This window comes from Lytechinus pictus, chromosome 1 (genome assembly GCF_037042905.1).
Source record: "Lytechinus pictus isolate F3 Inbred chromosome 1, Lp3.0, whole genome shotgun sequence".
Taxonomy (NCBI): domain Eukaryota; kingdom Metazoa; phylum Echinodermata; class Echinoidea; order Temnopleuroida; family Toxopneustidae; genus Lytechinus; species Lytechinus pictus.
Window position 1 is genome coordinate 26,004,804 of NC_087245.1, and position 130,171 is coordinate 26,134,974.

General features: G+C 35.2%; 1 protein-coding gene across 1 annotated transcript; it reads left to right on the top strand.

The window, feature by feature from the left end:
- Nucleotides 1–47,403: 47,403 nt before the first annotated feature.
- LOC129264993 (low-density lipoprotein receptor-related protein 1-like) lies at nucleotides 47,404–117,880 on the top strand. The gene is made up of 60 exons (XM_064103967.1): nucleotides 47,404–47,515; nucleotides 48,239–48,370; nucleotides 49,507–49,650; nucleotides 52,490–52,618; nucleotides 53,236–53,361; nucleotides 55,178–55,308; nucleotides 58,942–59,044; nucleotides 60,225–60,387; nucleotides 65,868–66,105; nucleotides 66,868–67,042; nucleotides 67,556–67,681; nucleotides 68,266–68,511; nucleotides 69,009–69,180; nucleotides 70,060–70,273; nucleotides 70,699–70,897; nucleotides 71,843–71,962; nucleotides 72,496–72,642; nucleotides 73,329–73,469; nucleotides 74,650–74,763; nucleotides 75,322–75,393; nucleotides 76,158–76,319; nucleotides 77,173–77,307; nucleotides 79,040–79,159; nucleotides 79,797–79,913; nucleotides 80,530–80,658; nucleotides 81,585–81,710; nucleotides 82,301–82,507; nucleotides 83,130–83,334; nucleotides 84,059–84,226; nucleotides 85,006–85,250; nucleotides 85,923–86,045; nucleotides 86,632–86,856; nucleotides 87,370–87,547; nucleotides 88,094–88,203; nucleotides 88,917–89,071; nucleotides 89,567–89,699; nucleotides 90,187–90,315; nucleotides 91,264–91,398; nucleotides 92,013–92,147; nucleotides 92,290–92,419; nucleotides 93,270–93,554; nucleotides 94,050–94,178; nucleotides 94,491–94,615; nucleotides 95,816–96,049; nucleotides 96,894–97,071; nucleotides 98,197–98,401; nucleotides 99,031–99,223; nucleotides 100,481–100,606; nucleotides 101,445–101,570; nucleotides 102,723–102,839; nucleotides 103,891–104,007; nucleotides 105,898–106,062; nucleotides 106,746–106,877; nucleotides 108,473–108,598; nucleotides 109,091–109,210; nucleotides 110,022–110,144; nucleotides 112,490–112,609; nucleotides 115,952–116,083; nucleotides 116,969–117,091; nucleotides 117,660–117,880. Exons 3-60 carry the CDS (start codon nucleotides 49,542–49,544, stop codon nucleotides 117,878–117,880), a joined length of 8,889 nt encoding a protein of 2,962 aa, XP_063960037.1. The 5' UTR covers nucleotides 47,404–47,515; nucleotides 48,239–48,370; nucleotides 49,507–49,541.
- The last annotated feature ends 12,291 nt before the right edge of the window (nucleotides 117,881–130,171 follow it).

Sequence of the window (130,171 nt, forward strand, 5' to 3'; positions counted from 1 at the left end):
AAAATAGTGCTGTGCACATACTATTACCCCGGCTTTAGCACGGCTACCCTGATTGGGTGCTCGAGCATTCAAGGAATTCCTTTCTACGGGGTACCCATTTACTACACCTGGGTCGAGAGTGGCAAATGTAGATAAACACCTTGCCAAAAGACGCAAGTGCCATGGTGGGATTCAAACCCCGGACCTTGTGGTTCAAAGTTTAGAGGCTTATCCACTGTGCCACAACACCTCTAATGATCAAGAACTATAAAAGTGCAGTTTATTAATGCACTTTCTCAACAAAGGTACACATGTACAAATCTAAGCATGATAACAATCTAAAATCAAGGTAAGTTTAGAGAAAATTGGGGGATACGTTTTTACCTCACATTAATCAGTAAAGCAATCATGTATTTATAGGAAAGTGTTTATGTTTGAAAAGAGCACTACTGATTTGGAAGAGAACAATTATAGAACTAGGCCCATATACTTTCCAAGTAATGACGATATTTCAAAAACTTAACCTTTGGTTAAGATTTGATGTTGACAACACCGACACTGCCGCCGCCGCTTGATTTTAGGTCAGCAGGCTTAGTTCACAACCTTCACAACGGGAGAGTGAAATTATTAGATCGATCTCAGTACTACCACCGCGCAACACCAAACCAGTGATGCTTGCATGGGAGCCGGCGGTAGCCGCGCGCAGTCTGTTCAGGAACTAGCCGATAAGCCAATTCTGCTTAAATTAGAGCTAGCCGATCTAGATGTTGTCCAGATCAAGGAGATGGGCCAATTAGAAGTAGATTACCAACATCGGAACCAACATTTTTCGTTCAAACTTTAATATGGAAGGGATATAAAACAAATATACCGGGCGTTTCTTTCAAAAGTGTAGTGGAAATATTTTATCCTCGATTGGTCCGGCAATGCAACTGCATGTATTTTCCCTCGGGTTAATTGCTGAACCAACCTCGGCTAAAAATATTTCCAAGTACTTTCTCATACCCAGTATGTATACTACATGTATATGAGTTATAATAGAAAATGTTGATCCAGATTTTAAATAGACCCAATGTAAATTTTTGGAAAATGTCAGTTTTTGCTTGTAATTGCCCTTTTAGTTTCAAAGTCAAGGTAGGCCTACCATTTCAAAACTTAACATTGCCTAAGATTTCAAAGTTGATATCACAACACAGTCAAAGTTCATTGACCCTAATGAACTTTGATAATCATGTACCGGTAACCTAAAACTCAAGCAGTACTACATATAGGATCACTGATCAGTGATAGCAGTATTAATTATGCTTTTCTTAGACCCTCTAACATTTCAAACAAGGTGGTTCAAGAACCATGAGTCTCGCCTGATTTTGTGATCAATATGCAATAGGATCTTTTTATCCTGGATGACCTTTGACCTTATCATCCTCATGAACAGACCAGTGAATACATGTAGAGTAGAAATGGTTTATTGAAAAAAATATAAATCATTTGCGGTCCAAAGGTCGAATTACAGATTTTCATACATACACTGTCATGTAAAACCAAATACATCACAATGAAAAACGAAATAATGAAAAGCGGAAATGAAAATACATGTATAATATCAAAGAACATTTATGATCACATGCATTGATCAGGAGCCAGAGGTAAATGATACATGTATGTATACATGTACTTATGATGACAATCTATCACCACTGTACCATAATATAACAGGGTGCTACATAACTTTTTAGAAGCGCTTGCCCAGTCGGGCAAGTAAATTTTTAAATAGTTGGAATATACTTGCCCAAAAATCTCTTTCACTTGCCCAAAAAAATCCTTGAAAAAAAAGTTATAAACCATTGACCTTTTTCTCTTTTCCAAAGTGATTCTATCTTGCCTGCCATGACCAAAATTAGGGTCAATATCTTATCATATCATATCGACACTAATTTTGGTCATTCTACCGTGAGAATTTTGCTTTCTACTGTGTGAATTTCGTTTGCCCAATTCGGGCAAGTAGTTTTGGTCTTTACTTCAAAACACTTGCCCAACTCTAACTTTTACTTACCCCGGGCAATCGGGCAAGTGCTTACATGTATGTAGCACCCTATAATATAATGATGTATAAGTATATAATGAAGTATAATCATTTTAATGACCATTTATAAGATTTTCATTGTCATCATTACTATCAATATCATATTACTATTATTTTTATCATTCACATTATCATTATTATCCAAAAATTAACTATTGCACATAAAGAAGCATTCACGCTTTAAAAAACACTTATAATCGAAAAATAAAAGGAGATTTTCTATCATAAGTTACCAATAAATGCACTGATTACAATCATGTAGGTAATTTGAACTTGTATCAACTGACAAAATAAGGCTATGATTCTGCAGAATTGCTCACATTGAAATAATAATTGTAAAAAGGTATTTGGTATATTATCAAGATAATTTAAATTCCGAAAGGCTTACTAATTTTTCTCAAAACATTAAGTGACACACACATTAATTGATATACATATTAGAGCAATTGGCAAAAGTATGTTAATGCAGTTGTTATGAACATGAAAAACATTAAATAACATCTCAACATCTAAAAGCAAATTAGGACTGAGCTGTAAAAAAATACATGTAAACATCGTGCACATTTGTACACTTATTGAGCACTTAGTATAGTGGCATTAACCAATTATAATTTGTACAAAGTTTATACGCAATTGATATAGAAATTTTAAAAAATGAGAGCAAGTTGAACAAAAAATTGAAAAAATTGACAAAATCTCACATTAGACCTTTTGACTCTTAGATAACTTTGACCCTATCATCCTCAACTACATGTACACATATATGTGGTATTACCCAAGGATCATTTGTACCAAGTGTAAACACGTTGATGCAGAAATAATTTGATATAAAGAAATGAGACTAACACTAAAAAGGATGGACATGACCTCATATCACTTGACCTTTTACCTCATCATTCTCAATCTCAATCGACACACATGTGGTGGTATTATCCAAGGATCATACAGTGTATGTACCAAGTGTGAACATATTTGATGCAAAAAGGAATGAGAGCAAGTTGAACAAATACTTCAAATAAGGATGGACATGACCTCATATCCTTTGACTTTTTGACCCCTAGATGACCTTTGACCCATCATCCTCATTAACACACATGAGGTACACTGTATTACCCAAGGACCATATCTATGTACCAAGTATGAACATAAGTGATGCAGAAATAAAGAATGAGAGCAAGTTGAACAAAAACTTTAATACTTTTGTAACAGACCAGGATAAGTGATCACTAATGACTAGGTCTCTGCCGAACTTCGTTCCGGTGAAAACTTAACCTTGGTTAAAACTTTGACGTTGATACCCAAAACTTGATCAGTTTGCTAACCCGAAATGACCTTTGACCTAGGTCATGTTAACCTGAAACTCATGCAAGTGATACATGATAGACCTACTTTACCCTAAGTTATCAATGTCCAAGACAAGTTTCATGAACTAGGTCCAACCATAGGCTATAGGCCTACTTTCTAATGATGACATTTCAAAAACTTAACCTTGGTTCTCAATGTTGATAATGCCACCGTCGGAAAAGCGGCGCCTACATGTATAGAGAATCACTCTACAGCAGACAAAAAAATGTAAGAAATCAAGCTACAGTATCTAATACTAGGCAGTAGACCGTACCAGTTTACATCAGAAAGAGGATGGGTTTAGAAAGTTGGGGGATTAAGTTAGTAACACAGTCTAACGTTCAACTGTGTAGTGTGTAGACAAGTGTAACAACATTAAAATTTAACTATTTACGATACACATAGGATGAGGATATTTATTAAAATAAATTTAGAGAGCTAGACAAATCTAATTGACACTGAACTTTAATTTTAAACCATGAACTGATAATGTGTAACTTTGTTTGAAATAACATTAACAAGCATATCAAATTAGACTAACCTCAGCCTCGGCTCGAAATGGAAAATCGGCGTGTTTATAGAGATAATCGTTAAACGGCATTTACCCACGTTCATGTAAGTACCGGTATCCAAAATTTCAGATAACTTCCCTGTAGAAACAGACACGATGCAGTTTATTGATAAACCGCATTGCGCAAAATACAGTTTCTCATAACCGCCTCTGGGAGGTGGTTATTGCCGTGTTGACGCCGTATTTGCGACGCGGAATGTGAGTTAATAGAATTATTCGCTCTGTATACCCAGTTGTTGTACGTCCGGACGATCAATTTTAGAAAGTCATTTTGAAAAATTTACAAGCGAAGTTTCATCAATTTTTAGTACAAAATGTTAGGAAATATTATAATAGAGAACAAAACAGATTATTTCAGTCCGCAATAATGAACCTATTTAGTAAAAAAGAAGATGATTACAACTATTGAATTCATATTTTTAGTGTAATCCAAAGACAAAAAAGAAGGTTTCAAAAATATAAAGTGTCCGGACACCCGACCCCCCATCCTACTACAGACTGTAGGAACAGGTTGGGTGGTCAATAGAGGCGCACGGCCAATATGGGAGACTCTCTCCAATACAGGAGATGATCTCCCATATTTATTCGAGACTTGCTTTGCAAAAGAACAAAAGAAACACCGACAAAAGCGGAATTTCTTCCACCCAAAATTTCGTCTCACTGAGGTCAGAAGCCCATTTGTTTTGTGTGTGGATGACAACAAAAATCCTTGTCAAAACAAAAACAGACGGTGAATTTTTTAAAGTAGACGGTGAAAAGAGGAACTTGTTCATCAGGAATCTGCTTTCATTTGCCGCCAAGGTAATTGTTTTGCAGCAAATGTAAACAAAGGAAATTGGTCTCCCACACTGGAGACCGTCTCTAAAATTGGATACCCAAATTCTTTACAACAGTCTCTGATATTGGAGATAATTTGATTTGATTGATTTGATTTGATTTATTGATTTCCGTTTCACAATTGTACATAATTATCATAAGGTCAAAAATACTGCAAGACATAATAAAATATAACATAATATTAGATTTAAGGAACACAATTCAATAAATAAAGTTACCTAAGATGACATTTGCATTTAAAAGTAAAACGAAGGGTCTTGCCGAAAAAGGCAAAGCTTGTACAAAAGGCAAGCCCCTAACTTAGTTTCATTACAAAATTACATGTACAACAAAAAAATATTGGGTCGTAGTGATATATAGAACTTTTTTTAAAAAATGAATACAAACAATTTTGTCCACTTTACCAAAAAGTAACTGATGGATTGTGTGAGAAATATTTTTTTTATAACATTAGGGAGAGAGGGGTGGGGTGAGGGTGAGAAGAGGGAAGGGACAGAGAAGTGCAGTGTACATTACATACATGTAGAAAGAAAGCGGGCAGCAGGAGCAGGTACTTTGGCTAGTTGCAATTTTAAGAAGAAAAAAGTAATAACAAATAATATACACGAGTATACCCAGTTGTTGTGAGTCCGGACAATCAATTTTAGAAAGTCATTTGGAAATATTATAGAGAACAAAATAGAAGATGATTACATCCACTGAATTCATATTTTTAGTGTAATCCAAAGACAAAAAAGAAGGCTTCAAAAATATAAAGACAAGTGTCCGGACACATGACCCCCCATCGATTGCTTATATTATAATACACAAAAGCCGAGTAGGCTTAATTAAAATCACTTATTCAGCTTGACCTGTTTGCAACGAATATTACAAAATTAATTTTTTTTCAGTTTGCATCTAAAAATATTAATTATCAGGGGATTCTTTAAAATCTTGAGGCAGAGAGTTCCAGTACTCAGTAGGCAGGCCTCTCTCATGGGAGACAGTCTCCCATATTGCCAATTGTTTGGCCATGTGCCTCTACTGTTGTTGGTTTGTTAAAGGGCGATACAGTTTTTCGATTCCAGAAAAGATAAACCGTTTTCAACGATTCGGCATTATCGTGAAATTGGGAACCAGTTCCTAATTTCCAAAGGACACTTTTTCACGACAAGACATGACCTACCTACCTTTTCGAGCTTGTTCACTGCTTCACCGCAGCTGGCGCGCTGATTCTAGATAAAGTAATCCTTCAAAGAGCTTAGAGCTTCAAAGAGCAACTCTATGGAAAACTCCCCATAGAGTTGTACACATGGTTCCCATTTTAGCGAGTAGAGTAAACTAGTAAACTAGTTTACTCTACTCGCTGAAATGGGAACCAGCGCGTACAACTCTATGGAAAACTCCACATAGAGTTGTACACGCAGGTTCCCATTTCAGCGAGTAGAGTAAACTAGTTTAATCTACTCGCCAAAATGGGAACCAGCGTGGAAAATTCTCAATAGAGTTGTACACGCTGGTTCCCATTTCAGCGAGTAGATAAAGACAGATTACTAGTAATATTTATTTCGTTAGTGATGATTCTCTGACGAAATAAATCTGATTAATAAACTGTCTTTATCTACTCGTGAAAATGGGAACCAGCATTTATAATTCAGGAGAATTTTCTTAGATGGTTCCCATTTTGAAGAGTAGATATAGAGAGAGATTGCCAATGAGATTTATTTCGTCAGTGATGACTCCTGGTGATGACTCTGACGAAATAAATTTCACTAGTAAACTGTCTTTATTTTCACGAGTAGATAATACAGTTTACTAAAGTGATTCATCCCCAGATATATCTTGTTTGTGATTTATTTAGTGAATCGATTTTGTAATATAAGTTTTTGTCAACATTGTGAAAGTGGCAGAGTGGTCTTGAAGAGCAGGGAAATGCAGGGTAGATGGATAATTACAAAAATTATAATTCCGCGGAATCGTCGATGTCATCTGAAAACTTGTCCACCCATGGCAAACTGAGCCCGTTAAACATCGCATGAGGAAAGAGGTAACCAGTTGTGTGAAGAGCTTCGCATCGTAAACAAAGCCTCTCACATCAATTCTTTTCAAAATCGCCGAAGCGAAGATTCTTTACATATCGTGGTGAAAGGAGGTACAAGTTCAATTTGGCTACCAGTTCCCAAAAGCACGGAATGGCCAACGATTCTCTGTATCCTAGAAACACCCCGGCGAATGACTGACTGTGATAACTATTTTGTATTAATGTGTCACACTCACGCTCAATTCAATCACACCATTGGCATTACCAGTCAGTCGCACAGGCTTGCAAACAACAAACAGGCACTGCCACAGTCGACAGATCTCAATTTTATTTTTAGTTAAAAAAAATGTAGACCTACCTTGGCAGCCTGGCCTCGATGATAGATCATTCATAATGTAGATCATGCTCAAATCATGAAATACAAAATAATAATTAATAGTTACTTGAACCAGGCATTCGTCGAGTACAAGTAGAAGTCTTTTCGATAACAAATGTTTGTGTAGATCTAATGTTCGCTCCAGCAATAAATACTGTCTCCGCCACAGTGAATGGTCCGCATGCATGAATTGTATGGATGGCCTGGATGGCGTATTCTCATCGGATCATGACTTGTCCCTTTATTGCCCTAATGTTTATTTACAGTATGTACGTACGTGATCGTATACTAGTCTCTTTCTACGGCATTTATTAAGAATTTATTAATTGTCAATTATCTTCAAGCGTTTAATTATATCTTTTCTCATAAAACAATATTTTTATTCAAAATGCTTTTCAAAGAAACACTAAGTAATTTTATACGACCTGAAAAAGCTAATGTAGCCTCGTAAACCGAAATTAAATGCGTTTAATTAGTACCATTGCCTTGAACGCAAAAAAAAAAATATCGGCGATGTCAAATCGTAGATGGCAGTATACTAGTACAGTCTAGAGTTTTCGCAAGATGCACTGGTACGAACACTGGCGTATCTATCCCTATAGCCCTAGGATAGGGATATCCCCGGGGATATCCCCAATCTCGATTCTTTGAAAAGGGTGGCCAGTATACTAGGGGTTAAGTGATATACGGGAGAGCACCCCTCCCCCTCTAGCAAAAAACAAAAAACAATTATGAAAGAGAGGTGAAAAGGAAAGGAAAGTGAAAACGAGGAGATAAAGGAAATGGAGACAGAAAGAAAAATTGGTAAAGTAATCGGCCCAGCAGCCCTTCCCCATGAAAAAAAGTGAATGAAGAAATATCAATTGCCGTTTTCTTCTTTCGCAAATTATTGTGAAACATTTCATAAAATCCCTCGTCCTATATTAATAAAGAAGGAAAAGGTAAAAAGAAGAAGAAGAAGAAGAAGGAGGAGGAGGAGGAGGAGGAGAAGAAGAAGAAGAAAAAGGAGGGGGAGGAAGAGGAGGAGAAGAAGAAGAAGAAATTTCAATTGTTTGTCCAAAAGCTCAGAATGTTCAATTTTTAGGTCTAAATATACACAACTGTTGTTTCAAAAAGAAAATCAGCTCGGACTTTTTTTAATTTTTTTTAAATACTTTTAGTGATGAATTTGATCCCGTCGGGAGGTTTCTTGTAATTATACACAATGGGGAGCGTTTAATATTTTCATTCCGACAAGTTGTCAGATCTGACATCTTTCCTTGATTCTGATTGGCTGAGAGGCACTGTTCCTATGGTAAGTGTCGGATAAACTGGTACTTGTCAGATAAAATGTGCGACAAGTCCTTTCATGAAACGCCCCCCTGTACCTTCAATTTCGCTTGACTTAGCAAGCATGTCGATCCCCCATGTTCAGATATGGAATGTCAGATATATTAATCCTATCCACCATGGTAGAAATCATCCGATGAACTAATTTCATCCTTATTTTTATGATTTTTTTATAGAGTGCCATTTAGATACACGAGTCTGTGGGGAAATGTTTTGCGCTCATGCTTGGAGGCTTGCCACAAGCTTTGCTTTTATTGCAAGGCCCCCCCCCCCCCCCGTTTTACTCTACGTTACAACTAAAATCATCTGAATATGCCTAATGTTTAATTTGTGTTCATCAGATCTAAAATTATATTATATATGATATTATGTTTTGTAATATTTTTTACTTTGTTATTATGTTTTATTATATTATGTACAACATTGTGAAACGGAAACCAATAAATGAAATAAAATTAGATGAAACCTGATAGTCAAGAACCTGCACATTAGTTTGGTGATTTCCCAGGTGGCATCAGTATTTGTACAAGCATCCTTTATTTTAGAAACATAACGATTTATACGCTAGATATCAATTCGTTTTCTCAATAATGTCACTGCGGTATATTATATACATATAATATATATATTAGACGCAAATTCTTTAGGGAATGAGCAAGGGTGAAGGGGTGAATGGGTGAAATATCAAATTGAATTGAACTGCGTATATACGAGTGTGAGCTTATCTTCATGCGCCATTTCACAGATGCAAATAGCGCCACCTATATGATTCTATTATCACTGCATTGTTTTGCCCATTGAAAGTTTGCTGAGAAATTGTATTAATGTATTTTTGGGGCATTGAAAGCAAATTTTGCACACGACTTTTTTGTGATTGATGTTAAGAGATGATAGCTCAACCTTTTGTATTTATGTAAGTTTATTAACTTGTCACCAAGGAGGAGATATAGAGGTACTGTAAGACTTCTGAGATATTGCAATGTCAAAAAGCAATGTAATGTTGAACGAAGGTTGAATAGTGACTATACTTTCTTTTAAAAGTTTGTTAGGTTTAGTAGCATGTGTGCTAGCGAAAAGTTTGTTAGGTTTAGTAGCATGTGTGCTAGCGAATATAGTTTTTGTGGTATATTTTGACATAATATTCAGAAAATTATATAATATTTCACCCTTCTCTCTTTCCCTTTTTTTCTATCCCCCCCCCCCCCCCCCCACCTCCCGTCGGAACCACTACGGCGCGTGGTACGGTATATTTCACCGTTCCATTTTTTTTTTTTTAGCCTACAAAAAAGGGAGAATGGTGAAAAATTAATAGTTTGGAAATTTGGAAGTGTGCTTATTGCACCTCAGTACTATGACTTTCTATTGATATTTGCAAATTACCTGGCTTAGGGGGTGTTGCAAGAAAATATTTGCAATCAAACGCAAATATTCTGTTGCAATTGATTGATCACTTTTAACTATAGCAAATCAGATGACACTCCTTGTTTCATGGAGCAGATTAGCAATCAATCGCAAATTTGCAATTAATTGCACGACATAAATTATGATTGATTTAGAGACTGAAAATAGACTTGCAATTGATCGTAAGTTTCTTGCAACGCCCCATTAGTCGCTCTACACTCCCATTTACGCTCAAAAAAGTAACAGATGTTCCCTTTTTAAGAATATGGCGTGGATCACTGCTCTGCACTATGATGGGTTGAAAATGCAAAGTTGCACAAAATTTGATAAAGTGGCGAATTTCCTTGCTTGGTTGCCACGCTCCCTCGCATTAAAATTTAGAATTATCCACTTTTGGGAGGTCGAAGATGAAAGAAAGAAAGAAAGAAAGAAAGAAAGAAAGAAAGAAAGAAAGAAAGAAAGAAAGAAAGAAAGAAAGAAAGAAAGAAAGAAAGAAAGAAAGAAAGAAAGAAAGAAAGAAAGAAAGAAAGAAAGAAAGAAAGAAAGAAAGAAAGAAAGAAAGAAAGAAAGAAAGAAAGAAAGAAAGAAAGAAAGAAAGAAAGAAAGAAAGAAAGAAAGAAAAGGAAAAAGATTAGAAAGAAAATACAGAAGAAAATGAAAAACATAAGGAGAGGAAAGAGCTTTACAGTAAATCTGGCACGTCACTTTAAAAAAAATACAATTTTCGCTTGCGCTTTGCGCTTGCATTTCCTCTTGAATGATCTTGCTCATGATGATGATGATTGTTGTAGTCATACACACACAAACACACAAGAAAACATCAGCTCTTGCTTAATTATGTTCTGTGAGATAAGTATTCTCTTCATAAAAAAGGCGTATATAGGCCTATAATAATATTCCGTTTTCATGTCCTAATAAAAATCTTCACAAACTTAGTTTCGTGCTTGCAGTGTTTATTTAGTGCGATGCTTGTATATTATTATCCATGAATTTCTACATAAAGCCCTAAAATATTTTCCTTTTTCAGGTCTGCTTAATTCTTTAGTTACACTCGGACATTCATCATGTCAAAAAGTGCTTATTGTGCCCAATTTTGGTCTTTCAAGAATATTTTCAGCTCGCTCTCATGTTCGGGAGAAATATTTTGGATAATATGTAATAATTTTTTTCGCGATTATACAGTACCGCTTAGAATATTTTTATTATTTATTTATGAATACCCACTATATATATCAGCACTTCGTACAAGTTTTGATTTCTTTAGTTTAAACGTATCATGTTCAGGTCATGATGAAGGTAGATAAACTTTCCTTTTTCTCATCAATATATAATTTTTTAGCTCTTAACTGATATAGACCTATATCAAATTATATTTCATTCTCGGTATACGCTCACATCCTCAACTTAAACTCTCTATCCCTTAAAACGGGCCATAATTGCATTATATGTTTTATTGATGTAAATCAATAGGCGTATTTTTTACGCAATATTCAAGATGATCTGCATGGTGACCGGGGATGTTTCTGTCACTTATAGAGGCTTGGTACGATATTGCATGGACGTGAATATTTTGTCAGAAAAGATGTGTCACAGGGAGTGTGATTTATTCTTTATTTTCTATAAATGATGCTTTATTTGGTCAGATTGAATATTTGTTTATGGCAACGATGCTGTTTATCACAACTTGAGAAGTGTTTCATTATTTTGTTCAGACATTTCATTGTAAAATAAATAAAAATCGTACATGGATTGACAAAATATTAATGCCTCACTGATTGTAACTCGTTCAAAACTGAATAATGAACACGAACCATAAATTATGATTAATTATAGAGTTTTAATATGGTTTGATAATTGGATAGGCCTACGGTGTAATAAGTTGTTCCATACAACGATATCGGTATTTCTTGCTCAAGCGATTTTTTTTTGGGATGATGTTTGATAATTTGTTATAAAATCCCCAAACTGGCCTTTGAGAAACGTAACGACCGATACATTTTTAAGTATTTATGCTGCTATATATCTCCCCCACAATGCTATCATTATCGAGAACTTATATTTTTTTTACCCGCTGTAGTTTTGTTGCATGACTCCAAACTGTTTTTTTAAAAACAAATCCTAGAACTGAGTTTCTAATTCTACCCGTTATCATCATGCTATAAAAAAGACAATATCGAGAACGAAGTTTTTGTTTTTATAGGCCCTACCCATGTAAAAAAAAATCCGTTGAGATTGAAATAAAATAATAATAGGCCAATTGTTTTAAAAAGGAGAGCCTTGGTTTAGACAGTGCAATGATTGAAATGGAATTTGAATTGATGATATACTAAATTTGGAAAATCTGTCAAAATGTTAAGAATGAATCGAAATTGTACTTATAATAATAGTATTTGGTAAACGTGAATATTGTGTAATGTTATGAATCTGTGGCATAGGTAGGCCCTCATATACCATAGATTCATTACAAAATATTCATGTTTACCAATAAATCAGGGCATTGATAAAATCATGCATAAATGGTGACAATTTATTATGAATTGAAAAAAAAAAGACTCTGGTCATCTCGCATTAATTTCCGCTGAACGACTTTGAAAGTATGTCGAAAATCACTATCAGATTCAGATGATACCCGTTTGTTTAAACATTTATTTTAAAAGTGGTGGATCCCCGCAGGGGCGGAAATCTCTCCCAAAAGGTATATAGGGGGGGACACAGGGGCGGATCCAGCCTTCGTCAATAGGGGGGGGGGGGGGGGGACGGGACGGAAATTTGTTTCAGACATATTTTCCCCGATCGGCAGCTCGAAGATGATTTGTGTTTGTTTCTTTGAAGGGGTAGTCCTCATTAGTCACTTCTTAGCTGTATTTTTATAAATTCATATATAATATCATAATCCTTATTAATATGATGCGAGCGCGAAACGCGAGCTAATTTTTTGGAAATGTTATGTATTTTTTCCTAAAGATGTGAATGCAACTTAATAATTACTACAAACGCAAAGCGCGCGAGCAGAAATGAACTGATGGAAAAGATATCTGTTAAAGACTGCGTGCAGTTAGCATTTAAATCAAATAATGCGAGCGCGAAGCGCGAGCTTATTTTTTGGTGACATTTTCACCTAAAGAATAGATCTATTCTAAGCACTTTTTGTAACTCAAGCAGAATAGGTATATAAGTAGACAATTGATGCGAGCACGAAGCGCGAGCAAAAAATTTCGAGATTTAGTCCTATAATATTTACTGAACGAGACACTCTATTCATGTTTTGTAAATCATGAAAAGGATGAGTATTAATAATACGAGCGCAAAGCGCGAGCAGAAAATTTGTATATACGTTTTGAACTGTTACCTGTTGAAAAGGTACCTGTTAAGGACTGCTTGCACTTAGCCATGAAGGTGTTACATATTTCAACAATCAAAAAATGCGAGTGCGAAGCGCGAGCATATGAATTTGTTGTGTTCACTTAACGCGCACCTTGGCAAATCCCTTATTCCGGCGTCAAAAACTTGACAAAATAGACCCATTTTCGGCTCTTTTAACTCATATCTCAAAAACCGCTCGAGATTTTTCACGGGTTCAAACGGTTTCTTAATCTTAGACTTGTTCTACATCTCATGATATCTGTCATTTTATATTCTGATTAAAAAAACAACCGTGTTTTTTTTACTGAAAATACACAGTTTCTCGTGTTTTTGTGTGAGAGAAGCACTTTTTGCACTGTTTTGGGCTCGATCTTCTCTTACAGCGTCTGACTTTCGTATCAAAATGTCTCAGTTCAACGACTATCAGATAGACAGGTTGTAACTCTTTCTTGTGATATAAGGTTCAACCTAATTGGTTGAAAAAAACCGCCGTGTTTTTTAGGTCAAACTTTACAATCCTATGAACTTTTTTTGTATTTATCACGCATAATCTACGTTAATTGATTAGTCGTACTGCGCACGATTGTCTATTTTAGTATGCCTATCAACTCTTTATACTCTTTCCTCTCCTATCAAAAATTGAAAGGGGGTACAATATCCTCGTCCTAGATATAAGAAGAAGAAGAGAACATTTCCTTTTCATTACATGTAAAATCATGCCCATTCTTGAAAAAAAAAATTCGTCACTTCTAGGTTAAACTTTACAGTGCAATTAACTTTTTTGTTCTTATCATGCACAATATCCATTATTGGTCGCACTGTGCTCGATTGGATTTTGGTATACGATGTTCAACCTGGCAGCAGCGCGTTTTGCGTTAGATTTGGAAATCCTCGTTCCCAGACAGGGATATGTAACATGTAAGCTTTTCATACATATAAAATTCATATTGATTGATTAATATTTAGCTCCGTCAATTTTCACGTTAAATCATGCTTGTCTCATTTTAAGAAGCCAAATCCAGGGATGAATAATGTGTGCATACCGGTGCATATACGTATACGTGCAGCGCATGAACGGTGTATACACCCATAGTATACACCACACAATACGCCGAATACCTTTCTATGCAATAATCACGTACACACACAATGCGCGCAGTAGTAAACAACGCGTCGCTAAGACAACTGAACCTGAACTCGGGAGTACATCGAGGGAAGGAGTACAGAATCAGAGAAAATCATTCTCACTTTTTGGTCAGAAGAAAACATTTCCTTATATGTCTATATCTTAACATAAACAGAAGCTGCTCCGTTATCCTTATGTCGTACCACAGTCAATATCATAAACAAATTACAGTGATTCTATTTTGTCACAATTAATAAACTTATGCACCCCCGGCCCCAAGAAGTAGTATTTTCGGCCCGGCCTATCTCTACCACACGCACAGTTCGGTCAAGGCGGTACGCGTATATCATTAACTGCCAAATACAGCCGACCCAAGCTGAATAAAACCTTCATATTAGGTGAACAAAATAGGGGGTAACAAATTCATATGTAAAATTTTTTTTGAAAATTTCTTAAGAAAGAATGGAAAATTTAATCAATTTTTTTAATCGTGAACAGGATAGCTATATAATTTAACAATTGATGCGAGCGCGAAGCGCGAGCATAAAAAAATCGAGATTTAGACCTAAAAATGGGCCACTCTGTTCATGTTTTGTAAACAGCCATAGGCTGATCGAGGGCTTTTTACGTGTTTAAATAAAATAAATCAATCAAAATCAATGTTTTGTAAATCATGAAAAGGATGAGTAATAGGGGGTCTTCCTACCCCATCAGGCTTCTTACATTAATAATGCGAGCACAAAGCGCGAGCAGAAAAAAATTGATATTGTGATCTGAAACTGGATAATGATTTAAATAGAGAACAAGTTAAGTATTTGAATAAACATGCGCGCGCGTGTTTCATATTTAGACCTAGAATCTAGGCATTCTAAATACATCTTTAATCATGAAAATCATGAAACTTTGATATTCCGATCTGAAAAAAGAGTAAATTACAGCTTTATATTTCAAGCACTTTGTATATAGGAAAATTGTAAGGTGGAGTATGGATCGCACTTAAAAAAAAGAGCAAAAATTTTCATTATTATTACTTTGAGTTTTGACATAGGACCGGGACATCATTACGACATGTAAGGGTCGTGTGGTCCAGTGGTTAGAGCATTGGACTCATAATCGCAAGGTTGTGAGTTTGAATCCCAACTCTGCCATTGTCTCCACTTTGATAAAAAGGCCCAAGAGTGATATCTGTCGTCTATTACGCCAGCCACTATGACTGATTAACCTAGACGTAAAATGTTTCCAAGGTAATTGGTTATATACCAGCTTGGCGTTTACCAGCAAAAAATGATGTCCTGCCGAGTTCCTACGGGAGTTTACCACAAACAGAAACAGAAACAGAAACATGTCATGAAAATGATGACTATCTTCCTATTCCTCTTGCTAAGCGCGAGATAAAACAAAAGGGACAATTTAATTATTAGATTAATATCATATTTATTAATGCCTAATGAGGGCGCGAAATCTGATGATATTATGGCATAAAAACAAGACATTTCACCTTTGTAATTATGAATAGGATGCATCAGTTAATATATTTTTAACCATTAATGCGAGCGCAAATCGCGAGCTAAAATTTTTGATAAACTGTCATGAAAAGGGGATTTTAAGTAGTTTGTTGTATAATCAATATTGAAACATACATAACTCGCCAATCAAAATGCCAGTGTGCAGCGCTAGCTGATACGTCTTGACAATCAGACCTGAAAAGGGATATTTTGAAAACTTTATGGAATACACGATAATAAGAGGACCTGATAAATCAAAATTTGCGAGCAAGCAGCAAATGTTGATAAAATTATTCAGACCATAAAAGTGACATTTTTACAGAGCACTTTTTAAAATCAATTTGTAAATCACACAAAATAATGAAAGTTCGATTTCCGAGGTGAAATATGTTTTGTATATTGACTTCCAAACTTGATATTTGAGCTCCATATTGAACATGATATGTAAATCACCTAACAGGCAAAGCTAGCTGCAGCATGGCGCCGCATCCGGAGTCGAGTACGAGTACGGTATAGTGAGTCGATCGAGTCGAGTCTGGACGGTAAACTAATTATTAACAAAGTTGGACCAGACGAGATCGAGGTGCTTTACGAGCAAGGTTCTGGAAAACACTTTGTTCTTGGAGAAATATACCATTAAAATTCTGTGATTTCAGGCACGACTGGAATATCTCCTGGATGGAAAGATATTGATTTGGAATTCGAACCCTTTTGAAAAAAGGATTTATAATATCGGATCATTTTCAATGGCTTGGACAGCTGGGAGACATTTGTGGTTCTTGTGCAACATCTATTTGGTGTGCTTACATCATCTTCGCTTCGCCGAAGCTTCGGGTAAGTTGTCATGATTTTTTGGTGTGGGCGGGCGGAGAAGGTCGCTCATTGAACAAGCGCTCCCTGGGCCTGGCCGCTGTATGATGGGGGGACCTAAAGCTACGCACTTTGTTTTCAAACAATAAAAACTACCCCAATTTTAATATTTCAACAAATATCTTTCACTAATTTGGGAGTACCTTTAGAATCCAATGTCATGAATCGATTACAAAAGAGCAATTACCTACTAATTGCTGCTGCCGGTGTGGTGCGATATCAGTTTTGTCGCCCTCTACGTTCGTGAGTGAATTAAGAGTCCCCGGCGACAAGCAGGAATCGGATCGGGAGATGGATAAAGGATGGGGGGAGGGGGCAGATGGGGGAGGGGGGATGGCCCCGTAGAGGGAGTACACGACTTGTCCAATGTGGTGGATGTAGTAGGAGAGAGTGAAGTAATGACAGGTGATATAATAATCAGAGGACTTAAAAAGGGATGATATATATGAAGGGATCAAAGAGGGGGCGCGTGATCGAGGACACGTGCAATGGTATATAATTATGTTGATGATGTTGTTTAAGGAATGATATACGTTGATATCTATATATGGATACAGAATACTTGGATACTATTATATTAAAACATGTATGGATATGAATACATGGATACGTGGATACTTGGATACTATTGGATACTTGGATACTTGGATACGTGGATACGCGGATACGCGGATACGTGGATACTTGGATACTATTGGATACTTGGATACGCGGATACGCGGATACGTGGATACGTGGATACTTGGATACTGTTGGATACTTGGATACTTGGATACGTGGATACGTGGATACGCGGATACTATTGGATACTTGGATACTTGGATACGTGGATACGTGGATACGCGGATACGTGGATACGTGGATACTTGGATACTATTGGAGACTTGGATACTTGGATACTTGGATACGTGGATACGTGGATACGCGGATACGCGGATACGTGGATACTTGGATACTATTGGATACTTGGATACGCGGATACGCGGATACGTGGATACGTGGATACTTGGATACTGTTGGATACTTGGATACTTGGATACGTGGATACGCGGATACGTGGATACGTGGATACTTGGATACTATTGGAGACTTGGATACTTGGATACTTGGATACGTGGATACGCGGATACGCGGATACGTGGATACTTGGATACTATTGGATACTTGGATACGCGGATACGCGGATACGTGGATACGTGGATACTTGGATACTGTTGGATACTTGGATACTTGGATACGTGGATACGTGGATACGCGGATACTATTGGATACTTGGATACTTGGATACGTGGATACGTGGATACGCGGATACGTGGATACGTGGATACTTGGATACTATTGGAGACTTGGATACTTGGATACTTGGATACGTGGATACGTGGATACGCGGATACGTGGATACTTGGATACTGTTGGATACGCGGATACTTGGATACGTGGATACGTGGATACTTGGATACTATTGGATACTTGGATACGTGGATACGTGGATACGCGGATACGTGGATACGTGGATACTTTGATACTATTGGATACTTGGATACTTGGATACGTGGATACGTGGATACGCGGATACGTGGATACGTGGATACTTGGATACTATTGGAGACTTGGATACTTGGATACGTGGATACGCGGATACGTGGATACGGGGATCTTAGATACCTTTGGTTACATGGATACTTGGATACGCGGCTACGGGCACATGCCTACATGAAAACTTAGATACATAGATACTTGGATAAGAACATCAAGGAGTTTTTGATACTCTGGAACATGGAAAACACATGAAGAAGTGCATGATACTAAGTGTACTTTTAGAACGAAGCATCACAGACCCTAATTACCTTATTTTCAGATAATTGACATCGTCACTTTTAATCTGTATTTTTCTTGAGAGAAAAGATAGAAAAGGCTACTTTCATCAGTGAATTGTTAAAAATTGGCTGCTCTCTTTATAATTATAACGAGACATATATCAATTCCCTAAGCCCATATGATTACAATTTGACCAATTAATCTTAATCCTTTTTAGGATTGATTTTATTTAATTAAGTTGATTTCAGTAAACAAAATATAAATAAACTATTTGGATTATTATAGATTTTTCAGTCAACATAAAAGAAGGCTAATATAATAACATGTACGAATATGCAGCTTAAAGGTCAAGTCTACCCAAAAAGTTATTGATTTGAATCAATAGAGAAATAAGAAACAAGCCAATTTCATCAAAAAACGTATGTAAAATAAGAAAGTTATGACATTTGGAAGTTTTTCGCTTATATTTCGCAAAACAATTACAATCATGTACAACTCAGTGATAAGTAATAAGACACGAGCAACAGAGAACAACAAAATAGTTAAGTAAGGGGATAATAAGAACGATATATACGTTTTGGTTATATTAAAATGACCAATCAATTTCAAAACATTGGTTACAATTCGACAATTAATTTCACTCACTCCTGTTGGTAATTGCAACGAGACACATCATAGGGCCAATATCACAATCCTTTTTTTAAACAAATTAATTTCATTCCTATGTCTTGTTATGTGAATGTCTCGTTTTGATTATAAATTATCTCATATGACTCGTTCTATTTATAATTATTGGCATATAATTTACTTCTTTTCAAAAATTATAGAAAGAGTGAACTTGATGAAGAGAAATAGAAGAGGAATTACAGAAGGGGGAAAATAGGATAAAAGGAGAAGACGGAGGAGGAGAATAAAGAAAAATAAGAATATGAAGTAAGGGAGTGCAATACAAAGTTTTGTGAATGATATATTGCATTATTGGCATATAATTTACTTCTTTTCAAAAATTATCTTCCTACTTATACATCCAGAAGACTATCAAGAGAGCATGGAGAACTGCAATTGTAACAGAACATCGGCATGCAATGACGCCTATGATATAATATCTCGTTTTAAGCATAAATTGGATTAAACTTTAATTGGTGGGTTGTAATGTGAATGTCTCGTTCTGATTATAAATACGGATAAGTATTAGTCCTATATGATTCGTTCTATATCTTAATTTTTATCAAAAATGATTTTTTTTTTTAAATAAATATTTTATGAATTTAGACCTAGTTAAAAATTGAATAAGTTGACCGGTTTATGAAAAGACATGACTTTCTTAGCGTTTTTTGAAATGGTGAACAGGAATGTTATATCTGACTAAACAATATTACTGATTCGAGTGCGAAGCGCGATTTAAAATATGTTATAGGGCCTATTGCGATCGGAAACTTCATATTTTAAGTACGTTTTGTACATAAATTTAGACCTAAAAACGGACATTCCTTGCTTTTTTTTTGGGGGGGGGGGGTCTTGTTGTATACATTAAAAATTCTTTAGTAATTTACGTTAAATAATGTGTTTAATTGCCAATATTTATTATCATCTACGATTATGCTGTAACGAAAAATGCATACACGACATACCTACAGTTACAACATCACCTTATTAATAAACTGGTAATTAGATACTGTCTTGCTCGAATGCAGTATACTGAAAATCTATCAAAATCGAATATAAAATAAGAAAGTTATGACATTTAAAGATACGCTTATTTTCAACAATTGGAAATTTTGAAATATGACGTGCTTGCACAACACATGTAATTCGATTTAATTATGTTAAAAAATGTCACTTCAGAATTCCTTCAGTTCATTGATAAAGAACCACCTGTGAATGCCTTTGAGACTATAGGGATACCGTGTAAGATTAATACCCCAAATTCTTGAAAGGAGGGATTAAGATTTAATAGTGATTACGTAATCTATTGAAGTTAATGACCGGCATGAGACGAGGAAAGAAAAAAATGTGAAAAAGGAATATAAGAAAAAACAGAAATTCAAGTTTATATTCCTAATGCATTTTAAGCACTTTGTTTGATCGTGAATGATATTTTATTAATAAGAAATAATAATAAATGATAGCATGTTTATAAATATCGCTTTTCTCAGAACGGCTCAAAACGATTTACAGCATATTATTGTCCCATGATTCATTTCAATCCCGCATGAAAAGTGCACAATTTCCACATCTTGGGAAGCATTCCTTGCATTCATCGCAGCCTCGAAATGGCGCTTGCAAATTCAAGCATACAATAACTTTCGCATCCAACCGGGTACCCATTTAGCACCTGGGTCGAGAGTGGCAAGGTGTGCCGGCAATACGTCTTACCAAAGGACGGTATATAGACCGCGGTGAGAATCGAACACACGACTCTCCGTTTACAAGGCGGGAGTCAGAACCACTATACGCCACGACTCTTAAAAAAAAGGCCTTCCTGAAAAAGTCGTGCACAGAACATGTTTCTCATAAACATAAAATATGAGCGCGAACTTCTTTCAAACATCAAGGACGAAAAGACCTAAGTATTTTTCGTAAAAATGAATAGCGTGCACAATCTTCTTAATTAAAGTATTAAAAGCATGAAGAGCGAAATGAACCAATAATTTTAACAAATTGACCTAGCTGAAACACTGATATCTTCCCGTCTGTAAATTTCTTCACGCTTTTTCTTCTTTTCCACTATTCTTTGCATTTATTCCATTTTTCCTTTTTACGCAGCCAATAGGGCGTAGAGATCGCATTCGGCCTCCTGGAATTGCCCATTTACATTTTCTTTTTTAGTCTATATTTTAATTGGTACAAGAGGAGGCAAAGGCGATTAGACACTGGATTCACAAGTTCGTCCAAAAATTAAAACTGATATTTCTAATCTTACACATTCACAATCTTGGCCAATTATTTTCTGTTCATTATCGCGATTTTTTTTCCTACTTGATTCTATTTCACCTCATTTCATTCATCTCCTTTGTTTATCCAGGGGCCGCGGAACGGTTTTCAAAGTGGGGGGGGGGGGGCTGAAGCTCCCCAGCCCCCCCCCCCCCCCCGGTTCCGCGGCCCCTGTAATTCCTATTTCTTTTGTGCTGTTTGTATATCTCTTTAATACTGGGAGGGATAAGCCAGCAGCAGGGAGAGGAGGGCCGTAATAGCACGACATCCCCCCTTTGTTTTTCTTTTCCACCATATCATTTTTTAAGTTTCCCTTTCCATTTTACTTATATTTCTTCTGTTTGTACTTTTTTTAAAGGGGTAAGCAAGACCACCTCGCCCCTTGGTCTGCATGTGCCTGTCGAATGCAATTTGCATCCTAACTTCCCGTTTTCTTCCTCTTTTGTAATATATGTATTAATTTGTGGAAAAAACTATTAGAAAGTAATGTTATAAAGGGAGCCTCGACTTTGCTATTAACATATGCAGTCTTTTTAAAGTTACCTTAGATCCGAGATAATTTATTGTCATGTATAAAATGCACAAAATCTGCTTTCAAAAAGTGAATACTATTACACCGACAAACACAATTGTTTTTAGCCTACATATTTCAACAATCAAATAATGTGAGCGCAAAGCGCGAGCTGAATATTTCTTACATTCCCAGCTATATACAGGACATTCTAAGCACCTTTTAAAATCACGAACAGGATAGGGGTATGACTATACACTTGATGTGATCGCGAAGCGCGAGCCGAAACGAAATTCGACATCTCACGTTTTGTAAATCATGAAAAGGATGCAAGTGGATAAATGGATAACATTCCTACATTAATAATTTGATAATCTGATCTGAAACTGGAACAAGATTCGTATCTAAATAAATATGCGTGCGTGTGTTTAGATTCAAACCTAGAATCTGGACATTCTAATTACATTCTTTATCATAATATCAATAATAAGAGCGCGATCCGCGAGCTAAAGATATTTGATTTTCCGATCCCCCAAAAAAAGTTAATTTAAGCGCAATTACGAATTGGATATGGATCCTGCTTAATAAATGATGCGAGTCAAAGCGCAAGTTGATATTTTTATCAATACATATATTTCCAGTTGGTTGCGACCGGGAAATTTTAAGGACATTTTTGTTTTTGTCGAGAGATGAAACTTGTCGATATTCCGTTCTGAAAAAAAAACCGGACAATGATTATTAGGAAATATTGAAAATATTATTTTCTTACTTATTAATCTAATAAGCCCAATGAGGTCGCGAAATTAATATCAAGGTAAAAAAAATGGATATTTTGTAATCATGAAAAGGATGCATGGGTTAATATACTTTAAAGAATACTTTAAAAATAATGCGAGCGCAAATTGCAAGCCGAAAATTTTGATAAACTGTCAAGAAAGAGGAATTTAAAATAATTTGTTACAATTGATATAGGTATACATTACTCCCCAATGAAAATGCAAGTGCGCAGCTTTAGCTGATACTATTCAGAATCAGATAAGCCTAAAAAGGGATATTTTTCAAAAAAATATGGAATACACGAAGAGAAAAGTTACTTGACGAATTAAATAATGCTAGTGCGCAGCGCGAGCGGAAAATGTCGATATTTAGACCATAAAATATAGTCATTTTACAGAAAACTATAAAATATATTTGTAAATCAAACAAATTGAAAACTCAGTGTCCGATAAATATTTCATACATTTACTTCAAAACTTGATATTTTAAGCTCAATATAAGCCTATTGAGCAAGTTATGTATATCATAGATTAGGCAATGTGAGCACAAAGCGAGCGAAAATCTAAAATAGTGACTTGAATTAAATCCCCCCCTCATCTTATTTTATTCACTCGTCTTACTCCTCTTATTTTCCCTCTTCATTTTCTATTCTCTTTTCTCTTCTTTTTCCTCTCTTTCCATTTTTTCTTGTTTGCTCGTTCCAAAAAGTGGGGGGGGGGGGCATTTGATATCAAATTCCAAAAAGTGAGGGGAAGCGTCTCCCTGTCCCCCAGGGATTTCCACCAATGTATGCAATTTGATTTAAAATAAAAGAAAACCCTACATCGTCTTTGTAGTCGATTTTTTTTTTTTAATAGCGTACTTTCATGACGAATTACTTCATTCTCGCCTGCTCCTAAATCGGATTTAATAAGAAAATCAATGTTTCTTAAAAAAAAACCGCACCCCAAACCCCAAATAACACCCCTAAATTCATTTAAAAAAAATATATGAACGATAATTTTCTTGGAGTATTCGCAATTTGTCCGAAAATTATTCTTATTGTCCTCGTCCTTAAATTTACCACTCGTGACATTGTCCTAAATGTCTCCGGTTCTGTCCTAATACGATCTGCATGCTGTCCGCGCCGAACGCCGACAAATTGATTTAGATAATCTTGTCCCAGGACAGTTCCAGGAATGTCCTACGACAATACGCAGACAGTCCTGGTCGTGTCCTAGGACAAGATCATTTGCATAATCTTTTACGGAATTTGGTTGCGGACAGCATGCCGAAATGACAAAAGTAGCTTCCGCAACCCTTCCTGGTCTTGTCCGCGCCCTAGTGGAAAACCGCCTTAAAAAAACAAGCTGTGTGTCTCGAACAATTAAATGTGAGCGCGAAGCACGAGCTTAATTTTTTGTATATTGACATGATAAAGGAGCATTTTGACAAATTTTGGAAAGAATTTCCAAAGAGGATAGGTATCTCACAAATCAAACAATGCGAGTGCGCAGCGCGAGCTGGAAACTTTTATATAACAATTTGTGTAAATCAAACAAAATAATGAAAGCTTGAGGTGCGAGCTAAAACATTGTGTGCAAATTGATTTCAGAACTGGATATATGAAATGTCATTTAATTCTCTTGAATGGGAATCATTACAAAGGCAATGCGAGCGCGAAGCGCGAGCCACTTCCATTCACGAGTGGATACCATGCGCGACCATGGGGTCTCGAAAAGCACCCTAAACACGTAATTTCCATATTCTGAAAATGCGCCCCTTAACAAGTATTGGCGCGTGAAACCCTACCCTACAAGAATTGGTAACAAAACGATACTCTTGGCAAATGTTCCCTGAAATGAACCCCTAAACAAGTACAGGAATGTTTTATTGTTACGGGTCCTTCGGTCGTCGGCTTTACCTTATTTGGTTTAGTACGACCCCACCTTCTACACCTCGCGCAAGTCGTGACTCTAAATACGAAGTGTTGGGGCAAAAAGGACATCCTTTATAAAACATTTTAATTTTGTTTTATCATCCCCGCGAATTCGACCCTAAACACGTAATTTTCCTAGCGAAATAGATACCCTTTTTTCATTATTTTTGTGTTTTTGACACCCTTATCACGTTACGTACATAACGTGCCCTATCGTGAAAAAGACATCCTTTTTACGTGTTTTTTTTTTTGGTCGCGCATGGTATCCACTCGTCAATGTAAGTGCCCCCCCCGCGGGGTTCAAACAAGGACAGAAGATGAGATATGCCTATATTATACGAATCGCTTCATATTTATCCTTCTAAACATTCAGAATCCATGTCATATTCATCATAATCTCTAGATTTATAGAGAAAAAACAGCAAAAATATTGCTCTACAATTCTAAAAAGAAGGGTATATACATGTATATATTATTTTAATTATACGAACCAAAAGTCCAGTTTTCTGTCTTATAATTTACTGTGAAAATCACAAGAATTTGATTTAAAAAAAATAGGTAGGCCTGTACAATTTTATTTTTAATTAAAAAAGAAACAAAAATAGAATGGACAAGAAAGGAAGAATATAAAAGAGAAAAGAAAAATATATTTAAAAAAAAAGAAGAAAAGAAAGGAGAAAAACAACGTAAAGGAAAAGGAAAAGTGTTTAAACAAGGACAAAAAAATGAGCTATATGCCTGTATTGTCTTGAAAATGATTTTTTTTAAATAAGATGACTGAGACACGTACTGCACTGGGCCATGTTAAACCAAGAAAATAATATAAACCAACAAAATTCTACTTTTAGTTAACGACAGATCGACCGACTGAAATGTGGATGAAAATATTTTCTGATTCTCCCTTCTTTTCCCCCTTTTCGCGAAAGGTGCATGGATCCTCCCCTGTATAACATACCCCCACGACTCTCCCTCCTTCCACCCCCCCCCCCTTTGGCGAAAGCTGGATACTCCCCTGTACCCCCTCCCCCGTATCCACAAACATTATCCCAGCTGCCCGTATCCTCGTATCCACGTATCCGCGTATCTTCGTATCCATGTATCCAGTTATCAGTACGGTAGTAGTATCCACGTATCCGCGTATCCACGTATCCTCGTATCCATGTATCCAGTTATCAGTACGGTAGTAGTATCCACGTATCCGCGTATCCACGTATCTTCGTATCCATGTATCCATTTATCAGTACGGTAGTAGTATCCACGTATCCCAGTATCCACGTATCCTCGTATCCATGTGTATCCACGTATCTTAGTATCCATGTATCCGCTTTTATCTCAAAAACGTAATTTCTAAAAAAGTTAACAAGTACCGGTACGTCGTATCCGTTGTTTTCTCGTTTTAAAATCTAGAGATTTTTGTAATCGATTCATGACATTGGATTCTAAAGGTAAGCCCTAATTTGTGGCAAACATTCTAAAGATCATTAACCAAGAAGAAAATATCGCAAAACTCACTAATACGAAAATCCCGCCGAGTTTTCCGAACACCTCTTGATTTCGCCACCCGATGTAGAAGGGGTCCTAAAGCTACGCACTCGATTTATCATGCAAAAAAATAGTATTTCTTGTGCCTCAATTTCTAAAATACATTCATATTATTATAGGATAAAATGAAATTTAAGCGAATATAACTCCAAAATTCCAAACAGTTGTTGGTTTCTCTGCATTTAGAGATTTTACTGCAGCCTCTGAAGAAAAAATTGAATAGGAATCGTTCGTCACTCTGCAGTCACAGTTCCACACACAGAGTGCGCATTTGCCCCGGGCATTTGCCATAAAAACTGTATGCGCGATGAGTGCTGCGTAGCTTTAGGACCCGCGCAGCTTTAGGACCCCCTACCATATAGGCTGTCGTAGTGTTACAGTGTAATTATGTGTGGGTCCCTGCTAGACATGATGTCATGATGATATGGGATCGATTGTGCTCATATTTTCTCATTTATGGTGTGTAAACGTAGATATTTCATTCTAAACTTTGATTAAATACCACATCATTTGGAAAATACAATCACTTGTCTTGACTCTTGCACTTTGCAGCCTCGTTTCCATGTCTGACTGTCAGTGTCATGTCACTGACTGTTTGAAAGGGGAAGTTCATTTAGAGCAGGTCAGACCAAAAGTTTGTTGAAAAATACCAGAAAAGTAATGAAAGATTAAGAAATTTATTAGAATGTTAAGTGTTTTTTTTAATAAATATGCTAGCGCACAAACATCCATTTGACCCTTCCATTCTCGAGCAGTGAGCTAAAAACTAACAACAGGCGGCCTTATTTACCCCACTCTCCCGCGGACATTAATAAAGGTTAAGTTCACCGCAGGAAAATTCTGATTTGAATCGATAGAGAAAAATCAAACAAGAATAATGCTGAAAATGTTATCAAATTTTGATGTAAAATAAGAAAGTTATGACATTTTAAAGTTTCGCTTATTTTTCACAAAACAGTTATATGCACAACTCAGCAACATGCAATTGAGAGAGTCGATGATGTCCCTCAATTACTATTTCTTTGTTTGTTAATGTTTGAATTATACAATATTTAAATTTTTACAGATTTGATAAGGACCAGCTTGACTGAACCATAAAATGTTAAAATATTTGCAATTCCCCATGTTCATTGAGGAAGAAAACTTGTTTCACCTTCCATTGAGGAGAAAATTAGAATATTTCATATAATACAGTAAAATACAAAAGAAATAGTGAGTGACGTCATCAGTCCCCTCATTTGTACTGACCAGGATACTTGTGCATGTAACTTTCCTATTTTACATCTGATTTTGATGAAATTTTCAGTGTTATGTCTGTTTACATTAATCTCTTTTTGTTCAAATCAACTTTTTTTTGTTGGGGTGGACTTGTCCTTTAAATTGACATCTTCAAGATACATTTGCAGACCTGTAACATGTACTGAGAATGTTTTCTTGAAGTTCATCTGAACTCAGATAATTTTGAACATCTATTGCAGTGCACCATTGTAGGCCTACTGTCAAGTGATATGCATTGATATTCACTATTTGAATATTATTATCAAGTGAATTGAATTCTACTTGAATTAATTTTGGTGCTATAGTAGATCTTTTGTATAGTTACAGAAAAAAAAATAATGAAGACCAGCAGAAAGCTTTTGGGATTAATGAAGAAAAGAAGACCTCATTTGCAAGAACCTGCTTAGAATTGTATAGCACAATTTCTGTATTCAATCTGTACATAATACACGTGTATACCAAATGAATAGAAAAAAAAACGATCATAACTCTGTTCCACCAATGTGATATATAGTGTATGAATTAACATGTTTTCTCTCAAATGGCCTACTACATGTATATTGGGTATCAAAAAGCTTGTTAAAGTAAATACAGGTATTCCATGCACATTTTATTGTTGCATTGAGAGTGTACACAAGGAGAAAATAAGTAGTTTTTCTAGGAAAAAATATTTGCTATGACATAGTTGTTGTTGTTGTTGTTGTTATGACATAGTTCATTTTCCAGCTGACGTCACGTACATGTATACTTATTACTATATCCCATTTTGTATAGGTTTTTCCACCCCATACGCGCACTATGCTAAAGATATGTACATTGCCGTGCATGGCAGCTCAAGCAATTATTAAAGCCATTGTGCGAATCTGACTGGGTGCACCTACATGTAGCCTATGTGTGTGGGGGGGGGGGGGGGTTTGATGAAATTTTTCATATAAAGTTACTAGCCTTTTTTCTTTCTATTTTATTTATTTTTTATTTTTTGATGTGATGAGGAATGATAGGGGTGGAAGAAAGACATGTATTGAAGGGATGGTCAAGACTGAAAATATTTATATCTAAATAAATAGAGTAAAATTCACCTGTAGAGCAAAGTGCTGAAAATTTCATCAATGAAGTTATTGAATTTTAAAGTTTGTAAATATTTTGTGAAAACGTTTATAGTCATGAATATTCATTAGGTGGGCTGATGATGTCACATCCCCACTTTTCTTTTTCTTATGTTATTATATGAAATCATAAATGTTTCATTTTTTCATACATGTGTAAATAATGTGTCTCCATTATGATGATATAAGTTGCGGCAATAAATAACTAATGCACTTTAATCAGTTGTCAATCCAATTGTTTTAGTTCTTGGTAGAACATTTTTTAATAAACCTAATTTCATAAAATAAAATGCAAAAGAACAAGTGGGGATATGACATCATCAGCCCACCTAATGAATATTCATAAAGACATGCCTAGAACTATTTCACCGGAATAATGCAAATCTTTAAAATTCAATAACTTTGTTATTTGTTATCCGATTTTGATCAAATTTTCATCATTTTGCTCTGTATATATATTTTACTCTATTTATTGAGATAGAAATATCTCCAGCCCGGACCATCCCTTTAAAGGGGGAGTGAACTGTGTGTGGTCTCTCAATGACTGTGTGTTATAAATATTTACATAGTCTTAAAATATAAATTTCTCAGACATGTACATGTACATGTACAAAATACAGAATACATTGACCTATAATTGTATTTGTGTAGAGAAACAAAAATGTTTTGAGAGGAAAAGTTATTGTTTTGCTACTTGGTAACATAATTATTGCAGTATAAATGTAATGAGTACTTAATAGCATGTTATCATTCAAGTGGATCTATATTACTAGACTACACTAGCATTATGGGTCAGGAAACTGGCCTGGGTGGTGTTTTTGTCTCACCTGCATAGCAGAGTGAGACTATAGGCGCCGCTTTTCCGACGGCGGCGTCAACACCAAATCTTAATCTAAGGTTAAGTTTTTGAAATGACAGCATAACTTAGAAAAAAGGATATGGACCTAGTTCATGAAACTTGGTTATAAGGTTGATCAAGTATTACTGAATATCCTGCCTGAGTTTCAGGTCACATGACCAAGGTCAAAGGTCATTTTTAGGCCATTTTAGGGTCAATGAACTTAGACCATGTTGGGGAGAATCAACATCAAAATCTTAACCTAAGGTTAAGTTTTTGAAATGTCATCATAACTTAGAAAATATATGAACCTACATGTAGTTCATCAAACTTAGACATAAGGTTAATCAAGTATTACTGAACATCCTGCTTGAGTTTCATGTCACATGACCAAGGTCAAAGGTCATTTAGGGTCAATGTACTTTGGCCAAATTGGAGGTATCTGTTGAATTACGATCATAACTTTGAATGTTTATGGAGCTGATTCATGAAACTTAGACATAAGAGTAATCAAGTATCACTGAACATCCTGTGCAAGTTTCAGGTCACATGATTAAGGTCAAAGGTCATTTAAGGTCACTGAACTTTGGCTAAGTTGGGGGTACATGTATTTGTTGAATTACCATCATAACTTTGAAAGTTTATTGGTCTAGTTCATAAAACTTGGACATAAGAGTAATCAATATCACTGAACATCTTGTGCAAGTTTCAGGTCACATGAGTAAGGTCGAAGGCCATTTTTTAAGGTCAATGAACTTTGGCCAAGTTGGGGGTATTTGTTGAATTACCATCATAACTTTGAAAGTTTATTGGTCTAGTTCATAAAACTTGGACATAAGAGTAATCAAGTATCACTGAACATCCTGTGTGTATTTCAGGTCACATGACCAAGGTCAAAGGTCAATGAACTTTGGCCATAATGGGGGTATCTGTTGAATTACCATCATAACTTTGATAGTTTATGGATCTGATTCATGACATTTGGACATAAGAGTAATCAAGTATCACTGAACATCCTGTGCAAGTTTCAGGTCACATGATCAAGGTCAATGAACTTTGGCCAAGTTGGGGGTATATTTGTTGAATTTATTACCATCATATAACTTTGAAAGTTTATTGGTCTAGTTCATAAAACGTGGACATGAGAGTAATCAAGTATTACTGAACATCCTGTGCAAATTTCAGGTCACATGACAAAGGTCAAAGGTCAATGAACTTTGGCTAGGTGGGGGGGGGGGTATCTGTTGAATTACCATCATAACTTTGAAAGGTTATGGATCTGATTCATGAAACTTGGACATAAGAGTAATCAAGTATCTTTGAACATTTCGTCCGAGTTTCAGGTCACATGACCAAAGTCAAAGGTCATTTAAGGTCATTGAACTTTGGCCATTTTAGAGGTAATTATTAGATTGCTGTCATAACTTTCAAAGTTTATAGATATAGTGTATAAAATGTGGATATAGGGGTAATCAAGTTTCACTGACAAGTTTTAGGTCACATGATCAAGGTCAAATGTCAATGAACGTACATGTAGTACTGTATCATTATATGAATGGTGTTTTTTGTGAATAATTATTTGATAGTAGTTTTCAAAGTCAGCACTGCTGCTATATTGAATCGCGTGATGCAGGTGAGACCGCCAGAGGCATTCCACTTATTCATAAAGCTGTTCGTAAAGTTACGCACAGCTACATTGTATATGCACGACTGGAACCTGTTCTTAGGCAAAGTCATTCGTAACTTACAAACAGCTTTATGAAATGGGCTCCAGGTATGAGTAGTACTACATGTAGTTGAGGACTCAAGGTGGCACTATTGGTTCGTATACAATGTAGATCTGCTTTAAAACAAATTCTCAGAACAGGCTAAAACTATTCACACATCAAAACCCTCAGGCTATTGGCCCTCGGGATAAGGGTTTCCTTCGATGTGAATAGTTTTAGCCAGATCCTCGAGCGTCATAGTATAATACATTGTATTCTGTATATTATGAAGTGTATCAATGCCACTTTGCTCAATAGCAATGCAGTATTAATATCCAAATCTAAATAATCAGTATTCTCAGATTTCCAGAAATAATCAGTAATAAATTCCTGAAGATCAGGTATGTGTGTTAAAACTTAAAACATACTTTTGACTTTAAGTACTTGATGCTGAAATATGTTCCGGTTCTATGATTATAAGCCAAATAACCAATACAATTGTTTGTTACACATAGTCATTAAAAAAAATCAATAAATCAGGCTGTATTCTTGTATTTCTATGCTTTACTTTCCTTGGCTTGGGTACACCAGAATAATTTTCCACAAAATCCATCTTGGTAAAACAGACCAGAAGTGATGAATGCAACTTTCACACACTTTATAAACTGCACCTACATAATGTACAGTGTACATTGGGCACCTTTTTGTATAACATGTTTTGTGAAGACATACTGTACATTTTATAACAGAACAATTTTGAGCAACTCTTTTCTACCATTTCATTCTTTCATAAATACTATGTGTTTTTTTGCTTATCCAGCCCAAATGGATGAGCCTATATGCCGTGGCGTGGCGTCCGTCATCTGTCGTCCATCCACAATTTCAAAATGCTTCTTCTTCATTTCAAGTCCGACTTTAATTCTGTTTGCTTTTGTGATAGCACTAGATGGGGGGATTCAAAATTTCTACACATAATTTTGTAACTCATTAAATATGCTAATTTATGCGCATTTTTCAAAATTCACAAATAATGCTTCTTTATTTGTTTACCGATTTTGATTTTTTCTGGTAGAGCTTCATGAGGTTCACCAAACTTTCACACAGAATTTTTAAATTATGCCTAGAAATTTTTTAATGCTAATTTATGCAAAATTAATTTATGCTTTAATATTTTTCCAAATTCACATAAAATGCTTATTCTTTATTTCTTGACCAATTTTGATTATTTTTCATCCATCTGGTAGAGGGTCACCAAACTTCCACACAGAATTTTGAAATTTTGACAAGAAAATTATGCTAATTTATGCAAAATTTATTCATAAATCACAAAAATGTGTTTTCTTTTTACATGTAATTTGTTGATAAATTTCAATGTTGTTTGCTTTATATGATAGCTCTACATGTAGGTGGGGATACAAAATTTCTCCACAGAATTTTGAAACTCATTGATTATGCTAATTTATGCATATTTTTCAAAACTCACAAAAAATGCTCATTTATTTGTTGACAGATTTTGATTTTTTTTTTGTTCCATCTGAGAGCTACATGACTAACATGAGGTTCACCAAGGTTCTACGCAGAATTGAGAAATTTTGACTAGAAAATTATTTATGCTTATTTATCACCAAGAAAGCTTCTTCTCTGTCATTTTTTCATCAATTTTAATTCTTTTTCCTCAATTTATGTCACCAATATAATTCACTACAGCGTCAACTAGGGCTGTTATCGATAACCTCTTTATTGCTATTCTTGTCGATAATCGCTTGTTTTTTGCCACTTACATGTAGCGATATCGATAACCTTTCTCTCGTTGTCGATAGTACCTGCTATTATGTAGGGACATGACAGTGATTTTCTGCAATTTCACAGAAACAGCCTTTTAAAAGTGGTTTTTCAAACGGAAAATGACGGAAAACATATTTTTCCTCAAAATGCACAGAACAGCAACAGAAATCACTCAAAATCTCAACAAAATACGAATATTTACTAGCCACAAAACACAATCTCACTTCGCTATAGGCCTAATCATGACAATCCAAACATCGTGACTGCACTCGACTCTATTCGATCGTATATCGAAAACATTCACAAGCGCAAGCTCAATTTAAGCGAAGTACCAACGTAGAAGGCAGCACATGGCCTTGTGTTGCTGCCCTCGACGTTCAAAGATATACAGCAAAATGGTGGATACATGTACATGTAGGTGAAAGATGTTGCCTGCTCAGATGTCCAAAAAGCCCCAAAATTATCGATAAAATTTCATCCAGCCCTAAAAATAATGCTAATAAAGTGAAAGGTGAGGTTGTATTCATGCTAAATATGTTTATTAAAAGATGTTGTTTACATCCGATGAAACGTTCTTGGTACAGTGGCAGATACAAATTTTGACAAACGCGAGTAGTGTCATCGCTATAATGCATAAAAAAATGCGTATTGATTATGTTCTTTTGTCGATCGATATCGGTAAGATATTTTTAGCGATATATCGACAGAGAATTTTCTTAATGATAACAGCCCTACATGTAGTGTCAATTGGGCTGAAGTTAAAAATTGTGTTAAATTTGTTTGCGAGATGCTGGATGAGCTCCATATCAGTGATGTGCTCGTTTTTACATATGTAGGAACAAACCAGTCTTCTCTGCAAACCCTTATAAATTGTAGTTTTTCATTCATTACTATCTTGTAAAAAAGGCACTTTATTCCTGTCTTTTATGAAAAATCTAGTTCTGCACTTCTGGGTCAAAACATTATTTGTGACATCCAAATATAAAGTCAGTTAAAAGAAAAGAAACATTTTTTTTGCGCAAGAAAAGTGATTTGCATGAATCCAAAAAGCTCTTTCTGTACACGGACAAGCAAAAGTTTGGCCTTCACATTTCATTTTTATAATCTAAAATATTATTTTACAGGTTAATCAGGCTAATTCAGATTCTCTGATGGAACCTCAAATCCACATATTTTGAAGCTCAAAGCCATGGTGATGAATCTACGTCTGTCCTCTCTGTATAAAACGTATAGATCTGCAAAGAACATTAAAATGGTATAATTATATGTATGTCTCAAAACAAACTACTCATAGTGATAGCCAGTCACAATGATGCACAAACTTCATTTGTAAGTACATGCAGATGAGATGAGTTACCATGGTAATCTGGACGTGATATTTTCTTTTACCTATTCCAGAAGCTAATTCAATCAGTGTGAGAAGGAACTGGGGCTCAGCTTTCCCTTTTAATGTTGGCATTGCATTATAGAGGTGAAGAGAGGTCAAGTTTATTTTTTCTCCTTTCAGGACTAAGCCTTGACAGCCATGCAGACATGTGTACACTCAAGTCCTTTCAATACACTTCTACACTGTACATAAGGACATGTTGATGTTGAGAATGATTTTAACTGCCTGCATCGGGGTGTAGACTAGAGAATAGAGAGGTTACACTGATGTAATTTTGACAAAATCTGTATTCATGTCAGCCTGGAATGTGCAAGTGTCTGCTGCTGTCTGCTGTACTTACAAGTACTTGTTGAAGCTTGTACAGGGATACTCCGTGCTCAAGATATTTATATCTCAATAAATAGAGTAAAATTCACTGAGCAAAATGCCGAAAATTTGATTAAAATCGGATAACAAATAACAAAGTTATTTAATTTTAAGATTTGCATTATTCTGGTGAAACAGTTCTACATGTACATGTAGTCATGTCTTCATGAATATTCGTTAGGTGGACTGATGATGCCATATCCCCACTTGTTCTTTTTTATTTTATTATATGAAATTAGTTTTATTCAATTTTTTTTACCAAGAACTACATGTAAGGATATTGGATTGAGAACTGATAAATTGCATAGTTATTTCTTGCTGCAATTTATTTCATCATAATGGAGACTCATCATTTACACATACATGAAAAAATGAAACAATTATGATTTCAAAACATAAGAAAAAGGAAAGTGGGGATGTGACATCATCAGCCCATGTAATAAATACTCATGAAGACATCATCTACATGTAGGACTGTTTCACAAGAATAATGCAAATTCTTAAAATTCAATATCTTCGTTATTTGTTATCCAATTTTGATCGAATTTTCAGCATTTTGCTCTGTGAATTTTACTCTATTTATTTAGATATAAATATCTTCAGCCCGGAACATCCCTTTAAAATTATTGAGAACTGAAATATATGCAGGTCTCATTTGTTTACCCCCACCCAGGTAAAGTTCGTGTAGTTTCTGTATATTAAAGCTGAAGACTTGACTTCGTACAATAGCCAAAAGATGAACATTATTCTTGCCTCACATATAACCACCTCCAACACTGCAAATCCTGCAACCTCCACATGTAAAGTACATGTACATACATGTATATATAGGACAACATTCCTGTATGTTCTTTCAGATTTATAGTATTAATCTGTGCATAGACCATTTTTTGCCAGGTACAAGTAATTTGCTTCCACAATGGCCAAATGCTATTTCACTCAGATTTTCTGTGACCGGGTGGATATAAGAAGTCATCTCCATGTACATGTATGTGCCTCCGTGTAGAATGTGATTTGTGTGAGAACTACAGTATACTATTACATGTGCACAGGTAATGGACATTTATGTGACCTTGAAACTCTTGTATTATACAGAGGAAAGACCTTGAACAATATTCAGAAAGAAAAGATCAAATAAATGAGATAAATTCTTTTGATATCAATGCCACTTTGAACATCAAAAGCTATTCGGGAGTTGTATTTTTGGAAGGCCAGGTATCTGTATGGATGCCCTATTAAATCTACATGTGTATGTAATCTCATTTTATTGAAGCAGACAGAAATGAAGAGGAAAGGTCTCTGTTCACAGAAGAATTCTCAAATCTAATTACCGGTATTGGTATACATGTATGACATCAGCATACTCTGTATGTGGAGCCCTTGTTATTGGCATCTTTCTACACTTCCCATCAACTGCATCATGGGATGTCCAGGAGGATTATTAAACTAATTCTTTAACCAAACATGAACCACATGATGGGCTGTTTTGTTTTTTGTTTATTTTTTTTTGTTTCTGTGGATGAATTTGGGACTGTGGCAAATTCTGAATTTTACTTTTTAATTTATAACAAAATATATATTTTTTCTCATACATTTGGCAAACATCATATTTTCCAAATTTCCATCACAAATTTAATGTGTAGGCCTACAGACTACAAGCACAAACTATGAAATTTGTAGGACTTCATTCAGCTCTAGCCACGTGAAGTCCATGAAAATGCATTTATAAGTAAGGCCTTAATATAAATCACTGCACTATGCAAATTGATTGTAAAAGCCTGAATACTCGAATTTTCTGGATGGGAAGTAGGCCTACAGTGTACAATTCTACATCATTGTCACCACGTAAAAGAGATGTGCATATACATGTAATGTATGTACCTGTACCAGAGGTTCATTGTACACTGATGCAACATATTTTGGACGTGAAATCTGAAAGATGTAATTGGCATTTCATCCTGTCTCCTGAACTCATCTTTGTACATCTGTGCTTCGCATCAGGTCTAGTCTAGCTTCAAGCCTTGAATGACTTTAAAGGGCAAATTGAAATGAAATACATGTATTAAACTTTTGTAAGGATGCCCTACTACATAATTTGTGTATTACCCTTCATAATGATGATCAGGGGCTGCGAAACGGTTTTCAAAGTTGAGGGGATGAACCAAAAGTGGGGAAGGGGCTGCCCATGCAAAAATCTCAATCAGATGGTCATTTTAACATTTTTTTACACGGTTTTTGAAAAAAGTTGGGGGGGGGGGGCTGAAGACTCCCAAGCCCCCCCCCCCCCCGGTTCCGCGACCACATACATACATAAATGTGCCCAATTTCAAAATCTCATACATGATACTTTCCTGAAGGCTAAACGTTCAGTAGGAATTTGATTCAGCGTGACTTTGAATGACAAGCAACTTTGGAGACTACATGTACTTTGAGATGTGGTGTAAAAAGCACATCAGTTCATGGGTGATTGTGAATGTGAACAGTACCGTTCCTTGAAATGACCCTCACCTATAGTGTTCTATGGGATTAGGCCATACTACATGTATACATCGGATTATGGTGTGTTCTAGGGTTATATGGTGGCCATGAGAACGTTTACCAGTTTTGCATGATCCTTTGACCTCACTGCCCAATGCTGAGTGTTATGTTCCCATAGCAACCATGTTGAAAAAGGTTGCTTTTATATTTTTAATAGGGCAAGGGCACTTTTCAAAAGGCTCATATTTATACCACACAAATTGGAAAAATTAAAAGGGCACAAAAATCTCTCGAGGAAAGTGTGAAAGGGCCATGCTTGAGACCATCCAAGGCCATGACCTTGGATTAATTTGAAGGCCTGGGTTTGCTGCATTGTTGTGAATGGGTTCACTCCACTGCAAATCGGCTCAGTGGGGACTGGTTCAGAGAGTGATCCGATCGGGGTCTTTTACTTTTGTTTTTAACTTGAATGGTATGGTGTATGCTAGAAAAACCTTGAATATTAATTTCAAAAGTAGATCAGTTTAATAGATGTCTCCTTGTCGTCAGATGTAGATTTCGTTTTGGGAGTACATAATTTCATGTACATGTATGTACAGTACATAGTCTGTCAGCTGCTCCCATTTCAAGATTTGTTACAATTTCTATGATATTCTCTATAAGCCAATCAAATTGACAACATTAACATCTTTAAACTGTCATTGAAACTTTGTTATTCAAATCTACATTTAACAAGCTTAAAAAATGAAGCCCCACATCAGAATCATTGAAATTAAGCATCAATTGCATTGTTTTTATTATGTTGTCACTCTCAGTCTTTTTCAATATATGCACAGCATCCTGCACTTTAAATTATCGTCAAGTATAATTATCTCTGTTTCATGATATACATGTATTCCATTTGGAATAAAACTGCACTTGTGTCTCCAAAGTGAGACACTCTACCATACAAACTGACCATAAGTTTACCTACATTTGTACATGTACATGTATTCACAGTTCATTGCCATCACCAGCCAAATCAAAGCATCTCCTTTGATGACTGCGCACCCTTTTCACCTCTATGGTTCATTAATGAAGCATGTAACAATCAATAATTAGTTCCCATCATTGACACAATACAGTCTGGCAGCAAGTACGGTATGTTTTTGTAATTTATAATGATGAGGAGAAAGGGAGGAGAGGTTGCCATGTGAAGGCCTACTTGTACATGTACAAACAAAGACATAATTTTCAGAAAAATATAGAACCTTTTCAATTTTTTGTCAGGACTGAGAAATAGGAGGCGCCGCTGTTCTATACACAGTATGGCTGCAGCGGCGGAGTCCTCAACATCAAGTCTTTACTATGGTTCACAAGTTTTTAAAATTTTGTCATAACTCTGAAAATGTACATGTAAGGACCTACATTAATTAATTATGGTTAAGAAGATTTTGAATTTTTATAAAATGCCTAATTCAAGTCCCTATTCCGTATAATTGTCAGGTATCAGCAAGTGGATTAATTAGTAAGTATATTGAATTTGGTTACTAAACCAAGGTCATACAGGTCATTTGGGGTATAAATAAACTGCTGTTTTGATTTGATTCATTGATTAATTTTCGTCTACTAACAATATAATATAACATAAATATAACAACAAATGTTAAATTGAGATTATTTACATCACTCTGCTTTGGTTTTAATATTGATACATATTCATTTTGTGTGTGAGACACTTTATGTAAATTGAATTACTTTTTATAAGTGTTATAAATAGGTTGTTGACCTTTCATAACTTGTAGAAATACATGTATGAAGAAAAACTAATTGATTTGAACAGTCATTCAGGGAAGCCTCTGAATTATGCCTGAATTTGTTTGGTCTCAATCTCATAAAAAATATCTTGTTCCTTTTGTAATTAATTAAGTGAGTAATTGAAATAGTAAGTAAGTAAAATAAGTAAGTACTGTATGAAGTAGGCAAGTAAAGTAAAGTAAGCAAGTAAGTGAATATATGTAGGTATTAAAGTAAAAGTAAAAGTAAAAGTAAAATAGTAAGTAAGTATTAAGTAAATAAGTAAGGAGTAAAGGAAATATTAAAGTGAGATTTGCACACCAATATTACTTTCCCACTTGCTTTGGAGCAGTTCATTTTTTCCATAACAATTGCTTTATCAAAAGTGAACTTTACACCTTTACAGAACAGTTTATTCTGAAGGTTATGTCAATGTATTGATACAAAGAAATCAATGGTTTATCACAAATGGTATGGTTGAGAGCAGATAATCAGAATAGTTGTGATACAGTGGCTTGGAATTACTACATGTATGAAGAATAAACCAACAAAGAAGTGTTGCATTCATGCACATGCGTGTCAGGATTGTATAATACGTACAATATATTCTTTCTTTTGAAATACTACATACATGTAATAGCCTTTTTACACTTGCAAAGATTTCCTTAACCCTATGTACATGTAGGTGGTTCTAAATTGCCATTTACCCCCACCTACATGTGTACAAATGTAGTATGGGGTTGAGCTTAGCCCACTTTTTACACAGCATTTTTGCAAAGTGGGCTAACCCCATATTGCAGGATTATTTGGCCCTGCAAAATAGCCCGGGGGGGGGGGGGGGGGTACTTACGAAATAAGGCATACGGGGATGTGCTGCTGGAATGGGTCGCTTTTTTGGAAGAAATCCCTAAACATGGGGTATGGTTTTATGCTGGAAAATCCCCTTAAAAAAAGTAAAGTAAAATCAGACAAACAAATTGGAGCTAATAATGTCATATTTCCAGCTATTCTTTTAATAAGATTCAATCACTTTATACAGGTACATATACATGGTCATTTTCAAACGTGAGTGACACGACAATCGGAGAGGGTTAAGGGCTCATATCTTTAAACTTAAAAGTTATGAATCAATCATGACTACTGTATTATATACAATGTAGGACTGGCATGGGCCACTACCAGTTTGATTTGAATTCTACAATTTGTTAAGTACATGTAGATATGATTGAAAAATGATGCGTGAGTGACACGACAAATTTTAGACATGGGTTTGTGACCATTATCACTTATGATTGGAGTCGTGCCCAAGTAGCTATCTAGGAGTACTGTGAGTACCCATACATGTATGTAAATAGTGTACCTATCTAGCACATATAATCAGAATCAATCAAACCTTCTCAATGGAAAATGGTGCCCTCCTACATGTATATACCGTGAGTGACACGACATCCAAAACGTGAGTGACACGACAAGTGCAAAATTACAACATTTATCTCAACAACGAAAGTATTTTTGGCATGATGTACAAGAGTGAAATCCCATCAACCAAAAAACAAGCTTAATTACATAACAACTGCCTTCTTCAAAGTTGATAATGTGTCATCCTAATGATTTATTCTTGGTTTATGGTCATATTTGCCCATCAACTCACATTCCATATACCATACCGCATTATTGTCACACTCGGGCTTCTACCACTCTCCTCTTTGGAGGAGGAAGCACTTGAAGGAGGCGTTATGTGGTCTTGGCATTGACATCAACTCAAACATTCTTTTTGTGGCCTGATTTCATTCAAAACTTTAACTCTTTCTCCCTATCTGTATATGACAGTTTACGGGTTTACAATTCAGCATCAACAACTGATGGAATAATTTTTCCTTGTAAGAAAGGTATTCTCAATAGTCACTCGCATCATCTGGCATGGTCTGGTAGCCAGTGCTGTCATGTATCATGTATGACTCCTTTTTCTTGAAATATTGGATTACAAAATTATCCTCCTTAAAGGTCAAGTCCACCCCAGAAAAATGTTGATTTGAATAAATAGAGAAAAATCAAACTAGCATAATGCTGAAAATTTCATCAAAATTGGATGTAAAATAAGAAAGTCATGACACTTTAAAGTTTCGCTTATTTTTCACAAAACAATGGTATGCACAACTCGGTGACATGCAAATGAGACAGTCGATGATGTCCCTCACTCACTATTCCTTTTGTTTTTTATTATTTGAATTATACAATATTTCATTTTTTACAGATTTTGCAATAAGGATCAAGTTGACTGAACCATATAGTATCATACAATACCGATTCAACATGTTCAGGGAGGAATTAATAGTTGTTTCACTTGACAATGCGGAGAAAATTAGAATATTTCATAATTCATATAATAAAATACAAAAGAAATAGTGAGTGGATGACGTCATCAGTCTCCTCATTTGCATATTGAACAGAATGTGCATATGACTGTTTTGTGAAATCAAGAGAAACTTTAAAATGTCATAACTTTCTTATTTTACATTCGATTTTGATGAAATTTTCAGTGTTACGCTTGTTGGATTTTTCTCTTTTTATTCAAGTCAACTGTTTGTTGTGGTGGACTTGTCCTTTAAATATTTTAGGCATTGTCCAAATAGGACTTGGCAGCTTCAATGTCTTTTTTTTGTACACTGTACCAAACCACATTTACTTGGCTGCACACTTCAGATGGACTATTATTAGCAAATACTTTAGAAACTTTAATAGGGATCAAGTTCAACTCATCAAGCATTGGTTTTCTCCTGAACTCTGCTTGTATGTGGACCCCTCCAAAGGCACTGTACCAAAATTCGGATCTATGATTTTCAGCAGGAATCTTGCAAGCTGCTTTTCATTGCTAATTATCATATTTGATAATAAACCAAACCACGGGTAATACATGGAAAGCCACGAGGTGAAAGACACGTAGTCAGTACCTGATTCTTGCAAAAAGCCACAGCACAGTCTGTTGGTATTACCTACAACTAAAAGTCATTAGCCTTTCCTTTGATGAGCCCTTGGATGTTATACTGAAATTCAATTCAGCATCCCAAACCATCAAATACTCCCCCTATACCTCCATATGGCATAGCTTTTTCCCCACGAGGTCCAGCTCAGTTCTAACCAGGGTACCCGGACCCCCAAGAAAAATTGATCTACATGAAAACATGGCAACTCACCAAAGTTGCTCAAATGCAATTCGGTCTTGGTTGGTACTTGTTGGGACCTACATTGTACATACCAGGGTATACATAATTTACTCTATCAATTTGTTGTGTGTAATGCAAATCTGCTCTGAACCCGCATCGGCCCGCTCACGGTAGTTTGCTGTGCAGACCCTAGTTCATCACTAGTGGTACGAATGGCGGCCGAACAAAGAATGATTTTGAACCAGGCATGTAGCTACTTCAAGCAATATACAAAATGCTTTTTTGAATCTCAGTAATTCTCACCTGATATGTTCTTGCAAAAAAATTGTTTATTTCATTCATGTCCTCGAAAACAGGCTATGTGGCAAAAAAGGTTAATTTTAATTTTAATTAATCAGAAGGGAAATAGTTTTTTCTGATTTTGAAAGAATGTTTGGTGTTCACGGAGATCTCTTCATACACTTTTCTACCATTAGAATATTTTATCTATTTCTGCAAATTTCAAAATAAGATCCCTGACCTTGCTAGCTTTAAACCTTAAGACAAAGAAATAACATTCCTAAAAAGATAGGTGAACGTTCTGCTCATTTTCGTAATTATGGAGACAGAGAATGTTCAAGTTATACCTGACTATAAACTTGAACCATCACCAAATCTTTATGCACTGTAAATATGTTCATTACTATGTATAGTGGTTTTTCTCTTGATATATTTATAATTTTGTGTCGATTGATTACATGTATGTTAGTATATTCTTTTATCTCAGTACATCATTAAAATATGAATTAGGATCTGAGTCTTCACACAAATGGAAAGTTGTCAGGATTTTTGAAACTGAGGAAACCTTGGAGAGGAAAGAAAATAGATGAACTAAATGTCAAATTCAATATTTCCCTTGATAGGGGTGAAGTTGGGAAAATAGAAAAAAATATTAGCCTTACATAGGCCTAAATGATGTCAGGAACAACATTTTGACTACATCCCTGAATTTATCTCGTAAAATGCTTTCAAAATTATTTGATGTTCTTTTTTATACACAATATGAGACCGTGAGTGACACGAGATTTCGTGAGTGACACGACTTTGTGAGTGACACGACACAACTTTAACAGTTAATTTTAGCTTAACCTTAACACATTGGACCAAGTTACTTTATATACAATAAGGTATGGGAAAACTGTATTTGCTCCTGTACTGGAATAAATTAATTTTCAGAATACACAGCTCTAGAAAACTTTTTGTCTTTACAACGTGAGTGACACGACAACCAGTTTTGAAAACTTTAAAGATCTACTTTTTTCAGAAAAACACTTCAGATAATTTTATTTTTGTTATTTAAGAGTTAGATACAATACAGAGCTTGTATCTTGCCAACAAATATGCTTCTAATACAAATTTTATATTGTGATAGGCAATATGTGAATTTTAATGCAAAAATTAGCATTTTGTAACATTAAATTTCCCTTGCACTAAATTCACTGTATTTCAAGACACAACGAATAATTTTATGTAACTGAAATGGAAAAACATACTTTGAGATGTCTAGTTTCAAAAACCATTGAAGCCTACTGATTTCTAGCAAGTTTTAATTTTCACCCCCATGTCCACTTATGTTTGAAAATGACCACATGTAGTTTATTAGTTATCAGATAATTAATAAAGAAATTTTCAGCATTCTGAAAAAGAATACATGTACATGTATAGGTCATGTCAAAGTCATGAGGCCTTGTCAAAGGCTTGATCATCCATGGATGAAGTATTGGTTCCCTGAATATCATCCATGAATTTTTAATATTCTTCTTGATCATTGGATTTAAAAAAAACTTAAGAGTGGAGGAAATACAGTACATGTACATCAATTGGGGAAGAAATCCTCCACTTGAGAATGATGGCAGATTGTGCTTTGGAGAGATTGTTAGCCTGCATACTGTACATGCACATGTATGTGAAAAAGGTGGTAACTAAAAGAGGCTAAAGGCCAGCTAGAGGCCAGCTAGAGTTCCCGGTTCAAACAAATACTTTATGTGAATTTGTGAAACCCTCTTTGATCCATGATTTTGGAACTTTACATGTACCGGGTAGGTCTATGCCTCCTGCATTCACAAGACTTAAACTTCAGAAACATTGTTTTGAAAATCATCAAAGAAAGATTCCAAATCAGTATTGTTTTTCAAAGAATCATTGTTGAAAAACAATACTGCTTTTGGCTCATTTTCATTGATTCACATAATAGCATGAAGTTACAAATTCACATCTTTTGGTAATGTGAATTACATGTACATTGTATATTGCACCATTTTGAAGATGTACAGTATGTACATGTACATTGTACAATACATATAGGCCTGCTTCATGTTGCTGCTTGATGAAAAGGTGAACATTATGGTAAGCTGAAGATCTCACAACTATGATTTACATGTAGGGCATGTACATGTACATGTACATTCTCAACAAAAATGTCATTATCTGTGGTATGTGCAAAATAAACTTCATTTCATGCTTCAAATATCCATGCTACCTTGGAGAAATTCCTGCAAATACTTCACAATTTAAAAAGTAGGCCTACATTGTGCTGTACAACTTATTTGCTCGTACATATGTTATGCATTTTCTCTCAGGGACATTCCAAGTATATATTATGTCAAAATACCAGGGTAGTTTCTGATTGGAGGGGTCCTGCTCAGGAAATACAACCTATTTCTTGTAATCGGGTCAGTGTGAAATCACCTTGCATGTCTTTCATGAAGTTCCAATTGATTATCTGTGATTTCTGGGGATTTACTTGAATGTAAATACACTGCAAGAGGGAAATTCATTGCTAATGGATACACGTTCTGATTGTTCTAGGCAAACGTATACAGTGTGCACACTCACAGGGACTCTGTCTCCCTTGCAGGTTTGTGGATGGGGGAAGTAGGAACAAAGAATTGCTTTCCCTGTGTGGATGGGCCAATGAAAGCCAAGGAAAGCAGTTGCCCATGTCATAATATGTGAAGAAATGAAAGAAATGTGAGCCTTGATCTCCTGTTCTACCCCCTCCTGATAGGAGAAGGTTCGAAAATTATGTACATGTAGTTGCTTGATAAAAACATTGTAATTTTTTTTCAATCATTCCCCTTTCCCCCCATTACATGGGACACACAGTGTGAACACAATATTACTCTAGGAGACTCCAAGACACAGTTCTCACTACCTTCCTAAAACTAAAAATACTAAAAACTAGTTTAACATGTAGTGAGAACATTCAAAGCGATCTTGGAAGCGATCTTCCAAACCGGTTCAGAAAATCACCTCGAGATGTAGTTTTCAAGATCGCTTTGCCTCGTTAAACTGGTTTTAGCGCAAGTGAGGACACAACCGTTCTTCAGGAAGCGATCTTCGCACATTTTGAGCGCGCTACTCCACATGACAGGTGTAGAATGCCGCTGTGGTTTCAAATTTTGCATGAAAATCAGCGAAAAACTGAGTTTATCAGTGAAAAGCTAAGTTTATCGGCGATACACTGAGTTATTTCGCCTTTATGGGTCAAATGGCGTGCCATAAATGTATATGTAAATTAAATTGTTCAAGATGACAAGGAGAAAATTGATATATTTTCGCAAGGCAAAATATATCTTGGTTGAAGTGACTGAAGAGACTTGCCACCTCTGACAGGTGTGAGTCAATCAGAGAGGCTGTTAGCGCTCCATTGACTGAGAAGTAAGACCAAACACACAGGCAGGGGTTAATTCAGGAAATTATGATAAGATCTCAATCAATTAAAGCCTGACTGATGTATATAGCTCCCTAGAGAGGTGTCCTCAGGAAGCAATAGCATTAAATATTTCCTCCGGTAGAGGTGCTTTCATACCCACAGGATACACAGAAAATGCTTGGTATATATTGTTAATTGGATTCTACCTCAATTACTGATTGGTGTAATGCTGTCTGGTCCAATGTCCACATCGTCTATCATTTGGTTTATTTTCTTGTATCATTTTTGTTTCCTCCATGATTTGTGCAATAACCAAATGGTCCAATCAGGGATGTACATTTAAAGAAAAGGGTTTGACATGTTTGCTTATTCTCCACTCATAATGGGATGAAATTTGATAAGCCTATATTGGGGGCGGGGTGTGATTTATGAAATCAAGGATCTGAGACTCGCCTCCCTAATCAACATAACAATCAAGTGAGGTGATACATGGGATGTAAAATCATGCTGGTACTATCAAAGCTATTTGGTTGTGAAGTTGACACCTTTACAAAATATTTAAAAGGTAATGAAATTTTAATGAGATAAAAAAGGTTCCTGACTGTGTACAGTAAACATACATGTACATGTACAAGGTTTCCTGCCTTTTGAATTCTGTACAAAAATGTCTTGATAGAGAGGGCTAGGGGTGTGGTTCTCTGGATGTAAGCATCCCAGATTCAAAGGGAGAAATCCTATCTCAGCATGCAATGTGAAATCAAACTCTCTCTCTCTCTCGCTCTCGCTCTCCCTCTCATATTTTGCTTTATTTTTGCCGGCAAATTAAAAAGGAAATCTTTGATATATCTCTTGACTTGAACTCTTCTCCAGTGAACACAGACAGGAGAATCTGTGTATCCTATTGAAAAATAATTTCCAATTCTTTATAAACTTGTATCAAAGTGAAATAAGTGGTTAGAGATGTGGATATATGTAGACCCTGAATATTCCTTGAAGAAATGTTTCTATTCTGTCAGAAAGTATTATAATCTTTGAAACAGAGGAGAGGACCTGTGAAAAACATTGTACGTTGACAATGCAGGGAATAATTTTGCTTTCCAAATTAGAATAGCATTTTTGGTCGTAAGAGAAAAGCTCTCAACTACGTATTACAGTCTTATGTAAAAATATGCTATACAAAAGACTTTATGCATAGCAGTCTTTCAAAAAAGGGGAGCAAATTGCGATGCTATACCAGGAAAACTATTCCCTGCACTGTATGATAGAACTGCTTTTTGGAGTTTTATAGATGGCAATGACATTATGAAAAATAATATTTCTCTTATTTTCAATCAGATTTTGCCTCTTTACTGGCCTGTTTGTATTTTTCTAAAAATCCCATTATCATAATAGACTTACCCTTTAAAAGTTAGGCATGTAAAATCATTATGACCATAGCTCAACCTCTTAATCTGTTTACCATACATTCCCTAGCGTTGAAATTCTTCTCTCTTGTGTATTTCTCTTCTGTTGACAGCTCGATGTGTCCCTGGCGTACAGTTTGCCTGTGCAGATGGAACTCAGTGCATCCCGTCTCCATGGAGATGCGATCTTGACCCAGACTGCAGAGACGTCAGTGATGAGGAAAATTGCAGTAAGTTTTCTTCATAAAGTAGTTTTCATCCTGGAAGTAAAGGCATTTATTTAAAAAATCTTATTGCATTGATTGCTGTCAAGACTTGAATTACTTTGGATTGAAGTTTTGTTTCCTGATTATCTGTAGCTTAGTGACAAGTGGATCCTGGTTTTGCCATTATATTGTGTCAGAAGCCTATAAGAGTTTATTCATGAATCGTATTACAATTGTGTGTGTATTATAATGACCATGGTATAAACTCGGTTAGTAGCTCCATGTTCCAGTTGTGCCAATGATTTAGAATATGAATTTGAACAGAATATCGGAGAGTGGTGATGACCTTTGCTAGATTTTTAGGTTACTTTTTCAAAGTTAAAAGTGGACAAGGCCACCCAATAAGTTCATTTTGAAAAGTAATGTTTTTTTTTTTTTGGGGGGGGGGATGCGACAAGCTTTAATTACTTGAGTATGTGTTAAAAGCTCCTTGATCAAACTTCTGAAATCTGAACATATTGTTTGAACAACATCCATTCCAGGAGATTCATGTAGGCCGAAGTACTGCCACTTTAGCAGTACCGGTATTAAATGTACATGAAGAAGCATTGCGTTACAAGTACCGGTAATTTAGTGAAAGGGTGGTAATGTATCAGCATGTATGGTATATGTACATGTATATATAATTGAATGAGGCAGGAAATGTACTTAATTGTTATATATTTTTATTTATTTCATCCCTGGTAGCATACAGTGGTGTAACATGCCAAACAGGATTCTTCCAATGTACCAGTAGCGGAGCAGAGATCTGTCTTCCAGAATCCTTCAGATGCGATGGTCAGCCAGATTGCCAAGATGGCTCCGACGAAGGCCCAGATTGTAAGTCCATGAAAGATGGCCATTTTTATCAACATTATTAACTCATTGAACTTGATTTAATTTATGTACGCTATGTATTTCCTATAGATAGATCCCATTCTGAGTTATCTCTTGGAATAGGGCTCAATGTGTTAAAGGCAAAGTCTATCTCCAGCATAAGTTTTTTAATCAACTAGAAAAAATCAGAGAAGCATAATGCTGAAAATTTCATCAAAATTGATATACACGTAGAAGAAGAAAGTTATATGGCATTTCAAATGTCACTTTATGTTAAAAAAAACAGTTGTAGGTATCTTGGCCTGTATGCAAATCAGGGAATTGACAATGTCACACACTCACTATTTCTTTTTGTCTTTTATTACATGTATGTCCATACACAAGTCTTTATACTCCCTCATGTCTTCTCTTATTTATAAGTAAGCTCTTGTACTCTCCATACCTGCATATGAAATTAAAAAGTGCATTTACCCCTACAAAGCATACAATTTGTACAGTATCTCAGAGTGAATGCCTGTTAATAAGGAACTTCAAATTTTTACTTGTACATACATATATATTTGATAATAAACATGTACCGGCTTGTTATGAGTTTTGACTAGATTGTTCCAAGCCAGCCATGTGTAATGAACAAGGTTTTCATGAATGTTACGATATTAAAAGGTAATGAGGTGTGCAGACATGATTTCATGAGCTAGTACGTCATCAACGCAGATATTTCACACCAATGTGCAATTATCAGAGCAGTGATGCTCAGCAAATCAGTTTGATGGACATATTTTTGGAGAGAATCTTTATGATTAGACCAGCTGTTCAGACTTTTTGGTCATGTTTGAACTCTATGTGTCACAGGAACATGTGCGAAGAAAGTGCAGTTATAAAAAAATGTTAATGAATAATGATTTTGTAATTTTCCTTCAAAAAAAGGGCTCTTGAGCATTTATCTCTAATACCAATATAGTAGTTGGATACTAGAAATCTGCAAAGATTAAATCATGAAATTTTCAGCTCATTTCATTCTTTGTTTCATTGTGCTCATCTGAGATGTGTGTAAAAAAACAGTGAAATCAAAAATATGTTATTTTTTTCATAACATCAACCTTTGGTATGATTATGATGATGTGTTGTTGTTTTCTTAGGTCCTGCTCCACCTGCCTTGAAGTGTCCATCCTCAATGCCCTATCAATGTTTAGATGGTTCTAACTGTATACCATATAGCAGTATCTGTGACTTCATTCCTGACTGTGTTGATTGGTCAGATGAGGGTGCATTCTGCAATCCAGGTAAGATTTATATTATAGGTTCCCACAATGTTTGCTCACTGAAACTGATGATTAGCTTATAGCTTAGACCTGTGTAGACACCCTTCAAAGTCTTTAAACATTAGTTGAAGAATAAAACTTGAAAAATGGTTAATGCTCTATCCACAAACTACTTGAACTACAAGTGGTTGCTTCTTGAAGTTTCAAGTACCGATAGTGTGGATGTATTATTTGAAAAACTTGAAAATTAGTTTCCTTGTGCATCTAAGACTATTAATACTAAGGTCATTGTGACACTTTCGGTTCTGTGATGTAATCCTTGTGTTGGACTCTTGCTCAAAAGTTGAAGCTATCATGGCACTCTGGAAACAATACTAGGATTGGTTTCGTTTCAGGAGTCTATGATAGCATTAACCCAGCTCCATCTGCCAGTGTTTTCATATTATCCTGCTATTTCTGAGCCAGAAAATGGTCCCAATCAGAATAATTGTGTTTGTACCGAAGATGCAATAAACATTGTTTTTTCTTTCATGGGTTCAGTCTTTAAGAATACAATCCTGAGTCAACTTTGATTTCTTTGAAGACAGGGCTCCACACTAACCCTTTTTTTCTACTGGTCCAACCTATTCATGTCGGACCAGTAGATACCCAGTTTTTCAATTTTTTACTGGTCCGAACCTAAAATCTACTGGTCCCCAAAAATAAAGAAAACATTTTAAAAAGGCGCGAGTTTATTTTGCTGTCCTTTCTTGTTATTCCCCCCCCAAAAAAAAAAAAAAAAATGAAGGAATGAAAGACAAAAAGAAAGCAAGACAGAAAGAAAGAAACAAACAAAGAAAGAATAAAAGAAAGAAAGGAAGTCCTGAAGCAAGGAAGGAAGAAAAAAGAAACGGTAAAGAAAGGATAGATGTGAAGGAAGGAAAAAAAGAAAGAACTAAAGAAAGAAAGAAAGAACAAAAATAAGAAAGAACAAAAGAAATAAAGGAATGAAGGAAAGAAATGAAACAAGCAATAAAGAAAGAAAGAACAAAAGACAGAAAGTAGTGAAGGAAAGAAAGAAGAAGCAATAAAAAATAAAGAAAGTGTAAAATGAGAGATGGAAAGAAGGAAAAAAGAAAGAAAGAGATGGAGGAAGGAAGGATTGAAAGAAGGAAGAAAGGAATTAAGGAAGAAATAAAGAAAAGGTAAAATGATAGAAGGAAAAAAGAATGAAGGAAAGAAATAAAGAAGGAAGGGAAGGAAGCAAGCAAGCAAGCAATATAAAAAAGAAAGAAAAGCTAAAAGAATAGATAAAAAGGAAGGAAAAATAGACTGAGACACAAAGAAAGGAAGGAATGAAAGAAAGAACGAAAGGAGAGAAAGGAAGCAAGCAGTAAAAAAAAAAAAAGGTAAAAGGATAGATTGAACGAAGGGAAAAAAGAAAGAACAAAAGAAAGAAAGAAGAAATGGCTGAAAGAAGGAAGACATGAAAAACAAGGGTGAAGAAATGATGGATGGAAGGAAGAAATAAAAAAAAGTAACAAATGAAGGAAACAAAGGGTAAAAAGAAGAGAAGAAAGAAGAGATAAACATAGGATGGATGGACTCAAGAAAGAAATTAAAAAAAGACAGAAAGAGAAAAAGAAATAGAGAAAAATATTTTTTTAAAGGATAGAAAGAATGAAAGAACAAAAAAGAAATTAAAAAAGAAAGACAGTAATAAAAAATGAAAGAAGAGAGGGAAGAAACAAAGAAAGATTTAAAAGAAAGAAGGAAAGAAAGATAGAAAGAAAACAGAGGAAGAAAGTTAAAACTATCATCATAAATAAATTGTCAGTTTCTTTTTGGCTCAATTAAAATATAGCTACGAAAGAAAGTCAGAAACCAAGTTACATGTATCAACACACACATAAATGCATATATGGGGCTACCATGTATTCAGACGATATCATTTGAAACCCGATCTGTTTGAACTAAAACAGAAGTGAAAATTTCTCCTTTTACTGCTTAAAAATGACAGAGTTACCCCAATTTTTAGGAAATATGGACATTATAAGAGCTTTTCATGAGTGTGAACTGTGAATTTTGACAGTTCTGTGTGAGATTTCTGCCAGAGGTTAGCCAAGTTTCGTTCGTGCAGCCAGTAGAAAATTTACCATGTGGGCTGTGTGGCTGGCTTCATGTACACTGTACATGTATGTTACCCTTGTAAAAATTACATGCGATTCATTCTGTGTGTATTCTGTGTGTGAATGACAGAATTTAACGGGAGGAAAATGGTTTGCAATTTGAGTCATGGAATATTTTTTATGTTTATGTTGGACCAGTGAATTTGACAATTTCTGGAAAAGTTAATGGCCCAACAATGGTTTTTATTACTGGTCATGTCGAACCCATAAATCTTGCTATTTTTGGAATAATTACTGGCCCGACAATGATATTTTTTACTGGTCATGTCGGACCAGTAAATCTTGCTATTTCTAAAAATATACTGGCCCGACAGAGATTTTTACCGGTCTGGGACCGTCGGACCGGCGCTAGTGTCGAGCCCTGTTGAAGAGCATGCTCTTGATTATCGGCTCGGGATATTTTATTTCTAGTGCCATACCATTGCGTGCAGTATTAAACAAAGCCCATAACGAAAGGCCCGATCTCATGTTCAAGTGAGAATCATCCCACTCGGGAGTTTCTTTGATCTCAAAATAAATCTTTATCAGGTCTCATTGCACTAGAATCTGGAGATTAGGCTGGTCTATGCTGATGAATAGCCTAGGAGAATCACCTAAGTTGTTGCTAGATGCTAATATAGTGAGGTTCAAACTGCAATATTCTATACAACGCTATCCACAGTTTGTTTCTAACCATTTGCTTGTCAATACAGATAATGAAGGAGATTGTACAAGGATGGAGTGTGGAACTGATCAAGTGTGTCAAGAAACTATCAATGGTGGTATGTGTATCTGTCCACCAGGATACCAAGTCAATCAAGACAACTCCACACTCTGTGAAGGTAATTACATTTAATCGTTATACACAAAATACAACATTTAATGAAACACATCAATGACAAATATTGATTTTTTTTTCATTATATTTTAATGATTTATGATTTAATCGTGTTTCTTCTCTTTAAAATCATATTTCCTATAAGTTTCAATGTTATTTTGATTATAATTCATTCAATAATATTTTTTATTGATGTTCAATTCAAGAAGGATTGAAATATTAGACTTTGGTCACTGAAATTTTAAACTTTGAAAAGTATCAAAATATGAAAGTTATCTAATGAAATTGTTGCATTTAATGTAAATATATGAGAATGAAAAATAAAATTTGCCAGAAATGCATTTCCAATTTAACTTGAATTAAATTAAAAAGATTAATCAAACATTGAAATCAGATAATTACAACATCAGCTGATTAATATCACAATGATTGAGACTTCTTGGCATCTAAATGTATATCAGGTCACTGTTTATGCCAAAAATTGTGTGTAAAATCATGCATAACCTGGAAAATCGTAATGAAACACTGTCTAGGCTATAATTTTTTTTATAGACTCTTGTCTTTCTTTTGGTCTCTTGGATGTTTGTAGTGATGTAATTGTTCACTGGTTCTAATCCCCAGATGTTAATGAATGTGACCTCTATGGGACATGTGATCAGATCTGTAAAAACACCCAAGGATCCTATTCATGTTCCTGTGCTAGTGGTTATACCATGGTCTCGGAAGGAAGATGTCGGTCCGACGAAGGTAAGAAACTTTTATTCATTACAAGTACCTTGCCCATTGCAAACATTTATGATCTTTATTGCTGTTATGGTATTCATCATTTATTTTAGTACGACAATGTCGAAAATGAGAGGAATGTACATGTATAAATTCTTTCTTTTTTTTAGGTTTGAAAAAATCCATCAAACATCACTGGTGAACAGCTAAGCTATAATACCGTATGCCTTTTAATATGAAAATATGTAAAGTGTATTTTTTCAAGGGTGTATGAATAATTTTTTTCATAATTGGTATTTTTCATAAAAACATGAAATACTGGTTTTGGTTATTGTCTCACCTGCATAGCAGAGTAAGACTATAGGCGCCGCTTTTCCGACGGCGGCGGCGTCAACACCAAATCTTAACCGAAGGTTAAGTTTTTGAAATGACAGCATAACTTAGAAAGTATATGGACCTAGTTCATGAAACTAGGCCATAAAAACCCAAGAAGAGAAGCAGTCTTATTGGAAAGAGTGAAATGCGAGAAGCAATCTAAAACTTGTTTAATCAAAATCGGTTATAGAATAAGCGAGTTATGGGAGTTTGAAAACTCTTCTTGAACATTCTATGGAGATCCTCAAATTGGCAAACAAGCTTTAAAATGGCTTATTCTGTGGACAACTCTCCATTTTTTTCGTACACAAGTTTTCAGATTTTCCTCATTATGCTTCAAATTGCATCTTGCCTCCTTCTGAGCACAACATATGTCATGGGAAAATATAATTCACACCACATATGTCAAGGTCAGAAGGAGATAATGTGAAATATGTAAAACAAAGGGGGAAATCTGAAAATTTGTGTACAAAACAAATGGAGAGTTGTCCACAAAATCAGCCATTTTGAAGCAAGTTTGCCAATTTGAGGATCCCCATTGAAAGTATAACAAGACTTTTTAAATGTCCATGAATTGCTTATTTCATAACTGATTTTGATGAAACTTGTTTTAAATTGTTCATCTCATTTTACTCTTTCCAATAAGATTGCTTTTTTTCTTGGGTTTTGGTTTCCTTTAATCAAGTATTACTGAACATTCTGCCTAAGTTTCAGGTCACTTGACTAAGGTCAAAGGTCATTTAGGGTCGATGAACTTAGACCATGTTGGGGGAATCAACATCAAAATCTTAACCAAAATCTTATAAGAGTCACCAAGTATCACTTAACATCTCATGCGAGTTCCAGGTCACATGACCAAATTCCAAGGTCATTTAAGGTCATTGAACTTTGGCCATTTTAGAGGTTATTATTAGATTGCTGTCATAAGTTTCAAATTTTATAGATATAGTGTATAAAATGTGGATATAGGGGTAATCATGTATCACTGACAAGTTTTAGGTCACATGATCAAGGTCAAATGTCAATGAACGTAGTATTGTATCATTATATGAATGGTGTTTTTTGTGAATGATTATTTTATAGTAGTTTTCAAAGTCAGCACTGCTGCTATATTGAATCGCGTGATGCAGTTGAGACAGCCAGAGGCATCCCACTTGTATATCAAATGCATCGAACACGATGTTTGAGTGCTGCTCATTTATGATGTCATAAAATCTAAATTTGAAATATGAATTTCTCTGTGAACCTTTAATTGTCTTTTTTTCTGATCTGTCACTAGTTTCTCCTGTTTGTCTGCTTTCTTAGACTAACTTGATGCCATGATGGACTTCCCACAGAGACTTAAATACATGACTAGAGAACTGTTTACTTTCTATTTGTCATATTTTGTCTTTTTTAGTGCACTTTTTTTATTGTATAATATTGTATAATTAAGAATGAGTGCTTTTCTGAATGATATCTATAGACGCCAAGCTGCTTGTAGCAAACGTGGATAACCTCCTTCAGTTGAACCTTGATGGGAGTAAAGTTAACGAAACCAGCTTATTGGCAGCTATGGGCACTAGGGCTATGGACTACAATCTCAAGAAAAATAAGGTACGACATACTCGCCCAATTCACAATTGTGATTTTGGATCCCTGGTCCGAAATACCGTCATTTTAAATTTCATGCATCAATTCCTCTAAATTCTTTATCGAGAAAGTGGTCAATGCAGAATGTGTTTTTGTCACAGGGCAACAGATTTACACTGGTTTCTGATGTTACAGGTTGGAAACCATGATGTGAGTATTGAAAGCTCTGTGCGATGTTGCATCTACAATGAGAGCCAAGTCAGTGCCAAATCCTAGACTGTTGCACACTACTCTGACTTCACTACGGCTCTGAACCAGTTACATGTAGGGCTTCTCTCACACATGAAATCTTAATACGATGCTGCTATTTCATTTTTACTCTCTCTGTATGATAATAATAGCCACATTTCTAAAGTGCACATATCCATTCCAAGGAATGCTCAAGGTGCCTAACAGCTCAATATAATTTACAGAAAAAATGAACAATCATACATGTACAAATGTTATAATGCAATTCATAGGGAGAGGAAGTTAACTAGGATATCACTCTTATGTTATTAGGTCTACATTACTTGAAAAATTGGATCATGGCCCATGATTAGGTAAAGGCCCTACATGAATATTGCAAGCTTTGACTTCATTTTGTTTTTATTTTGAAGTACAAGTAGTGAGTTTGGATTATCAACACTTGAAGCAACGAATCTATTGTCAACTTAGAAATAGTGATCTAATGCATCACCTCCCCCTCCCCAACTTGAATGGCATGGCTTCAGGTGCAATGTCAATTAGGCCTGTGATTCTTGTCTGCAGTTGGAATTTTTTTTCACTGAGATTGTCCTTGGATCTTTGCTAATTTTGACCCCTCCCAGAGTTCGCAATAAAAGCAGGTTGATTTGAAAGCAGTAAATGAATAGAAGTGTTGAATGTATGTGCAAAGCTTTGAGATTATCTAAAATCTCTTTGAGGGTAATCTGTGCTAATCCTGCCATTGTTACTTCCTGCACCCGAGACACAATACATGTAATCCACATTGAGCCTTAGTAATCCTCATTCCTGATGCCCCAGAGGGCTTCATTATAAGAGACCATATTTTTCTCAGAAGAAGCTTCATTGGGATTTTGAGTCTAATGGAGAGCATTGATTAATGATGTCTAACCAGGCTTTAGCTTACAGCTCAAGCAGTTTAAATTTGGTGGTGTTCATGAACAAGGTAAAAAAGAAATGGTATGAAATTCACTCATCAATGATTGCTGCATAATAGATACTATCAATTAATACAAAATCAAGAGTTTTTCTGAAGGTACAATATAATTTCAAGTAACATTCCATTACAAAAGTGTACTAGCAGGAGATCTTCATTTCATACGTTTCAAGGTTCTTTGTGAAAATTTGAATTTTTAATTTTTGAAGATGTTGCGCTGCTATCTTGGTACTGTTATAGTTCTAACAGATGAAAGTTATATTAAAGTTATATTTTCTTTAAAAAGGACATTGGACTATTTTACTCTTGCACAATTTTAGTGTATAAAAATCAGAAATTGCATACAAAGATCATATCCTTAACTTGTTCAGTCCTTGTCATACCTGAGAAGTGGTTTTATATCAAAAGGGAAAAAATGCAGACTTGAGAATAATCCTGTCTAATCGCAAATTCACTTAGGCAAGATTTTTTTACATGTTATCCACACTATAACATTTTTTACATACACATTTGTGTAATGTACCTACATGTCATGTATGGAACAGCGAAAGACACTCTGAAAGGATATACTGAAATTAAGAGAGGCTTTAAAGCATGAATAGAGAATGGCATTGTTGACAGGGAAATAAAAGTTATCAGCAGTACAAGAGGGGAATAGCAGGGAAATGTTTCAAAAAAAGAGTATTAAAATGCTGACAAATCGTCATGCTTTAATAAGTTTCAATGCACACAATAAAAATGCATAATCTCATGGATGACCACGGAGCATGATCTACATTAAACGAATGCATTGATGCATTATTTACCAAACACAACTGGGAATTTACAAGTGATTTTTTTTCGGCAGACTTCAAGCTTATGAAACACCCCCAGATAAGGGATGAGGCTACAAGTGGAACTAGAGAGAAGGAGACAAGCCATGTTATGTAAATCTTACAATGCAGATAGTGCCCCCCCCACCCCCATCAGCTCAATGTTTTAATGGCTAAACACTAAAGACACTTCTTCTAGAATATCTGTCAACCACTGTGTATCTCTGGAGCCCATTGAAGAATTAAAAGCCAATCAGGTGCGATTCCAGAAGTCAATTGCAACTTGACTTTCAACAAATGAGAAGTGCACATGTTTTGATTTTTTGATTTTTTTTGGGGGGGGGGTTGTGTATGAGCACAACTCTATATGAAACAGGCCACATGGCTGTTTGAGCACACCCAGATAAAGGCAGCTGACCAGTATGGTTTCAAGGAAAGCTAGTGGTAAGAAGTAACTAAACATGTATAGAAATGTAGCCAAGCAGAGAAGGAACTGAATGAAAAAATGTAAAGGAAAAGAATTATGAAAAAAATAGGATTAAAAGATAAAGGGAGAAGAGGATCACGAAAATAAATGAGAAAATTCAAATTTAAACTGAAGTCTTATCTTTTCTAACAGTATTAGTTATTGGCACTTTGACACTCATCCAAACTTTCTTTCTTTTCTTTTGCGCCTCGGAATAGAATATTTCTATATAGATGGCGCTATATAAATGCCTATTATTATTATTATTAAAAGGATTAATTAAGGGAAAGGGAAGAGGGAATTGAAGAGTATCAAAGCATAATTTAGATATAATATACAAATCCCAGGCTATCAAACATATATGATATAATAGCAGGTCTAGCCTGAGTGGCAGGTGCAGTAATTCTAGTCTTAGCTGAGCCAGCTAAACACGGTTTGGCGGCATACCCCCGTTTCTGTGTCTTCTTACAGGGTTTCGACTGGAGCTGCTTAGAGAGCTCCACTACCTGTTTGCGCGAATCAAGTCCTTGACTCAAGATGCTAGCAAAGTGATTTCCAAACAGGTGCTCCTCTGCCTGAGGGCTAGCGCTACTAAGCAACAGGACATCCCTCGGCTGAACGCCGAGGTCCAGATAGCCTTAGAAGAAAGCTGTAACCAGAGATTCCCTGATAGAACCAGGAGACCCTAAGACTGATCAAGGAGCCCAAGAAGGCCTTCAGTCTTGGCCCCAACTGAACCAAAATCTCAAAGTCTGGGGCAAGCATCTATTCATTGGTGTAATGGACATAGCTCTTCGTATCGGCAGAATGATAGGAAGATGGCATTGCGTGCGTCGCGCAAGTGACATACGAGAAGTGCACTATCGGGAGGTGTGACAACTTTGACAACTTGCATTCATGTGATTGAGGCGAATTCAGGATGAATTAGCATAGAATGAGTAGATACATAAATTTATTTAGCAAATATTAAATCAGGATTGATTTTCCTGATTCTGACTTATTGTCGTGGTATTACAGCTTGTACATACACATACAAATGTCATTTTGATAAATAATGTAACATTGACATTTTGAGGATTTGTTGCTTTCCAAAAGATTTCTTATAAATTGCTTGTTGTCTGATCTTTGCTTCATAGCTGTATGATTATTGATGTTCATTTGTCACATTTGTTCCTCAGATTTGTTGGGTGAATTTTGGTAACCATGCCGAGCAGCTGAAGTGTGCTGATTTGACCAAGATGGATAACATCGAAGTAAAAGATCTAATCCTAGATCTCACCAGTAAGTAATCTGCCTTTGATTGCCATATTCATTTCACATGAAATCTTAAATACTGTTAAACACTTCTCTGATCATTGTTTGAGAATGCATTTGAACTGTGTATTGTTGTAAATGGTGTCCTTTAATACATGTAGGCCTACTTGTCATGTTGTCATTCATTTATGTTACATTATGCCTCTTCATGTGATCTTGTGCAGCTTAAGCTACAAACATGTTCATACTGAGTACTCCTGCAGAGGGAAATGGTGGTTGTCCTTTACATAATGATATTGATTGATGTACATGTACTAGATTTCAAATAACAAATCTCTTGCCATCGGGCCATGTGCATTTAATAGCTATATCTCTTTAACTTAAACCGGTTCACAAAATGACCAGGGGCCGTATTCTGAAAATTGTCTGGAGAGAAATATTCTTGTATCCTCAGAGTTACAAGAAAATCCATATTCCGAAAATTCTGGTATCTTTTCTTTAAAATTGTCTTGTAATTTTCACTGAGCGGGTACGATGTCAGAGCTATGATGCGTTAAGTCAATACGATAACATATCGAGATAAAAGTTATTCTGAAAATTCTCTTATCTTTGCATTCTGTTAACTTCCTTGTAAAATACAAACAAATTTACAAGAGGTAGGGGGCTATCGTAACTTTATGCGATATTGTCGGCCAAAATGATAATTTCTATCTTGCTGCATCCAGCAAGTACATCTTGTTTTACAATCTGAGGAAACATTCCAAAGACATTACAGAGACGGATTGGTAGACTGGTATTCGAGATGATGAATCTTTTCAAAGAAATTATGACTGGGAGAACAGCCTCGTGTACTTTTAGCACAGGTCTTAAAGTGGCTGTGACATATTGGATATTAATACTTTCATCACGAGGCATGCAACATAATCAATTGATGTAATACTTCCTGATGATTTTTTTTATCAATCCCTTTATCTTATTCATGGATATGATAGTAGTATTAACATTTTTATTATTGTTTATTGATAAACAGTCAAACCCGTCTTAATGGCCACCTCTCTATAGTGAAAACATGCATTTAGTGGCCACCAAAATTGTCTCCCAATGGAATGGAATACATGTTTGTGTTATGGAACCTGTTTTGACAGGTTTGACTGTGGTTTATTCCAACCATTTATTATTTTTCATTTAAATATTTTTTGATTTCTAGATGTTCAGCAGATAGCCCTTGACTGGGTTACTGGTAACATGTATCTGATGGATGATGTAGTGGATGCTATTATAGTTTGTCGCTTTGCTGGGGATATCTGCATTACGGTGGTAGATGGAGACCTGTCTAGACCGAAGGGACTCACTCTGGATCCCAGGATGGGGTAAGGAAGAAGCTTGATCAAGAATAACTCTTCAAGATTTTTCTAATTAAGAATTATGCATGTAATTAAATGAAATGAAAATGATTGAAATGAATTATTCTGTTCACTTATTCAGTACTTGGATGCATGTGACCCTTTCTTCCTACATGTATTTTGAATTTAAGGACGTTCCACAGTTAAAATGAAGTCCATGTCATTTTCACCAAATTTTGCACAGAGTTACTTTGGTAACTATGCATTATGAAAATGCAAAAACTAATATAGGTTCATGTGCTTATTTTTTTTCTACGGGACTTCAAAGTTGCGGTATTTGAATGATATGAAATGTTGCGCAAACATGAGAATTATGCCTCTCTTAGACCTCACGAATTCACCAAATGAGTTTAAATCATCTTTACTCAGTGGATACCGCATCAAACTTCATCAAATTTTCAAGATATATAACAAAGTGTATTACAAAGTAAGAAAAAGTCTTTTAATTGGTAAAACTATATCTATTTGGAGTCAGCAGCGCCCTCATTTGGCAAGAATGGTGCAAAAGCTAGGAAAAAACAAATCTTCAAAGACGTGAATCTACTCAAAAAAAAAAAAAAAGTATTTTATAAGCTGCACTTTTTTCAAAATCCATGTCATTTTTATCAACTTCGGCTAAACTGTAGAGGAATGTATATGGAAGATGTAGGGAAGTTAAAAATATGGGGTCCATGTTCTCGTTCTTTAACTATGAGTGTCAAAAGTGTTGCGACTTTGCATGAAAATCGCCTAAAATGCGCCAAAAACATGCAAAAGTCTCATAATACCGTCTGAAATGAAAAGGGTTCCCGTATTTCGCTCCCAAACATTCAAATCCATGTCATTTTCATAATACTCTCTAAATTTATAGAGGAATATATTCTAAAGCTGTTAAAATATTAAAAATATGGGGTCCATGTGCTCATTTTTAAACTATCAGTGTCCAAAGTATTGCGAGTTGGCTTGAAAATATTGAAATCCACCTAAAGTGCGCCGAAAACGTGCAAAAGTCTAATAATACCGTCTAAAATGCGAATGGTTCCGTAGTTTTGCTCCCAAACATTCAAAATCCATGTCATTTTCATCATAATTTCTAAATTTGTAGAGGAATATATTCTAAAGCCGTTAAAATATTAAAAATATGACGTCCATGTGCTCGTTTTTAAGTTACCAGTGTCCAAAATGTTCCGAGTTGGCTTGGAAATTGCCTAAAATGCGTCAAAAACAAGCAAAAGTCTATACCCTTAACAATGCAAATGGTTCTATATTTCGTTCCCAAACATTCAAAATCCATGTCATTTTCATCATACTCTCTAGATTTGTAGAGGAATATTTTCTGAAGGCGTTAAAATATTAAAAATATGGGGTTCATGTGCTCGTTTTTAACTATCAGTGTCCAAAGTATTGTAAGTTGGCTTGAAACAGCCAAAAATGCGCCGAAAAACAAGCAAAAGTCTGTAAATATACCGCCTAAAATGCGAATGGTTCCATAGTCTTGCTCCCAAACATTGAAAATCCATGTCATTTTCATCATACTTTGCACATAGATATTATAGCACCTGAATATTTCAAATATGCAAAAATCAACATGGGTCCATGTGCTTAATTTTTGTCTCACCTGCATAGCAGAGTGAGACTATAGGCGCCGCTTTTCCGACGGCGACGGCGGCAACGGCGGCGGCGGCGGCGGCGTCAACACCAAATCTTAACCTGAGGTTAAGTTTTTGAAATGACAGCATAACTTAGAAAGTATATGGACCTAGTTCATGAAACTTGGCCATAAGGTTAATCAAGTATTACTGAACATCCTGCCTGAGTTTCATGTCACATGACCAAGGTCAAAGGTCATTTAGGGTCAATGAACTTAGACCATGTTGGGGGAATCAACATCAAAATCTTAACCTAAGGTTAAGTTTTTGAAATGTCATCATAACTTAGAAAATATATGGACCTAGTTCATGAAACTTATACATAAGGTTAATCAAGTATCACTGAACATCCTGCATGAGTTTCACGTCACATGACCAAGGTCAAAGGTCATTTAGGGTCAATGAACTTTGGCCGAATTGGGGGTATCTGTTGAATTACCATCATAACTTTGAAAGCTTATGGATCTGATTCATGAAACTTGGACATAATAGTAATCAAGTATTACTGAACATCCTGTGCAAGTTTCAGGTCACATGATCAAGGTCAAAGGTCATTTAGGGTCAATGAACTTTGGCCAAATTGGGGTATTTGTTGAATTACAGCCATAAATTTGAAAGTGTGTTGGTCTAGTTCATAAAACTTGGACATAATAGTAATCAAGTATCACTGAACATCCTGTGCGAGTTTCAGGTCACATGATCAAGGTCAAAGGTCATGTAAGGTCAAAGAACTTTGGCCACGTTGGGGGTATTTGTTGAATTGCCATCATATCTCTATAAGTGTATTGGTCTAGTTCATAAAACGTGGAAATAAGAGTAACCAAGTATCACTGAACATCTTGTGCGAGTTATAGTAGTTTTCAAAATCAGCACTGCTGCTATATTGAATCGCGTGATGCAGGTGAGACGGCCAGAGGCATTCCACTTGTTTGCTATAGAGCTTCAAAGTTAACAGAAATGGATGTTCTTAAGAATTGCGCATTCAAAAGAATTTGGCATTTTTAGACCTCACGAGATCACAACAATGAGTTTAATGCTTTATTACTCAGTCAAAATCCATAAAAATTTCATCAAATTTTGCAACATGATTAAAATTGTATCCTTAAGATGGATAATCTATTTATATTGCTTTCAATATTGTTTGCTCATTTAAGTCTAACAGTAGGGGAGACCGGGGTTAGTTGGAACATTTTTGACAAAAATAGCGGTAAAATCCAAATAGACTTTACTCGAGAAACAATCAGTATATCAGCTTGAAGCATATATCGTAGGGCTTCAAATGTACCCCATAACATTTTTAACTCTATTATGGTTACTGAAAAAATCCACCTTTAACAAGACCATCGCAAACGTTCCAACTTACCCCCATATCAGGGTAAGTTGGAACATGGTATGGGGTAAGTTGGAACACTGGATGGTCGATTAAGAATTATACTAAAACTACTTAAAACTGTAATATTACATGGTTTTAGCCTATTTGCTTTATCTTATTCAAGTTCAAAATATTAAAGTGTGGGTTCGTTGAACTTAATGTTTTCTTTTATACAGCCACTCACACAAGCAGACTGTGTAGTAGAATTCCAAATATTTGGGTGCATCAGCAATTTCATGTACTTCTGCATCAAATTTATAAGACAAAAATTAATTGTTTATATTGTTTTCATAATTAATTATGCAAATAAGCATATAAATTTTCCCTATATATATATATTTTGTTTAGTTTTTACCTTTAACTCTATAATTATTAAGCTAGTAGAATGCTAATTTTTGGTGAGAGTATCAATTTTCACCAAAAAAAAAATGCAAAAAATACAATTTCTTATGTATTTTTTGTCTTTTATTTGTATTTTTGTTTTTTCAAACCTTTGTTTTTTCCGATGGACTTTGTCAGGAGTCTTTTGCGATCATAAATAGCATAAACTTAATCTATTTGAACCAGCAAAAGTAAAAAAATTAATCATACATTTATGACTTTTGGTTGAAAAACACAATTTGCATTGACCTTGTACATGGAATCACGTTTTTTTGAATAATTTTGGGTCCGAACATGCACGTACAATTTGTTGGGTAATTTTGAAATCGCGCACACAGGCATCGCAAATTTGGTCTCAAATGATGCGCAAGACTTGAAAGTAAAAAGTCAGCGAGCAGTGTAGTAAAAAATTTTGTGCGACAGCGTAGTGACGAAATTTCTCGAGGGGGGGGGGCTCAAATTGACACCCCCCCCCCCCATTTTGATAAGGGTTAATATTGCATTAGGTGCCTACAATAGGCCTTAAATGCACACTCAGACCTAACTGATAAACAAAACAAGCAATACTTTATATATTTTTTTTCATCAAATCCAATATTCTTATTCATAATTATGTTTGGGGTAAGTTGGAACATGTTCCAACTAGCCCCTTCAACTTTGTTCCAACTAACCCCGGAGGCCCATTTGACGTTTATAAGCCTACAGCACAAAAAAGGGACTTCACCATGGCATATCAATAACCTCATTTTGTAGCTTGGTATAAGTGTCTATTATACCCCCAAACTGGCCAAGTTGATCTATAAACTTCTCAGAGATAATCGAACATTTCTGAACAAGAAAAAAATTACTCAGAAGGTCAAAAAACAAAAATTTGTTTCTAACTTCACCAGGCTTGTTGCATATGTGTTGTATGTAATATGGTGGATGGCTGTTGATGATGACAATAAATTGAGGGCAGTATTGCAGAAATTTATTTAAAGACGTTAGAGAAAATTACAATGTTTCAACTTACCCCATGTTCCAACTAACCCCGGTCTCCCCTACTCTCAGTTCTTAGAAATTGTGGGAAAGATATCAAAAATGTGGAAATTTCAATAACAAACTTGAGCAGTAAAAGAAATGCTGCACTTTATTCAAAACCCATGTCATTTTCACCAAACTTTGCAAAGTTGTAGAGGAAGGTATACCTAAGAGGTGCAAACATTAAAAGATATGGGTTCATGTGCTTGTTTTCAAACTATCAGCACTCTTATTAGAGCAAATGTGCTTCTTAAAACACCCCCAAAATGCGCCAAAACTTTGTATCCATGTGAGGAAAAATTCAGAACCACTCTACCATTTATTCAAATATTCATCATACTTTGCAGCACTACAGAGAAAAGTATTATGACATTTTAGAGGAATAAAAAAAAATGGTCCATGGAATAATTCCAGTTTATTAGCTTCATAAAATAACACATTGGATCTGCAGATAGTGCAGATAAGGAGAAAATTCAGCTCACAATACCTACAGCTGATTAATCACCAGTTCGTCCATTGTGACGTCAGCGCGCAGAGTGTAAAATACGCGCAGATCATGATGCGCACAAACATAACTGTGGAACGTCCTTAAGTCAGGCATTTTTTTGTGTCTGTCTCTGAGTGTGTGTGTGAGCATGTATGTGCGTGTCTGTGCCTATGTCCATTGATGAGTCGATATGTACATTTTTCTTTTGCATTTGTCTCGAAGATCGATTGTATATTATTATGTTTTGTTTTTTTTGCTTTTTGGTATCTTAGACTGTTGTATTGCATGATGATGATTGTAAATGATTCCAGTTGGTGATATAATACTAAAATAAGATAAATACAACAAAATATAAGATCAATAGATTTCCATCTGTTACTGTAGTTTGTGAACAAGTATTTTTCATTGGCACTATTATAATGAGGTGTTTCGAAAGTGATGCTTTTGTGTACAAAGTTTCTTGTACAAGAGTAAAGGATCTCTTGGTGATATACCATGTGATCAAATACTATGATGATGTATAGCATGTAATCATATGCTTCTGTTTCTTTGCAACCAGATTCATGTTTTTCACCGATTGGGGAACAGTGTCAAGGGACAGGCCCTCTAGAGTTGAACGAGCTAACATGGATGGTAGTGGGCGGATGAATCTGAATATCACAAAGATTGTATTTCCTCATGGCATAACAGCAGATTACGCTGCCCAGCGAATCTACTTTGCCGATACACAGCTTGAAATGATTCAGACCGCTAGATATGATGGCACAGGACAGAGAATCATCGCTCAAGGATCCAGGGTTTGTATCAATTTCTATTTCCTTTATAACACCTTGTAATAATTCTAAACATGCATACCCCCTCTTGATAACTCTATGATGATAGTTATACTTATTGATATATAGTGAATGTATTTTATATTGATAGTTATGATATCTTAACAGTACACATTCATAACAGTCCGACCTCTCTTATCCAGCCTCCCCTTATCCAGATCTCTCTATTATCCGGACGCACACTTGCCGAGATTTTTTTTTTTTTTTCAATTTTGTACGTGGGGAAATGAGATTTCATTTTAAATTCAAAATTCCTACGCAAACTGACTTTGATTACATACATTTGCCAATATAGTCTACCTACAACCGCATTATTTTTTATGAAAATATCTTACCCAAATCACCGAAAGAATTTAGACAGGATAATTTTCCAGTAAATCAGGGCGCAGCGCAACCATTTTATCACGTTCTCTTTTTTTCTGGGAAAAAACAAACACGTCTACATGCAGCTAGCTGGCGCTAGGCCTCGAGATACGGACAGCGCCATCTATAATGTTTGAACCTACCGTCAGTATAACAATGACTGACTTTGCAAAGCTGCGATGCTCGCTGTTTATGATCCTATTTCAAAACTCAGTTTCATCGAGACATTCTCTTTCTTTCGAGATATGCTCGATGAATACCTCAAGGCTGTGTTCTAGAAGGCAAAGCCCATTTGAGGTGTTTATTTAGAGTAGCAATGTACATGATTGAAACATACATGTACCTTATTTCTTTGCATTGTAGGTGAGCTATTTGTATGGCTTGACCCTATTTGAGAATCACCTCTACGCAACCAAATGGCAGTCGAACGCTACAATAATCAGTATTGATAAATTCAACGGAGAAGTACGGGAGTTATCTACTGTTACACATAGAGCTGGTGCTATACATGCAGTGCATCCTCAGAGACAGCCACTGCGTAAGTTGTCACTGACTCTATAATGAAACTAGTACTTTGGAGAGTATTCTTTGTGAATATTATCTCTATTATACTTAATCTGCAAAGATAATTTTTGCAAGTTGGTTACTTTTTTGTGCACCACTGATACTTCACATGTTTTATTTTTTGGGGGGGAGGGGGGTCATTACTTTATTTGTGAATTTACATGTATGGTACTGTTTAGTTTTGTGTGGATATTGCAATTAAGTTGATAGGTTTAGGTATGAGTTTAATGTTACTTGTCAATACATAATTTAAATTTATTCAAGATAGAAAGACTACCCTTTTAAAGAAGATGACTGGAACTAAGTGCTTTTCTAGAGATAATAATGCAACAGAAACATGTCTTTTATGATTCCTAGATAGAATTTGTCCTATACATGTATGGCAAAAAAAAGAATCTGTAGAACTCAAGGAACTCTCTTGGCTCCATTGTAAACATTATTCATTCTTTAAGTATATATGATTGTATTGTTTCTTTGTTTTGTTTAGCAACAAACCAACCATGTCGGAGGAACAATGGTGGTTGTGAGCATCTGTGTTTGATAGCCGGTGAAACATCTTCAACCTGCCGATGTCAGCATGGATATAATGTCTTGAGCAATGGAACATGCATCAGTAAGTTAGTCATTATTCATACACCAAGAACAAAGTCATGTATATGATTTAATTACTATGTCCAACAAAATGTCTTGTGGCCCTTTGGTTTAATCTCTGGACTTTGAAACAGAGAGTCTTGGTTTCGAATCCCTTCTATGGCATAATTTCCTTTTGCAAGAAATTGGTCCACATTATGCTGCACTCCACTCAGGTTAGGTAAATGGGTACCTGGTAGGAATTAATTCCTTGAAATGATTTGTGCTGTGAAAGGTCGCCAGTCTAAAGCTTGGGTAGTAATATCCAAGTCCTTTGGAAATGCATAGAGATGTTATATCATGTGATAATGCACTATACAAGAACTGTTCATTATTGTTAAAGTGCAAATGTAAGCTTTCACAAAATGAATATCAAGAACGTGATTGTGAGTTTGTGAGATTTATATGACATAAAACAATACGAAGAATTAAATGTTCAGGAAATTGCTGGAAGTGACGATCTAACAAATGACATATTGATAAAATACAATTGTTAATTGAGTAAAGCAGTAAGCTTTTTATGTAGTCTTTTTGCATGATGATTTGATCTCCTTGTTTTTACCCCAGGGAATGCAGACAATGCCAAGTTCCTTCTATTCGGTCAGGGTTATCCAGGATCGGTAAGAGGGATACCAGTCAACGAAAGCAGAGATCCAAACTATGAATCAATGGTTCCTGTGCTTAATCTTCAGAGTCCAAGGGCTGTGGACTTTTACGCCGCTGAGGATTACGTCTACTATGCAGATTCTACAAACTATACCATAGGCAGACAAAAATTAAATGGAACACACAGAGAAGATCTCCTCAGTGATTGTAAGTTGAAATAGTGAGCATTTTGATAACTGTAATCAGTTAAGTTTGAAGAAAATAACTTAATGAAATACACAAGGAAGGTCTCCCTAATGATTGCAAGTTAAGATACTGAGCATTTTGATTACTTTCATCAATTAAGTTTTAAAAAAACATAACTGAAACACACAGAGAAGATCTCTTAGATGATTGTAGGTTGAAAGAGTGAACATTATCATTCATTTCAACAGTTGAGTTAACAAGAACCTGTAACGCAGACAAAAATCTCATTATATATTGTAAGTTGAAACTGAGCATTTTGATTACTTTCATCAATCAAGTTGGAAAAACATGGTACATGTACATGTAGGCCTACCTTTATAATGTTTATTTGGGAAATCTAAAGAACGAATTTATGCAGATTTCATAAAAGATCTTGTGCTGTTCCCCCCAATATAAGTTTGAGATACCTCTGGAAATGTGAATGTGACTGTTGACTTACTCCTGTCTTTTGAATGCAGATGTAACAAACTGTGAAGGGATAGCAGTGGATTGGATCAGTAAGAATCTTTACTGGACCGATGATGGATCCAAGACCATCAGTGTTGCCAGACTAGACGGGACCAAGAGGAGGCTACTCCTGAAAGAGAATTTCACACATCCAAGAGCTATTGTAGTAGATCCTATTGATGGGCAAGTATCCATGCCTTTAAGTATCCTCACATAGAATGAGGAAACAAAGTAGGAGGGTTACGACAGATGGATACCATCCAATCTGACACACATTCTTGTAATAATAAGAATCTTTGCTGATATAATACATGTCACAATGACACCATACATGTATGTATATTATGTGCTTCTTTAGATGTTTTTATGATTGTAAACATTCTTGTTTTCTTCACATTTTGGAACAGTCAATCTTTGTTATATCAAATGTGGAATTGTCAACCATTATATCAATGAATATTCGATTAAACCTTCAATATGCATCCATGGATGAATAAGGTTGTTGACAGGCTCATTGATTTGAATTGATGGATCCACTATTTATGTTCATTTATTTACATAAATAATTGGCTGATTAATGCAGTAACCTTAGTGACAAGCATGCATTTAGCACTGTCAAGAAACGTGCATTCACTATTAGATGCTTTTCTCAATATACATGCTGAATTTTATTTCATTTCATTTAATGGTTTTGCATCATTTTTCATAACAAAAATCTCGAAAAGAAAATACATATCTAGAATTTGACATAAAGACAATGGACAAATAACTTCGTATGGAAATCATCAAATGTATGATATATAAACAATCTAAGCAGTATTTTCTGTTACAATGAATAAAATGGTTACAAGGGTCATCACAAAAGCAAATCTTGAAAGCGTGACAGCCCTGGAAAATATCCAGAATAATCATCTACAGAGCATAAACAAAGAATTAAATCTTGAAAAACCATGATTTCAAACAAATGATTCAAAACCATCTTTGTGAAATTGGGCCTTGATATACGTGTACATTGTATAAATATGAATGAAATTTTTATCACTCATGATATGTCTCTTACAGGTATATGTACTGGTCTGATTGGTCGGAGGGTGCTACCCAGGTAGCTCGTATTGAGCGAGCCTTTATGGATGGTACCAACAGAACAGACTTTGTCAACGAGTACTTACAGTGGCCCAATGGCCTGAGTCTGGATAAAGATAGGGGTGTCTTGTACTGGTGTGATGCCTTCCATGATAGAATCTCTAGGAAGTTCCTCAATGGCACTGGTGACGGGGTAAGATGACATTGAAATACCTGCTAAATCATAGAGTTTGTTTCTATTCTTGTTTCATCATGTGTATCCCATAGAAGTAGAATGTCTCTATGAGGAGACACTTTTGTCGTTTGAATATGATTAGAAATAAATAAATGTACTTAAAACGTTGATATTATTTTGGTGCAGTAGGTGGTGCTGTTCCTTAATAAAAGCAGTTTAACTGTTTAAGAAAATAAGTTTGAATTTTGTTGTTAAAATTTTGTCAGTATCATGCATTTTGACTGATATTGTATCCACTTTGTGAATTTTTATGTATAAAAATGAATGGGATAGTAATGATTTGAAAAGCATTCTAATTGGATTCAATTTGAAAATATAAGGGCCAAAAAGCAGATAATACTGCCCAAATAAATTTTAATTGTCTCTTGTCTTTTCGTATATAGACAGTAACGGTACGGCCTCAGCCGGAGCTAAATCATCCATTTGGTATCACCCATTACAAAGACATCATCTTCTGGTCGGAATACCGTACTGGATATATCTATCGCTACGATACAACAATGGAAACGCCCACACCCATATCGTTGCGTAAAGGTGGCTTGGTCTTTGAACTCAAGCTTTATGATGCCAATGCACAAAAAGGTATGTTCTTGTTTTGTTAGCCAGTCATACCATGAATGATATACTTTTGATTGAGCTATGCCTGGATTATATCTTGTGTATAATAACTTATTCTAAATTTTGAGTGGATTTATATTTTGAGTGGATTTAAATATCAACTTTAATAGATGAATGGGTACCCAGAAGGATTAAATCCTCGAACAAACTGAGGGCCAGAAGGCAGCTTGAAAAGGATAGGGAGACTCGGAGGTATTTGTTTCTAGATGGATGGTGCTCAAAATTATGTAGTGTTATCATCATCATCATCATCATCATCATCATCATCATCATCATCATCATCATCATCGTCATCATCATCATCATCATTATCATCATCACCATCATCATCATCATCATCATCATCATCATCATCATCACCATCATCATCATCATCATCATCATCATCATCATCATCATCATCATCATCATCATCATCATCATCATCATCATCATCATCATCATCATCATCATCATTATCATCATCACCATCATCATCACCATCATCATCATCGTCATTGTCATCATCTTCATCGTCATTATCATTTCAACGTTTTTATCATCATCAACATCACCATCATTTTCATCATCATCATCACCATCATCATCCTCATCATCATCGTTATTGTCATCATCTTTATTGTCATCATCGTCATCATCATTGTCAACGTTTTCATCATCATCACTATTACAGTCATTATCATCATCATCATCATCATCATCATCATCCTCCTCATCATCATCATCATCATCATCATCATCATCATCATCATCATCATCACCATCATCATCTCTGTCATATCAACATCATCATCATCATCATCATCACCATCATCATCATCATCTTCTCTGTCATATCAACATCTTCATTATCATCATCATCATCCTTTTTATCTTTATTATCTTAATGTTTCCTCTTTCTTTGTACAGGTAGCAACACCTGTAGTGTAAAGAATGGTGGATGTGAGCATCTTTGCCTGCCTGTCCCCGATGGTAGAGTTTGTCAATGTGAGAACGGAATGAAGCTCAGCAATGAAACACATTGTACAGGTTTGTATACAGTTTTAGGGTAATTCTATTAAAGAAAAAAGTCCCAATAACTCAATTATCTTTTGACATCCTCCCTCAAACCTGCACAAGAATGCACACACACACAAAAGGTACCCAATGCATCTACACACGATAGTCAACAATACCCAAACCCAAAGTATAAAAGCATATTTCACTTGATTTTGTTACGGATGTTAACGTTATGGATATCGAAGGTATATATCACTGGTCTCCAAGCATAAATACAGTATGATGGCCACATTTTCAAGTTGTTATCCCAACAAACTTTCACAGCAATTTTGCAATAAATTTCTCATAGAGCAACATGTACATGTATGGTTTCTTCTTTTTTTTTAAGGGGGGGGGGGAAGGGACATTAGAATATACAGACAATCTTTTGCGAAAAAAGAAGGGAATATTGTCAGATCTAATGACTTTCTAAAATCAAAATTACAATTGATGGTAGAGATTTTATTTACACACATAATACAATATATGCACTTAGCATACATATTTTCTATCAATTTTTTTAGATGACCCTGATTATGTGCGGTATTCTCGATGTAGCAAATCTTCAGATGAGTTTGAGTGTAACAACGGTCGTTGCATAGATCGTACCTGGTTATGTGATGGGGACAATGATTGTGGAGATAATACTGATGAAACCCATGGTGGCTGTCGTAAGTATCCCATCAATGGTCTTCTTTGATTGCCAGTATATATGTTTTTTGTTTTACATGTACTTGAATGTCTATTTTATCAAACATATATCTATGTAAACTTAGAGAAAGAAAATGGTTCTTTAACAGAGTTAAAAATGGTAAGTTATGTGACTGTTATTGCAGATCATGATATATAGAATCATGTGATTGCAGATTATTAAGTATGATAATATGTGACTGCAGATTACTTAATATGCAATTGTATTACTGCAGATTGTGAAATACTGTATGATATGTGACTGTAGATTTTAAAACCAGTCATGCTTTGATTATTTAGTTTGAGTATTTAGTTTTTTTTTAAGCTTTGAAGTTACTTCCAGGCGAATAGATATTTGATGTTCAATAATATGAACAAAGTAAATTTCATCCATATTTTTTTTTTTAATAATGAAATGAAAATAACATGAAATATTCTCTGAACAATATTTTGCATTAATGGTCATTATCAATGTTGATGATATGTATGCTTGTATGTGATAAGTCTTTGTAATTACTTTGTTGCTCAATAAATATAGAGTTAAATCATGATAATGTATGTAATTGTATGTAATATATAAATATTATTTGAGGTATACACTGAAGCTTACTGTAAATTTGTAAACCACAACAATTGAATGAATGTTTTCTATTTTGTTTGTATGTAGACAATCAGACATGTGGACCTAACAAGTTTCAATGTCCTAATAACAAGTGCATTCCTATACGATGGACATGTGATGGTGATTTTGACTGTGGAGATAGCAGAGGTAGTGATGAAACACCTGAGCTCTGCAGTGGACATGTCCGTAAGTTGTATATCACGTTGATCAAGTTCCTTCAATATATATTACTGATTGCTATAAGAGGTTTGTTCAGTTAGCGATATGTCTATTAATAAAGGTGAAACCTGTCTTTCCTGATTTTGAGAAAATTTGTTTGATAATGATTTAAAGAGAAATGCCAGTAGTTGCAGTAAACACCGATTTCATGAGAAAGTCTGTAAAACCAGGCTTAATTGTCAGTATATCATCGAGGATCTAGATCTGGTACAGTTACATAAACTGAACTTTGTGAAATCTTGAAATCTACGCTGAAAAATGTTCACACTGAGGATCACCAACACAGATAGGCACACGTGGGACAGTGTATTATTATTACTGGAATAAAGACCCGACGGAAGTGACCGAATCCGCGCTTATTTTGCTTATTTCTCAGCAATTACACAATTTCTTCCAGAATCCTTTGGCACATATTTTTTATTCATACAAACAGACACTTGGGTGGTCATTATATTAGATTCTGTAAAAAGTCATTTTGAGATCGTTACCAAAACTGGAATTTATCTTTAACTTATATCACTTGAAACTTATAGTTATTAGGCAAATTGTGAATATGTAACTATGTACATGTATGATGTAATTCTACATTTTCTTTGCCAATATTACTTCAAAATTATGTTCTTTACTTCTTTATGTGTTTTAATTTGATTTTACTCAAAATGTTTTGAAAACAGATAATGAAAAAATGGTGAGACATTTAATGAGGAGAAAATTAAAATATTGCATTTTTCATATCATAAAATACAAAAGAGATTGTGAGTGGGTTATGTCTCATTTGCATACCAACCTGGGTGCTGTTTCATTAAGCTGTTTGTAAGTTAAGAGTGACTTTAAGAACAACTAGTGATCCTTTCTTGTGGTAAATGGTATATTCATTGGCGATGGTTAAGCGCGTAAGAAAGGTTCACCAGTTGTTCTTAACCTCGCTCTTAACTTACGAACAGCTTTAAGAAACACCCACCAGGATGTGAATATAACTGGTTTGTGAAATAAAGCTAAACTTAATGTCATAACTTTCTTATTTTACAGCAGATTTTGATGAAATTTTCAGTGTTATGCTTGTTTGATTTTTCTCTTTTTATTCAAGACAACTTTTGTGGGGGTGGACTTGTCCTTTAAAGCCATGTTTATTCCTTTGTTTCTGCAGAGAAAACTTGTGATCCTGATTTATTCCAATGTGATAATGGCCGTTGTATCTCTACATCATGGCATTGTGATCAAGAGGATGACTGTGGAGATAACAGCGATGAAAAAGATTGCAGTAAGAATTCTATTTGATGTAAAACCTTTACAGAATTCATACAAGATTGAATTATAAATGCATAAATTATTTTGCTGCTGTGTGCATGTTTTCAAGCCAGTACTGAAGTACAAAGAGCACATATATGTTATGTTGTACAAATCTTTTGTCACCATAAAAGCAGTTGCCCCTCCAAAAACGAAAAATGATTGGGGTGGGGAAGGCCCCATTAAGTCCCTGACTCTGAACCTGGAATGTTGTACAACTGAACAAGGGGGGGGGGGTGACTCTGTGACCTTGGCAGTTAAAGGGGTCTGGCAGTCATCTTTTTTATTTAATTATTATTAATTCCTGCTCAAGGTATAATGGATCTTTTGATATAATAAGAGGAAATGCATTTTTTTTTAATGACATTAAATGGTAGCATCTACATGTAGTGAAATATATTTCTTAAATATAGAAAAATTGAAATGCATAATGTCTTTATCATGCTTACATTGAAACAGTAAGAGTTAACATTTCACTTTAAATTCTTTGTTTTTTTTAATAATTTTAAACTTCTTTATTGCTTACTTGCAGATTATTGCCGTGAAGGACTTTTTGAGTGTGACAACGGAGCATGCATCAGCATAACATGGCTATGTGACAGAGGTGAGTATCTCTTCTTTATTGCCCATTTCAGATATAATTATGAGTGGCTTTTGATCAAATTATCAATGGTGATAGATTAAACATTCAAATGCTCCATTGTGATTTATTATCGGTCGAGATGGATCACCACTAGTTATAAATCTCCACTCGGAACCATATTTGTGCTACGGATAAGAAGTCACAATACTGTCTGAATGACATGTATCTATTTTACTGATCACTTCTGGTGAGTATACTGTGAGTATGCTGTTTAATATTTGCATTGTGAAACATCATACATGTACATCATAATGCTACCATTGTGGAACATAAAATGTGCTACATGTCGCCAGTGGTTATAAAGTGTGAATGACAATGTTGCAGATAACCAGTGATGATAACAGTGCTACCCATCTCGAGCAGTTATAACATCTGAAACCACCCATATTCTTACAACCAATTCTTGGTTTTATTGGTTGTTTTGGAGATGAGTATGCAGTCATTTGGGATCTGAATAACCAGTTGAATAGTTCTGGTCATTGATAGAGGAGTGGTTCCATTTAGACTGTTGAATCAATATGATTCTTAATGATTCTTATTAATATACATGTAACATGCCTCGTTTACATGCACTAATATGGAGAAATGGATGAATTCATTATCGAGATGTATCCATTTTTTTATTGTTTTAGATGAGTTAGATTGTGCATGTTCATGTGATGATGCATTCATTTCCATTTTGTTATCACATGACTTAATCACATGACATTTCGTGATTGTTTCAGATGATGACTGTGGTGATGGATCGGACGAGATAGACTGTGCCTATTCATGTGACAATGAAACCCAGTTCCAGTGTCATGTATCTCTTCGGTGTATTAATATTGATCTGGTATGTGATGGTGTTCCCAACTGTGATGATGGCAGTGATGAAAGAGAAAGATGCTGTAAGTACAGTAATTCACATTGAATTTTATCAAAGTCTTAGACAGGCTTCAACAATTTGATACTACATGTATCTACAAGATCAGTTTTCCCTTCTAAAGGGTAGGTTATGTGACTTGCTTAAAGAAATAAGGTATGTCAGAAAATCACTGTGCAATACATGTACATCCCAGAAAAAGGAGAACATAATTCAGAGGAATTTTTTGCCAACATCATCATAAATTGCTTCATGGAATGAATATCAAAGCAAAGAAAGGCTTCCCTTCTTTAATTTGAAGCCCATCTCAACATTCATAATGCACACATGACTGAGTTAGAACAATGAAAACTGGTGTTACCAAGTTTCCATTTGCACGAGCTAATTATGATTTGAAGTTAGTTTTTATTTATGGCTTACTGCTAACTATCTGGAAAACAAAGTTCATAACTTAAATATCCATTTCTTCATCTTCCATTTGAGACCCTGTGTGAAAATTATTATTGATCCCTGTTCAAGAAACAGTGAATATCTATGAATTACCTGGTACATTACATTTGTCATGAATGTCGAAAGAGGAACATGAATCGTCGCGTTCCATGGAAGTTTGGACTGAAATTCTGGGTCTAGTCTTGAGTTGAACCCAGGTTTGATTATCAGAAAAACACCCACTGTGTTTTAACTTAATGATACAAACATAATTAAATTTGAATTTGAGTTAGAATTTGATTTTATTTTCATTTGTATTTCAATTCCAATTTCAATTAAAATTTAAGTTTCAATTCCAATTTCAATTCCAATTTAAGTTTCAATTGCAATTGCAATTCCTATTCCAATTCCAATCCTGATTAAAATTTTAATTTCGATTTTTATCACAGCTTTTAATCCAGTTGTATGTAACAACAATGAGTTTCAATGTGATGGACAACGTTGTATTCCTGAAACATGGAGATGTGACGGAGAAGAAGACTGCATCAATGGAACAGATGAACATAACTGTACAAACCCTGCAGGTAAATTGGATGCTGTACAGCAAATTGCGTTAGTACATGTATGTTTGCAAATGCCTACAAGCGAAGATCATTATCATTATTATCACTACTATTATTTACTGTTATTACTATTATTGTTAGTAATATCATAATTATCTTCATCATCATCATCCTCATCACAGAGCTTCCAAGTCTCCCGGATCCTGCGGGAGAATACTGGATTGCGATCCAATCTCCCGTTCTCCCGACCCCATGCCAAAATCTCCCGGATAATCAGGATTTTTAGCTGTTAAATTGTAAAATTCATACAAACGACTGTTTTACGAGTCTAGCATGTTCAACTCCCTAACACCCACGTGGAAACTCCTTATCACATTTTCATTTTACCCAGTAGCTTTTACCAGTTTTTGTATAATCGTACATTGATTTCCAATGTAAATGAAGATAATTTTACTGAACGACTGGTGAACTAGTCTAACAAGTCATTTATTTCCGGGTTTTGCAATGTGTGCGACGGAAACACTTCAGCGGCACTCCATGCACATGCTCCCCCGATGCTCCCCGGCGCAGCCGGCCCTGCCTGGCCTCCACGCGCGCGCCAGGAGAAGGGAAGTCCACTTGTAAGCTTGTGTGCGCCTTATTCGAGCTGAAACTGTGGATCAATCATGGGATTAACAAGTGGATTACTTTCAGGAATAATTTTATTGACAATCCTGAAGAACAGAAGCAAAGTGGAGATTTTTTCCCCTACTTTCACTTGGGTTGATCGGATTCGAACATTTTCTCTTTCGGGAGTGAGCTAGCCTGGCGCTTGCTGGCTGAGCTGTGCCTGTGCGAAGCATGCCCTGTCCTGATTCATCCACACTACAATCGCATTGTAAGCGACCATGGAGATCATGGAGATGGAGTCATCCATGACCAAGACGACAAAATACTTTTCGAAATATAAAGATAATTTTCAAGCGGAATGGGACTGTGTGACAATTTTCACAGGAATCCCTCAGAGACTTTAAACAGGCCACAAAGAGTTTCTTTGCAGGGCCAGGCAAGCTCATTTATCATGTATGTTTACCACTGGTACTACTGCAGCCCCTTCCCCCTCTGGACAATTAAAGGTATTTTCTTGTTGAATCCATTTTTTAATGAATTATTTAAAAAATCAAATTTTTTTTTTTCTGAATGTGTTTTTGCTCCCCAAAACTCCCATCCGTGGGACAACGTTCCGCCGCTCCCTCACAAAACCATACCTTCGCGAAATCTACTGGATTCTATCTTCCCAATGTTGGCAGCTCTGTCATCATCATCATTGTCATATTTATTGATTACATTCTCATAGAATAATAGAAACACTTCTTGGGATTTACTATCTATGATGCACCATTGATGATGGTTTCTGCTTAAGGATGTATCAGGAATTTTTTTTTTTTTTCATTTTCGGGAGGGAGGGGGATTTACTTTTCACAATTTACTCCCTAAATCTGCAACATTGGATGAGCTTTATTATTTCAATGAATGGGGATTTCGAGGGCTCCTTTTATAGTTTCCAGTGCGCTTTTTGAGTACAGTATTTTGGAGGCAAAATCACACCTAGCTCCCCTTAAATCATTTCCCTGCGATGTATTAAAGATAAAAAGTATAAGGAATAAAATATGTCCATTTGATCATGTGCTTATGCTGCTAAAATTTTTAATAGTATATTAAATACATTTTGGTTTACACAGTCTGTTTATATATTTTCATTTGTTTCTTGTAGTTCCTGTATGTCGAGAGGAAACACATTACAAATGTCCTAATGAAAACAAGTGTATCCCCGATGCCTGGCAGTGTGATGGTATAGCAGATTGTCAAGATCAGTCAGACGAGTACAACTGTCGTAAGTTAATACACGCTTTTCAGTCATTTTCAACAATAGTTCACAGATTGGTATATATTGGAATTCTCACTTTGTCACTGTTCATATCACCTAGAACCAATGGACATTTGAAATGCCTCCAATAGACATTAGAGGCTTTTGCATATGCCAAAAGTTTGATGTCTAGCTTACTTAGCATAGGTCAAAATTTGATTATGACGTACATGTGCATTTTGCACACAATTCTGAAATGACTGAAATTCACTGGTTGATTGTTTGATACAAACTGGCTTTCAATTCAAAATTTCAATAATAAATTTACAAAGTAAGGCCAAGTATAAGATGGCATGATGAAATGAAAAGGGAGACTGTTGTAAAGCATAGCTTGTTTAGCTTGTAGGTGTCCAAATACAAATATTTGCTATATCAATTAAAATTCTTATATCTCCAAAAGAGTAGATATACATGTGTCAGACATAAGTGTCAGATGGTATGATACATACCTTTATATTCGAGGCTCATATTTTTTAAATAATAATCATCAGGTAGCTCCTCTCTTTGCTGCATACTCTTGATATATTCCATTAATGTATTATAATCTTAGAGTTTTGACAAGGTATTTGTTATTAATGATATAAATATGTTCGTTTCTCATCAGAATTACTACGTTGTGAAGTGAATGAATGGCAGTGTGCAAACCATACAATGTGTATCCCATTACATAATCTATGTGATGGAGCTCAACATTGCATTGGAGGGACCGATGAATTAGATTGTAAGTTATCTCATTTATTCTTGTATTTTATGATTTTGAAATGAATTCTTGTTGAGCATAACAAGTTTTTACAGCATGTAACCTAATCAGATAGTTGTATACATGTAATTGTATTCATACATTGGCCAACCTACAAGTATGTAGTGGAACTCTGGTGTAAATACATGTATATATATGATGATGTTGCATGATTCTGGAAAAAAAATGACCCCCTATTAACTAGAAATATATATAATAAAAGCTACATTCTGATTACTCAATTATTTGATTTTGAATGTTTCAATAATCTGAATTTCAAGGAGGAAAAAGGATTTTTTTATGGGGGGGGGGGGTGATAATTATTTGTCAGTGTTATTTTTGCTCGTCATGTTTTGGGGAATTCAAGCAATTGTTGACCCAATCTACCATTTTGCCAACTAGAACAAAAATTTTGACAAAGTCTACCCCCTATGAAATAAACTTGTATGTCTTTGTCATACAGTGTACCTCATATGATGTGATACATGTACATGTAGCTTTTACATGTATAACTACGATGATTTCAGTGGTATGTATTATGCATTGAAAGTGTCAAAATAAATCTGAATATATCAAAGACGCGTTTGTGTTTTATCAGGTGACTTTACAATATGTGAAAAGGCAGCATGTAAGGAGGAATGTCAGGTGACCCCGGATAAAGGAGTCATGTGTTACTGTGGAGAAGGAAAGGTCATTGACCCTGAAGAACCTACACGCTGCATACCAGGTAAGAAGTGATTAGTTATGATACTTACATTGGTTCAAAAGAAGAAAATAAACATGACTGCAATGGCAAAAGATTGCGCATGAGGTGAAAGCGATGCCAGCTAAGATAAAAATTATACCTCCCATTTCACAGAATTTTAGATATACCAGTGCATGAATTAGAATGTCCACTATCGATATTATATGATATTTCATAGCAATAATTTTGAACTACTTAGTATTTTTGCCCAATGCTCATCAGACTTGGTGCACCCATTAATCTTGGAGGTTAACACTCACAAGACACGTGTTTTGAATGTGTCAGATTATACATTTCAGTGGCATTGGTGTGGGTTTTACTGGTAGTTACCTTTAGTTATATTTCTAGTTTGTACAGAATTCAAGTAAATAATGAGTTTAAAAAATCCAGACTTATTCAGTTTCTAATCATGCTTTGTCTTGTCTAATATGAGCAGCTTGCATTGCCTGTAGATACCACTTTTCTGAATCTTCTTATTAACATCTCAAGAGACAAAGAAACGACTTATGATGTGCGTGATTTTGATGCGTACACGTACAGTTAAAGTGCAAATTATTAGATTCACAGCATTCCTACATGCATATTGACGACATGATGGCCATAAAACGTTTAATTTTGGATGGTGTGTGACTGTGCAATGGTACATATTGCACTTGCAGCTCCACAAAGTCATTTTATGAATATTTTCATTGCTGATTTTCAAAACGTATTCTTCATTCTCAATAGATGGAGAACAGGTTCTTCTTTTATCGCTCTGAATAGACAAAAAACAGACAAAGTTTTGTTTTATTTTTTTAGAAGAAAGCATCAACTGCTTTATAATTGATCAGTTTTTGTCTGATAGAAAGACAAAGACTTGCTTCATTCCATGCTGAATATGATTCTGACATGTTTCTTATTTATTGTAGATACTAAGATGTGTAACAAAGTTGGCCGTTGTAGTCAGCAGTGCGTCAACGGTAAAGGAACGTATGTGTGCAAGTGTTATCCTGGTTATCAGATGTCATCTGACGGATGGACCTGTAAAAGCAATGGTAATTTTAATTCATTTTTTTTTGGTTTCATTCAGTTCCAACAAAAATATACAATGATAGTTTACATGCAATGGTCACAATGAAAAGTGGATAAGTTTGTAAATGTTGAACCTCTTGTATTTATTTTCAACGTTATTCTTGTCTTTAAAGTAATCATTCTTAAAACATGCACATTGTTAATAAAGATCTGTAAGCATAGTTATATAATGTGATATATGTAAAAAGACAACTAAAGTTTGATTTTACCATATTTGTTATCTGAATAGTCCTGTGTTATGACTTGTGAAATATTTAACATCTTTTGATTTTTCAACACTTCATAATAGATTGAATAGTTCTATTCAATTCATTTCAATTCAATTATTCTTTCAAAATAATTCATTATTTATTTATTCATTCAAATTATCATTCAGTTCAATTTTTTAAAACTCATTGGAGACATGAAGTTTATGACCTCAGAATAATTTATAGTTTGTAAAGATCGAGAAAAAAATACACCTTTGCTCATATATAGGAGGTAATTAGAAAAAGAAAACAATGTATAACTATATTAGTATGTTTATTCTCTCTTTCTCTTTTCTTCCACTCAGCCACTGCTAACCCTTATCTGATATTTTCAAATCGCAATCAGCTTCGCCGTGTTAACCTAGCTACCAGTGAATACAATGTCCTCGTCTTCAATCTACACAACAGTATTGCAGTTGACTTCCATTATAGTAATAGCTCTATCTATTGGACTGACGTAGTAGATGATAAGATTTATCGTGGATGGCTTGATGAAAACTCACCTAATGCAGGTTTGTACTCCGTTTTATTAAAATAATAATAATCATTATTATTATTATTGAAATAATTATTGTCTTGTTATTACTGTTACATTATTATTATCATTTTTATTATCATTGTCGTCATCATCATTATCACCATCATCATTATCATCATCACCATCATCATCATCATCATCATTGTAATTATAACTACTATTTATACATGTATCTCATTTTCATCATCATCAGTCCTATTCCAAGCACTGAAATCAAGTTGACCTAAAATATATTTTGACAATATCTTTTGTTTAACTAATTTAAAGATGATATCACTTGAACTAAACAATACTCTTGTAATGGATCACTGAATACATATTTGGGCTTTGAATCAAACAGTCTTGGGTTCAAATCCCACCACAGCACTGGCATTCTTTTGCAAGTCATTTGTCTACATTACCTACATTCCACCCAGATGTAATACATGTATACCCGGTAGAAAGAAATTCCTTGGAACTCTTGTGCACCTGATCAGGGTGGCCATGTTAAAGCAGAGGTTGGGATATGCAGCACTTAGAAACACTTGTATCTATAAATGTTGCATATCATTATTATTATGTGATAATATCTTTAATTTTCTTTATTTCATTGATAGGATTGAGGAACATAGAACCTGTTATTGAAGCTGGTTTGGCTACCTGTGAAGGACTTGCTGTTGATTGGATCGGAGGTAACCTATACTGGGTTGAAAGTCATCTTGATCAGATAGAAGTAGCTAGATTAGACGGAGCTATGAGAACTACTGTTGTTGCATCTAATATGGAGAGCCCTAGAGCCATTGCTCTGGATCCTACTGAAGGGTGAGATATTCTTTGTGTTTAAAATGCATTGATTCATCTTCAAATGTTTGCAAATAAAACATATTACTTTGTTTATATATTGTTTGCAAATGAGTGTAAGAATATTAGAACGACCCAAGTCCATCTCTTGACCAAATTGAGTTTAACATTGGATATTGTTGCTTATACACATTACACATACACTTTGTGTGTACAATTCCACCCAAATTGAAAAAAATGACAAAAAATCCTCATTGGAAGTATAAATAATCATTAATTTTTCTTAAACTCAAAATGAACTACATGTACCATGGACTTGGTCTTATATTCACGTAATCAGATTTAAACTATACAATGTATGTTAAACTATTGCATACATTGCAATGAGGTATCACTGAAATTGTAGTGTACTTTTTTTCAATGAACAGTAAATTCATCAAGTGATTTTTAGGCACCTAGATAAAAGTATAAGCTGCGCCTTTCTGCAGGAATCCTTTTTAGCGTCTTCTCATGGTACTTCTTCCATTTCTGCCTTGACAAAACAATGGGGAATTGCAGAGCCACAACAATATATACAAACATGATTTGGCAGAGACTTTTAAAAACTTTTTATGATTTTTTCCTCTTAAATCATATACATGTATACAAATTGATTAAAGATTAAGGAATGTTTTTGTTCTTTGTTTTTAACTTATTTCTTCTGGTAATGCATTGAATGATATTTGATGTTTTTTCTTGAATATAGGTTAATGTTTTGGACTGATTGGGAAAATCGTGCCCCACGCATAGAGAGAGCAACTATGAGTGGTTCTAATCGTAGCATCATTGTAAACATTACTCAGCTAGAAGGAGGCTGGCCTAATGGACTCACTATTGACTACTCGGAGAAAAGAATCTATTGGATTGATGCAAGGTTTGTAAGACTTTCTTTGATATAGACCTCTATTTTTATTTTTATTTAATTCCAATTCCATATTCTGCAATGTTTTAAACATCTCATTCTGGGTTCTTTGATGGCATTTGCAAAATATAATGGTAAAGCAATTGCATATGTGAAAATCTTAGAAGAAAACACAAGTTCCCATGCCTTTAAAGTTGTGAAAACACATGCTAAAGATTGTGAATATATGTGATGGGCAGACTCTCACTTATCCATAGTTGTGTTTATTGGGTTTTACTTTGATTTTTATTATTTTCACTGTATTTTTAGTCATTGTAATTTTGTGGCATAAAAAACTGCATTTTCCATGAAATTCATGTACAAAAGTCTGTTCAAAACATTATTGGAGATGATAGAATGACAGGCAGTTGATCTTCATGTACCTGTTTCCTACCTCCCCACAAATATGAAACTATTTTTCTTTTCTGAGAAACAGAAAATGCTGTATTCATGGACAAATGGTATTGACTGGTTTAGTACTAGCTCTTTACTTTTCACATTTTGTTTTTGTAAACTTGAGATGTGTTGACATACCAATGGAAAGAGATGTGTTATGACTGAAAATGAAGACAGTTTATAAATTAAGTGAAAATGGAATTTGTTTATCATGATAAAGGTGATAAGCTAACTTGCAATACCATTTTCCATTTACACAAGAGTGTCATATTATTGACAAATCATTACCATCCTTATCGAGACAGACTCTGTTTATAGAATTCTCTTCTTCACAATTTATAAACATTCGCTCACAGGTCAGATGCCATCCATGCTGCCCTGTACAATGGATCAAATATCTTCACGGTTTTAAAGGGACACAACTCCCTCTATCATCCATTCGCTATCACTGTATTTGAGGGAAGTGTGTTCTGGACAGACTGGAGAAGCAATACTGTCTACCAAGCTAATAAGTTTACTGGACAGAATGTAACAGCCATACAGAAGACAAGTACTCAACCGTTTGATATCCATGTCTATCACCCTTACCGACAACGTCAAAGTAAGCCATTGCTTTTAATTTAGCTTTGTTCACAGTAGATACATAGGGGGTTCTTTCCAAGAAAATATTCATTTATGAGATGGGGGAATTTTGTGCAATTTGTTTTTCAATGTTTTTCCTACACCGAGTGTTTTTAGTTGCTGTATTATGACTTGTAGTCTCTCTAAGGGAGCAATTTATAAGTGAAAGTCTTTCCATATGAGTGTTTGAACTGTTACATTCTCATTCATTCTGATTTTTTATATACATACATGTAATTGTGTTTTTATAATTTATTCAGTTGCTGCAAATTCAGTTTGTTTCAACCTGTTTTGTGTATTTCAATTTTTTTTTAATGAGTGAAACCTAGCAATTACAATTAATTTGCAAAATATGTGGTATTAGAATATTTTCTTGATTAACTTTGTGAGCATAAATGACATTTTTTCTAGTTGGTCAAGTTTGTTTTTCTCCACATTTCTGTAAATACAATTAAGGCTGCATGAATTAATCCTTACTAAGTCTTATAATAAATCAAGTGAGTCAAGCATCTTTCAAAGTAAGATATTGAAAACATGTGTTAAACGCATCTTCTGAGTCAAATTTGTTTCTGTGGTCTGAAGAGATTGGACTCGTACAAAATTACCTGTACATTTTATATTGACATAATCTTTACTTGATATTTGTCTCTAGAACCCAATCCATGTGGTGTCAACAATGGCGGTTGCTCTGACCTTTGTTTACTGAATGGACACGGGATTGCCTGTGCTTGCCCTCACCTCAAGAAGCTCCATACGGACAACAAGACATGCATCAGTAAGTTCCCAAAACTCAACAACAAGTGCCTATCTAAGCCTGCATTGGTGCTTTAACTCTCTCAGTACCGGGCCTTGCAAACTCCTTTGGCGTACTGCACATCTACACCCCTATTTTCACGAGACGCTTAATTATCTACTTTTTGGCTTTGCATTTTGGATACATCATTTTATCTCTTGCCATGAAATTTGCGTTCTTTCGGTTAGTGGGCAATGGCAAGGATTATGTATGTGCTTTCTCAGGCATTTATTCAGAGGTTACCTCTTCGCCTGCATTCTGTAAAATTTTGAGGGGTTTTATAAAACTTTCTACTTCAACATCACACTGCTGAGTACCAATCTGTTAAACAAGACAAATAATTCACAGGTTTAATCTGCAATGATAATGATGATGCAGGCATCTTCGGTTGTAAAGCATAAGGTACATTGCAAATAACCTCAATTAAATTATGTGGCCATTAGCACACTCATAACTGCATTATTTATTTTTACACAAGATATCATCAGGTATTACATATTCAAAAGTTGACACGACATTTGTCGTACATTCTTTAATTCTTACATTTGTTACTTTTTCTTTTGTCCAGATGACACTGTGTTCTTTGTTATCTCACGTCCAACGGACATTCGTGGAGTGGACATAGATGATGGCTACTACAACGTGATTCCAGCCCTTACGATACCCAATGTAGCTAACGCATCCTCCATTGATCATGATACCGTTGAGAATAGGATTTATTGGACTGACTTACAAAGGAAAAGCATCAACAGAGCTTTTATAAATGGAACCGCTATTGAAACAGTCATTGAAGGTATTGACACTTTTTTGTACAGATTTCATTGCAAAAATATTCTTATACTTAGTATTTTATTATGTATTTACTGTTTTGATGTTGTAAAAATTTTCAACACTTTGTTATAAAGCTAACTGGATCAAGAGTCAATTTACATACTTGTTTGGAGGAAGGGATGTGATAGTGGCAATTCATTTAGAAACTGTATTTGATGTGAGTTCTACTTTGTCATTAATAAGATGCTAATGGGTTCATTTGAGAAGTTAAAGTTCCTGTAGTAGATGAAGAATTTTATTGTTTGTTTTGTTAAAAGATACCATTCATTTTTTTCTGTGAGGAATGTCCTTTGGATCCCCTCTTAATTCATTTGAAGAAGTATATAATTTTGGCTTTATGTAATGTTTGTGATGTTTTTCTTCATGTTCTTCAGATACACAGTTTATAAGCTTAGAAAATGAAGTGAATTGAATTTTCTTCAGACAATATATTTTATATTTGAAAAAAAATCCTCAAATCATATTTATTTTCTAGGTATTCCACACGCATATAACCTAGCCATAGACTGGGTTTCTAGGAACATGTATTGGACAAACCTTTCGCCAGAAAAGAGTACTATAAACATTGCTAGACTTGATGGAAGCTTCCAGAATGAAATTGATAATCTGAATCTAACCAACCCAAGAAGCATTGTTATTGAGCCAACGGATGGGTAAGATATTTATTCACTGTCTCTGCAGGATTGTAATTAAATATGTTGTTTATTAAACAATGTGTTTATTTGTAAATGTGTTTCCAAACATTCTAAATCAAAGAAGTGTTGTTATTAAACCAACCAAAATAATGATTGAAAGAATGATGGGTAGAATTTATTTTTTTGTGATATATAGTCAGAAGTTTTTATCAGTTCATTAGTTATTTTAATTCAGTTATGAATTATTCTACATGTACATGTAAGCAAGGCTTTGGTCACTACTCAGGTAAAATGACAATGGTCTGATACATGTAAATCCTTGAGCCTCGCAAGTGGGAGCTTATACATACCAGAATTACGATAATTTTTGTTATGATTTTGTAAAAAGGACATTTTCCCAATCTATCGAACAGGATCATGTTTCTCATCAAAGCATGTTGGTTTTATTGTGATACATGTATGTGCATTTGAATGTTATTGTATATTTTAATGATATGAAACCAATTACTTCCATCTGCTTCAATATGTTACCATGTAATGATGAATTGTGATTGATTTGCTTAGGATAATGTATTGGATCAACGCTGGGCCAAGTCCGTCTATTGAGAAGGCTAGAATGGATGGTACAAATCAAACTTCAATTGTCTCAGGACATGTGCTCAATAGACCGACAGGTAGGTTATCTCTGGCTTAGAACACCTTAGGGAGGGAGGGGGGGGGGGGGAACAGACACTTTGGTGTGTTAAATCTCTTCCTTAGTTATGTGTGACGAATGATCTGTTCTTAGTTGCCAAATCAAATTCCACCATATTACCACCACACATCTAAACTTTTGTGTTAGGATGGTAGGAAATTTACTCCCATACATGTACATGTATGTTAAAGGGCATTTCAGTCCAAGAACTGGTGGGTGTTTCATAAAGCTTTTTTAAATGACTTTAGGAACGACTGATGAATATTTGTGTAGTAAATGATGGATTCTGAGAGCACCTAAGAAGTAACATGTAATAGTTGTGCGTTACTAACAAACACCAACCTTTACATTAAGTCATATCAAAGTTTTTAACTTCTGTTAAAGCTGATGCATACATGTACTTAATAAACAAACTTTCGATCAAGTAATATGGAGAATTTCCTTTTTTATTTTCCATTTGATTGTATGGAAAGGTTTGTCTATGTTTGAAGCAATAAAGGGCTTTTATTATTCCTAGATGTCCTTTTGACCGGTCTAAATGCCCCTCTCATTGCCCTCTGGGTATTTTGTTGTCAACTATTTCATTTTTTTGCTGTAATATGAAAATATGTCCTGTTCAAAGTCGTATTGTATTAAAAATATTGAAATTCAAGGGCTGCATAATCATATATGAACTGTTCTATTATGTGATAGGTCTAGCTATTGATCGTTCCAAGGAGCGTTTGTATTGGACTGATGCTGGACTGTATAAGATCAAGACAAGTGATTTGCAAGGCGGTAATATCCAAGAGTTCCTATCTCTGGATGAAGCTTCCCAACCATCGGCTATTACTGTTACTAATGACAAGGTAAACTGATTAATACTGACATTGATAATACATATAATAATAAAAATAACAATGATAATTGTTCATGATTAATGATAATGGTAATGATGATGATAATGAAAATGATAATGATAAGGATAATGGAATTGATGATGATGATGATGATGGTGACGATGATGATATTGATAATGATGATAATGATGATTAATGATAATGGTAATGAAAAGACAATGGAATTGATGATGATGATGATGATGGTGATGATGATGACAATAATGATAATAATACTGTTAAGAGAACCAGTTGTTGAAGAGCTTAGAGATCTTGTTGGTATGTAATAACTGATAAAATAGATACATGTATTGTATGGGGTGCTGATCCATTAATGCAATGAAAAGTGAGCAACAAAATTATCTATCTTTAATACAATATGAATATATGTAATTTTAAATGATGGAGACTTAGTATGAACTATGACATATATTAAACTCAGTGGTGGTTGAATATGTTTTGCAGGTTTTCTGGGCTGAGAATAAAGATTTAGGAACCATCAAGTATGTCCATAAGAATGACAGTGATCACATCAACATCCTCAGAAGGAAGACTCCCGGTGTTACTGAGATGTTTATGTATAATCCTACCTCACAGAGTAAGTCATCCCCCCATCCCATGATTGTATCTCTCATATTATCTTTCTTTTATTCCCCACCTCTATGCTTACATGTACCTCATTGTTTAAACCCTTATTTCTATGTTACTCCTTTATTTAATCTGTAATCTTTTTTTTTTGTGTGTGTGGGTTATCCTGAACATGGTGTTGATCATCACATTCTATTTATAATTCGTTTTTTAATTTTTATTTATTTGGTGCTTATAATATCATTTTGTCTTTTATAATTTTTTTTTTCTTCTTGATTTCAATGGTGAGAATCATCTTTTTTTATTATTTAGTTGGTAAGAATAATCTTTGTTTTTCATCTTGGGGTAAAGATGCGCTAGATTCTTTTTTCCAAATGTGTTTAAAACTGCATTACTATGGTAACGGCATAGGATGGGAGTATTAATCACCTTCAGTGATATTTCTAGTTTTTCTTGATTTGATTTGATGACAATGATATTGTTTTTTCTTGATTCAGTTGGTGAGAATGCTTGTAAGGATCAGAATGGAGGATGTCAGCAGCTATGTCTCCCTCTACCAAACCATGATAGAAAGTGTGCTTGTACTGCCGGTTATATCACCTCAGCAGATAGTACTACATGTAACGGTAAGTCAAAGAGTTATCACGTCAAAAGATTATGGGATCGGTCATTAGGAAGGCTGTATTAAGTTCACTTCATAACCATTGTCAATGGTTTTATGACATGAAATATACTTCTCAATCTCATCTTTCTCTTTATTGCCCTTCATTTTCATCTCTCCCTCATTACCATCCAACAGTCTCTTTCAGGACTCACCACCCGCTTAACCGCAGACCTCTCCCACGTTATCTGTACCACCATGCAAACCTTCAAAGATCATCTCATTTTTATGGGTTTTATTTTTACCTGATAGTTCAAAGCGTTAGGTCCTTTATCATGATCCCTACTAATCGACTTGGTGTTGACCCTGGGAGTTATTTTATGAATCTTTACAAGGGACTCATGGATTTTAAATCAGATTCTTTATCATTTTGATTCGCACGAATGGAAGTAAAAAGATTATCTTTGTTAATTGCAATTCTTGTTAACAAGTATTTAAAGGCAAAGTTCATTATTTTTCCAAATTGATTTAGGGTTGTAGGAAATTTGGTCTCCCTTTGTTTAAACAACAGGTGGGCAAATGCTTGTGAACGACAAGAATTTCAAACATTTCAAGGCAAACTTAATTTTTTTTTCAAAATTGATGATTAGGTTTGTAGGAAATTCAGTCTCACTTTGTTAAAAAGAGCAAATGGGGAATTTGTGGTATGTCACTCAAATCACGCAAGAACAGTAAACAAGAACATCAAATCATTTGCAACTAATGAGCAGTTTTGTGAAGCACCCATTTCCTTGATTACAGTACCACTGCTCTAATATTGTGCTATTAATGCTCCTCTTCATCATTACTTTTCCTGTTAAGTATATGATGCATTCACTATAGCATTATGAATTCAATGTTAATTTCATCATCATGGACATGTACAATTAGCTTGTAGCATCAAATAGACAAGGTTAACTGTGTTTGTTTTTAGGTGTCAGTGAGTTCCTACTTTATTCAACCGATGAGACGATCCGAGGCCTGTCCCTCAATGAACCGTTGGATGGTAAAGATATGTTGACTCCGATCACAGGTCATATGCTCTCAATTGCTATTGATTTCCATGCAGGTAATTATCAAAGTTCACTTTACTCTACCATCAATATTCTTCAAATATTTACAAATTTTCAGAGATTGATTGTAGAAATGAGGGAATTCATGGATAAATACTTAACAAGTTCAAGCTACACATACATGTATGATATGTGGTCAATACTAATAACAATATAAATTCACTACTCTGAGTTTCATGCATTGTGAAATATGATCTTTGTAGATTGCACTTATTATTTTTTGCCCTGTCTTCTCGACATCGGAAAAAGAATAGCATTCTCCAAGTGTAAATAAATACAAATATATGTTTCACTTTATTGAATGTGTGGTCTAATAGTGCATTGTTTTGAAATTTCTTTGTTTCTATTTAAAATTTAGTTCTAAATACAGTCAAACATGTCTGAGCAGCGACCTGCCGTTAGTGAAAGCCTGTCTCAAGTGGCCACCAAAATTGTCTCCTATTTGAAAGGAATATGTGTTATAGAACCTGCCTATAAAGAACATCTGTCTACATTGTTTTTTTTCTGGTTCCCTTTGGTGGTTCTAATACACAGGCTTGACTGTATTTAATGTCAACTATCCGTATTGACGTTTGATAACTTAAATGATGTTTGATTTGGTATTTTGCAGCGGAGAATTTCATCTATTGGGCCGATACTGCGCTGTACACGTTGAATCGGATCAAGAGAGATCACACAGAAAGACAAGTCTTGGTCACAGCTACTAACAGCAGAATTGAAGGCATAGCTATTGACTGGATTGCAGGTAAAAATGATAACTATATTTTGAACTAGATGTAAATTTTTAAAATTATCATTATTATTTGTGGTTGTTGATATTATTATTATCATTGATGTTGTTGTTGTTGTTATTATTATTATTATTATGTTTCCTTTTTCTCCTAAAGGTAACATGTACTGGACGGATCAACGTAATGATGTGATTGAAGTATCAAGGATGAATGGTTCCTTCAGATATGTTTTAATCTCATCAGGACTTGATAAACCCAGACCAATCGTTGTTCATCCTCTGAAAGGGTAAGTCAAAACCATTTACTTAAGGTTTTTAGATACTCAAAGAAAGTGATATATTTTTGCCTTCAGTTGTGTTAATCCGATTGTGATATTATTGGAGCCTTATACTGATTGAATTGGCCAGGACCCCGTCTTATAAAGAGTTGTCACAAATTCTAATCAATCTCAAGTTTCCAGTTATCTAAATTTGTGTAGTTAAGAGACAGGAACTTCAGATCAATTGCAATTTGAGTTTGATATAATATATCGCAATCTTTGTAAGACGAGGCCCAGTTTGTAGGTAACCCATGTCCAAAATGATCTCTTTGATATATTCATGGATATTTTAAAACATGTCTTTATATGCACTTAGATCATGCATTTACAATGTAACAGAGGTGCATCATGAATTGCTTCTAATTCCTGCTTTGAAAGTGAATACCTTCACTAGGTATCATGGAAAAATTGTGAATGAAAAAATAGACTGCCACCATCAGGTATTCCTATTTGTGCATGCATGTTTCAGCTATGAGCACCTAGAGACAAGTTATTCCATTTGCCTGCTTTATGTAGTAAATAGAACTGGTTGTTTGGAATCTATTTTGCATTAATTCTGTGATGCTATGTCAGGAAATCCCTAAAGAGTTGCATGTCAGTGTGTTTTCTATCTTAGTTTAATTTTCTTTTATCTGCCCGTGCTCAGATTATATCCACAAACCAGTTTTTGCATGTTATAATATATAGCATTTACGAGGCGCCGATTATCTAGTTGCCTATTCAATGGAGCACTATATATTACCCCTGCTTATAAAGCTCTTGTACTCTTATTTAATTGTTAGATTGAGGCTTTGTATTTTTATTCATCCCCTTGCAGATATCTTATATGGGCTGATTGGGGAGCCGAGCCTAAAATAGAACGATCCCTTCTTAACGGCGAGAATAGGACTGCCATTGTAAATAGTAGCAGAATCAACTGGCCAAATGGCTTGGTCATTGATTTTATCACAGACATGCTGTACTGGTGTGATGCAGGTCATAATAACATAGCCAGAGTGGATTTGAACGGTGCCAACTATCAACTTATCTCGAGCAATGTCCCTCACATCAATGATCCTTTTGCTATCACATTGAGCCAACAATACCTCTACTTCACCGACAGGTTTGTCATTTCCTTTTTATTTTCCTTCGTTGGTTGATTTTTTTGTATTATACTTTTCTCAAGTGATGATGATGCTGATGATGATAAACATCATTTGTTAACAGCATAATTACCATATATCTGTGAAAAAATATCAAAGATGCTGACTTAGACAATATATTACCCATAATTCACACAGTTGCTGGAAAGATAGGTCTTTGATTTGAAGATTTGAAGGGGTCAAGCTTGTTAAATTATGAAGTGATCACATATTATTCTTTTGTCTCATATGATTTCCTGCTTTTCAATATTTAAAAGCATTGAAAAATATCACACAACCAAATATGAAACCTAAGAAATAAGTATTGAATTTATTAAAACTCCAATGACCATGTAGGAGTTTTCTTTGTTGATTTTACATGTATTTAATAGCAAAACGAGCATAAGCATGATATATCTGTGCTCAGGAAATGACCATTTATTTGTTGCTCTTGTTTATTGTTATTTTGTTGCTAGGACGTCGGGTTCCGGGTCCATCTATCGTATGAACAAGGATGGAAACGACACTGGGAAAATGATGAAAGGTGGTATTGGGGTAGCAGTCAAAGATGTCCATGTATACAGTATCAACAGCCAACCAGATAAGTATTTTCTCCTCTTAACTGTCAATATAAATGACAAAATGTGTTTTTCATAGTACATAAATTACGTCATTTTAACTCTGTTGATTGATAAGAATTACTCTGTCAAAGCAATGAAAGATGATTAATCATTTTGTAGTTCATACTTTTTAAGATATACTGTATGTTGATGTATATCTGACAGTTGCCTCTAATTAGTATTATAGATTAGAGAGATATCTTTTTCCAGTTTTGCTATTCAAAAGAAAACAAGTGAGAGGTTGAAAGGTGTATATTTACTTTTTTTTCATTTTTTGTGCTTTTGTTGAATACGTAGTGATATGAACCCTTGCAGTGTAAACAATGGAAACTGTTCTCAGATCTGTTTTTATCTTGGAGAAAGAAAAAGAATGTGTGCGTGTGCTCATGGAACGGTAGCAGAGGATGGAATGAACTGCGAGGGTAAGTTAGATTCAGTGAGGTTCATAAAAAGAGCAAGGTATCAATAGCTAGGATTTGAACAAATTATAGGCATGTTGTTTCAGCAACAAAGTGCTAACAGATTTGTCTGTACAGCAGCTTCATATGTATTGTCTGAAAATGACCTATAAACTTTCCTCATCCGTGTGAAGATTTGTCAATGTTATGTGAAAAGTAGTTCAGTATCAGTCACTCTGTATTAAACGGTTTGCCCAAATTGAAACAGTCTTTGGTACTCTTTCTTGCTCAGATCTTCTGCTTTAACCCTCAATCTCCCGGGGTATTTTGATTCTTGTCATTCCGGGGGGGGGGGGGGGGGGGGCATTATGGCCCCCCCTTAAGATCTCGGCCGCTGATCACTCGAGCGACGCAAAAATTTGCACGCTGGTTGTGTGCAATGTAATCTACAAGGCTGTATGGTAAAATTTTCCAAAATAATGAGATTTTATTTTATATGAATTAATTATGCTAATTTATGCATAAATCATACTTTTTGCTCTAATTCACTAAATAAAGCTCCTAGAATGCTAATTTTTGGTTAAAATATTCTTTGTAGCATTCTTAACAATCGCAATAAAAAAAAACTTCAGTTTGGAAATCAATTTCTTATGTATTTTATTGTTTTATGAATTTCTTATGTATTTCCTTGTTTTTTTTACTTCTTGTTTTTTTATTGTTTTTTCAATGGAAATCGTTCCAGACTTAATTCTGATCATAAGCAAGGCAAAATTAATTAAATTCAATCAGTAAAAGTAGAAATAATGATACATTTATGAATTTTGGCTAAATACACAATTTGCATTGGATTTGTACATGAAATCACGTTTGTGAGCAATTTTGGGTCTGACATGCACTTACATAATGTTGCGTAATGTCGTAACCGCGTATTCGGTCGTCACAAATTTGGTCTCAAAATTTGCGCGAGACTTGAAAGTAAAAAGTCAGTGAGCGGCGAGGTCAAAAAAATTTGCGCAGCGGATATATCGCGAAAATTGTCGAGGGGGGGGCCATTATGGCCCCCCCGGGAGAATTAGGGTTAAGCTAATGTTCAGAATATATGCTTTGCTATTGAGGTCATTACAAAGGAAAAAATATTAAAATCATTTATGAAAGGAACTATTGGTTGAAACAATTTAATTTCATGTTTTATTAATCATATGATTGTTTTCCTCTTTCATTCAGAATATGATGCCTATATCCTGTACTCAGAAAGGAATGGTGTCAAGAGTATCAACTTATATAACACGTCGGACAAGAATCAACCGATCCCGCCGTTATCCGACCCTGAGAACATTCGAAATGTCATCGGATTGGCTGTCGATTATGCAGAGAAAAGAATCTTCTACACAGATATACTGCTTGGTAATATACAAATGGTGAATGTCAATGGGACAGGACATAGAACAGTTGTCACTGGTAAGTCAATCCTTACTCATTTAATTATTTAGATTCCACTAAGTCAGAGATAATGTTTTTTTTTTTTTTTGGGGGGGGGGTTACAGATAAATGTATGTCAAAATGCATAAATTTACACATGTTCACTAATTCAGACACTGTAAGATAGTTTTTCAACTTGATAATTAGAAATACGAGTTGTGCAATGAGTTGATCTTTTATAACATAAAATTTAAGATGCATAGTTAACATACATGTACATTTAGATTTCAAGACGCATACTGAAAAGATGCGTGCTTTTATAATTTTGAATGCACTTGGGAATTCTGTTCCTTGTTGGGCAATTCTATAAAGTATTTTAAGCAATTAATCACCCTTAGTGAAGGTAATGGGTGAACTGTCAATTTTGAGGCAAACTGGATGAAGCCTTGCTCCAAACCAAAGTTGAGTACAGATAGTACATCCAGCTTGCTGAGGAAGTTTGCCTCATCACCTACAATAAAAAAAAGTTATTATTTGCCTATTCCACGTCTCAAAGTTTCATGTATAAAGTGAAATACAATATCTATAATTATCTATATGTACAAGAAAGAACTTTGGTATTAAATAAAATATAACATTTTATTTTTTAAAAATTGCTCGAGTTGATCCAGGTTGATTCTTGTTTTTTCTGCTAGCTTGTATGTAAACTCCCCTGTAAATTACCGCCTTAATTGTACATTACCTTGCTCACAAGAACCAAATATCCAGATTTGTGCAATGATTTTACATGGAGTGAAAGCAAGACCTTCCATTCATTACAACAAGTGGACATTCAATAGATTCATCACACTTTTGTTGTTGTTGTTTTCTATTCTGTTTGCAGGTATCGGGTCGGCAGAAGGCATTGCCTATGATCCGATCATGAGGCAGGTATACTGGACAAGCTACACAAACTCCTCCATTGGTCGCGCTATGATTGATGAACCTAATAGAGATGAGATTCTTATCAGGCTCACTGCCGGTGATCATCCAAGGGGTATTGCAATAGACTATTGCCATAGGTTAGTGTTTGAATGTTCAGTAGATATTATACAAATAATGAATGTTTATGAGTGAAATGGACGAAATACTTCATGAGGTGAAAGATGAAATGATCCATTCAACGAGGCGTAAACATTCATTATTTGGTTTATATGACACCTAAATTTTTTTTTTTTTTTTCATATGAAATTTATAAATTTTGATGCAGAACACCCTCATGCAGTGCGAGTTCGGTCTGTTGATTGTTACGTCATTACAACATGCGCACTGTTGGTGCCTGAGCTGCAGTCTCGGTGTGCGAGTGCAATGGACAAAATCGTATGGATCCAAAATTGCACGATGAATGGATCCAAAATTGCACGGTTGATGACGTCATTGCAAAATGGGCTGAATGAACGATATCAAACAACCAATCAAATCACAAGGATCTATCTAGGTGTCATATAAACATCACTGCTATAACTTGATCAAAATAATGTAATAGGCCCTACGGTGTTACAGTCTCATTAATTGCGATAATGTACAACATTTATATAGCACTAAATACCATTTTCCTAAGAACTCCAAGCTATTACTCTGGCTTCAGCACGGCTACTCTTATCGGGTGCTCAAGCATTCAATGGATTACTTCCTGTCAGGTATCCATTTACTTCTCCTGGATGGATAGTGGCAAATGAAGATAAACAGAATATTGTGTGAAGACAAATCAATTGATTTATGTTTTGAAATCATGAGCTAAAATTCTTGTGATGATCCATATTCTCATTTAAAATATATGAATAATAATGTCTGGTTGATTAATAACAAACACATTTCTGATATTTGGTGTTTTTGAGCGTTTTTTTTTGTTATACTGTAAGACTTAATTGAAACGTAAGCACCACCTACATGTAGGTCCCGTTTCATAAACTTGTTATAAAAACAAATGAACTGTTTCTATAACAAATTTACTATCAGCCAATCAGATTGGAAGATTTTTGGTGGCTTTAAGCTGTTATTGCAAATTTGTTATTAAAACAAATTTTATGAAACAGATCCCTGATCTAGTTCTGTTGTGGATCTTCTGTGAGACTTTTAAATTAGTCAAACTATCACCTCCTCAAATGTATCTCGAGTTTAACTCTTAAAATATGACATTTTTTCAGCCTAATGTTTTGGACAAATTGGAACGAGGCGTTCCCTCGCATCCAGCGAGCTACCCTCAGTGGTCAGAACGTAACCAACATTATAACGGATGAAATTCAGATGCCCAATGGGATTGGGATCGATCATAAATCACGTCTCCTCTTCTGGTCTGATGCTAAGCAAGATAAGATAGAACGGTGCAATTATGATGGACAGAACAGAGTGGTAAGGATCTGTCTTACAAAGAGTTTTGATTGATCCAATCAATCTTAAGTATGGAAATTATGTATATACATACATGTAGGGCCATTCCATTAAACAGTTACTGAGGTTTTGCAAATGTGCCTGCATGTTATTAAACCTAGGGGCTTATTAAGTTTAGGGGCTTGCCTTTTCTACAAGCTATGCTTTTCTTGGCAAGCCCCTTTTACTTTAAAATACAAAAATCTTCTGAGGTAATTCTATTTTTTAAATTGTGTTCCTTAATATGATATTGTGTCTTGACTCTGTTGTGTTTGTGAACTGTGAAAAGGAAATCATAAAATCAAATCAAGTCAATCAATCTGCTTGGATGTAACGACCTCGACTTTCTCCATTATTATTTCACTTTATAAATTGCCCAAGTCTTACTTATTTCAGAGCATTGCAAGTTTTTATAAGAACTAGAAACAGAGACGAATTATTTCTGAAGGGTCCAAAAAATTTTAGGTCAGACATATTTTTTTATACTGTCTGAACATACAAAATGTAATGTACATAATTCATTATTGCAGAAGGTCTTAAGTCTCTCATGTGTAATTTGATTAATTTTCACCTGTTTTAGTTTTCAATTACATGTAAATTTTGTTCTGCAGGTTCTTCTGGTAACAGAGCCTGTTCATCCATTTGGTTTGGTTGTCTTTGATGATTTCCTATACTGGACTGACTGGGTTAGGAGAGCCGTATTGAAAGCTGATAAATACACGGCAGCAGAGATCACCGTCCTTAGAGCTAACATTCCACAGCAACCCATGGGTATCGTCGTTATGGCAGCCGATGCTAATAACTGTGAGTAACTCTGTACATGTATTGTGTGTGTGTGTTTTGAGTTTTTGACAGACATGTGAGCGTTTCATGAAAGGAGTTGTTGGACGTTTTATCCGACAAATCCCATTTTAACTGGCAGTCACAAGCACAGTGGTCCAAGCACAGTAACAGCGGTCCTTGGCCAATCAACATCAAGGAAAGTTGTCACTTGTTGGACGACATTGTTGATGAAACGCTCTGGGACTGACATTAACATCCGAAAGATGTGACCAGCTCAAACCTCGAACCTCTGCTTCAGTTTGTAACTTCCCCAATGTAGCTTGGATAACAGGCGTATGCCACAATGCCAAGTGGTTGGGCAATTAAAATATTGCTTTTGAATATAACACAAATGTATGCCTCCCTTTCATAAAAATGGCAAAAATTCTCACTTTAGAGTTCTGAGTAAAAAATGTTTATCCCCCGAGAGTTTCTTTACTGATTGACTATCTTTTGTGTTCAAATGAAAGTGATCTGTTTTGTCATCCATGAGTGAGCATACATGGAAGTCTAATTGTCATGTAAAAAATAAATCACTTTGTTATTTTGGGGATAAAGTTTTGTCACAATCTTTTACTGGTGAACATTTGGCTTTAGACCCAGTCACATGTTCTTGAAGGAAATTTCCAATATATGAATTTTGAATTGCTAAAGTGATTAAGATTATTGAGAGAGAAGACAAAACAAAATGATTTTACTGCAAAAAACTTCTGTAGATAGTTCCACAAACACAATTATGATATCTTAGATCCCGTAAAACAAAGGTTAGCAATTAATGGTATGCTTGATTTTCACGATCGATCGATTGTACATTGTAGTCAATGCAATCAATCGTAGAAAAATGTTCTACGATCATTGCTAAGCTTTGTGTTACGGATCCCTGGTTGAGTTAGCAAACATCTGTTTATGATCAGGGCCCATTCTTAGAAAGAGTTACAATTGATCCAATCAATCGTAACTCTATGGAAAGCCATCAGTGTCATGATATTTTATACATGAAATTGCAAAATGTCTTTTGTAAACAAAGGAGAACACACTAAATTGTCAAGAAATCAATGAATTTATGGATATACATTCATATCTAGAAATTTTTTTGAACATACATGCATTTTTCTATGTTGACTTTGCTTGCTTTCCATAGTTACGATTGATTGGATCAATCGTAACTCTTTGTAAGATGGGGCCCAGGTTATGCCATGCCATGATGATTAATGTGTTTCTTTGTTTGTCTGTCACCAGGTTTCCAATGGCCTTGTCATGATGATAACGGTGGATGCGATGGTACTTGTCTGACTAATGTAACAGGTCATGTGGTATGTACCTGTCCAGAAGGAAAGCAAGTAGACGAGAGAACTCGGTGCATAGGTAAAGATAATATCATCTACACTTTATTGATTTTTATTTTGTAATTCTGGCATTGTTTGTGAATAATGAATGAAGTACACAATATTTGCACAAACCATTTTGCTGTCTATGAAATATGGTATTTAAATATGTTAGTTTGTCTTATGGAAGATGAAATGTATCGTCTCAAGACAAAACTGTCTTTTATCTTTTTTTACTGTGCTTTATTCAGAATCGCCAAATAAGCATGGCCATGTTAGGGTTAAATAGACTTATTCTTCATTTGCAAACTGTATTGAGATGTCGTCTGCACTACATTCAAAACTTTCATGGAGTTCATTGTTGTTTGATAATTGACCTCTTAATGTGGAGGATTATGGCCCAGTGGATTAATCTCCAGACTTTGAAACAGTGGGTTATGTGTTCAAATCCCAGCCATGGCATAATTTTTCCTTGGCAAAAATTGATACCCAAGTTGCTGCACTCTATCCAGATGAGGGAAATGGGTTGGGTACCTGTCAGGAACTTATTCCTTGAAACGCAGTGCGCGTAACAGCTGCTCTGCTTGAGCCGAGGTAATTACGCTGCTTTACTGTAGAGTGCTTTAGGGACTTCTGATAAAGTAAATGTTAAATGCTATATAGGTTGTTATTGTTGTTATTATGATTATTATTATTGTTGTTGGTTTATGATTATTATTATGAGTAGTAGTAGTAGTAGTAGTAGTAGTAGTAGTATTATTGTTATTATCATCATCATCGTCATTATCATCATCATCATTGTCATTATCATCATCATCATCATCATCATCATTATCATCATCATCATTATTATCATTCAAATTATTATTATTATACAGATGTTGAAACTAATTGTCAAGTTGGAGAGTTCACCTGTACTGATGGAACATGTAGTAGATATGAAGACACGTGTGATGGTATAAATCAGTGCGCAGACGGGTCAGATGAAGATTCCAGATACTGCAGTAAGTCAAATTGTATTATTATTTTCACACAAAACGGCTGTTGAATCAAGTTTTCAAAGGAAAAGAAAACACAACCCCTGCTGTTCCAGAGCCCGTAACATAAAGCTTAACAATTGATCATTGGCAAGGGTGTGAGCGTTCAGATTTTTTGTTTTGATTTTCAGCTTAATTTCAGCTTATGTTTGGCTTTCCTCTGTACAAAAAGTATGGGAGCTCTTTCTATTTCAGACCTTTTCAACACTCTGCTTTTTTCAGATCTTTTATTGTGACCACTCACACCCCTGCATTGGGCTGATTTTTGTTTACAATTGATCATACACAATAATCAGTACAATCAATTTTTAGAAATCAGCTCCATGATCAATCGCTAAGCTTCATGTTACAAGGGCCCAGGGGAGCGTTTCATCAACATTTTTGTCTTACAAGTTGTCAGATCTGACATCTCTCATAGAATTGGATTGGCTTAGAGGCACTGTTACTGTGGTAACTGTCTGATAAAGTGGGATTTGTCGGATAAAATGTCCGACAAGTCCTTTCATGAAACGCTCCCCAGGATGCAAAATAAAAATTGATTACTCAGTTGCTGATTCTATCATAAATGCAATCCTGTAGGAATGAAAGACAGGAACGACCAGAGATTTGTAAGTCAAATGGTCAGTTATTTATTTGTTGTTTATCAAGATATCTATAATTTGCCACAAGGGCACCACCATACACTTTCAGAATTCTTCTTGTTGGTATGGTCTATGTCTCGTACGTGCAGAGGATGTCCGTTGGGTGCTCTTACTGTCTTTGGCATGGTGTATGGTGAACCTTGATTATTTGCTCAAGTTTTAGGTAGTTACTTACCTCTATTTTGTATAAAAAAGTTCAGGTATTGTAACTTATTCACTGTTACAGTTACAGTGTACAATAAAATCTCTCATTCTGTCCTAAGCAACCTTTTCTACTTTCAGCATTGTTAATTCATCATTTTGATAAAAAGAAATGCAAACTACACCCCAATACCTGACTTGTACTCTACCCATTCAGTCATCTCTCTTTGTGATTGGGACACGTTGAAACATTTTTTTTTCTATTATATAAATATTGATACCAGCTTTTGACAAAGTCATGAAATGAGCCTGCCTTGATTTTAATTTCTGAATGCAGGTCATCGGGTCTGTCGTGAGGACCATATGAGATGTAATAATGGTCGATGTGTTCTAGCTGACCGTCGCTGTGATGGCAAAGACGACTGTGGTGATAATAGCGATGAACTCAATTGTGGTAAGCTCGTTGATACTACTATCATTAATATGATTTCAAATCTGAAGCAATTCATGATTGTACCATTTTAGAGTTTTTCTCTCTTTGGGTTCATTCATTGAATTAAATTTCCTAGGCTAAAATCACATATAAGATCACAAAATGAAATGCGAAGACAAAACTTTGTAATTTTTGGGAGATTATTCAGTCATGCTGTTTCCCTCTCTTTTTATTAAGTGTTCCCATCATGCATTGCTGATCAGTCAGTTTGACCCAGGAAGTAATGGTCAACCTTGGAATATGTGTTTGAATCCCAAGAAAAAAAATCATGGCTGAGATCTCTGTTTCTTACAATCATGGACCTATTACAAATGGACATTCAACAAATCCCCCTTTGAAACATGTCCGGTCACCGCTAACTCCTTTTATCAACAAAGCGCGAACAGCTGATGCTCGTCAAGCCAATCGTAAATGATGCTGTCACTGACGGACAGCATACATCAATTGTGTGCTGCTCCCACACATTGCAATGTTGTTCATTCACTTCAAGAAGCAGTTCACACAGCAGCTACGCCAGCGCTATCAAAATGACCGCAGAAACAAGAAAACAGCCTTGTATTTCCATAATAATTTTAATGTACATTGCAAATAACCACACACAGAATTCATTGTTATCACTGTGCAGATCAGAATTTGTCAAGTTTACGTTGCACATGTATTATAGAATGTGTGGTGACAGGCAGGAGTAGAGAGTAGATATGATATGATACAGGTGACTCTTCCTGTGTTGAATCTCTATGGACCATAGAAATCTTTTTAACTTTATAGGAAAATAATTTTGGTTGATATTAACATATCTCTTGCATAATCTGAAATGATGCTTCGAGCTGGACGATTACTCGACACGTAGAAGGTTGACTTGTGCAGAGCCTTCTGTATTTATAAGTTGTAAAGAAGGATGGTTTTGCTTGTAGATTTTACATCATATCAATTGAAGCAAATCTTTTGTAAAAGTTCATTTTTATCTGTTGTTTGATATTGAACATGAAGTGTAATCTATATTTATTTTCAGGTTGTAAAGAGAATCAATTTCAGTGTAGGAGCGGTGAATGCGTACCATTAAGCGGTAAATGTGACCATCGACTAGACTGCCAGAACGATGGGTCAGATGAAGACAAAGAAGAATGCCGTAAGTAACTGTCAATTTCTACATTATGATTCTCTCTTTTCAGATGATTTTTAAATGTTTGCATGGGGGTACAGATTATGAAGAAGAGGAATACGGCCATGTGGTTGGTTCTGAAAGTGGTATGAACAGAAGCTGACTAGATAGTGAAAGAGATTGAGTGGGAATCGAAAGGCAAGAAAGAGATAGATTAGAGAGGAGAATAATATTTCGTGGGATGAGGTAGAGTCCTTAATTAGACTAAACCATACAAGATGTGATGAACAGGGCCGCGTCTTACAAAGATTAACGGTTGATCCGATCGATCGTAACTATGGAAATCCATCAGTGTCATAATTTTTTTATACAGGAAATTTGCAAAATGTCCTTTGTAAACAAAGGAGAACACCCCAAATTGTCAAGAAATCAATGAATTTATGGATATGCATTCATATCTAGAAATTGTTTTGAACAAACATGCATTTTATTAATATGTTGACTTTTTTCCATAGTTGCAATTGATTGGATCAATCGCAACTCTTTGTAAGATGGGCCCCAGATGGGTCTAGGGGTCTCAGCAGTGATGATCAGACGAGACAAGATTAATTTTATGTATTATATTAGATCAAAGACTCTTATCATACTGTACGTACTATTCTTAACATTTTGAATCATTTGTTTTGTAGTTAAGGATTACAGCTCCAAAGGTAGAAATTTCTCATATGATTATTTATTTTAAAGTTTTTTGGGCAATCATTCACGTTAGGGCGGAGGCCTGCCTGTATGCCATATAGGTACCACACATAAATCTGTTTGGATCGAAAGCTTTCTGAGGACAAAAAAACTCCTCAATTTAAGACACTTGAGGTTAGGTGACTTGAGGTCATGTTTCAGGTGTGCATTTCCATTGCTGGGTAATGGGTATATACATGTACAGTCCGACCTCTCTTATCCGGACACGTTGGGACCAGCACCAATCCGGATAAGGGATTTATCCGGATCTGGGAGACCCAATATTAAATACACGCAGCTGCCTCCGCAATAGAAGCTGCACGTAGTCTATTTAGTGGGCATACACAGACAGTATTCACTGCAGTGTCAGTGCAAATTATAGGCGGTATTTTTACGGAAATAAAATCGATTGGTGGCCAAAACTGTTGGATAATTTACCTGCTCAAATGATTGAGGTATAAATCGAGCATACTTCGAAAGAAAGAGAATGAATGACTCGATGAAACTAAGTTTTACAATAAGATCATCGCGGCGGCTATCGCAGCTTCGCAATGTCAGCCATTGTTACACTGACTGTAGGCTTAAACATGATAGATGGCGCTGTCCGTATTGAGGCCTAGCGTTAGCTAGTGAGACATGTGTTGTTTTTCCCGGGAAACAAAAAGAGAACGTGATGAAATGTTTACATTGCGCCCCATTTTCCTGGAAAATTATCCTGCCTAAGTTCTTTCGGTGATTTGGGTGAGATATTTTCATGAAAAATAATGTTGTTTTAGGTAGACTATATTGAAAAATATATGTAATCAAAGGGAGTTTGCCTATAGGATTGAGTTAAGATTGCCATCTCAATTTACTCACGTATTAAATCTCGGCAAATGTGCGTCCGGATAATAGAGAGATCCGGATAAGGGGAGGCCGGATAAGAGAGGTCGGACTGTATATGTGTATTTAATTCATCCAAAGGTCTTCCCATCTCTTTGAATGGACAAAGTTATCATCTGTAACAGTGGAGAGCAGAGCAGAGATTATTCCTTCAGTTTCAATTACCACCATAGATTCAAATACTTATTTGAGGAATACATTTAGATGTCATATTGTGACCATGTTTGAGCCAGGGGAATAATTCTTCAATTGATTATTGATTATCATTCATTTCATGGTTTTTTTTTATATATAAAACAGCTGAAGTAGACTGTGCAGAATGGGGTAAAAAGACGTTCTTATTACTACCTAATGGTACTACCTTTGTGAACTGTCCAAACGTCTCAGTTTGTATCTTCCATTCTTGGATATGTGATGGAGTTAATGACTGTGGTGATGGTAGTGATGAAAGAAATTGCAGCTCAGGTCAGTATATACATGTATTTTTCAATGCCCTGTGAACATTGTGCAACTATAATTGAATGTCTTTCAAATATTCTCAACAAGGATAGATTTATTTAGTCTTTGTATGATCCGTGGAGCGCTGTGGCCCAGTGGATTAGTCTTCGGACTTTGAATCAGAGGGTCGTGGGTTCAAATCCCAGCCATGGCGTATTTCCCTCAGCAAGGAATTCATTCACTGTTTGCTGCACTCTACCTAGGTGATGTAAATGGGTACGGACAGGAAGAAATTCCTCAAAAAGCCGTGTGCGCCTCAATCGGTTGCCTAGCTTAGCCGGGGTAATAATAATAGCAGGGACTTTTTTAAAGCGCCACGAGCACCGAAAGGTGGACCTGTGCGCTATGTAAGTAGCCACCATGATTATTATTATGTAAGAAAATACTCTGATTTTGAACAGACAGGACTTTATACATATATCATTTTCTTTACGTAACATTTAAAGTGTTTTCTCTACATCTGTTCCATGAAATTTTGTACAATTTATTGTGTGTATCTTAATTTTAATGTGGCTGATAATGCTTTTAAACTGATTGAATTACTTTTTACCGCAAACTGGATTGCCCTCATTGCCTTCCTGTAAATCCTTGAAGAAATATATGTATTTCTTTGTCATGAATGTGAAAGATTTCTGTTTTTATTATTTCAGATTCCCCAACAAGGGCACAATGTGAAGAAGGTCAATTTCAATGTCGTAATGGCCGATGTATCCAGCAGTCCTGGGTATGTGACAGAGAGAATGATTGTGGCGATAACTTTGATGAAGAGCAAGAAGAATGTTGTAAGTTAAAACTTTGGGTAATGCTTCATTTTTATTGATTTAACATTTGTCATTATTAAAAAGGTTGAAGAATGTAGTTGTAGCAAGGGTTATTTCTTGAGAAAGTCTTTAAAATAGTGGTCACGGTATTATCATTGATCTAGATCTGGTACATTAACATAAACTTAACTTTGTGAAATCATGAAATCTTAGCTGAAACCAAAATTGAATAACTCTGAAAACCACTATAACAGAAAAGCATATGTGGAACGTTATAATATTGCATGAAAAAGACCTGACGTCTAAATGAAATGCTGTGTTTATTTTGCTAATTTCTCTACAATTATACATTTTTTTCAGGGCATTGTTTTAAAAAATTGATATGTATATTTATATATCAGGGATGCCACTTTTTCGTCTTTATACGGAATTCCGGCTTTTCCCCTGCTACATGTATCTGTCTTATTTCCGTATTTCCGACTTTTCCTGTTTTCTGTCTATTAAAAAAAATTGGAAAGTCCTCCTTTTTTCCCCTCTCTCTCTCAATTGCGATGCATGTCGATCGACCGAGTGAGAGATATTTGCTATTATACAGTATATAGTTTATAAACGCGCGCACTACCCACTACGTTCATTGAGTTATGCTTTTATCAAAGCTTTCCGATTAGAATTTTCGATATCCTGGCCAATCAATACGAGCGACAAGTTCCGAACGCACGCACATAGACAAGCGCAAAGCAGCGGCACAAATCGCGATATATATGATTGGTAAATACGTCTGTAAGGATGACAACGTCATCCAAGATGGCAACTTACGATGACTAACAAAAGGATCGAGGATGACTGTGTTTTGAACATCATTTGAGAGGACTTAGCGGTAACTGCGGTCTAAGGTACGATGATTCTGAATTTTATATATTTTCTCGTAAATTTGGATGTAATTATTTCTTTATAATGTGACATTTTGTGTACAAAAAAAAACATCTGAAAATCGGGTTTCCGCCGAATGTTAGATCTAACGTTACTGCTGATAGGTTGTCTTTACATATGGGCCAACAACTCTTCAGTCTATGTATTGGTGAGTGGAGCCAACGCGGTTTAGTGGAACAACCAAAATACAGAGACTGAAGCTTTTGGTCTAGCATTCTAGGAGCAACACACAACTACCGTCAGTTTTTCAAACCTTGACTTCAAAGTCATTGATCACAACAAGATAAGAAGCCACTTGGAAAAACCACACCCTCAAACAAACAAGGGGGTCATGCCCCAATTCACTGTTCTTGGACACTGTCCCTGCCCGCGATAAATTTCAGTGTTTTTTTAGGACACCTAGTGGCATCACTGATATGTACATGCTCACTTGGGTGGTCATTTTATTGGATTATGTTCGGGTTCATTTTGAGAATGTTACCACAACTGGCATTTATCTTTAAACTTGACTCTGAATTTGAAGAAGTAGATGGATAAAAGCATGTTATTCTCTGTCAAACTGACTGATACTTAGATATACTTTTGTTGTAGCTTTTACCTGTCTGCCTGATCACCAGCAAAGTGCAAGTGGTCATTCCTTTATTCTTCATCAAACTGACCAATACTTTGATACACTTTTCTTACAGCTTCTACGTGTCCACCTGACCATCACCAATGTGCCAATGGTCAGTGCATTCATAAGTCTTGGGTCTGTGACAGGGATAATGATTGTGGAGATAACAGTGATGAGAATGAAACTCTACACCATTGTTGTAAGTATGCAACTATTATTTTCAGAACTCAGGGTTGTAATTATTAAATATTCCCCATATCAACTAATATTTAAACATACATTTAGGTGAATGTTTTATATCAGTGTTTGTGCCGAATTCTGTTCAATTTATATCAAATCAGCAGAAGGGTTTATATTAAACTCTTTAAAAAAGTAAAACAGTAGCATTAACATGTATTCATGTAAATGAGCATAAATGCATACATGTAGAAGTGTGTTTTTGTTATAAATAAATTTATATTATTTCATTATTCGTATTTCATGTATTGAATTACATGTTTATGAAGATTTGTAGATTTCTATTTCTAATTAATCATAATGAAAAGATGTTATATTTAAATTGAATCAATTAATGCAAACTATTATTCTTCTTTATTGAATTTTGTTACTGGTATATAGTAAGATACAAAGTTTTGTAGTCAGAAGATGAAATACAATGATATGAACCCATTTTATATTTTGCATTTTTTAGCAAACCATAACTGTACCGGTGATATGTTCCGCTGCACCAACCAACGCCGATGTATATCTAGATCGTGGGTTTGCGATGGTGAAGATGATTGCGGAGATGGTCAGGATGAAGAGGGTTGCCGTAAGCTTACACCACACTTTTTCATTTTGGCCCTGATTTTACAAAGAAGCATGATTGATCTGATCACACACAACTTGGGAAGCGAGTAATATCAATGTCCAGAATGCATTTCTTGCTCATGGTGTTTTCTAACTTATACTCATGCTTGCATCATTTGCCTTGACAATTCGGGCGAGTGTTTTCTTCAACATTTGTCATCTGCTAGTGTGTCAGATCTGACATTTTTCTGTGATTTTGATTTGCTGAGAGGCATTGTTACTATGATAGCTGTCAGATAAAACAGGACTTGTCGGATATAACATTCTGCAAGTCCTTTCATGAAACGCTCACCTGTATGCCCCTCCTTGTTTCCAAACGGATGTTCTGTACATTTTCCAGATGGAGAATTATGACATTGATAGATTTCCATCGTTGCAATTGATCAGATCAATCACAGCTGCTCGTGAAACCAGTTACTGATGTAAGGGGATCGTAAGGTTTGAATAAAAATAGGTCTAACTATGCTATTAATGAAACAACCCATTAAAGGCCCATTGGTGTTTTCTTTTTTTCTGAATAAGGTATGAGCACAAGTGTAATGATTATATAAATAGAAAATGCATTTGATGATTAAGTTTAGGTACAGTTTAATAATCACTGAAGTTGATTTACAGAAAAATCAAGGCGGCATAGTTACAGGGGATTTTATTTCAAACAAAGTCATGGAAATATTAGTTTTTTCGTATCCACTAAAATGAAGCATGGTGAATCATTGTGGTTTGATGCTTAGCAGACATGGTTATGATATTCCTTTGTCTCTGTTGTTATATAGATATAAATCTATGTAGAGATGGTGAGTTCTTTTGTGCCAACGGCCGGTGTATTCAGAGGTCCTGGGCTTGTGATCACGATGACGATTGTGGAGACGGGTCAGACGAGCCTGAAGATGAATGTGGTATGTTATTATACTTATTATAATATCCATGTATCTTATTCTAAGATTGTTATCACTGGTGGGTCCAAACTGCATCATGTGCCACAGTGCGTTTCCGTCTATCGTCTCAGGATTTTGACTTGCTTCCAATTTCTTCTACCAAACCCTGTTATAGAAAGTGTAGCCCCTGAGGGCGGGGCCACAAGTTGTGTTGCTATGCGCATGGCTAACTTGCTCCAGCAACTGGCTGGTGCTGCTCAGTTATGTATGGTCAGCCTTCGGTCAACAGGGGCCGCGGAACGGTTTTCAAAGTGGGGGGGCTGACCATGCAAAAAATCACAATCATATGGTAATTTTTACGTTTTTGTACACGGTTTTGGAAAAAAGTGGTGGGGCTGAAGCCCCGCCAGCCCCCCGCTTCCGCAGCCCCTGGTCAATATTTGTATACTATTGAATCCTGCAAAGTCATGTATGGATGTAACAAAAGAAATCCGTAGATGGCAAAAAGATGACATTGGCACATACATCATGTACATACAAAGAATAGAACACCATTTGTCATTATGAAGAACATTGATTACATGATGATCTATAGTGCTATATGATTGATGGAAGTACATAATTATTAAATTAGTTAAATTCAATTGTTTTTTAATTTCCACTTTCAATTTTTCATATCTACAATTATTATACAGAACATAACTAATTATTAAAGAGAACATAACTAACAAAAATTGAGTATTGCACTTTCACAAGTGCATGAGTTGCGTTAAATATACCTGTATGTATACATACATGTGTGAACCATGAAAAACATGTAAGGAAAATAATTAAAAGAGATAACAGTATTATATACCTTCTTATTATTCACCCTTGATTCCCACTCTCTCTTTTTATTGGATATCATGGAGCTTTTGGTTGATAATTTTGGTTAAAGATTTTTGAGGAATGGGTTATTAGGGAGGGCAGCTTAGTAAAGTTATGGTATGTATTTATCATGTCCACAACTGTTTTTATCCATATTTTTTTTTTACTTGCGTGTTTAACGGATTGGTGAGTTATTAAAATTAGCTTATTTTTGCTCAATATATGAAAGGCTTAGCTTCAGCCCTTGTGCTCATTGGTCAATATGTTCACCATTTGATTTGATTTAATTATTTTTCCTCCCGTTATGATGTGATGTATGTGGTCAATTTTATACACCGGAAATTGCATGAATAACACTGATTACTAGATTAAGTAGCACACACATGTCTTTATAAAAGGATTATTTTATTCACCTGACCTCAAGTCTTAATGCCATTTATTGTTTGTTAAATTTCTGATGAGACAATTACAATTTCATGTAATATTCTTGTACACAATGTAGTCTTTTACTATTTGTTTTTTTTTTCTACTGTTTTATATCATTTTCTTGTCATATCAATCAGCATTCATCTTGTCTAATTTAGTGTGTGATTATTGTTATGCAATGTATTGCAAAGGACCATTCTTATTCCCAGCAAACACTATTAAATGGTACTCTGCACTGAAGGAGTGTATTGCTCCCAGGTTCCTATTGTTTTGCTTACATGTGGAGCAAGTGCATATGTGTGTCTCGCCGTGTTAGTTCCATTGTCATACGTGAACCTTTTTATTTGTTCTTCACAATCCAGAGTCCAGAGATGTATTCTTGCATTTCACAATCTTTTGCGCCCTTATTGTGGCATCACTACTGTGCATTCATCATGAGAAATGTGTTGACAATGGTGTACTCGACACAGAAATCACTGTATTTCTCTCTTTTATAATTGAATCCAAAGCATTCCAGGGATCTCACTGCTACATTTATTTCTTCTGATTAATTCCTATTCTTCCCTGCGACTGGAATTCCAGTCAGTCAATGTTCATTGAATAAATCAATTTTCTTTCTTGGTACTTGCTATCTACATGTTGGTAAAAGTTGTTGACCCGCAGTTGGAAAAGTTGTCCTCTCATGATCATGAATGTTTGTGGTGCCTTTATTATGAAATGCTGAAGTAAGAATAAACGATCGATGCATTTTTGGTAATGTGCTCAGAGGTGCAATGAGTAGGATTTATCCTATTTAGTAGGATGTCTAAGGGGAAAATGACACTAAATCTGATTTTTCCCCCAGAGATAAGTTTTTGAAACTTGTAAGAATGATGATTTTTTTTTTTGGGGGGGGGTATGTTTTTCAAAATTTGAAAGAAAAATAGGATTTTAGGCTTGAAAATAAGATAAAGAGAAATAAAGAATAGGATATTTTCACAATTAGGTTTGGCAGCTCTGTGTGCTGCATATTGCTTAACATGACGTGCATTGGTTTGATATTGGTTTGTATGGAATCTTATTATTTTCTAAAGAATTTCCAGCATGTCTTGATGATCAGCACAGATGTAGCAATGGTCGTTGTATTCCTAAGGACTGGGTCTGTGACGGGGATAAAGATTGTCATGATGATTCCGATGAAAATAATTGCGACTGTAAGTATATCACTTTATTTAATGTGAATACAGGGCTCCGTTGCACAAAGCTTTAAAGGGATGGTCCGGGCTGAAAGTATGTATACACTGTAGCTTAATAAATAGAGTAGAATTTACTCAGCAAAATGCCGAAAATTTCATCAAAGTTAGATAACAAATAACAAAGTTATTGAATTTTAAAGTTTGGCAATATTTTGTGAAAACAGTTGTCATGAATATTCATTAGGTGGGCTGATGATGTCACATCTCCACTTGTTCTTTTGTATTTTATTATATGAAATTAGTTTGATTCAAATTTTTTCCTCCAAGAACTAGAAAAATTGGATTGACAACTGATTTAGTGCATTAGATATTTATTGCTGCAACTTATTTCATTATAAGGGAGACATATTATTCACACAAGTATGAATTAATGAAAAAATTATGATTTTAGGTAATAACATAAGAAAACGGAAAGTGGAGATGTGACATCATCAGCCCACCTAATGAATATTCATGACGACTGTTTTCACAAAATATTGCTTAACTTTAAACTTCAATAACTTTATTATTTGTTATCCGATTTTGATAATATTTTCAGCATTTTACTCAGTGATTTCTACTCTATGTATTAAAATACCAATATTTTCAGACCGGATCATCCCTTTAATAGCGATGGTTGTACAATTCGGTGGCTTCACAATATCGTGCGCCATCTATCGGTTGCAGCGGATGGGCCAATTCTAACTTCGGGGTCGACATCACGCACAGGCGCAGGCAGCGCACAGTGCTAGTTTTATTGCAATGTGACTGTTATGCTTCAAAAATAAAATGCAGCAAAAGCTGGTGAAGAATGAACCAAAAACGGTCTATAATTTGCAAAGAAATATGCGGCAAATTTCTCTACCACCTCCTGAACCCTGGTAAACAGCATGATTTTATGCAAGCCGGCCGAGCCGCGTCGGCCAGTGCAGCATAATCGAAACACCAGCAGCAGATGTTGACTTTTTCCCATGAGGCATTGCGAATTTTAGCCTGTACGCTGCAACCGGCAGGTGGCGCACCATATTTTGCATCCACCAAATTAATGTTTGTTTCTGATAGTACAGTTTCAGTCAGTGCAATTAGTCATAGGACGTTGTTTAACTATCATTTCTCAATTTGTGTTACAGAGCCCAGGGTCTCGTAACACAAAGGTTAGCGATTAATCGTACGCTTGATTTTCATGATTGACTGTACATAGTAGTCAATGCAATCACTCGTAAAGACATTCTTTTACAATGATTGCTGAGCTTTGTGTAAAGGGGCGCCTGATTAGATTATCATGAATTTATTCAATCATAATGAATTCAGCAAGATCCCTTTTTCTGGAGATATCATTAATGTTGTGTATTATAGTATTTCATGAAATTTAGCACTTTTTATGATTTAATAATCACAATTCTACACAAATGCAATTTTCATGCTTGCATATTGTACTGTAGTTTAAAATAGAGGTGAGCTATTTTTCTGATACCATTAATTCTGTGTCTGTCTTTCCAAAATTTTTTTGTAACCTACAAGAGAATAGGCTGATGCTTTTAAAAGCTAAGAATATGATTTGCTTTAATACAAATACCATAAAAGCACCATTCTGTCTGCCCTGGCCCTATAAATGATCAAAAGATCTCTCCTTAACCCTAACTAGGCCGGGCTTTTTTGGCTGTTGTGTGGCCGGGGGGGGGGTTGATTCAACCCCCCCCTGAGATCTCGGCCGCCGATCGCGCGAGCGCCGCAAAAATTTGCACGCTGGTAGTGTGCGATGTAATCTACAAGGCTGTATGGTAAAATTTTCCAAAATAATGAGATTTTATTTTATATGAATTAATTATGCTAATTTATGCATAAATCATACTTTTTGCTCTAATTCACTAAATAAAGCTCCCGGAATGCTAATTTTTGGTAAAAATATTCTTTGTAGCATTCTTAACAATGGCAATTGAAAAAAACTTCGGTTTGGAAATCAATTTCTTATGTATTTTATTGTTTTATGAATTTCTTATGTATTTCTTTGTTTTTCAACCTTTTGTTTTTCTTTGTTTTTTTCACCAGATTTATTGCACAACCTTTTTTAAGCATAATTATGCTAAAATCAATTGCTTTCAGCTGTTAAAAGTAAAAATAATCATATCTTTATGAATAAGATGAGAAAACTCAATTTGCATTGACTTTGTACACAAAGTCACGTTTTGGAACAATTTTTGGTCTGACATGCACTTACAAAATGTTGCGTAATTTCGGAACTGCGTACCCAGGCGTCGTAAATTTGGTCTCAAAAGATGCGCGAGACTTAAAAGTATAAACTCTGCAAGTGGCGCGGTCAACAAATTTCGCGCGGCGGAATGATCGCAGAAAATGTTGAGGGGGGGGTTGATTCAACCCCCCCCCGGCCATTTTAGGGTTAAAGATGATTTCTTCATAATGGCAAGCATTCTTGTGTAACCCTATGGCATTTATATGAGCAATTGTTATTCAAATAGTTTTATACCATTACACAATCAGAAAATCAGTGTTCTCCTCCATTCTAGCAGAGTTACTAAAAAAACATCAAGGGAGCGAGAATTGTACATGTGTAGAATTGATACATGTATATGCATTAGTAGCGTCAAAGTCAAGAAACCAGCAATTTCATGAAATTTTGAAAATAATTTTCTTATCAAGTTTAATTTGTGATTAGTTCAGCTTGCCTTTGTTATTCATTGTCACTTTAACATAGAAGGCAAAATAGTAACTATAATTTAGTATTATTTTATAGGCATTTTGCACAGTGAAAACATCATATGAATTTCAAATGTTTGTAGTTATTGGTGCATCAGGCTGGGGCAGTCTGGGTATGGAAAGGGCTAAGTTAACAACCAAGGCCCGCAGGCCATCCTTCCCGAAACCACCCTGATGAAACCAAAACGGATTACAAAGCACAGTGCAGATACATGTATCAGTAGACTATCGAGCACAACTCTAAATATAAATAATACTGTATATCAAAAAGAGAGAACGTCACAGAGTAGGCATAGGCTGATCACACACAGGGTGTTGCAAGAAAATATTTGCAATCAATCGCAAATATTCTGTTGCAATTTTACAATTAATAGATCAATGTTAGCTGTAGCAAATCAGATTACACTTCTTGTTTCAAGAAGCAGACCAGCAATCAATCACAAATTTACAATTAATCACAAGAGATATGATTGATTCCGACACCGAAAATAGCCTTGCAATTGATCACAAGTTTCTTGCAATGCCCCATAAGTCACTGAATCTCATATGCTCATTGTACTCACCACACTTAACATATCAACCTTACCCCTTTCAATGCATTGATAGCCTCACCAGCTCCACCGAATAACTGCACAAAGAATAACTTATTTCAGTGTGGTAATGGAAAGTGTGTCCCTCAATCAGCCAGATGTAATACCAGTGATGATTGTGGTGACAACTCGGATGAAATTGATTGCAGTAAGTTCTAGATTACACTCATTTCTCTCTTGTTGGATATAATGTACAGTGTAAGCTTTAAAACGTATTCTAATGGACCTCTATCTTAATTTCATCCCTTTACCCTCCCCCAAAAAAAGTACAGAGTCATATTTTACACCGATTTTTCTCCTATATTGAATATGGTGTACAGTAAATTCCACGCTTATAAGACTTATTTCAATGGACCTCCTACATGCATCTTATTTTTCATGCCCTTACTTAAGAAATTATCTTATCTTACGAATTGCCCAAATACACAAAGGATTTTTTTTTTTTGGGGGGGGGGTGAGGGATGAATGTGATTAAATTTCAGCTATTGATTTATAGTTTTTTTTAGCGTTAAAAGAATGAGATTCAATATGATATTTGGTACTGTGGTAGTAAATTCACTGTCCCCATTGAAAATCAGATCATATTTTTCTGTGTGTATTCCACTTTTTGATCACATATGTGTCATTGCCAGGCCCAGTCTTACAAAGAGTTAACGATTGATCCAATCAACCTGAATGATATGGAAATCCATCAATGTAATAATTTTTGTACAGGAAATTTGAACAATGTCCTTTGAAAGCAAAGAGAAGTCCAGTCACTTAATTTTCAAGAAAACAACGAATGTATGAATATGCATAATATCTAGAAAATATTTTGAACAAACATGAATTCTAGATGTTGACGTTGCTGGCTTTCCATGTTTGTAGTTGTTCTGATCAATCGCAACTCTACGTAAGACGGGACCCAGAAGATATTGCAAAAGTGTCTCCATACTGTACCTCTTTGGGTTAGGAAGATTTATTTATCAGGTCTTTTGTTGATTTACAATGATAATTTGATGTTTGAAAGTAATGTTTTGTTTGTGTACAACAGAATGTGAGGTAGACTATCCATGTTCTCAGAGGTGCGTGGATTTGAACGCTTACTTCTGGTGTTACTGCGTCGAAGGCTTCACGCTTCTAGACGACCAGGTCACCTGTGCTTTACAACCAGACCGTAAGATTTTTACAGAATTTTATTTAGTCTCACTACAAATGATAATTAATTTTTCAAATCAATGGCCCTTGAAAACAAAATGAAAAACAAAACTGAAAAGTTTGAAAGTCTTGACGTTTAAGAGAAACATGCAGCAGCTTGGCATCTGCTGTAAGATATAACAAAAAAAGAAATCTGTTCCAGTTACTATGATGAAAGGTGACACTTCTGAAGGAAGAAGGGGTTATTGGCTCAAGCATTTTAGGGACCTTCTAGGCTCACCAGTTCAGGTCAGTGATACAGGTCAGTGTCACCTGTAGCTGGAAGGCGAAAGCGAATTAAATCACTCTGACTTGCGGGTCTCTCCTCTTGATATAATCGGTTGCTGGTGCACAGGCAGACCACTACACCATGGTTTCCCCACTAGTCTTAAAATAAATGATGCAGTGGTTTCTTAACATGCAAAGGCAGTGATTGTCCTCTTCATGAGGTCTATTTTTAACATCCTATCCAAGGGACAGAATGTTTTCATCATAACGTGGTAATATCCCAAGTGACACGTGATACGTTTTGTTTTCTTTCTATCCAGAACCTAAACCCTACCTACTGTTTTCGAATCGATACCAGCTTCGCACAGTTGGCGTCGATGGCTCCAACTACACTACACTTCAGGTTAATGTCACCAATGCAGTGGCATTAGATTATGACTGGGAGGAACGGATGATATATTGGTCTGATGTCACTCAACAGAACAGCAAGATCAGTCGTGCTAATATCACTCATGGAACTACGGAGGTAAAAGATCTATAATTCTATTCACTATTCAATTGATTGTTATTTTCATTTTTTTTTTCCTTTTTTAAAATCTTTTTTATTTTATCTTTATTACTTTTTTTTTCATTTTTGTTTTTCTGTAATTTTCAGTATTTTTCTTTTTCAAAAATTTCTTAAAGGGGAAGGAACTTGATTCAGAGGAGCTCTAGCCAACATTGAATATTTTACCTTTATGGTGCCATGTACAATATGATAGCCTTGATACAAACACCCTTTCATAGAATGAAGTGGCTCTGACATAGTGGCTCTCTTCTGATTTGCCATAATGTGTTTCATAGAAATGGTGCACATTAATTTTATCAAGTTTAGATAATGATATATATATAATGATAGTAATGTGACGTATAAATTCACTCTGTTGAAAGGCGCACAGAGAATAAGTTAGTAATTAGAAAGAATTTGAGAAAATTATTTAAAGACTTGTAGGAGTTCAGCAGTTGAACAGTTTTCAGAAAGGCTACATGCATTTCACATAATAGGTCATGCCCGAGCGAAGGATCTGTCCTCTCAAGTTTGTGGAACTTTTGGAATGACAAGATAACCAGGGCCCTGTTGCATAAAAGTTACTGTTATGGTAACTTTGCCATCCAATGGTAACAATGCCAATTAGCCAATCAAAATCAAGGATTTCAGGGAAGTTACTATTAGATGGCAAAGTTACTATAATAATAACTTTAATGCATCGGGCCTAGATTAATGGCCTTAGAGACCTATATTATTTGATAATCGATATTCAGAGATATAAAAAACAATCCAACAGGCAATCTAAATCAAAACTTGTGGTGATAAATAGTTTGAAAAATAAAAATGAATAACAATAAAACTGGGATTTCTGGAAGCGAGCTCCCGAGGTCTGTTTTACAGGGGAAAGTTTAAAATACCTGACTTGGCACATCTAGGACCTAACCTGGTTGGTTCTTTTATTGTTTACATTTTATTATTCAATCAGACGACAATGTTATGTCATGTATCAAAAATTGGAGATCGAAGTGTCATAATTTTGGACTCGTATCTCAAATTGATTTCTGACAATTATCAACATTAAGATTCATTACTTATTATTACTTATTATTTTGCCAGTCAACTATGCATATACTCCAACCGAATACTCCACAACCTATGATTAATCTCAATCACTGCTAATATTGTTAGCATGGTAATAGGTGTCGCGATCATGTTTTGTAAGGTATCCGACCTGCCAACTACCAACATAAATGTTTAGGAATCGATTTCTTGCACGGCACCTATGCCCTAGAACAATACATTTTTAAAACCTGTTTGTTTTTCACAAACAAATGAATAATAATATCATTAACTATTCAAATTGATACGTAAGTTTGATTAGAAGAATAAACTCCAATGTATCTTTGCAAGCTGTGCTGTAAACTACATCCCCGACCTCGACCACCACTATGCTGATAATCAAGTATTATCATGATTATTGAATTAAGGCAATTTACTGCCTACAAATCCTTTTTGAGCTCCTTGTCTCAGTTACAGTGTTTGACAGAAATAGAACTCTTTATCAATTGTAATGATAAAATTTATTAATCAAACAAAATTTGAAAACATGAAATTTCATTTAATCTAAACCATGGTTATCAAGTTTATAAATCTTTCAGGAAGCTTTTCTTTTCAAGTATGCTTACATCTAAATTCATTACAGCCTTTTTATGGACTTCCAATTCGGGATAATATCCTTTTACTTGGCACACCAAATTACAAAGAAGTTCGATTCAAATTCATTGTACCATTGTTGAATGTTAAATCTTTTTTTGGACAATCATAAATTATATCTTCTTATTTTGACGTCAATAATTCTGCTATTCTCTGCTGACAGCAATTACGACCAGCGTGCTCAAACGCTGAATGAACCATCCAAATTTCACTTTCAAGAGTTGTCATGAAAGTTATTTTGTATGATGAGAAAAGTATTTGAACATCACTACTTTGTTCCCTTCAAGTATGAATTCATTTTTGTTGATTGCTTTTTCTAAAGTACTCTTCTCAGGTTAAAGGTGCACAAAGAGTACTTTCTAGTATTCACCAATTGGAACCCCCTAAAAACATCTAGTAACCTTGTCTCAGATTAAAAACTGAATTACAGTTTTTACACTTTACACCATCTGACCATGATGCCTCAGTAATTGTACCTCGTTTCCTCAATAATTAATTACCTCCTTCACCACTTAACCTTTTGATTTGATCATAGAGAAATATTTTGACTTTTGATATCTGAAGCAAGATATTATTATTTTCATCCTACGATAAATCTTCCAACATTAGTTATTCTTATCTTAACGTCGATTATGATATATGGCTCTTCCAGTGAGACCATTTTCGCCTCTACTGCTGATGTTGAAAGCCTTAAAATGATATAAAATTATTTGAAAATATTTCACATTTATATCAATGGATTATATAGAAGTATGATATGTACTTGATTGGAGATAATTTGCAAGATGAATCGGATGAGGAATATTTCAATGATTAATTTCCTCGGATTGTTCATTGAGATACGATTGATTAATAATTATATATGTGGGCCATCCTGGGAAAATGGGTATTATAGGTGAAATTTTGGATTTTGTTTTTTTTATGTTTTCTGGTACATGGACACATGTACAATGTGTATACAAAATATTAGAGTCTAATTCATATTTAAATTAGAGATATGGCCAATTGAATCAGGGGTACCCCCCCCTGCCTGGCTGTATCGGTCGTCATGGTAGTCGGGCTTATTATTCATCTTTTCATGATAGGGAAATGTTGGTTCTTTTGTAACGCCCAACATACCTGGCATAGGCGAGGTGATCTTTTGTAGTGCAGACATAATTTTTATATATACACAGCTAGGCGAATACAATAAAACAAATTATTCTACATATTCAACCGCACGCACACTAGAACCCACACCCACACACTCACATTACATGCAAAAAAAACCTTATGGAGACTATTTGTCATACTATATATAGTTCGTCATAGCGCGTAGTTTTAACATGAGAGGAGGTTCCCAGATCCAATGACCAGGGGAAGATGGGGTTGGGTTATTCATCTGATTTTTTTGTTGTTGGGGGGGGGGAGGGGCAGCTTATCATTTTTTGGGGGTTGCCCACCCCCACAGGCGCCGCAGAACATTTTTTTTGAAAATGGGAGGGGCTGTCCATGCAAAAAAAAATCACAATCAAATGGTAATTTTTTACATGTTTATACATGCGTTCTGTGGAAAAAAAAGTGGGGCCAAAGCCCCTGCCCACCTCCATCCTAGATTTGTCCCTGCCCTTACCCCCCCCCCCCCCCTCAAAAAAAAAAAGACACCGCCATGCTGTTTGTCCATACTTCACTTTCTCGCAAAGTAAAATCTCAAAAAAATCATGCTTAAGCTTTGGAAAATAACCACAAACAAAATTCAATTTTGCAAAACCAATTTTTTTCGGTGGCAATAACACAATAGTGAAAAGCTGATGCGAGCTACATTTCATAAAGATTTAATATGACAGCAACTCTTGATGAAATATCAACTTTCATTGAACTAGCGAATCAGGAAGCAGAAGGTTCACTGTTTTCATGGTAGTTTTCATTCGAGCAAGTGATCATATCCATATTTAATGAAATGGGCCACATTTGGTTTCTTTTTAGGGATGGGGTAGTCATGAAAATATATTTCACAAATTGCTGCCCAATTATCTAGATCACTGAAGGATTTTTTTTTAGGTCACTTCGTTTGAAAAGAAGAATAAAACTGTGCATAAAAACTTGGCTCCACATATTAATACGACAGGTATTATAACTAACAAATACTCACAAATACATAGTCATCTTTTCTCTGTTACACTCTGTACACGTGTGTAATGATATGCGTTGTAAACATCTTATGCTTGAATAAAAAAGATTATATCAGAGTTTAATTCTTGATATGGAAGAGACTACATACATTTACTCTCTTCTATGCAGCAGTATTAGCAAAACTCAGGAATGTGCATCGCTCTCCACTGTCCAAATTTGCACTAAAAATGATATAAAACACGATAATCTCTCCTTAGTGTGTGTGTTTAACATTATCACAAACTTCTTAATACAGCAGCAAACTTACCACATTTCAATTTTCTACAATGACATCCTTCTAATGACTTAGCAAACGTTACAAATTAAGTTTAATTTTTTTATCGAAAAACTTCAGAGTTTGTTCATTCAAAGTAAAACATGTATTCATTGTTCAATTTCCTCTCCTACCGGGGAGGCCGCGAGGTGCCTTGTCCTCATCTAAGATCTTTCCATATATCATATTCCCTCTATTTGGAAAATCCAGTTGATAGCTTATCTGGGAGTATCTGAGAGACTATGTCAGCAGGGTTCACCAAAGGGGATAATTTTCTTCCTCTGCATTGTTTGCTTTCTTCATGTTCCAGTCTTAAAAATGCCACGTTCCGATGACTCAAATCTACATGTTTGATGAATGCAATTGAAAAGTTCACCGATATTAATGTGTTATAAAAACAGTCACATTACATTCTCATTTCTTCATGATTCATGGACATTTATCAACAACATGATATTTAAAATACATTAACTGTTCACTCTTTGGCTTTATTTAAATGTTACTTGTATTTCTAATAAAGGTGGAAGTACTCCCTGATGTCATATTTTTCTACCAAAAATAATAAGAGTTAACTATTGTTGGGTAAAAAAATCCCTCCAAAATTCATGAGATGTTCATATTTAAATGTTTAATTTGATCACTTGCAAAAAGCTTTCTCTGCATGAGCCTTTATCCAAATTCTATATATTTTTTTCATTTTTTATTGTTTTTATCATTTTATATTTTTTTATATTTTCCATAATTCTAGATTTCATGTACTAATAGTGGTAAAATAAATTTTAAAACAATATCTTATAAAACGGCAATTAATTCGTGGAAAATCGGTTACAACTGACATGATAAAGTCAAAACTGGCACACTATTTTCATATAGAATATGGATAAAGCATGGAAAGCTACCTGAAGCTGTGGTAATGGTGAATCCCATATCAGATACTTAAAGTACTTCTTGAAGGGCTGCTGTCAGCTGTATGTTGGTTCTGAGATGTCTTGTACTCACTGCACTAATACAGTTGCTCTGTACATCCCGTGCCTTTAACATGTTTAACACAACGAAAGAAAACAAGGCCAATTAGTTAACACATTTTCAGAGTTAAAGTTTATTTAAAAAAAAAAATACTTAAGAAAAAAAAACTATAAAAAAAAACAATTAAAACTATAATTTTTTTTATTTTCAAAAATATGTCTTTTCATTTTTTTTTTAATATTAAATGATTTTGTGTAGAAGGTTAGCGAACCTCATGTAATGTAGCTCGACCAGATTGTAGAAAAAATAAGAAATACCCCCACACCCGCCCCCAAAATATATTGTTATTTTTGAATAAATTTCTTTCTGTTTTCTAGTTATAATTTCGATATCATTTGCACAGCTTTGGTGAAGCTCATACCAAATAGACCCCACCCCCTCCGAAAAAAACCAAATTTGAAATCAGAAGTCCGACAAATAAGAATTTGTTAGAAGAGGGGATTTGAAAAATGTCCATAATTAACCGATTTAAAAGGGTACTCCGAGCTGAAAATAATTTCATCAAATGTAAGCAAATGCTGCAAATTTCATCAAAATCTGATAACAACTAGATCTAAAAGGGTTTTTCATGCATTATAAAAACAGTTATATGCACGTCTTAATAAATATTCGTTAGATGGGCTGATGATGACACCCCACTTTAACTTTTCTTATAACAAAACATGAAATCATACTTATTTTATTTGGTCATACGTGTGTGAATGATATGTCACCTTTTTGCATTAATTAATATCTAGTCTTGGAGGGGGGGGGGGGGATAGAACAAACATGATTTCATGTAACAAGGTGAGACATCTTTGCATCAGTTTGTCAAGTAAATTCATAAAAACATGCATAGAACTGTTTCACCGAAATCCATATCTTTATAAATTATTATAGCTCTTTTACTCCTTGTCCAATTTTGATTTTTTTTATATACATTTTTTACAAACTTGTTGCATGTGATAGATTTAACTTAAATGGTTACAAGTATGTAACGAAGGCCTATCTAAGTACGTGCAGATCTAGATCTAGTTGATAGCCTAGGCATACATAAGTTAGATCTTAAAAAGGCCGTCAAAGTCCCGGACAAATACCGCGAATCGCTGCAGCAGTCGCATGTAATTTGACGTTTAAAGTCGTTCCTAAAAAAGCTCTCTCTCGATCGATCCACATAAACACGCAACACAAAATTCACATTCACGTGTTTAGTTGCCATGTTCCTCGCATCGCAATTATCAATGAAATTAACAAAACAACTCAATCTGCAACATAATTTAACTTACCTTCATGGATTTCAGCCAAGGGAATTAAATTCAATCAACATGTATCCGAACCCGCCACCAAATATATCGAGCCGATATCCACAGTTCTGAAAAATAAAAATGCGCCTGACATTTTTTTTTATTTCCCGCGGGTTGTTTGTTTTGTTTTTCCTCGCGACGCGCGCCAGACAAAAGTTTGATGACACGCGTATTTAAATGACGTCCTAGCGCATTTATTGTCTCTCACCAATAGTCTGGTTTTTGCGCGACGCCACACATATATAATCATTGGCTGATTCAGTGTTCCTTCATTACATTTTCATAATGTCAATTCATTCTGAAGTGTTATAAATCTTTCTAATTTGGCAAGTGGCAACATCGTATGTCCATGTTGAGATAATATGATCTTTACGAGATCATTATGGGAGATAACTTTCAAATTGTTTGAAATTGACTTCTGATATGTGGCTTTGAACATGCTATCCTCTGAAGACTTATACGAATGTTACGTAATAGAATTCGTAAATTATACAAATAGTATGAAGTATAATTAGAATTCTATTAGTAATAATGAAGTATAAGTCGAGGAGGATCCCACCCTGCATCAAAACAATTTTATTCCCTCCCGATTATACAGAAGTCAATTTTGAGATGCAGACCTTATTTTGTGGGAATACAGCGCCATCTATCTAGAAATAATCTATTCCGATGCACATTGTTATTATTATTATCCCCGACTTAAGCACGAGCTGCCATTTAGCGCTCAGTGCAATCAAGGAGTTGATCCTGTCGGGTACCCATTCACCTCAACTGGGTTGAGTGCAGCACATGGTGGGTATATTTATTGGAGAAGGAAAACACATCATACCTGGAATTCGAACCCACGTCCGTCTGATTGAAAGACGAGAGTCGTAACCACTAGACCACGGCGCCCCATTAAAACACATACAACAAATCTATACGAACCAAATGATTATTTGGTGTGTACATCTTGAAAAATTACTTAAGTGGATTGGAAAGCAATCCTGTTTTTAGTTGTTTACATACAAGATCTTTTTGTTTTGTATGACCTTAGCCGTCTTTGAAAAGATGGTTCCTATTCATTGGTAAGGGCCTTTTATACAGAACTGGCCCTGTGTGGAATTTTGATTGCTTTGAATTGCATTGTGTGAATTTCACTGCCTAACACCTGGGAAATGCATCAGCATTCCCATTTCCCAGGTGTTAGGCAGTGAAATTCACACAATGGGATTCAAAGCAATCAAAATTCCACACAGGACCAGTTCTCTATAAAAGGCCTTAACCAATGAATAGGAACCATCTTTTCAAAGACGGCTAAGATCATACAAAAACACAAAGATCTTGTAAAGAACTAAAAACAGGATTGCTTTCCAATCCACTTAAGTAATTTTTCAAGATGTACACACCAAATAATCATTTTGTTTGTACAAATTTGTTGTATGTGTTTGAATGGGGCGCCGTGGTCTAGTGGTTACGACTCTCGTCTTTCAATCAGACGGACATGGGTTCAAATTCCAGGCATGATATGTTTTCCTTCTGCAATAAATATGCCCACCATGTGCTGCACTCAACCCAGGTGAGGAGAATGGGTACCGACAGGATCAACTCCTTGATTGCACTGAGCGCTAAGAGGCAGCTCGTGCTTAAGTCGGGGATAATAATACTAACAATGTGCCTCGGAATAGATTATTTCTAGATAGATGGCGCTATATTCCCACAAAATAAGTTCTGCATTTCAAAATTGACTTCTGTATAATCGGGAGGGAATAAAATTGTTTTGATGCAGTCATGCAGGGTGGGATCCTCCTCGACTTATACTTCATTATTACTAATAGAATTCTAATTATACTTCATACTATTTGTATAATTTACGAATTCTATTACGTAACATTCGTATAAGTCTTCAGAGGATAGCATGTTCAAAGCCACATATCAGAAGTCAATTTCAAACAATTTGAAAGTTATCTCCCCTAATGATCTCATAAAGATCATATTACCTCAACGTGGTCATACGATGTTGCCACTTGCCAAACTAGAAATATTTATAACACTTCAGAATGAATTGACATTATGAAAATGTAATTAAGGAACACTGAATCAGCCAATGATTATATTTATATAATTATTAATAAATTGTTTCTCAATGAAGGCGAGGAAATTAATCAGTGAAATATTCCTCATCGATTCATCTTGCAAATGATCTCCGATCAATCAAGTACATATCATACTTCTATATAATCCATTGATATAAATGTGAAATATTTTTAAATAATTTTTATATCATTTTAAGGTTTTCTACATCAGCAGTAGAGGCGAAAATGGCCTCACTGGAAGAGCCATATATAATAATCGACGTTTAAGATAAGAATAACTAATGTTGGAAGATGCATCGTACTATATAAGGATGAAAATAATATCTTGCTTCAGATATCAAAAGTCAAGATATTTCTCTATGATCAAATCAAAAGTTTAGTGGTGAAGGAGGTAGTTAATTATTGATGAAACGCGGAACAATTACTGAGGCATCATGGTCAGATGGTATAAAATGTAAAAACTAATTCAGTTTTTGATCTGAGACAAGGTTACTAAATATTTTTAGGGGGTTCCAATGGGTGAATACTAGACAGTAATCTTTGTCATGTTTGTGCACCTTTAACCTAAGAAGAGTAGTTTAGAAAAAGCAATCAACAAAGAAGAATTCATAATTGAAGAGAACAAAGTAGTGATGTTCAAATACTTTTCTCATCGTACAAAATAACTTTCATGACAACTCTTGAAAGTGAAATTTGGATGGTTCATTCAGCGTTTGAGCACGCTGGACGTAATTGCTGTCAGCAGAGAAGAGCAGAATTATTGACGTCAAAATAAGAAGATATAATTTATGATTGCCCCAAAAAGATTAACATTCAACAATTTGGTACAATGAAATTGAATCAAACTTCCTTGTAATTTGGTGTGCCAAGTATAAGGATATTCTCCCGAATTGGAAGTCCATAAAAGGCTGTAATGAATTTAGATGTAAGAATACTTGAAAAGAAAAGCTTCCTGAAAGATTTATAAACTTGATAACCATGGTTTAGATTAAATGAAATTTCATGTTTTCAAATTTTGTTCGACTAATGAATTTTATCATTACAATTGATAAAGAGTTATATTGCTGTCAAATACTGTAATTGAGACAAGGAGTTCAACAAGGATTTGTAGGCAGTAAATTGCCTTAATTCAATCATGGGTAGGTCCATGATTCAATAATACTTGATTATCAGCATAGTGGTGGTCGAGGGTGTAGTTTACAGCACAGCTTGCAAAATTGGAGTTTATTCTTCTAATCAAACTTACGTATCAATTTGAATAGTTAATGATATTGGTATTCATTTGTTTGTGAAAAACAAACGTGTTTTAAAAAAATTATTGTTCTAGGGCATAGGTGCCGTGCAAGAAATTGATTCCTAAACATTTATGTTGGTAGTTAGCAGGTCAGATACCTTACAAAACATGATCGCGACACCTATAAACATGCTAACGATATTAGCAGTGATTGAGATCAATCATAGGTTGTGGAGTATCCGGTTTGAGTATAAGCATAATTGACTGGCACAATAAGTAATGAATCTTAATGTTGATAATTGTCAGAAATTAATTTGAGATACAAGTCCAAAATGATGACACTTCGATCTCCAATTTTTTATACATGACATAACATAGTCGTCTGATTGAATGATGTAAATAGTAAAAGAACCAACCAGGTTAGGTCCTAGATGTGCCAAGTCGGGTGTTTTTAACTTTCCCCTGTAAAACAGACCTCGAGAGCTCGCTTCCAGAAATCCCAGTTTTATTGTTATTCATTTTTTTTTTTTTTTTTTTTTCAAACTATTTATCAACACAATTTCATTTTTTTTGTGTGTGTATTTCCCTCGTGATCGAGGAGTTAGTAATGAAAAAACTCAATTTCAGCGATACAAATGTACAAATCAAAGCAGCATCCTCTAGGGATCATAATGGCTTATACAATATTTTATATCAGATGACTGATTGTTAACATTCATGAAAAGTTCTCTTGGGAATCCATGTATTATATAAAGTTACTTTAAATATAGTTAAGTCTTCTTGGTAGCATATTGTATAATTTTGCATGGCACAACGTTGATGGTTCATGGTTGATAGTCTTGTACAAGATGAGTACAGGGTGGAAGAAATTTCAACTTTGATTAAACAATGGATCTCTGTCCAGTGTTTTTACCAATACCAAAATTGTCGGAGTGCATGTCTGCATACATTCTAAACTTTTGAAAGGTTTAAAGGTTACTTGATCCAACTTGTTGTACACTTCGGGAATTTGGAATACTCTTAGTATCAACGGCTTGCGTTGGAAAGGATAATTAGGTGCTTTGTCAAGTTAGAAATCCGATCTGTTTAAATCTTCCTTGTTCAATCTTTTTAATTAAAATCTTCTTTGTTCAATGAATAGATAACAAGAATACATGTACATGTATATAGGTCCATGGTCTGACAAATCTTCAATGTAGGTTGTCAAGGACAACATGAATGAATGGGAAGGTCTATCAGCAAAATAATGTTCAGGCTTGGGCATGTAGCCTATTTACAAAGTCTGGTGAAAATGTACTAGCTACCTCTTTTAATATAAGAATATAGTAATGAGCTATTCATTTAGGCGCCTTGCACGGATGAACTACTAGTTGGAACAATTTTGCGTGTATTATATATTGTTGTCTGGTAAACCTCAGACAATGAGATTTGCATCTTGGCAAATAAAATTTATTTCAACATGAAGTTCCTTCCAGATCCATAATCATTTAATGAAGCATTTTTTATCATGCTTTTTTCCTTTGAGGAATGTAAAGCTTCATATTACAAGCAACAAATGGATGATAGTTGAATTTCGTGACAAAACTTGGCTTTTCCCAGCTTAAAAGCAATTCAAATGACTATGAATTTGCCACTAACCAATCGGGTTATGCGAATATGTAAAATGGCACAGTAGTAAGTCTATGCATTATCCACGCGAGTTGTGAGATATCTAGCGATAATATCGCTGTTGTGAAGCTCTTGGTACAACTGTTTAATTTGTTTAAAATTTAACACAAGAGCATATCGATCATCGTTTTATAAGCAGTGTTGTGCAAAATGCAGCGTTGTGCAAAATGCCTTTTGTGTACAATGTACTCTAGGTTATAAAGAGAGGCCTGTGCCAGTCCATGTTATAGCGATGTCAGTTTATACTCCAAATCGATGCTTTTTAAACATGTTTAAACGAAAATGGTTCTTGTAAAAGATTCCTATGAGGGATAATTCAAAATGTAGGCATAACAATTTTTATACATATAGATACACATGTTCATAATGTCCGGGAATGTCACCCATTATTATGATATGGCGAAAGATTCATGCCAATCTATGGCAAAGGAATGGTAGCATCTATAGAGTAAGAAACTCTCCATCTTTGGGATGGTGAAAACAAAATCGACTGTCAGAGCAGTATTAACTAATACAAGTAAATCCAGTACACAGTTGGCCATGACCATCAGTATTATCGGTGCTCCGGTGTCGTATTGAATTCTTCTGTACACAATCCGATTGGAATATAGGCGTATATACTGTAGTAATTACTCGACAACAATTTTAAGAAGGGTTAAATTAAATCCCTTGGTCCAGCACAGTTGCTGTTATTGGTTGGTATACTAACCACACATTAGAACGAGTATTGTAGAAAATTTGGCAATGCCAAGTAAGAAAAAGTTGGAAGCAATTTTATTATTCGGATAAATTGAAGTCAAAATAAGGCTGTAATAAGGGTAAGGCTCGCAATCCAAATCAATGACATGGTTCGATGTCATATCAGCATACGGCTTAATT

Bases quoted from the DNA above. Each gene is read 5' to 3' on its own strand.
- LOC129264993 (XM_064103967.1), top strand. From the start codon at position 49,542: ATGCCCTATCAATGTTTAGATGGTTCTAACTGTATACCATATAGCAGT. The intron at 74,764-75,321 runs GTAAGAATTCTA...GCTTACTTGCAG, and splicing joins CAGCGATGAAAAAGATTGCA to ATTATTGCCGTGAAGGACTT. The intron at 89,072-89,566 runs GTAAACTGATTA...TATGTTTTGCAG, and splicing joins TTACTGTTACTAATGACAAG to GTTTTCTGGGCTGAGAATAA.